Below are 113818 nucleotides of genomic sequence, written 5' to 3'. Positions count from 1 at the left end.
CAATAATCTAAGAGCTAAATTGGAACATGAATGAGGTATGTGGATATTTTTTACTAAACATATTTTTGAAAAAATATAAAAATAAAGAATCAAAAAACCCATTACAAAACACTAAACATATTTTTGAAAAAATATAAAAATAAAGAATCAAAAAACCCATTACAAAACAATCTTCCCATTAACATAGCCCACACCATTCTCATTGCCATTTTCTTCTAATGTTCCTTCTTCTCCAATTGTACTTTGTCCCACATCTTTCTCATTCTTCCCATTAACCACGGGAGGAGATTCAGCAACATCATCAAGGGGAAGAAAGCTTATGAGGAGACCACCATTGGTTCTAAGTTTATTCAAGTGCCATGGATGCTTAAGCTCCATTTTGAGAACGAGCCTTCCATCATCACTGTAATTTCTACATAAATTGCATGGGATATGAGATATTGGTGGTGGGTATTCTTTTTTCAGTCTCCAACTTTGTTTTGGTTTTTGTTTACAAAGAGTGATATTATTGCTCGTCGACTCTTCTTCTTCTTCACTTAAGCTTAGAGACACGCCATTCTCATCTCCAATCAGATCATCCATTGTTGAGTCCACGTGTGTAGAATTACTTACTACAAGATGCAATAAATTTTAGTTAAAATCAAATTCAATTGTCTAAATACTATTTGATTGGAATCCCATATATACAAAAAAAGAATTCATATATTTTTAGAAAAAAAAACTGTAAAAACCAACATATTCAACAATATTATACATATATGATACAGGATTTTGCAACTTAAAGAGAGAGAGAGAGAGAGAGAGAGAGAGAGAGAGAGAGAGAGAGAGAGAGAGGGGGGGGGGGGGGGGGAGGGAGAGAGGTTTTTTTTAAAAAATAACTTATTTTTATTATGCTTTAAATATTTAGTAATTATTAAACAACAAAGCAATCGATTGAAGGAAAATAATTATTGAAAAAAAAAAAAAACAATAACCCACCTTGAATAGGAAGAAGTGTGTTGAATAATATTTTTGTGATTTGTGGGTGGCACCAAAATTCAATATAAATTTTCAGAAACCTTGGAATAATAACAGGATGAAAGTAGGTTGAAGGTGCATGCAATCTTATTTATAGGGTGAAGTAGCCTTAAATTAAGGTACTATGTAACTTTTTAAGGAAATAAGCTCATATTAGTATGAGATTTTATTAGACATTCATCTTGGAATTTTCCTTCTAAATATATAAGGAAATTAGGAACTTGGAAGTGACTTATTTTAATTCATATATAGTATGTTTGTAGTCACCAAAAAAATGAAAATTTATATATTGGAAAATTATTGTTTTAATTTTATTTAAATTATTTTATCAATAAATATCATAAAAAAGAAAGATGGTGAAATTTTCCTACTAGATTATATTTAAAGCTAGAATTGATTTGCATCCCGGAAATAAATAAAAATATAGTTGTCAATTAGAAAGAAGGAAAACATACTTCTTTGATTAAAAACATAAAAGATAATAAATTCATAAATATGGAGATTATTTAATCTTTTAACTAATTAATTAGGAAAAAAATATAAATAAATAAAAACTTGAGTTTTTTTAGTGGGAAAATTAAAGAAGATTTGGAAAGAGAAAAAAATTGGAAGAGAGAATTTGAAATGAAAGCAACTACAAAATTTCAGTGAGTTAAAAAATAATAATAACGAGAGAAGATTTAAGAAGGAAAACTTGAGTCATAATTTTTAAGCAAAATATTTTTTTTCTCGTTTGTTTCTTTTATTTTTTAATCATTTATATATTTGACTTTTTTTTTATTTTATTCATTTATTTTTTTGTTTGTATTCTACTTTGCAAGATTGTATTATTTACAGTGAAATTTGATATTGAATTGATTATGAATTTGAAAGATGAATGAAATATCGTGTGAAAATAATTTTTGTTCTTTCTAAATAACGTTTTAGGATAAATGCGTAAAGTAATTGAAAATAAACATTATTTTCCTAATAAATTATTGTAAGATTTTTTTAAAAATTATTATTTGATATTTTACATAATTAGATGGATAAACATAGACTAGGAAGAATTTGGGGTTCCGATTAGTTTGGAGATTTTTGTGAAAACAATTTTGGGAATTTTGAAAAACTTTTCTATACCCATTTTCTTCTTCCAACTTCCTAGATCTCCCTTCTTGTACCCAAAAGAGCTAAAACCCAAACCAAAGGATTGTAACCAAAGCTTCCAAAGGCCACAATCAAGGGTTTTTTTCTCCTTTTTTTTTTTTCTTTTTTTTTTTCGTTTCTGCAGTACTGTAGTTTTTAAAAATATTATTTAAAAAATTGTAACATAAAAAATAATTCTAAAACTACGATATTTATTTCTAGTAGGAGTAAAGACGTTTTCAAAAAACAAGTTCAATATAAAAGTTCAAAATTTTTACGGTGTAAAAGTGAACTTGTTTATTGAAAAGATGAGTTGTGAACTTGTTTTTCAAAAAAACGAATTTAATATAAAAAGTTTTAAAGCAAAAAAGGGAACTTTCAAAACAAGAATTCACTACAAAAAAAAAAATAAACTCGTATTTTTAAAAGACGGGTTTAGTATAAAAAGTGAATATATATATTTTGAAAAGACAAATTAATATAAAAATGAAAAAAATGATGAAAATTTCCATATTTTTGTATTTATTTTTTGAACAATTGTACTTTAATTATATTATTTTAAAAGAACATTTAAAAAAAAAATCCCACAATCAAGATTCAACTAAAATACCTTAATCTGAATGAACTTCAATATTCAACTTCACTCTAATAAACTTTAGAGTGTCAATATATCATCAAGGAAATAAACTTCAATTTTTTTTTCTTTTGATAGGTAGACTCAATGAGAGCATACAATTTGTACCCGTAAAATGTTAACTATTATTTTTTCATAAAATATTTCCAAGGGCAGCTTAATCCACTAATTATAATAATTTGTAGTTTTCTGAAAAAAAAAAAAACAAAAAAACAAAAACAAAAAAATAAGTAAAAAACAAACAAAAACAAACCAAGAAGGATCCCATGGTAATCACATCTAAGGTGACTGGTTAAACTTTTATTCTACATTCATATGCATATAGAATAATAGTTTGGTAGAATATTAGAAGCAATTACAACTTCAAATTGCACTGGTTCTAAGAGATCAAGTTTCCCTAACGCCAAAAAAAAATAAAAATAAAAAAATAAACATATTTCAGAAGTAAGAATAATTTTCTAACGTTTGGCAGAAAGGAATATAGGGCCTGTTTAATAATGTTTCTGAAAACAATTCTAAACTGCTTTTGGGAACAATTTTGTTGGGAACTCAAATATAAACAACAGTTTTCTCGACCTATTCTTTGTGAAGACACTATGCACTCAGCCTATTCTACATGCTTCCAATTATTTTTCAAAATACTCTATAAAAAACACCTGAAAGCACCTCAAGAAGCACCATCCCCCCTCCTTAAACCATCCATGGGAGTGCATATCCCAATTCAAGGAGGCAAGAGAGTTTTTTGGGCTCAAGAACATGGTGCAGCACATTATGCATTGCAGACAACCATAATTTTTTTATGAGCAAGCAAAAAAGAATATTAACAGTACCTATCAAAAAGAGCACCAAAGTACACGGATGTGTACAGGGGCACCAAGGCAAGAACAAAAAGAATACAAGAGATAGGAAAGAGCGGTAGCCCCTTCCCTCATACAACACCAAGCCAATCAACTAGGTCCACCATAGACATAGTCACATCATTTAAGACCACCCTGACCCAAGCTTTCTTTGTTCTCTTCCCCACAAAGTTCCCCTGCCAACTTAAGAGGGCCCCTTTAACTGAATCTGGCATCACCCATTCTACCCTAAACAAAGAGAAGACAAGCTGCCATAGGATTCCTTTCTTGGTACAATGAAGCAAAAAGATGATCCACTAACTCTTCCTCATTTTTATATAAACAGCATCTATTCACTAAGGTCCAACCCCTCTTTTCAGCTATGTGGTGAGAATCCTACCCCAAACTGCCTCTTAGGCCAAAAAAACCCACTTTTGTTGGTACCCAAGGGTTGCATGTAATGTCTTTTGGAAACGGATCCTATCTCATTGACATCAAATGGAATACAAGGATCTAATACCATTGGAAAAAGGAGAGAGAGAAAAAAACCGAACAAACAAACAAATTCAGCTCGCCAATGCTATGAACTATAGACATGGATTTCATTCAAAATGCTACATAGTACATGCAGAGCGGAATGATTCCATTGTCATGAGAAACCATAAGCAACTGCCAAGTAGGGAATTAAATAAGATTACATTTTGAAGCCTTAAGACTCAAACTGCGAAGTGAAGTTATGAATGACCCACAAACATAATGAAGATGACGGCATTCTACAAAAACCAAATTCTTCATGCCAAATGCTAGTATTGACAAAAGATTGAATTCACTTCAAATGAATGAAGACAGTACAATTATTCCATTAGCAAGGGAGGTTCACAAGCCACTCAGCCTAAAAACTATCAGCAGCAGGGCAACCAAGTAATTAATCAAAGCATGAGACTGAATTTGAACTACCATGAAAGAATCGGTAATTAACAAAAGAGACCGACTCAAATTGAACACTTTACAAAGCCAATGGAATCAGAGTAGGACATAATTTCACAAAGTAAAACAACACATAGTAGTTCTGAAGTATACCAGTCAGTTTGAATCAAAAAATTCAGAAATTGCCCTTTTCCTTTATTTCCCTAGCTAGTCCAGTTAACCTGACATACTCCTACAAAGGCAGTGCAGCTTCATGCGTTTTCCAAGAATCCGCAGCATTCCCTTTAAGCCTCTTCTTCATCTTCTCAACGACTTCTTTTGCAGCCTCCACTTTCGAAATTTCCACCAACCCCTTAACCAGACCATCCATGGCCTCAAATGGAGGAACCCATTTCCTCCTTATAATCTCCTTGCACATATTCAATGCTGAATCAAACTCTCCCTCCTTAACCATATGCTGAAACAAAGTAATATAAGAAATCGAACAGGGAGCAACATATCCATCCGCCAACATTCTCCCCAAAACCTTCTGCGCTGATTCAAAATCCCCCACCTTGCAAAACCCATGAATAATCATATTATAACTAGCCGAATTCGGCTTCACTCCCTTGGCTACCATCTCATCCAACAGCTTTTTGGCCCGAACAGACTCCTTATTCTTGCAAAACCTCAAAATCCTATGATTGTAAGTGGTGCAGTCATGCTCCAAACCTTTATTCTTAATCTCCTTCAGAATCTCATCGAATTCAACCCCATCTCCATTCTCCGAATAAGCCTCTAGCAGCACATTATACGATCCAATATCCGGATTTTCCATCTTATGAAGCAACTTTCGAGCGGATTCCATATCCTTCTGTTGGCAAAATGCCTTCAGAACCAAACTATACGACTTCGTTCCTGGAGAAACACCAATCTCCGAGGGCATGGTGTTGAAAACCGTATGCAATTGGTCAATCAAATCATTGTCTAAATAAACTGTGAGAATCGCACAGAGCGATTTCTCGGTCAATTGGACACGATCTTGAACCATTTGGTGAAATGTACGGAGGGCGTGGTCGACCATGCCGGAGGTGGAGTAGAGCATGATGAGGCGTATCCAGAAGCCTTCGGTACGGGGGTGGGGTAGGGTTTTCTGGTGGTCGATGAGGCGCTCGACGAGGTCGAGGCGGCCAGACCTGGAGAGGCGGCGGCAGGAGAGTTGGTAGAGGGGGCGGTGGCGGCGGAAGCGGGCGAAGTTGGAGGATTGGTGGTGGAAGATGTGGGCGAGCTTTTCTGGGTCGGGCTCGGACTCTACGGCGGATTTGGCGGCAAGGAAGGTGGTAAATGGGTCAGAGAGGGTGGAGAAACGGGCGAGAGAGAGGAGGCGTCTAGGGATTCTGCAGAGTGACGCCATTGCTAAAAGTCGGAGATTGGAATGGGGAAGTAGGGTTTAAGCTCAGTAGAGACTTGAGAGGGGTGGAATGGGTTTTTGATTCTGTTTTTAAAAATTATTTTTCAAACCGTTTAAATTTGAGAAGAAATTAAAACATTATTTTTCAGAGTTAAAAAAAATTAAAAAATTAAAAAAAATGTTTCAAGAATTAAAAATATTGAAAACAGGTAGAGTTTGGATACTCTTGACATGGTTTCTTATGTTTATTTTCAAGAATTATTTTTATGTTTAAAATTAATTTTTGAATATTTTATAAAAGTAAAAACCTTTGATTAATTATTTTTAGAAATATTTTTTCTATTTTGATTTTTTAAAACATTATAAAATCAACTTATATGATATTAATTAAATTAATTCAAGTCTTATTAAAAATAAAAATAGTTTTGTAATTATAAATAAATTAAAAAATAAATAGTTTTTTTTTGTAGCATATGAATTATAATATTACAACAAAATTGTAAATTACATTTTTTATAAAAAATATATATATATTATTTTAGTATATGTTATAAAAAAAATGGATGTTAACATCTTTATAAAAACATAATTGATTTTTTTTTTTTGTTAAAAATGAATAACGATAATTTTAAAATAATAATTGTTAAAGATATTTTATTTAAAATAAATAAAATTTAACCTCCTTAGCATGTAAATGAGCCAAGTTCTTATTATATACACATTTAATACAATCAATTTTATGAATTCTAAATTCTTAAAATCGTTAATAAATTCAATACAAAGTCTCATGTAATTTGAAGTTCATTTATTTACTAGGAACATGTACAAAGATATAATAATGTGCAGAAAATAAATAATTAAGTTTTTATAGATCAATTTTTATTTATAAATTTATGATATTAATGAGTTTTAAACTATTTTTAAAATTACCAAACTAGTTAACAAATTCAACTCATTAAGTCTTGCTTAATTTAAAGTTTATTTACTTTGTGAAAAAATTTACAAAAATATGATTGTTTGCGAAGAAGAAACCAATCAAGTCATTCAAAAATGAATTTTGATCTATAACTTTCTAATGTTATTAAAAGTGTATTTAGTAGTGATTTTAGGAAGTATTTTCAACTTTTCTAATGCTTGAAAGTTAAAAAAATTAGAATTAAAAAATTTAGAAATACTTCTTAGAATCACTATCAAACACATTCTAAGTTTCATGACTTTTTAGTATTAATTAAATTGGTTTTTAAGCTTTAAAGTATTTTTAAAAATGAATAAATTTTATGTATGGTTTGATTTGTAATCTATTTGCTTGATAAAAACTTTTAGCGCATTAGGTTGTGGAAAAAGAAGAAGAAAGATATCATATTCAAATTTATTTAATTTTTATGATTTTTTCCTTTTATTTTTAAAAATTGGTAAAAACAATTTTTTGTTATTCTTTAAAAATTGTTCTCTATTTTTCAAAAATTAGAAATAGAGAACAACTATCAAACAATGCTATAAATTTAAAAAAAAAAATAGTTTTCTTCTTTTTTAAAAACAAAAAATTATTTTTAAATCACAGTGACAAACAAACTCTTATTTTTAAATTATATATCTGCAAATATATTTCATATTCATTGGTTTCAAAAGTTCCTTTTAAGGTGAATGGAAATAAGAAAGTGAGTGAGGTTGAAAATGTAGGGGTACAAGAACATGACCAGATAGTTTTGGTGTTTTATTTATTTTTTAAATCCCTTATAAATTATTTTATTTTTTACCCAAATTTGACTCAATTGGTCTCTATTTGTTTTTGGGAGACAAGTTTAGGAAAGTTGTGATGAAGTTTAAGATTGGGATAATGAATTTATGAAACTTGAGTCTAGTTAAAACAAGATTTGATTCTTTATTGACCCTCCTCACATATATAATGCAATATAAATTTTATCCTTTAACATTTCCAATTTTTCTATTCAATTTCCCTAAAAAATTTCTTTACAATGGAAAAAAAACAAAAGTCCTCATTTATGTTTTTTAATACAAACTCTCACATACACATTCAAAACCATGATGTCATTACGTCTTTCTACTTGGAAGGGAAGACCCTATTGTTGAGTGTAAGATCCATCATATAGAAGAACAGGAAGAAGTCATTCTAGGAGAAAATAAAAGTGGAGGATGAAGAAATTTCCTTGTTATGACACCTATAGTGGAAAAAGAACATCTATAATAAATTGGAATCATACTTAGAAGAATAGAAAGAAACATCATCGCATTCAACTTCTTTTCAATTTTTATTGTTCTAAAGATTATTATCCAAATTTATTTTCCATTCCAATTGTTAAAATTGTTTATTATTAGAATTCAATGGTTGATATCAAACTAGAGAGTGATCATGACTACCATGGTTTGTGGCTATTGCTTTACTAAACTTGTTGTTATTTACCATGATATTAATCACTCATTCCAAACTTCTTTCATGACTCCAATCAATAAATCAATTTTATTAGCTAAGGGTGTTGGTGCAAAATAAAAATCTTGGTTGGATCCTTTTGTTTGTATTCTTTATGATGGTCCAATCTTTGTGTCTTCCATACCTAAAGTACATGACCCCTAACCTTCTTGTTCATCTATCAATCTCCTTGGTGTCATTCTCCTTCTTATGCTACCTACATCCTTTTCACTCCTTTGCTTTGATGCTAGCTTGGCAAACTTAGTAAGGTTCCCACTAAGCATACCAAAAATTAGGTGTTGTGATCAAATCTCCCACCTTTTGGTAAGGAGTAGCACAAAATTAAGTTTAATACACTAGTTTGATATGTCAATATGGCATAGAAATCCGTATTCAATTGTGTTGATTGGATATATCAAAGGAACTAGTCATCATTCCTAAATATTCCTATTACTCCAAGTAAAGTGAGATATGTTCGTGAGAATGCTCTCATGTTTCCCTTCTTCAAGTAACTTCATGTGAGTACCAAGACTCTAATTTCACCAACCTTGTACCAACACCAAAAGTAATAATATAGAAACAATTATCAAGAAGTATAACTAACTAGAAGAGTAAATTGGCTCCTTAAAGATTCTTCCAATTTTAGCTTACTTATACTAGACTTTAAAAAATTAATAAATTAATAAAAGGACTTCTTTGAATTAATTAGGTAAAATTATACCGACAACACATATAAAATGGATCAGACTGCACTACACTAGTCAACATCCTATATAAAAAAAAAAAAGTCCCCTAATGGCAATGCATTGGATACCATTTGTGGTATTGTGATTATAATCTCCCAACCATAGAACAAACCCTAGGATCAACCCCTATGATATTAATCAGTCCACTCCTAATGACTAGAGAGTGTATTACATTAAGGTTAGTTTACTAAGTTCTCTTTATTGATATATGGGCTAGATGCTACCATAAAGGTAGCCTATTAAACTAATGCAACATGATCTATGTTAGAGAAAGCCTCTTTGCATGATTTATTGAGCAATGATGTTAAACTAATGGTTCAATATTAATTAAGCTCTTTCCTTGATGTTGTTTTAGGACTGAATATTGCTTTTATCTTCAGTTTACTAATCTAAACTCAAAAAATAGGAACTTACACTAAGAAATTCCTTCATTGAGGCAATCGTGATTAAATTATAGTTATTCTACTTCTTTTGAAATATGATTATGTTTGTTGATGATGTTAGTGTCTACTTCTCTATCTCCTTACTTTTTATACCCAAGCCACCTTGGATGTTGTTAAAAAAATGTCCTACTTGCTAATAGAACATAGAGAAAAAAATAACCGAGAGAAAAAAGTAAAGGTGTTTTTGGTTTTATGATTTTTTTCAAGAATAATATTCTGTTAAAAATAGCTCTTTTGGTTATATATATGTATAAGAGTTGTCATGTTTCACCTATTACAAAGCTTGTCTTAACCCAATTTCCTAACTTACTCAAGTGGTTATAACAAAATACATAAGAGGTATAGTTATATTCTAACGTCCCCCCACAAGCTCAAGGTCGAGGAAGAATTGAGAACTTGGAATGAAGACGTAAAAGTCGTTGACTAGGTAGAAGGTTGGTCATAGCATCTGCTAATTGATGAGTAGAGGACACAAACTAGACTACCAATGACCATTGAAGTACTCGATGATGCACAAAATGGAAACCAATTTCCACATGTTTGCTATGAGAATGTAGAATAGGGTTCACAACCAAGTAGATAGTACTTAAATTGTCACATAATATATAAATTGTCACATAATACAACTAGGGTGTAAAATAATGGAACCTTGAGCTCATGAAGTAGGAATTAAATCCAAACTAGTTTAGAAGTAGCATTTGCAACAGTTGAGTATTCAAATTTAGTGCTAGATAAAGAGACTACCTTTTGTTTGCTAGCAGACCAAGAAACTAAGTTATTGTCAAAGAAGACACAATAGCTCCTAGTACTTTTGCGATCATCGGGGCAACTAGCCCAATTTACATTAAAATAAGCAAAAATATAATAAAAAAAAAGATGTTGTAGAAAGAGTAAGACCATTGAGTGAAAAGCCTTTAAGATATTGAAGAAGTCGTTTAACAGCTTGCCAATGAGTGTCAGTAGGAGCATGCATGAATTAGCATAGTTTATTGATAGCAAAGGAAATCTCAAGATGAGTAATGATACAATATTGTAAAGCTCCAACAAGGCTTCTGTATAGAGTAGGGTATGAGAAAGGAGCATCATCTTTAATGAAAGGCCACAAGAGTAGCACATGGTTTTGAATAAGTCATTTAAAGCTTTAGTTAACAAGTCAGAAATGTACTTATGCTAACACAAATGAAGTTGAAATCCAAACTTGGTTACTTCAAGCCCTAAGAAGTAACTTAAATCACCCAAATCCTTTAATTCAAAGCATGAATCCAAATGAGAAATAAGTTCATGGATTTGAGAGGAATTATTGTTAGTAACTATGATGTCATCCATTTGCACTAGAAAAATAATCATGTCTTTTCCACTGATGTAAACAAACATGGAAGAATCAACATTGGAAGAGTGAAAGCCCCATTGCAATAAAACCTCACTTAGTTTATGAAACCAAGCACGAGATGTTAGGATAGAGCCCTTAAAAGCATAACATGATGTAATAAATTTGGAATTCGTTATTTATTTAATGATATTCTAGTTTCACTTTTATCTATCCTTATTTCATGTACTATACTTTATGAGCATTCTTGTCTACATATTTTGCATTGTACGTGACTTAGGTGCATTAGGAGTTACATAGAAGATCTAAGTCATGGGTTCCTTGCAAATAGATGGCTTGTTCGCAACCAATTCAGGGGTCTAGGCAACCCATTATAGGTTGTAGTGCACCACCTCCTAATTAGAGGGATGGTTGATCTTGGCTATAGAGATAGGTTTCCCATGGTGAGTGCACTAGTGTGTACGGTTACACATTGTACGGAACCTACGGTGAGTCATGACTGAAGATTGTCAAGTAATCATGAACTCGCCAAGCTGCTTCATTGTGTTGTCTCTCAACCTTGAGAGAATATTGAGCTTGTACTAAAGTTAGCAATGACTTTGACCTACGGGTGAGATCGTAAGTTGATCATATATTCCCTATGGATTGGGTCACTGTTGATGGAAGTTGGTGGCAATAGGTATTCTCAATAAAGGTACCATGATATCTCATGGGATTGAGACAATGTATCCTCTTGAGTGATCCTAAGAAGATGTGTTCATGGAAACTATGACCATAGTAATTCCTTCAGTGGAACTTAACATACACTCTTTGAGAGCTAAGACATGTCAATTGAATACACAATAGGAGGATTTGTAACTCAAGGATAGTAGAAGTAGTCTTGAAAAGCTAATAGTTTTCACCTTGTTAAACTATGGACACTAATTCATGGAAAGACATAACACAATGGATAGCAAGTCATGGACCCAAACACATAGTGTTTCGTTATTATTTACATAGGATACTAGAGTTTAGTTGATTCTTTGTAATGGGATGTTGAATCATCTTCATAATTGGATTTTGAGGAAGCCAATATTCCTATGGGTCCTAGTTGTCCCTGCTCTAAGCTCATATACCTTGTTGGCATGGATTATAAGGGTTGGATTGTCTCTAGGTCCACTTTTATACATAAGGGCATTTTGGTAATTACGTAAGATTGCACAAGGATAAGTGAATAAGGTCTCTAGATTGGGCTAATTGATTAATTTGTAAGCCTTATTGGGTTAATTAATCAATTAGGACCCATTTTAGGCTAGATTAAGTGACCCAAGCCTATGTGGGCTCAAGTCACTTAAGCACAATTAGGAACCTTATAAATACCCCTTAGGGATTAGGGTTTTCATAACTTTTGTCTTCCACCATCCAGAGAGAAAGAGAGTCATAGCCTCCACCCTTCTTTCCTCCCCATCGGGAGTGTGCCAAGAATAAGGTTGAGTCATCAAGTAGAAGATCGTGAGTTTACAAGACTTCCAACAAATTCAAAGTCGTCTTCAACACTTGGATTTTGAAGTTTGGGAACATCGAAACCTAAATGTTAGTGTTTTAACCCTAAAAGATCAATTTAAAAAAAAAAAAAATTGGTATTACTTCCATTACTTAGATCTAAGGTGTCAACAACTGGTATCGGAGCATAATATTATAAGCATGCTTAGATCTTTATTTAGGGTGTGCTGACATTTTTTTTGTAGCCTTGATATTATCCCATGGCCAAGGGACACATGTATGTTCCGTTTTATTATTGCTTGTGATGATTGAATGGGATAATTTGTTTTCTTTCTCTATTTCTTCATAGATTTGGTTGTAAGCTCCATTAAAGGAGCATAGGTTTTCTTTTTCTCTTGTAAAGTTTTAATCTTTTCCATAGATTGGGTTGTAAGCTCCATTATAGGAGCATAGGATTTCTTTTATGTTGTAAAGTCTTGTTTTTTATCATCTATGGAGGACTACAAGAGATGAAGTCCTGAATGATGTCAATAAAGAATGGATTTTTATTGGAACATCATCTATGAAGATTCAAGGATTTTAATGGCTATGTAAGAAAGGTTGAATCCTTCATTTGATTGATTAAAAAGAAAAAAAGAAAAAAAAAATGAGAAAGTTTTTTTTTTTTTAGATCCATAGTTGCACAACAATGTTCTTTTTGACTCAAAATCAGGGCTTCCTCCTATGAGTTTCTTTGGGCAAAATGCATATGGTTTTAAAGCTTAGGAATTCGGGAATCCAATGCTGCAAACAGTTCACGATTCGGAGTTGAAACAAGAGAGATATGGTTGTTTGAAGCAGAGCTGCGTAGAGAGTATGCTGTAACGGGATTGCATACGGGTCCAATACTTTTTTATTGTTTGGGCTCATCTTTTGGGTCACTTGTTGGGATCAAGGAGGAAAATGTCGGGATATATCGGTGATATATCGGCGATATATCGTGTATCGAGAGGGGTCGACACGATATTTAGTGAAGAAAAATCGGAGGGGAGATATTTCCGTAAATATCGCCAAAATATCGGCGATATATCAGCGATATATCGGTTCTGGGAGATATATCGGAGATATTTTGAAAAAATCGTCTCTGGTGACAAAATATCGGCGATATATCGGAGATATATCGGAGATATATCGCTGATATTTTTTGTGATATTTTCCCTCCTTCATGCAACATGATCTGACGGCCCAAATCACATCCGTGTTGATCCGACGGCCTAGATGTGATTCCAATGGTAATATGGCAATCCAACGGCCAGATTGCTCCCAGATTTTGATCCAACGGCCAAAATTGATTTTCAATGGTAAATTAATGTTCCAACAGCTATTTTGGCCCAAATTTCATCTATTTCATCCATTTTTTCTTTCATTCTTCATTTGCTTTCTCATTACTCCAATTTTTATTAAGGTTACTCAATTATTTAATCATTTTAAGGTATATTTAATTTAAATTGTAATTAATTTTGTTTGCAATTGTAATTAGCTCATGTATTTTCAATTAATTAGTATGTTTGCAATATGGATGATTTAATGCTATTTTTACATTCAATTGTAATTAATTTTTATATTTTTATTGAATTAACTTAGGTTAATTTGATTATTTAATTATAAATTGATATGTTTATTTTAGATTATTATTTGTGATTTATTTTCACATTTAGAATTAAATTAAACTAGTTAACTTAGCTAAATTATTTAATTAATTTAATTAACATGAACTAGTATATTTTGAATATGAAATATGTTTATTTAATGAATTTAATGTGTACAAATTATTGATATTTAATGAAATAAAGTATTTTATGTGACTTTATAATGAGAACAATTACAAAATTAACATTTTTTATAGATCAACATGATATAATTATATCTAATATCGCAAATTATATCATATATATATATATATATATATATATATATATATATATATATATATATATATATATATATATATATATATATATATATATCAAATTTTTCAATAAAACAACTTTAAAATGTCCATTATACTTCTAATTATATTATTATGAGGTTTTCCTTACATTTCTATGAGTTTTTAATAATTTTAAGTCTACCAATATTTTTTTCCAATATCCGCCGATATATCTCCGATATATCTGATATATCCGTAAAATCGAAGTACCGATATATCCGTGATTACCGATATTTTCATCCTTGGTTGGGATTGAAAGTCAATGAATTTTGGTAGCTATATAGGAACTTCTTTTGGCAAGTTTTGATGCCAAATACAGGTGTCAAGTTGAAGACAATGGTTCACAATTGGAAAGTTGTGAAAACTATCCCTTAGCCATGGGATCTCCTTTTGAATATTTCCTTTTCAATGCCTATTGTTATATTGCATGTGATGAGAAGTGCTGTCAATGTTTACGGAAAATAAATTTTCATGAGAAGGTTATTTCCAAATTAAGTTTTATTCAAAATTGGAATGATGCTTCTATTAAGGATTTTTTATATATATGGAAAAAAAAAATTTTAAAAAAAAGTGAGAGAATCTAGTTTCCTTTTCTCCTTAGAAGATCCATTTTTCAAAGTTTCTAAGTTTGAAATCTTCAAGGACTTGAGTTTCCATATTAAGGGAAGATTCTCTTATAAGATCCATTTTTCAAAGTTTCTATTTTATAAAATTGGATATTCCTTATAAGCACAAGTATTCCAATTTAGTGAATAAACAAAGCTTTTGGAAATTCTCATGATAGATAATTTATTTTAAGATCATCAAAATTATTAAAAGTTTCTTATGAAAATTGTATGAAACTCTTAGTAATTTTAATGGATATAAATTTTCTTGAAAATTAGATTCAAAAGCATGTTATTTACTTAATTTTGGAATAGCGTAGATTAAGAAAATAAAACTTGTGAAAATAAATTAGAGAGCAAAGTTTCACTTTCTAAATTATTCTAAAGAACTCTAAATTATTTTCTTTAAAATTATTTTGATAAGAATCCTTATAAAATAAAAGTTTCCATTTTTGGATAAAGTGCTCTCTAGTTTTTATTTTTCAAGTTTTTGGAAACTTTATTATTATACCGATCCTTAATTTGGAGAGTAAATATTTGTTTCTGAAAATTTTCAAGATGGAGAATTTATCATTAAGGGAATGACTAAAAGTTTTATTTTTGGTAATTTTAATGGAATAGATTTGAGAAAACAAAGGTTATGCTTAGTTAAGAAAAACACCCAAAGGGGGCGGGGGTGGTGAATTGGGTTTTTAAAATCTTTTCAATCACAACAAATTTAAACACAATATAAGCAAAAGTAAAGAGATAGAGTTTAGAGAATTCAAACTCGAGTTTATAGTGGTTCGGCACTTCCTTGCCTACGTCCACTCTCCTCAACCTCCTAACTGAGTGAGGGTTCCACTAACTTGAAGCTTCAACCAAGCTTCCAATCTTCTTACACTTGGATTTCGGCTCCAATGGACTCTTACACAATCTCTTCAAGATTCAAACCTCTTGAAGGCTTTGACACTCAGATTTTTACAAGAAATGATCCCTTAACCTAGCTTAAGGATAGCTCAAATACAAGACAAAGTTATGATGACACATAAGAGTGCACTAAAGGATATGCAAGTGGTGATTTAATGCACTATGAAAGAAATGAGAGCTTTTTTATCAAGAACAGGTAGGTAGGCTATTGAATGCAAGTGTTCTCTTATCAATAAATGAAGTGGAGCTCTCAATTTATAGGTTTCTAAGCTCGGGAGTCAAAAACAACAAAAGGTAACCTCGTCCGGTCGAGCTAGAGGTCGACCGGTTCACTAGTCGTTGGAGCATTTAATGCATGACAGGTTACCGTTTCCTCGACCGGTAAGAGAATCACCTCGACCGGGAAGAGAAGGCTACTGGGAGAGAGAGAAAATTTTTGGCCTCCCTCGACCGGTCCTTGATCGGACGAGCACAATCGGTTGATCGGTTCCTCAACCGGTTGAGCCGGTTGGTCATAACCTCGATTGGTTGAGCCTTTTTTGCCCCGAAAACCTATTTTTTTAATTTCTTTCTTTACTAACACTTAGGCAAGGTCTTTTGGTGAATTATTAAGCCAATTATAAAACATTTTGCCTAAGGTACATTAGTTAAAAACTCGGGTTTTAATAAAATCGAAGTTTTAAAGAATAAACTGAGTTTTCTAAGTTGCATGAAACGTATGAAAATCCTAAGTGCACTCATGCATTCATCTTACATTAGTTTCCTATGATCACAAGTCTTCCAAGCGTCTCGATCTTGTATCCATTTGGTCATTTGATGAATTTTCGAGTTTATGCCTAAGATTCTTAACCATTAAACAAATTAGTCACTTAACCATGGTTTGTTATCATCAAAATCCGATTAGGAGAACCCTTAGGCTAACAAGATTATTATGAAAATTAGATTCCATATTTAAAAATATTTATTAAATTGGAAAGGTGTAGGAATAAGAAAATTAAATTTATAAGGAATTTTGAATATGAGAGCTAAAGTTCCTTTCTAAATTTATTCTTAAGGATTTGAAATATATATATATTTTTTAGAATCCTTGAAGAATTAAATGTTTCATAATTGGATAAGGTGCTCTCAAGTTTTCAAAAGTTTATGAATTGGAAGTTTCTCCTTATTTCACTAAGTTTCCAATGTTGATAATAAATATCTTATGAAAATTTTTGTTAGAAATAATTTATCATTAAAGGTTATTACCACAAGGATATTTAGTAATTTGATGAAAATAAATTTCTTTGAAAATATTTCCTAGACAAAATATTTATTAATTGGAATTGTGTTAAGAAAAAGATTTTTTTTTATTTATGAAAATAGATTTTAAAATTTGAGAGTAGACATTTTATCAAAATTCATTTTTGGATAAAATACTCTCATAGAAATTTTAAATTTTGCATATGGACATTCTCCTATAACACTGGGTTTCCAATTAAGAAATAAATATTTTTGAAAATTCTCAAAGAGGACAATTTATTCATCAAGGTAATTACTAATGTTTTAAAAGCTCTAATTTCAAAAGATCAAGTAGGAGAGGGTCACAGGCAAGCCCATAGCCTCCAAGATTGAGCCCATCTTGATTGGGTGCATCACCATCCTAAAGATGGGATGACCCAAGGAATTAAGGGATATAGACTATCATTTATGGATGAGACTATATCTTTTTGTAGTGGGAATGGTCAATCCTAAAAATGGAACTCTTTACTTGGTAACATTGATGTCAAGGATCTTGGTTACACACTTAACTTAAACATGAAGTGGTAGAATTACCTAAAGTGGTCTAGAGTTCAGTTGATTCTTTGTAGTGGAATGTTGAATCAACTTTAGAATTGGATTATGAGGGAGCCAGTACTCCTATGGGCCCTAATGGTCCCTACTTTGAGCTCATATACCTTGTTGGCATGGATTATGAGACTTAGATTGGCTCTAGGTTCACTTTTGTGCATAAAAACATTTTGGTAATTACCTAATGTTGCTTAAGGATAAGTGAACAAGGTTTCTAGATTATCCTAATTGATTAATTAGTAAGCCCTATTGGGTTAATTAATCAATTAGGATCCCTTTTAGGCTAAATTAAGTGACCTAAGTCTATGTGCATTCAAGTCACTTAAGCCCAAGTAAGAACCCTATAAATGCCCCTTAGGGGTTAGGGTTTCCATAACTTTTGTCTTCCACCATCCAAAGAAAAAGAGGGTCATAGCCTCCACCCTTCTTTCCTCCCCATCAGAAATATGCCAAGGATAAGGTTGAGTCATTGAGTGGAAGATTGTGGGTTTATGAAACTTCTAACAACCTCAAGGTCGTCTTTAACTCTTAGATTTTAAGGTTTGGGAACATCCAAATCTAAAGGTTAGCACTTTAACCCTCAAATATCAATTTTTTAAAAAATAAAAAATAAAAATTGGTATTGCTCCTGTTGCTTAGATCTAAGATGCCAACATGAGGTGCTTGCTTGAGTCCATATCATTGTTAAGTTCACAAGCATGCTTGGGAAAGTTGGGACTCACAAAAATGTGAGGCTAAGACATGTATACAACCTCATTTAGGTCACTATTCAAGAAGACATTATGAACATGAAGTTGCTTTAAGATCCATCATCTACAATAATAAAGTCAGAACAATTCATGTAGTGGTAGGTTTGACGACGAGGCTAAATGACTCAAAATAATCAAGTCCATAAGTTTGATGAAAACCCTTTGAAACAAGACAAGATTTGTACTTATCAATAGAACTATCAAGATGATATTTTAATCAATAAACCCACTTGTAGCAAATTATATTCACACTAGAAGGTGGGAAGACCAAAATCCATGTATTATTCTTCAAAAGAGCATGAAACTCATAGTGCATAACATCTTGCCACTGAGAAATATTGTTAGCTTTCTTATAAGAAGATGGTATAGTAGTAAGAATGAGCCAAAAATAGCTTGGGTTTAGAATGACCAGTTTTGAAACATCTAAGCATAGGGTAATGATTGCTAGGAGAAGAATATAATAGAGTTGTAACAGTTGGTAACTCAGGAGGTTATCAATGGAAGAAGGAATTACTGAAATAGATGAAGGATTTGGAAATAAATGAGATGCAACAGACGTAACACAAGAAGAAGGATCTGATGTAAAAACTAAGGTTGAATGTACAAGAGTGAATTGAGAATGAGATGATAATGAGGAAAAGGTAAAAAGAAAATCAAATTCATGGAATATGACATGACAAAAGACATATATCTTATCAATGTTGATATCAAGACAAATAAAACCTTTGTGTATTTCTCTTAAGCCGAGAAAAGAACAATGAATGGAACACATTTGTAGTTTATGAGAGTTAAAATGTCTAATGAAAGGAAAGCAAGAAGAACCAAAGACACGAATAGTGGAGTAATTTGGCAATTGATGATATAAATGTTCAAAATGATATTTTTAAGCTAAGAGAGATATGTGCAAACGGTACTTAAGAGGCATAGCAGCATGAGCAAGAAGGCTTAGGCCAACCTCAACTACATGTCTATTTTTATGTTTAGCTCTTCCATTTTGTTCAAGAGTTGAAGGATAGGAAAGACGATTAAGAATACCAAAGTGAGAGAAGAAAGTATAGAGAGAATGGTATTTTTTTTCCCCAATCAGATTGAAAAGTGAGGATTTTAGTGTTAAACTGAGTTTCAACCATTGTTTTGAATTGAAGGAAGTACTTGGTAGTCTAATCTTTGGAATTTAAAATATATGTCCAAGAAAAATAAGTGCAATCATAAATGAAAAGTAAAAAATATTTAACTCTATTAACCAAGTTAACAGGTAAAGGTCCCCAAAGATCGTAGTGCACTAATTCAAATGGTTTTGTTGTATAAGAAGTAGATTAAACAAAAGGAGGTCTATGGCTCTTAGCTAATTGACATGAAACACAAAAATCACAAAAGCATACTATAGGTAAAGAACAAGTACTAAGTACTTTATTTACAATAGACAAAACAAGGTGACCTAACCTATTGTGTCACAATAGTGCATTATTAGTGAGAAGAGGAGTTACATTAGAAGAAAAAAAAATACTCTAGAGTTGTTAGTATTGCTCTAGAGACTCTTGTAGAAACTTGTAAAGACCATGATCAGTTGGTCCTTAGAGAAAAACCTTCTTTGAAAACAAGTCTTTCACCACAAAGAATGATGGATGAAACTTAAGGAAAACATTATTCTCAGCCCAAAATTTTTTAACACTAATTAAATTGGTGGAAATCAAGGGAACATGAAGAACATTTTTAAAGTGAAAAAAAAAATAAGAATTAGATTGTAGAGAAGTTGAACCAATATTTAGAATGGGAAGTTCTTTACCATTTCCAACAACAACCTTATCTAAACCCACAAATGGATTAGAGTTCTGTAGATTCATAGCTTTAGGGGTTAGATGATGAGTAACTCTAGAATCCATGTGTCGCACAACATCACCAAGTATAGACGAAGTTGTGAAGTTAGTGAAGTAAGCAATAAGATTGGACTAAATAGATTGGTAATTATAATCAAATCAATGAGAACAATTCAATGAAATATGATCGAATTTGCCACACACCTAACATTGTGGCTTGTTCATGGAATTACCACCAAAATTTTGGAAATGAGGCCTTGACATTCCTCTGCCACTAAAATGTCTCGTTTGATTGGAGAAATTTTGATTAGGGCTTCTATCACCATGACCCTATCCAAAATTAGCAAAGTTGATTATTGAACCTTAATTGGTATGTGGTAGGTGACTAGAATTACCATGAGACTTGTTCTAATATGGATTCTAATTTTTTTTACTAAAATTGTTCAAGTCATTTGCCATATTTGCTTGAATGAAAGAGATCTTATGTATTGAAGTTTGTTGCTCCAAGCGACTTTCATTAGCCAACAAGAGACTATTGATATCATCAAGATTGGGTGTATTTGTTCGAGAAGTGATAGACACAACAAATGAATTGTATTCATGTCCCAAACCTCCAAGAATATATAGAATTTGATCTTCTTCGATAACAGATTCCTCAATTGTAGAGATATTATTAACAACCTTCTTGATTTTGAGCAAATATTCCAACTTTGATTGTCATTTTTTTTTTTTTTTTTTTGCAGTTTGAAGTTGTAATTTGAATTGCATAATTCTAGCCTTTGATGTAGCTAAGAAATTTTGTTCAAGTGCAATCCAGATTTCGTGAGCCGTATTTATCCCAATAATTTGAGGCATTACACTTTTTGTGAAAGACAATAGATCTAATTATTAAGTAAACTATTCTAACGTCTCCTAAGAGTAAATTCTTGATATGTTGTACAACCATCTTCAAGCAACGCAAAAGGACATGCATAAAGGTCGTTAATAAGTAATTCAAAGTTGTTTGCGATGATGACATCCAATAGTTGTGTTTTGCACAAAAGATAATTCAATCGATCCAATCGCATGGTTAGGGTTTGATTCAACGATGAAAGTGGTAGAGACTGATATTGAGAGGATGATAATGTTTTCCTACTGTGGTTGGGGATGAAGTTGTTGACATCATTGTTGGAGAGGTGAGATTTTCAACAATAGGTGTGGTTGATAGAACTCTACTTTAATACCATGAAAAAACAAAGAGAAAAGAAAGAACAGAGGGTTGCCATGTTTCACCTATTACAAAGCTTATCTTAATCCATTTTCCTAACTTACTCAAGTGGTTATAATAAAATACATAAGAGGTACAACAATATTCTAACACTTGCCTATCTTTTCTCCCATCACATACACGATGCCAATTCCTTCCATTTCAACCACTTTCTAGTATTGATTTATACTACAAATTAAAATGATTTGAAATAAATCCTACCAAATAATGTTATGTTTGATGACCACCTCCATTATTTCAAATTTCATTACCATTATCATTAATATCACCCTCTATTTAGTTACCCTCATTTTTATATACTTTTGATTGGAGTTGAAATATGTGCACAAAATTAATGGAATATATATAATAGAATTTATGCAATATAAAATATTCAAATCATTGAATTTAGATTAGATTGGTGCTAAGATCCTAACTATGGTGTTAACATTTATTTTGAGCTTAATTTTAGGGCGAAGAGATGAAAAGGATGTGAAATGAAAAACTCATTCCTAACCAAGATAGAGAAAAATGGGTAAGACATTCCAAAAAAAAAAAAAAAAAGGGAGATTTGAGATTTGTGGAGGAAGATGAGAGCTAAGTAAAGCAAAAAAGGACAAGGCATGAGTATGAAATATGAGAGACAAAGGCTATGGAATAGTTGAAAAGAATGCAATTATGTGTAAAATGAGTTGTAGCAAGAATACAATCAAGCAGTAAGATGATTAAAACTAAAGGAAATCAACCCTAACTTTAAATTGAATGTAGTCTCTTGTACATGTCACATGGCATGCCATGGATTTGGAGCTTAAAAAGTTAGAAATCCATTGCTTCAAAATTTTCATAAATTGGAGTGAAAACAAGGAAGATATGAACCATTGAAGCAAGATTGCATAGAGGCACTACTAATTTCAAAATGAACACTCCCATTTCAAAATGAAGCTTTAATCACTTCGGGATCAAAACAAACCATAGATTAAATGAAAGGTTGGGCAAAAGCTAAATTCAAATTATGAAACTCATTTGGAAGTAAAAAACATCGATTTGAAGTTGAAAAGTACATGAGAAAAAGATGGTAGTGGAAGAATGTAAAATAGGTTAAAATTTAGAAATTTCCCATTGCCACTTGAAGATGCATCACATTTCAAAATACAGATTTGCTAAGACAAAAGTCAAGCCTCCATTAATTTTGAAATCACTTCCTTTTGGTTCTAACCATTTTGAAATGATCCCTATTCATTAGATTCGTACATTTTCATTTTTTTGAGATATTTTTATGTAATTTTTTTAGAATAAGTGACCAATAGGAGTATACCACATGTTAGGGTGCATTTTTCTATCTAAACTCAATTGTTATAGTGTTTAAGCAATTTTTTTAGAGAAATTAAAGAGAGAAAAAGAGAGGATTTTTTAGGAGAAAACATTGAATACTCCTTTGGGTTGTTTTTTTTTCTTTTTCTCTATGTAATTAACTTAATCATTGTTTCTTGTCTTTTTTATTCAAGAATGATATATTCTACTTCTTCAATGGATTGAGAGGCCCAAAAAGTCATCTTGGGTGTGAAACATGAAAACTTAGAGTTAGAAATTAGGAGGTACATTATGTAAATGAATAAGCAATGGAATTAATGAATGACTTAAAACACTATTTAAGGAATTAAAGTACTCTCCAATGTTAGTTTGAATTAGGAAATGGTTAGAAAGATTCTTATCAAATATTGGAGATTCTTGGTACACCTTGATCCCTAGTCATCATGGTTCTCTCGTTATATATCTTAAAACAAATGTACATAAGCAATAAGGACTAAAAAAAAAAAAAACCTAGACTTAGACCTAATTTAAATTTCATTCATTGATGGTAATTCAAAATTCAGATAAAAAAGAAAAAGGAAATTAAGTTTTAGAAACAACTTTGAGTTATAGAATTTAGGTTAATCTCAATTAACCAAGGATTTTGAAAACCCCAAGATCAAACCATCTTAAGTACCCATTGTTGCTTTAAGCTATATGTCTAAAGTTGAATTGTGGAGCCTCTTGAGTTGATTAAATTAAATTAAAAATAAATAATTATTTTGCTAGTTAATTAGGTTTAATTCAATTATTTAAAATTCATGCAAATTAATTTTCAATATTTTCATCATAGGATTTAGGTAAAAACAAATCACTTTAACCCAAATTTGACAATTTTCGCAATCATTCAAAAATGTACTTTAAATCTTTATGACATGCAAAAACTAATAATGTTGTTATAACTTCGGACCTAACAACCAATGTAAAAGTCTCTTCGTAATCTCTTTCTTTTTTATTGAAACCTTGAGCTATTAGTTTAAGTTCGTTTTTAACTATGATATTTTATCAATTTTATTTCTTTCATATATAAGATTTTCACAAATTTAGACACAAAACTTGATTCATTCCCAATAAATTTCAAAGGAAAAAAATAATAAAATAACCAAATTCTCAAACATAAAATTCCAAAGATTTTAAATTTTCACATAGAAGAGTAGTAGGATTTGTACAACTATGTTTGGTTCCCGAAAAGTTTGAAGAATGTGAGGGAATTAAAATAAAAAGAAAAAATTTAAAGAAAAAAAATGAAAAATAAATTTAAAACCAATAAATTATTTTTATATATTATTTCAAAAAAATTTAACTTTTCTATATATGGATTAAATAATTAAAAAATATACAAAAATTTTAATAGTTTTAATTATATTTAAATTTCTTTTTAATTTTTTGTAATAAAATCAAATATGAGAAAATCATTTTTTTCATAACATAAGATTATGATATATTTATCAATGGATTTCATTGTTTTATTTAAAAATAAAATAAAATAAAATAAAATCAATAAAGGTGCATGTAGAGATGAGAGTCATGGGAGGGAAGACATTGGCGGTAGAGGCCTGTCTTTTTGTTTTTATTTGCAGATGTTAGGCATGTTCGTCTTTTAACTTTGAATCCAATATCCCTCTTAAGTTTCTCTTCTTCTTCTTCTTCTTCATGCCCACATCTAGGGTTTCTGCCTCTGCTCCTGTGATTAGGGTTTGGTGATTATGACAGAAAAGCCGCCATTAAAATACCTCTCACCCCAAGATTGGGAGCTCCTCATTGAAGACTTCCAATACGACGTCGTACGCCGCGAGAAATGGACATCCCACTACTCCCCACTCTCCATCCTCGACCTCGCCCTCTCCTCCATTCTCCGCAAGGACTTCCCCCTCAAGCTCTCTCTCATCTCCTTCCTCGAAGAGTTCTCCGATTCTCTCTTCCGCAATTTCGAAGTCCAACTCGCCCTCGACCGCCTCATCGATGCCGTCAGATCGGTGGTTCAAGCTCCTCATGATGCTGTCTCCTTCTCCTCCGCGCTCAAGGAGCGAATGGTGGTTGCGGTCACCTCCATTTTGATATGCATTGGAAATGATGTCGAAGTTTGCCTAGGCCAACTGGAGAGCTTGGTGGAGTTGCTTTTGACAATTGTGAATCGGCCGAGTCATGGGGCGGATCGGCAGATGAGGGCGGTGGCCTGCGAGTGCTTGCGGGAGTTGGAGAGGGCGTTCCCGTGCTTGCTGGCAGAGATCGCGGGGCATATTTGGGGATTGTGCCAGAGCGAGCGAACTCACGCTTCGCAGAGCTACATTCTGTTGTTCACATTGGTGATACATAATATTGTGACTAGGAAGGTGAATGTATCGATTTTAAATACATCGGTGCCTTTGGTGCCCTTCAATGTGCCCCAATTTGTGGTTGGAGGTTCGAGCAGGGAGGTTTCGGGGTTGAATTTTAAGGAGCTGAGGAGAGTGATGGCGTTTTTGTTGGAATCGCCGCAGATTTTGACTCCTAGCGCGATGATGGAGTTTATGTCGTTGGTGATGCCGGTGGCGTTGGTGTTGGAGTTGCAGGCATCGATGTTGAAGGTGCAGTTCTCTGGCCTGCTTTACTCCTATGATCCCATGCTATGCCATGTTGTTCTGATGATTTATTCGCGTTTCGTAGATGCGTTTGATGGGCAAGAGGCCAGCATCGCTCGCCGGCTTGTGTTGATCTCGAGGGAGGCCCAGCTCCCTCTTGTTTTTCGCTTGCTTGCCCTCCATTGGTTGTTGGGTTTCATTGGATTGGTACCGGATAGCGGCGGGAGGAAGAAACAGTCAATTGTTGAAATAGGTTTGGGATTTTTTTACCCGTCCGTCTTTGATCCGCTTGCACTGAAGTCATTGAAGCTTGACCTTCTTGCCTCCTGTGCCATATGTCTCAACACATTGAGTGCGGATAATATGGGAGGAGGGTCAAGTGAGGTGGCAGGGCCCCGAGTATCTGTGGTGAAGCTATTTGAGGATGGCCTTGTCTCTGTATCCGCGTTCAAGTGGTTGCCTCCATGGAGCACAGAAACTGCAGTGGCATTCCGCACCTTTCACAAATTCCTGATAGGTGCCCGGTCTCATTCTGATACTGATTCTTCCACCAATAGAACCCTGATGGAGTCTACCATCTTCCACACTCTAGAGGTACTCTCTGGGTCTTTCCTTTTTCTTCCTTTAGGTTATTTTCTTTTTATTTTTCCTCTTCTGGTAATTGGTTAAAAGGAGAGAAAGACATTACAAGCAGTTAGGTAAAGTGACTAGTAGTTGTAAACTAGGTTTACATTTATGCAGCTGGTTTGCCTATGAATTAACATCCCCTTCAGCTCCTGGAGTATGAGCTTAAGTGATTGTTGAATACAAACCAAAGTACTGAAATGTTATCCAGTAGAAAAGCATATTCTGATTCTTCCAAATGTTCTTGTATCATCAATTTTGTTGAACTTTCCAACTTCGTATCTTGATTATTGATACTGATTGTTTCCTTTTTGTTTTTCTTTATGGAAACTTGTTTAATAACCAACTTTATCAACCATTTTGGTGGTTTATCCACATTAACACTTGTGACAACTGGGACTACCATGGATGAGAAGAGTGCAGAATGGATGGTTCTCTTAAAGGCATCAATAATAATGCCTCTAAAAGTATTAGCTAATCCTGTTTAGTGCCTCAGTCTTTGGTGTGCTCACTCCTCTCTTCCATGTTATCACAAAGGTAGTAAGAATTATTAAAGATAAAATAGTAAAAATGCTTTTCTTTTCCTTTCTTTTGATTAGATTAGAGGGAGATTATGCCATTGTAATATCCTTTTTTTCCATCTTTGTGAAATTACCTCTCTCCCATGCCCTTGCAAAGGTTGTCAAGAAATGAAACCTAGCCTATAGTCTCCAAGGGCTTAGGCCTAAGCGTAACCCAAGATGTGTGCTTAAGCAAAGTGAGGCACAACCTAGACACAAGTCAGTTTTATAAAATATGATCCAAAATTCAATCCATGTAACAAAAATATCCAAATTCTAAGCATTTCAAAGAAGCATCCAACAAAAAACTAATGCAATCATATAAAATTTCACTACACAGTTAGAAATTTCAAGAATAAAAGTATTAGAAATGAAAAAACGAAAAAGAAAGTACATTGAGTGAGTCCCCTTTTTGGTTGACACTAAAAAAAGAAAGGAAAAAAAGCAAATAGAGAGGTGCTTCTCAAACAAGGTGTGCACCTTCACAAGCAAGGAGCTATAACTAGGACTTGTTGTGCCTTGGGCCTAGGCATGCTTTAAGCGCATGCCTTTAACAATTATGATTTAGCCCCACTTTGTGTATGTGTTTCTTTGTCTCTCCATTCAATAAAGAGGGGGTTATTGAACCCGCATCTCCTTTTTCTATCCCACTAAAAAGGAATCCATGATGCTCTTCTCCTTTCATTCTTTTAGGGTGAAGATCTACATATTGATACAACATTCAGAGCAAGCACTTAAATTATTGAAAGAAGGAGAAACAGGAATAAGTTTGTATATCCCTTTGATGAACCAGTCAACAACTCTATTCTGTACCCCCGAGCTGACTTTAGGTAACTGTATGGCTGAAGATGTTCTTTGGGTCAATGTGTTTGAAAATTTTGTTTTCATTCTTCAGATAGTCCATGCTCTGAGCATTGGATAATAGAGGAGTTGCTGTAGAATAATGAAAACAATGGTTAGGATGGTGATTTAGTGCATGATTATTGGGAAGGGCCAAACTAGCTTTATTTTGGATGATACATGTATATAAATTGCTATAATGAGGGAATACTAGTTATTTTAGTTGATGATAAGTTAGGTACTTAAATTCGGTCGCTTTGGGCAACTATATTATCGCTAGTATTACATAAGTGATAAGAAATTGTATTGGTATTGTTCATTGCTACATTAACAAAATTGTTGAGGATATTGTCGACGCTACTTAAGAAAGTTGTTCCTATTGCCAAATCATGGTACTGGTCACACTACCGTAGCAGTGGGTTATTAGGATTTTTTAATTTTTAATTTTTTAATTGTGTTTCTATTTTTAAATTCAATTAGGACCATTGCTTGGGTTTTGAAGTGGTGGCCAATGAAAAGCAGATTCCTTTTGCTCATATCATCATGTGCCACATTTGCAATAGCTGCTATATTATCTAGTTTATGCACATCATCAAGTGGGTGATCTGTTTTTTTTGCTTTTTCCCCCTTTTTCTTTATATGAGCAAATAAGAATATTATTAACAATACCTAAACAAAAAAGGGCGCACCAAGGTCTATAGGGGGTATACAAAGGCTCACTCCCATGAAAAAGTGCATAACCAATCAACAAATTCTAGTATCGGCATAGAGGCTCCACCTAAAACTTCCTAGCCCAAAGAAAAACAGTGCACATGAACAAGTTTTTGAGAGCTTGATCTGCTTGTTCAACATTGACAAATGCTCTATGATTCCTCTCCTTTCAAATAGTCAAGACTAAGCACAAAGGGTAGCTTTCCATGGCTTCCCATGCTTCCTCACCACAAAAGTCTCATGCCAACTTAATGGTGTTGTTTTGACCATAGAAGGCAACACTACTTGATGTCAAACAGAGAGAATAACAAGTGTCAAAATATCCTTGTTTTAGCACAATGGAAAATGATATGATCAACTAATTCCTCCTCAACATTACAAAGACGGCATTTATTTCCCAACATTCATTCTCTTGTCACTCTCTCAAATCTCCCCATCTATTTTATGTCGCTTTTTGTAATCCCAAGAAAAGTGAGACTCAGATTGGAGAAAATTCAAAGGGAGTTTTTGTGGGGAGATATGGAGGAGAGAAGGAAGATCCACTTGGTAAGATGGGTGGCTGTTTGCAAAGACAAGAGGTATGGAGGATTGGGGTTAAGGCATATGAAGGATTTCAATAAGGCTTTGCTCGGTAAATGGCTTTGGAGATTCCCTCTTGAGAGAGGAAGTTTTTGGAGGAAAGTCATTGTTGGTAAATTTGGAGAGAAGGAAGGGGGTTGGACCACTCGAGAGGTGAGAGAGTCTTACGGGATGGGCCTTTGGAAAGACATTAGAAAGGGTTGGGAGGAGTTCTCTCTTAGAACTAGAATTCATATTGGTAATGGTAGAAGCACTAGATTTTGGTGGGACATTTGGGTAGGAGACTCTAAGCTGAAGGATATGTTCCCTCAGCTGTTCAGAATGGCAATGAACAATTCTGCTGTAGTGGCTGATCTTTGGGGGAGGCAAGGAGGGGGTGGTGGGGATTGGGAGGTGCACTTTAGAAGATCCTTTCAAGATTGGGAATTGGAGGAGGTGAGTCGTTTTCTGGAACATATTTCTGCATTAAAGGTTCAAGAAGGGGAGGATTTCTTGGTTTGGAAGATTGAGAGGAGGGGAAAGTTTAGTGTTAAATCTTATTATAGGTCTTTAAAGGGTGAGAATAGCCCTTTCTTTCCGGCCAAAGAGGTTTGGGGTTCACATGCCCCTTTGAGAACTCGTTTTTTTACTTGGGAAGCAGTTTGGGGTAAAATTTCTACTATTGATATGTTGATGAGAAGGGGTTGGTCTATGGTTAATAGATGTAATCTGTGTAAAGAGAATGAGGAATCGGCGGACCACATCCTTATTCATTGTGATAAGACTAGGAAACTATGGAATTCATTGTTGTCTTCTTTTGGGGTGATATGGGTATTCCCAGTTTCAGTGAGAAACTTGCTAGGTGAATGGAAAATTAAGGGCCTAGGGAAGAAAAGGAAAGCAGCGTGGAGATTAGCGCCTATTTGTCTCTTTTGGTGCATTTGGGGAGAGTGAAACCGAAGAACGTTCCAAGAGGAAGAAATGTCAGATACGAGTCTAAGGAACCTCTTTTTTCGGTCTCTTCTAGAGTGGTCTAAACCTTTTCTGGACTTGGACTATCTCTCCTTTCTGATTTTTTGGGTGATGGGGTTGAAGTTTAGCTGTTTCCTTTTTAGGCTATTGTTGTTTTTGTGGCCTTGGGTTTGGCTTTCTTTGTATACTGCCTGTGTACATGGGGAGCGCCCCCTTTTAGGCGCGTTTTTATCATTTTTCTTCTCTTTGTCTATAAAAAAAAAAACTGTTTCAAAGGCAAAATTCTCCCTCAAATTACTTCCCAAGCAAAGGATTCTACTTTTTCGGCACCTAGGGGTTCCAAACTACATTTACTGGAAAAGTTCCTTATTCCACTTCCAAAAAATGTCGAAGTTTTTGACTAAGAAATTCTCTCTTCGATTTCCTCCATACCAACATGTCTTGCTCGTCCCTCCTCACTAAATGCTTTTGCAACTTTGAGAGGAAGGCATCCACACTTTCCATGCTTGATACACTTTGGAGTTCTACTAGCCCTTAAAAATATATTTGCATGTGCAGTTAGAGTTATAATGGAGTCATCATAGGATTTTTTAAGTTGTAGCAGCAGTCTTAATTACTGAAATATATTTATAGATAATCAAGATAGAAGCAAAAGTAAGAAATTTTCCTTTTTGTTTGTTTGTACTGATGCTAAAGCTTTGCTTGCATGACTCCTTATTCTTTTTTTTTTGATAGGAAACGACAAAGGCATATATTAATATAAGGGAAAGTACAAGAGAAGGATGAGGAATCCTCCCCCCCAAGAAAACAGAACTACAATGAAACAAGTACGAGAAAATATAAAGTAGATACAGACAACTACTATGAGTTAGGCCAACCCAATGGAGTTGCACGCCGCTAACCAATCAAGGTGAATCACATTAAGGGGAATCCCCTTAAAAACCTTAGAACAAGAAACCCAAAGAGAAGCAAGGAAATGAATCATGTCCCAAAGGTTCTCTGAATTCCTTGATTTATCCTCAAAAATCCTTGCATTTCTTTCCCGCCACACCACCCATAATATAGCAATGCACGCAGCTTGCCATAATACAATCCCTCTCTTAGAAGATCCAAAACCATTAAAATTGATAGATATCATGTCAAAGACGCTCCTAGGAGGAACCCAATCTATCTTTGTTAGCTGAAATAATCTGTGCCACAACCCCATCGTCATAGAGCAATGAAGAAAAAGATGATCTACTGTTTCTCCCTGCTCCATGCACAACATGCAAATGTCAGGACTAAGTGCTTTGTAGGGTCTTCTCAACTGTAACATGTCGTTAGTATTAACCTTCTTGTGAGCCACCAACCAGACAAAGGACTTGATTTTGAAAGGGACTTGAGAATTTCAGACTAACTTGGTAGGGAAAACTGAAGGCAAACCAGATATTTGGGATAAGGCAAGGAAGAAAGATTTGACTGTGAAAAGTCCTGAAGAAGATAAAGACCAAGATCTCTTATCTGGAACCGAAGATGATAAATGTAAATGATCAAGAGACTGCATGAGACTTTCTAATTCTTCTATCTCGGAATCGGAAAGGTTACGACGGAAGTTAAAATTCCAAGAGAAGGGGCGAGTGGATCCGAGAATTGAAGAAATAGGAATGTTTTTATCCATTACTACTCTAAGTAGTCTTGGAAAACGAACCCCCAGAGATTGATCCCCCCACCACAAGTCTTCCTAGAACCGAATTCTATCCCCATCTCCTACCATGAACCGAGTAAACTTGGAAAAATCTTGGAAAACTTGTGCAATAGCCTTCCAAGGACAACGATGTGACCATCTAACAACAGTGTTGGCGTCCCAACCATTAGAATGTGATCCATAAATGCTTAAAATGACCTGATGCCACAATGTTGAACCCTCCCTTGGATACCTCCATAACCATTTCCCTAAGAGAGCGGAATTCCGTAAGGAAATCCTTCCAAGCCCCAAACCCCCTTTCATCTTTGATTTACACACTACCTCCCAACTAACTAGATGATCTCTTTTGCCTTCCCCAACTCCAGACCATAAAAAATCTCTTTGCAACCTCTCAATTCTTACTGCCACGGAGGCGGGAATCTTAAACAAGGAAAGGAAGTAACAAGGCATATGAGTGAGACAAGATCGAATGAGAGTTATCCTGCCTCCAAAAGATAAATACGCCTTCTGCCACCCATCTAATCTGCTCGATATCCTCTCAATCACAGGATCCCAGAAACTACTAGACTTGGGATTCCCACCCAGAGGAAGACCCAGGTATAGTATAGGCCACCCAGAAGCCTTGCAATCAAGCAACTCGGCCAACCTATGTAGATGATCCTGACCGAGATTAATGCCATAAATATTACTTTTGTCAAGGTTAACCTTCAGCCCAGAAATATGCCCAAACACTAGCAAAACGCTCTTGAGAGTTAGTAAGTCCTCTTCTCGAGTGCTAGAGAAGAAGATGGTGTCATCTGCAAATTGTAAATGGGACACCCTTGTCCTGTTCCTACCCACCCTGAAACCCTCGAATACATTTCTTTCCTCTGCTCTCAATAACATCCTACTCATTACATCTGCTACTATGGTGAACAAAAAGGGGGATAAATGGTCGCCTTGTCTCAAACCTCTAGATGCCTTAACCCACCCTTTAGCATTACCATTCACTAGAATTGCAAAAGACACCGAGGACAAACAACCTCTTATCCATTTCCTCCATCTAAGATTGAACCCCTTTTTCTCCATCACATGGTCCAAAAAATCCCAACTCACATGGTCATAAGCCTTTTCAAAATCAATTTTAAAGACAACTCCTTCCTCCCCTGATCGTTTTTTCTCATCCACTATCTCATTGGCTATGAGGACTGCGTCCAAAATTTGTCTCCCTTGAACAAAAGCTCCCTGAGTGGAATGGATAGTTTCATGAAGTACCCCTCTTAGACGCCCTGCTAACACTTTGGCAATAATCTTGTAAAGACTTGTGATCAAGCTAATGGGTCTATAGTCTGATAACTTCTTTGCCATACTTTTTTTAGGTAACAGAACTATGAAGGACTTTGATTAATTATCCCACTTCTGTGAAACTCATCGAACACTCTCACTAAATCCTCCTTAATCACATCCCAACAATCTTGAAACACTGCAATAGTAAAACCATCAGGCCCTGGAGCTTTATCCCTATCCATCTGAAAAATGGCCTTAGAAATCTCTTCTTCAGTAAAAGGGAATTCCAACCTAGACGCACTCTCACTAGATATAGGAGACCAATCTAAGCCTTCAACTCTCCAAGATTCTCCGGAAGGACTAGCATAGAGCTTTTCAAAATACCTTAAAATTTCCTCTTTGATGCTATCTGAATTATCCAACACCAAGCCTCTTTCATTCTCCAACACCTTGATAAATTTCCTATTTCTCCTGCCATTAGCCACTTTATGGAAAAATTTTGAATTACAATCCCCTTCTTTAACCCATTTCACCCTAGCTTTTTGTCTCCAATGAATTTCTTCCCTTAAGATCAACTCCTCTAACTCCCCTTTCCTTACGGCTCTTTGGATTAAAAGTTCAGGAGAGAGACCCCCTTCTTGCTCCATGGAGTCAAAGTTAGCTATATCTAACAAAATGCATTTTTTCCTTTCAATTAGGTCACCAAAAGCATTCTTATTCCACTCTTTCAATTTGGCCTTAAGGAATTGAAGTTTCCTCATGAACTTGTGACCTTCCCACCCATCTCCTTGAAACTCCCTCCACCAACTTCCAAAGCTCTCCTTAAAACTTGGATGATGTAACCACATATTCTCAAACCTAAATGGAGTTGGGCCCCACTTGAACGGATTGGTTTCCAAGACTATCGGCCAGTGATCCGACGTCCATCTAGGAAGAACATCTTGGAGACTTTGCGGGAATAATTGTTCCCACTCATTTGAGTAGAGAAACCGGTCTAATCTCTTGCACACAGGATGCTCTTGCATGTTTGACCAAGTGAATGATGCACTCCTTAAAGGAGGATCGATCAGTTCGTTTTCTCTTATAAAGTCATCCAAGTCCTTCATGCTTGGGGTCAATCGACCACCACCCAATTTTTCTGAACATCTCCTTATGACATTGAAATCTCCACCCACGCACCAGCATGGGGAAGAAAGACCAAAAATGTCTGAGAGCTCCTCCCAAAAATCCTTCCTAAGAGCTGTGCTATTTGGGCCATAGACAGTTGATAACCAAAACTGTTCACTTCCATCCACTGCAAACTTGACTGAGACCGAAAAGGAACCTAATACCACCTCCTCACTGTGCAACTTTTTAGAGTCCCACATGACCAAAATCCCCCCCGAAGCCCCGCACGCCGGAAGGACTGCCCATTCCTTATTTATGGCTGTCCACACGCTACCCACAAACCTCCTGTCACACTCTGCCTTTTTTGTTTCCTGAATCATCACTATATCTGGTTTTTCCGATCTCAGAAAGTCTTTAACTACCCTTCTCTTTTTCCATGAACCCAACCCCCTGGTATTCCAACTGATTATCTTCATGGATTAAACACACGGACCCTAAACCTCCAAACCAGATTCATCTCATCTCACAGACCTTTGGAACATCTGCTCTTCCTCCTGGAGTATACTTTTATATCCAGAGTCTTTAAGACGTCGCGTATTTTTGCCATTTTTCTAGGAGAAATTCCTTCTATTTGGAACTCTCCAGTTGGGGAACCCGCAACCACTCTCTGACTAACTGTAGTCTGAATAGGAGATGGATTGGTATTAGGCATCACTGGGTTAACACTGTCCGTCATCTGGCTAGGATGAGCAATTTGGTTCACCTCCACAACGAGGTTAGGGAAGCCAACACTATTTTGACCCACAGTACCATCGTCACCTTTTATGTCAAAAAATTCGGACTTTTCTCGGTTCTCCAAAGGATCCAGAGACTGAATGACTGATCTGGGAAGAGTGGGGGCAGCAGGACTCAAGAATGGAGTAATGGAACCAAAAGAAGGAGGGAGATGAGATGAGGGAGACTGAAAAATTGAAGACGGGGTTACCTCCAGATTTTCTGCGGCCAACAATCCACAATTCCCCAAAAATCTTAGCCCTTTACCTCTGGTTTTTGGAGTAGAAGGCAACACCATGACTGTTCCGCCACGAGGATCGGACCCCACTCGGCCCAAAAATCCTTCCATATAGTCGTCGGAGAATAGATTGTGCTGGGCCGCTTCGTTTTGTGATGTCGAAGCCCTTTCCCCAAGGCGATGCTTCCAGATCCTTGAATAACGGCGAGAGAATAGAGGACTCGCACTTAAACCTCTTCCCGCCAGGTAATCGGCCCCTAAATCCACACCTTCTGGGTTCACATCGAAGACTACCTTGTCCTTCTCGCTCAAAAGATTCTCGCTGCGACACCGAAGGCCTTGTCGGCGCTCAGAGCTTGGAGGGAGAAGGATAGACCACAGCTTTTTTGAATCGATCGTCGCTTTCTTCTTCGCGGGACTACTGGTCTGAGCCTCAAGACTATATCCAGAAACTATTTTCCCCTTTCCCACTGCGGGTGACTCATTTCCAGTTCCTGACAACGCCTCCATCTCCACTGGGTCATTTCCTCTTGGGCTAAGGCCCAACCCCGACGGGCCTTTATAACTGCAGTCCACTTTTTCAACTGTAGAGCCACACTTAGATGGAGGCTGGGCCTTCCTCTCATAGGCCCGGCGGTCCTCAACAGCGGAGGCCTCGTCCCCTCCGACCCTTTCCCCACCCCCTTCCTTCTTCTCAAACGGCCCAACATCCTTTTTATTTGAATTCAAATTGGGCAACGACTGTGCCTGCACTCCTTTGCTACGTGTCCCCTCTGCAACAACCACAGCCATACCTCTTTCTTCCCCCTTCCTCGTCCTATTATCCTCCTCGACACGGCATCTTCCTCCAGCCGTTGATCTGATTTTCTCCTCCCGTCTTCCTCCACCTGTCCCCGTGTTAGATGCAAAGGCCTCCCGAGTCGACTCGCCCTTTACGCTACCTCTTCGGCAATCTTCTTCTCCGACCACTACGACGGCAACTGTAAACACCCACTCCCCATCTGTCACCTCGAGTAAAGCCGGTAGGACTGTCCTTTCTTTCATTGCGATTCTTACCCTCGCCTTGCTAAGATCGAACAATTTTAATGTGCGCCAATCAATTTCAGTCACCGTCCCCCATTGCTCCACTATTTTCTTCAAGTGTACCTCAGACCAGAGGTGAAATGGTAACCCCCGTAGTTCGATCCAGCCTCCTCTGAATTTCCCCTCTATTTCCGCATTTTCCTTCGGCGACCATCTTCTCATCTGTACTGAAATCCTCCCCTCAACCCGTAACTTCCTCAAGTCTTGAAGAAAGGTAGCTTCCTCTGTTGTTTCGACGAAGAAAACTCCTTTTCCGCCTGAGAATGGTACAATCGTGACTACGCCTTTCTTCCCTAATTTTCTCGCCACCACACGGCCAACCTCAACCCAGTTAACCCTATCCTCAATGCATTCACACACCACTGCACGCGCCCATCTCCCGACAGAAATAATGCCACCTTCTCTTGATCCTTCACCACTGACCACTTTCGCAAAAGACCTATGTAAGGGACCCACAAGATTTTGTGAGGAACCTTCTCCTCTGTGTTGCCTTCCTTTTTCAACTGTATTCGCCGAGGGGACCACCAACATTGAAGACAGCGCCCTTCTGATATTCTCCCACCCGCTGCCCTCCTCGCCCTCTGGAATCATCAAACAGCAATATCTTCTCTTGGTAGCAAACTCTGATATCCTTATGAACCTTCCATAGTCATTGAAGCCAACTTCCATCAAGTGGGCACAATGTTTTCCCCTGAATTTTCTGTTAAAACCTAGGTGACCCTCCATTTCTATGGCTTTCGTCAAATGCTTGATCATCCACCCGACTGCTTCCTTTTCAAAACCTAGGACGAAATTAGCGCCTCTACTGTGCTCTGTGATCGAACACCAAGTTCCTTCTTGCTCGCCTACCAACTTGACCAAGAAGGTCTTCCTCTCCACGATAACCTTCACCATGTTTTGGATGATATGCTTGAACCATGCAGTCAGTTGAACCAACAATAAGTGTGCATGTATTATTGGATCATTTGAACCATTGAGCTGTTTGGGAGACTGGAATCACTTGGTAAACTGGAAGCAATCAGTACCAGTGACGGATTTGAACAAACGAGCAAAAGACAGATTCGCTACTAAAGCCCTAACATTATTGCCCTCTTCTTTCTCATTCCAAGCCCATCGTCCTCTTCACAGTCTAGGCAGAGGGATCTTCGTCTATTTGCTCTCAAATCCAAAGCCCTACAGTATCGTTCCAAACACAGGGAATCGCCCGGACTGCATGACTCCCTATTCTAGTGTTTATTGGGTAAGTTTCTATTTATTAATTAATTACCTAGTTCTCTACATCAGTCTGAGATGGTCTGGAGAAGCTTTGAAGAGATTTTCTTTGGGGTACAGGGGATTTAAAGAGAAATGCAATTGGCTCATATGGATGATAGTTTGCTTCCATTAGGATAAGGATGTATTAGGGATTAGGAGCCTTCTTTTAGCCATTAATAAGGCACTGTTAGGGGAATGGCTTTGGAGGATTGCACTAGACAGATATAGGCTAGGGTGTGTTGGTGGTCATTCGTAGGTTTGGGCATACATAATGCAATTAGAAAAGGGTGGTTGACTTCCATTCTTTGATCCCCATCTCCATGGCAATATGCTTACAATCAAATTTTGTCTGATGTTTGTTTAGTTAAGGTGTTTTCTTGGATATGTGCAGGATCATAGTGAACCAAGAAGCTATAGTTGTTGATTATTAAAATGATAAATAGTTGCTGATTATTGAAACAGGGAGGTTGACCATGGTCATTATTAATTAAAAAAGGAGAGGGAGCTGGAATTGATGGAATCATTCCTGTCTGTCTAGAACCCTTTTTTTTTTTATCAGATCTCCTGTCTAGAACTTAGAACATGGTAGTTGATGAGGGGCAAGAAGGATAGATTGGTGTGGAGATTATCCAAAGTAGGCAGCTTCTCAGTTAAATCCTTCTGTAAGGGCTTTGTTCTTACTTGCAACAGTTCTTTTCTTTTCTTTTCAGAGGTACGGTGTTCTTTTGCTCCATCCAAGGTTGGTTTCTTTGTTAATGATGTTTCTGGGAGAAGATCCTCACAATTGATCAGCTAATGAGATGGGGATTGGACTCCAATAATTGGTTTTGCATGAACAAACAAGATACAGAGTTATCTGATCACATGCTCATTCATTGTGGTGTGGCTTAAAGTCCATGGTCCAAGGTTTGTGAGGTTTGCCTTTTCGTTTTGCTACTTAGGCATTCTCTCTATACTTCCTATGTACCAGGGTTTGCTCTCCCTTTAGACATTTTATTAATGCATGTATACCTGTTAGCTCATTGGCTTCTGATACACTTGAATGACCTTTAAGCTACATTTGGCCTCTTCAGTCATTAACACAAGAAATCAGATGATGGAAATAATATATAAAAAATATCATGATGAAAAACATGCTGAGACAGGATGGTGTTAGTTAAACTGTATGCCTGTATGGTTTTCATCCACTTTTCTACTTTTCTTGTAGTAATAAAGAGCCCAGTCAAATCAGTGGTGGGATTTTTTAAAAATGTACCAGGGACTATCAAGTAGTTAACTACGCTCTGCTGCCTTCTACTGAGCACCTTATATTTGGAAGCACACCTAAACTTCTATGTGTACCTGTTCCATAACTATCCAGAGATGGGATCTTCTCCAGTAATCTGATGTCTGAATTCGAATTTTGCAGAGGCTGCTTGTGGAGATGACATTGGAGTTTCAGAGATTGGTTCCAGTAATTGTTGCTTTTGTTGACCGTTTGTTGCTCTGTCACAAGCATCGTTGGTTGGGAGAACGCTTGCTTCAGACATTTGATCAGCATTTGCTTCCAAAAGCCACCATAGACTATAGATTGGCTTCTTATTTCCCAATTTTTGATAGAATTGCTGAGAATGATACCGTTCCCGCTTGTGGATTGTTGGAGCTGCTTACCAAATTTATTGTTTCCCTTGTTGAAAAACATGGCCCAGATACGGGATTGAAATCTTGGTCTCTGGGAAGTAAAGTTCTTGGCATTTGCCGGACGTTGATGATACACCACCATAGTTCTAGATTATTCCTTGGATTATCTCGTCTCCTTGCATTCACTTGCCTGTATTTTCCTGATTTAGAGGTTCGGGACAATGCAAGGTATGATAAAGGGAATTGTTTTTTCCTTTGTTCTATTCTTAATTATTCCTTTCCTATCTGCATAACAGGGTTAAGTTACATTTCTTTATGAAGAAAAGAGTGGATATGGCTAAGAACAGCATAAAGGATGTGCAAGGAGAGAAAAACCATTAATTAGCTTGTCAAAAGAAAAGGAGAAAATTGTATCATTTGTATCTCTCATTAACTGTGGCATTTTTCAGGATCTACCTGCGGATGCTGATCTGTATACCAGGAAAGAAGCTTAGACACATATTGAACCTCAGGGCACAACTCCCTGGAATTGCGCCATCTCCACATACCAGCTCATTCTTCAATGTTCAGTCTCCTCGGCCTTCTCGTGATCTTAAGAAATCCAGGAATATCTCTTCTTACATTCACCTTGAGCGTGTTATACCACTGCTTGTAAAACAATCTTGGTCCTTGTCTTTGCCAACTTTGGGTATTGGGGGTGACAAACCTGGTTATCTGGAGAATATCATGGACAGTGAACCCCCAGTTGACATGGAAAGGGAGGTTGATGGCAGTAGTAGTATACAAATCATCTCTGAGACTGAAAAAATTGATCATCCACAGGAGCCTTTACGTGTGATGGATTCAAAGATTTCAGAGATCCTAGGAATATTGAGGCGGCATTTTTCATGTATTCCGGATTTCAGACACATGCCAGGGCTTAAGATTAGAATATCCTGTAGTTTGAGATTTAAATCTGAGCCCTTCAATCGTGTATGGGGGGCTGATGTGCCTGCTGCTGATTTGGATGGTGTAGATGCACTTCCTGCCATATATGCAACTGTGCTCACGTTTTCATCTTCGGCACCTTATGGGTCTATCCCATCATTTCACATACCCTTTTTACTTGGTGAACCTCCCACAAATGGTTATTCCTCAGGTCAAAAGGGCTCATTGGATATTGTCCCTGTTGAAAATGGTTCAGAAGAGGAAGAAAGTTTCAGGGCTCCTGTAATGATTGAATTGGAACCACGGGAACCAATGCCTGGTCTTGTTGATGTTTCCATTGAAACAAATGCAGAAAATGGTCAGATCATAAGTGGACAGCTTCAGAGTATCACAGTGGGCATTGAAGACATGTTTCTCAAGGCCCTTATCCCAGCCGACATTGCAGAAGATGGAGTTCCTGGTTATTACTCAGAAGTGTTCCATGCTCTGTGGGAGGCATGTTGTACTTCATCCAACACTGGGAGGGAGACCTTCCCTTTGAAAGGAGGCAAAGGAGTGACAGCAATCAATGGGACCCGATCTGTTAAGCTCCTTGAAGTTCCTGCAATGTCTTTGATCCGGGCAGTTGAGCGCCACTTGGCACCCTTTGTTGTAAGTGTGATGGGTGAACCCCTTGTTAACATTGTAAAGGATGGGGGAGCGATCAGAGACATCATCTGGAAGGATGGAGCCTCAGATTCAGCCCTAGATGTTTCCACCTCAGTTACTGATTACGCGGAGGAGCCACTCCAACTCAAGTACATTGATGAAGAAGATGACAGAGAGAGCAATGTGAACATCAGCAACAGAAACATTGGGTGCTTTCTGGTCTTGATATTTCTTCCACCAAGGTTCCATCTCCTTTTTCAAATGGAGGTATGTGAGCTCTCAACTTTAGTTCGGATTAGAACTGATCACTGGCCATGCCTAGCTTATATTGATGATTATTTGGAAGCTTTGTTTTTATCATAGAGAGGGGAATATTTCTTTCCTGTATACAGAACATGAGTTATCATCTAAACTTTCCGACCGCATCTTCAGCAAATTTTTTCAGATTCTTTCCCTGTATTGTAACTTACGAAAAAGGAGTTTTTTTTTTTTTTTTTTTTTTGCCCTCAGAATAACCTTAAAAACTGTAAATACCTCCTCCAGGTGTGTTATTTATATTGTATTCTATTGATTTTTGAGATATTTAAATAATGCATTTTTTTGTTTTTGGGGCAACCTCCTATCTCTGTGATGAGCTTGTTTAGTAGCATAACCTTTTTTATTTATTTCAGCATTATGTTTGTGTGTGGTTATCATTTTGCTGGGCCTCTTGTCCCCACACATTTAAAAATATTTCTCTGAGTATCATTTAGCTCAATTGGTATAAGGTGTATAACTAAAGGGTTTGGACTGTGATGAGAAGAAATTAGTTTGTGTTTGTTTGTTTGTTTGTTTGTTTTGTTTTGTTTTGTTTTTTTTTTTTTGTTTTACTTAATTCTAAATAAAACTTAAAACTAAATAATAATTAATAATATTGAGTATTAAGTTGTTTGTTTTTTTAATACTTTATTTTTATTAAGTATTAAAAAATAAAAAATAAATCAATGTATTTTTTTTAGTATTTAGAAAAAGTTAAATATTTTGATTTTTTTATTCAACAAAATTTTTAAAAAAATAAGTAATAAGTCAACAAAAAGTAGAAAAACAAACGCTTTAAAATATGAAAACAAGATGTTTTCAATAAAAAGTTAAAACAGATACTACCTCAATCTAAATTTGAGATGTTATTTATCTATGTTTTTATATATATATATATTCTTATATAGTTTAAATCATTTTGTATCGGTTTGTTTTGTATAGTGGATGAATTCAATTAAATTTTGATCATTTTTTTTAATTGTAGGAAGGATTCTTGAAACCATGCATTTAATTTTTATTTTTTTAATTAGAAACAAAGATAAATTTTTATTGATAAGAGAAAAAGAGAAGGATGAGGGGCCCTTTTCTCAAAATATAAAACCTGATCAAAGTAAGAGCATGCTCCACTATGAATAATGGACCGAAAACCAATTTAAGTAAATGGAACTCTCTCCTAAAAGAATTGGAACAAGAAGCCCAAAGGAAGAAGTAGAACAAACATCTCTCTTACCATATAATCCAAAGATTTGTCAAAGAGTCCTTCCTCTTAATGAATTTTCCGATTTTTTGAAAAGAGATAAACATTCATATCTCAAATACTCCTGCATGACACCCAAACCATATTGGCTAAACTAAAGAGCTTATACCAAAACCCCAAAATTAATGGGCAATATAGAAAAAGATGGTTGGCTAAGCAACTTTGAGCTTGTAACTTTTTGTTCAGCTGAAGCCATGATTTTTTTTTTTAAAAAAATCATTTTATTAGCAAAGTTTTATTAAATATAAAATAATTTTTTAAATAAAATTTGGAATAAGTCTTTGATGAAAAGTAACACCATCCCCTTTTTAAGGAAGACCCAAAATAAAAAATAAAAAAATAAAAAACATGCTTGGGAAAAATACATACATAAAAGCCCTGTAGGGAAGTTAGGATTCAATATCAATGGAGAAGCAACTCAGCTTTTATACTTTTTATCCTCTTCCATTCCCTAATAACCCTCTCCACAATTTTCTTTCCTTTTTTTCCCCCAAGAACCATCCAACTAGTGATTGACATTTAAAATCGTTCCCCTCTGGGAAGCGTCTTTCCTAATTTAAGCTTTCATGTACGCTATGAAAATAAGGAAATTAGAAATTGAAAAAGAATTCAGGCAGAGAGACCACATGACTTTCAAGGTGGCTTTCCTTTGTGTACCATAATGGTCATTATCATTTGCTTTTCTACCCCATGAAGACGTTAAACAAAAATCACTTTAGATACATATAAATTACAGCATTCACAGAGATCAATTAGCTTGAACCCCATAATAAAAAACATAAAAATATACGGTAGAAAAGGAAAAACTAAATGTGAAAAAAAAAAAATTAAATTAACTACTAATCAGTAAGCAAAAGTAAAGTCTATTTTCTCATGGGAAAAAAGTGAAAAAAAGTCATCTTCGCTCATGGGCTCTCCTTGACCCAGATGGAAATCTCCCGGAATCAACAGAGCTTCTACCTTTTACTTCTGTATGCTTCTCTTCAGTTTGATCCTGCGCCAATTTTTGCTTCCGCAGCATCTCCTCGCTATATCTGCGCCATACTGATTCCCTATCTTTTCTTGGCATCTTTATATACCTGGTATCAGATCTCAGCAGACGTTTGGCCGTCGACCATGATGTCAGAACTGTTTTTCCATCTTCAGTCTCCTGTGTAGCTGCTTCTGCAGTTAGGACTTCAGACAACAAAGCTCTAAACTCGTGTGCACGCCGCTAAAAGAAAAAAAAAGAAAAAAAAAAAGAAAAAGTCAACCACAAAATGATCTTATCATATGAAACAGTGTTTTTATTTTTTGCATCGCCATTAAATTGAAATAATTTAAACAGTGGATCGCCTTCTGAATTAGTTGCAATTAACATATAGTCTAGTGATGCAGTAGGTTACTAGTTTTCATGTCTTTTAGTCTTTAAGCAACAAAATGGAGAATTAGTGGTGCAGTTCTACCAATCAAATAGACGATTGGTATTGCAGTTCTACAGCACATAAAATATTCTTTGACATTTCTGTTTTGTTCTTAATAACATTGTTGAGGTTACAGCATAGCATAACCAGTTTTCCTTCCGGTAAAATCATTGCCCCGGGGGTATTGAAGATTCCCAAGCTACTAAACATCAGGAAGCACAACCTCCATCCAGGGATTAAGAGAATGGGGCCACAAGCACAATATACATCAAAGTTTCATCTTATTCTTCAAAGTCCAGAGGTAAATATGATCACCAAAAGGACTGTTCCTCATCTATGAAAATTTGGATTGAAATAACACCAATAAAGGACAGTTGTTTGTGCAATATCAAGAAGTACCAGCCAATGCACATGCATCATGCATTGTGATCCATGTTCATCTTAAAAACTTTCAATGGAGAAATCAGCCAATTATTCTTGTACTTCAATTCTTGATAAAATTTTGACTGGGAGATATACCGTACACAATATACTAGTCATTGAATTATAGACTACTGATGTAAGTTCATGACAAAGATGATTCAACTCCAAATATTTTTGTTTTAAATATCATCAATGTCATTTTACACTTTCATGTAGCCACTTTTTAATAGCAAGGAGCATGCCAAATTCTACAAAAAATGTGTGCCAAAATAATGACTGAAACAACAATTGAAATATACTATTAAGTGCTATTAAATTGTAGGTTATATTGGAGAGCATTAAAAGGAAAGTTACCATTGACCATCAAAGGAAGACACAAGACAGTTTAGAATTACCTCATGAAGCATCTTTATGTGTTCCCGGAAGAGCTTCTCCAGGTCAGATGGATCAAGATCAGAATTTGTTGCACGTGCTTGTGGATCTTTCTCCAATTTAGGCTTTGATTCCGTCCAAGATACCTAAGCACATGAATAGGAGAAAGATGTTAACGGTTTTATCAGTTGGACCGACACTCAATTCCTAGTGGAAATAAAGCCACCGAGAAATGATGTAACCAAGTAAACCAGCAGCTATATGCACACAAATGCAAACCCGGCATTCGCTCAGCTTTGAAAATTTAATGCACCATTGTGCCTAAAGCAGACCTTGAATGCATCGTATATTTCAAAATTCCTTTCTAAACATATTTCTTTCAGGCAGAATACAAAATAACTGAACCTTTTGGCATGTGGAAGTATATTAAATGGTAAAACAGATATATATCTACTCCACTTGTGTTCCATCCAGTCCATAACAAACAATGAAGTGGCCAAAGAAAATCCTAAAGTGAAAAAACAGACCCATTCAGCATCATACTTGGAAAAACTGATGCAATCAATAGTCCTTTTCTATTTTCACCGTTCAAGTATTTTACAGCTTGTATTACCATCTCATCTTACCTTCATATAAAACTGCAACTGTTACCTTCTTAGGAAAAGAATATCTAAGAAAAGAATATTCAGTGAAGATTCAAATTTGTATCAATTTTATCTCAACAACTTTTGCACATCACACAAACTAGCAAACTTATGACTTATTCCATTTTCCTATTATAGGCATGCATGTTTAAACATATATGTATTCTAGCATGATCATTATTATCTATAAACAATTACTCTAAATCCATGATAGTGAATCACAGAGCAATTTCTATCCTTCATCTAGATTGGACCCTGTTATTGTCCATTAGTCTGGACTGATCATTCAACAATGGCCCCCATGGGTACTTGAATTCTAACATTTAGCCAAATTCCTTTCTAGGTAGCAATTTATCCACTAATGAAAAAGTTCGAAACAGAGATAGCCGTGTGAGCTATTTATTTTGATATATGAATTGCTTCACTTCCTAAACCTTCAAACAAATTGATTAAGATACATATGGAAGGACTTGCAATTATGATTGATATAATGTTTAAGTGATAAAACTTCCATTTTCTTCCCTCTTCATTCCTTCCTATTGAAACCTAAAATATTTTTCATTCTGGCAGACATAAGATTATTAATGAACCAAAATGACCAATACAAGCTTATTTGGCCATACAAGCATCCCTCCAGAGAACATCTGGGCTTCACCTGATCATTGTACACAATCATCCATGAATGTTGGTACCTTTTGCACAACAGGAGCTTCACATCAAATAAGGAACCCTAGATTTACAATACCCAGAATACATACTATTCAACTTCATATCGCACACATCCATAGCTAATCCATCCAAATTTAAAACATTACTATAATATGATCCTACCTGAGGGTCCTTAATGGTTTCCACAAGTAAGGCTTGATAAGATGATACCGCCTCTTTTCTGCGCACTTTCAGTCGCACCCTCTCCATTTCTTGTTCTTCCCTTTCTTTCCGTTTCCGTAATTCTCGCTCCCTTTCCTTCAATTTATCCTGAAAATTGGTGCAAGCAGCCCAAAAACTATAATATTCTCCACAGAAATAAGCAGGTGAAATGTGAACCTTGTAAAGGTCCATTCTCATTTGACTGGAAGTCCTATGTCACCTCCAAAAGGAAATAACCTATTCAGACAGTTTGATAAATGGTTCACATCCTGAATTGAAAAAGCATAAACAAATATATCCATCTACAATATAAACAGAAATATAACACAATTATATCAAAGGAAAATAACTAAACAAATAAACGTTGCCTTAAAACATATCTTTATTGGTAATTTTGTGCACAATTAACAGCTATGCTGGACTTTTACTTTATTTACCTGAATAACTAGTACTCTGGTCCAACCAACAAATAAAATCCACAAACAGCATTGACAATAACCAGCTTATAGAAAAACTGTTCTATTACCTGCTCCTCCTTTTTGGATTTTGCTTCTCGTTCCACTTCCTCTTCAGCAGCTTTTAACTCAGATATATACTCATTAAATAAAATCTCCCTATCCTCATGTTTAACACATTTATATCTGGGGTCATTCCTTAGGCTATCCTTCACCTATAGCAACCAAAACAAATATGAAAATAGAAAAACGAATTAATATATAGAGGCACAAGAATAAGATAAAAGACCAAAACATCCAATACTTATCTTTGTAACAGTGACAAAACAAGACTTATTTTTGAAGATTCCATTATTTCAACAAACTGTTAATCTAATGATGCATATTTAACATATAGATTTTGTGCATTACATAGCTCATTTAATTTATTGTCAACATCCACAACATCTATATAAATGATCACATGAGACATTTTAGGGATTATAGAAATAGTCTGAGAATGTTTTGTTCGAGTTTTCCAATGGAAGACCTTTAAGAAATTCATAAGGTGGTTTATGTCATGAAGAAGTTAAAGATGAGCGGTTCTCTTCACTGTAACGTATCTCTTTAGACTTTTGATAAGCTCAGGACTTCTAAGGCACTGGTTTTACTTTCTTTTTCTCAGCTTCTCTCTCCTTTTCCCTTTCCTTTTAGATGTTGCCTTTATACTTATATTGGGTGAAAGCACTATTTTTTTGTTATTAAAGTTTTTTTCTTGCCAACCAAAAAATGAGTGTCAAAGCTCACAAATAACTAGTACAAATATGTTAATGCAGTCAAAACTGAAGAAAAATAGAAACACGCAGACACAAGCGCACTCACCCACCCACCCACACACACACGCATATATATATATATATATATATATGTATATATATATATATATGTATGTATATATATATATGTATGTATGTATGTATTGGAGCTTCCTTCTTGTGTAGATCTCTCTTTGCTTTGTATATAATAATTGTTCTATCATGGTAAATGGATAAGAATGACTTAGAGTAGATTTTTGCATGTTGATATATCACTCGTAAAACAGCTACTTCTTGCTAATTACTTTTCTAGCATAATTGTTCTTCTTGGGTAATTATTCTGACCAAAGAAAGCATTACTTCCCATCTGGGCTCCAGTTGTTTCATATGTAGTACCTTGATCTTTCAAACAACTGATATCAAGCAGGCAGGTAGGAGGTTGCAGTATGTAGACAGTCAAAATAAGACATAATTATAGAAATTGAATGCAAACAGATTTTGCACAGAATAGACAAAATGATTTTGGGCTATGCTTTGTTGAGTTAAGATCTCAAAATATGAGATTATACATTTATAGAGAAAAACAACTGCTTACTGAGATAATTCAGAGCATGCACTTTAACATGATAAAAATTCTTGTTTAGATAGCTGAAAATCATTATCTAAACAATAGATTTTTTAATTTGTTTTCACCAACTGTTACAACTCTTCCATCAATAAACAACTAGAGACTGCCGAATTTGGAACTAAAACATGCATTGGCTAATACTTTCCCATTCATTTTATTCCAAAAGGTAAAAAGGTTTCAAGTTATATGCTAACATATAAGAGATGAATATAGTCCAAAAACAAACATGTTTTTCCAGCTCATAGAACAAACCAAAAGCCAACATACACTTTCACATATGCTTATTATAAAAATGTATAATTGCACCTACCCTGGACCAACGGGTACTTGTTGTTATATCTCCTTTGTCACGAAGCATGGACTTGAAGCTAGAGACAGCTGCTGCACGTATTGCTTGAGCCTTCTCTTCAGCAGCCCTCTTCAGAGGGAGGACCCTGCAAACAGGATAGAAACCATGTCCAACTAGTTCAATTGCGTGACAAACAGAAGAACATAAAGCACTCAAAAAGCTGATCCAGAGAAATTTAAGAGCAAATAGACAGACACAAGTGGATCTGAGAAACTGAATCTCTAGTTCAATACTCGTTGAATGTTCAAGGTTTATCATAATATATTAGTTTCACAACCAACAGGTAAAACCAGTTTAACAAAACAGATTACCTTTTTAACTAACTCGATGATCAGCTAAGTGCACAGACAATAATACCAAAAAAGAAGGTTCTAAAGTAGATGAAAATTAATGCCTTTTCCAGCCAAACGTGATCCAAAAAAGGCCAAAGTTTGCAATCAACAGTTGCCAAAGAGGAGAAAAAAAATCATAAGCAACACACATCATGCAATGAGATCAGAACTCAAGTGAGGTTTTTCCAAGGATGTGTGGTAGAAAATCAGCCACTGACTAGAAGATGTGCTAGAAAATCTGCCACTGATTAGAAGATCTTTTCCAGCCACTCTGTAACCAACTCTCAGAAACAATCTAAAATCTAACTCACCAAATAAGCATCTCTGAGAACTACATATTCTCCTCTAATCCACTTGATCACAACATCAGAATCTCTTTCAATCTAAAAGACTCTAAAACCTAAAGTTTTAGCCTTCCATAAAAACCTTCTAGAAGGGTTCAGAGCTCCACCCAATAGCAACCTGATACTGATATAGGCCTGGAGAAAAGAAACATAGTGCCATACAATCCATAAAGGTAGACCCCATTCCCTTTTTATAGGAAAATTAAAATTAAATATATAAATAAGCACCTAACCAAAAAGGGGAAGCAACCCATGCACACAAAAAGTATAGAAGATGTGCAAAGCCCAAAAAGGGAGAACATAAAGAAAAATCATGGCATAATCAATGCCCAAACAATCACCATAATCTAATAGAGAAAGATTGATAACCCCTTTTAACATTTTAACCAAAGAGGACAGACTTTAAAAATAATCTTTCACCACCAATGCCAATAGTTCCAAATGTTTAAAAATTTCTCTACTCGATCTTAGAATAGTCTAAACCGTAGAGGAGTTTTCTTCTAAGGCATGATACACTATTGAGCCATGAAAATGCCATGCCACCCAAGAATAATCTCTTTAACAGCTCAAAGAAGAACCTAAACCATTCCAAACAAGAAAACCATTGAATATATTGGATGAGCACTCACAAAGATAATTGTCTCTTCCTTTTCTTTGTATAAGTAAAATCTGCTTACTAAAGTCCATCCTCTTTCATTAGCTAATTTAATGTAATGATTTTCCCCATACAGCCTTTCAAGAGAAGGAGGTCACTATGGAATGCACCATTGGGACCCAAACCTCTTCGCGCCAAAAAGATAAGGTGGCTGCTGATCAATTTCCAAGAGAACACACAGTGAAGGAGGAAGGAGGCTCATATTGCTCGTAAAAACCATACAAGATGGTTTGACAGATGGCAAAAGAGAGACAAGAAAAACACCATCCACAAGGATTCTACAAACACTTTCTTGTCATCTACCAATGGTTTTTTGCCAAGAACACCCTCACATTTATTCCAGCCAAATTGTCAAATCACCAGAGAAATAGTCAGAAATGTGCTATGCAGAGAATTGTTTCTCTCATCCTTGCTAAAGTCTCAAACAAATATTTATATAAATTGTGCATCAGACATACAACCACCCAAAAGGTAGCATAGCACTGCCAAAGAGCAAAGAAAAAGGGCAATGAATGAATAATCCGCCATCTCACTGGCAATAGTGAACATAAAACAACTATGTGCATGCATTACCTTTGGAGACCTTAAGCAACAAAAGACAAACTATTAGTTTTACCAATAAAAATTCCGCAACCTTTATTGATCAATCAAAATTGAAAATACAAAATATGATAGGCAAAAGATAAATAGCTTCGCCTATTTGTATTTTGTATTATATAGTGATTGAGCACAAAGTTGAGTTGGTCCCACTACAAAGCCTAAAAGGCAAAAGAAAGGTCAAAGGTTAGGATGAGAGACACTATTAGATTCTCCATCCTTTTGTAACATAGAAAATTTCAAATTACTCATAGAGAATGTGCAGCAAGCTTTATGAACTAGATGGTCAACAATTGATAGATTGTGCTGATTCCTAGCATGCATAATTTGCTTAGTAAGGAACCAATAGGTGTCAATCCACACTAGCTGAAACGTACAACATATCCAATTAAAATGCTGAAAGGACCTAAGAAATGTTCTGACAAAGAGGGGCCAATATAACTTTCTTATATTAAAGAATCTATACAACCCAACAATGTAATCTGGGCAGTGACCATCCAAGCACTTCTTATCATGTTGCCTAGCCAATTAGCCTATTGTTTTTCTGCCAAAGAATCCTCAAGGAGTCAGTTAGCAACTGAAGCTGTCTTAATACCTAAAGCAGACTGTTTGGTCCAACTAGACAAGACAATGCCTTGATTGCACTTAGCATCTACTGGTTGGGCAGGTCTCAACTCTGTTGATATATCCAATATCCACAAGGGTTATACCAATCTTTAATCAATGCCTTCCTATTACCAAAACCTCAATTCATTGAAGATATCAATATATATTTCCCTTGGCTGAATAGTTTACACAAAAATAGATCTCCTAGATAGTACCCATACAATGTCAATATTTATGGCACAAGGATCACATGTAAAGCACCAATAAGGATCTCTATTCCATGTTCCATGCTCCTCAATAAGTGATACCTTTCATTCAACAGAAGTTCCCGATCCTTGCGGTCCAAAGCCTCGAACCTCGGGTCATCACCCCATTTCTTTCTGAATGTTTGATACTCAGTCTTGTGATCAATATCCTAGAAGATGAAAAGACAGTCAGTCAGCAATATCCAGTCTGCGTGGTTTAAAGCTAAAGGGTAAAATAAAATGACATGAAACCTCTGATGCTTCTTCCAGCAACTGCTTGAAGCCCTCTATTGCAGCCCTCTGAGCTGCTCGTTTTTCCTTTCGCTCCTCCTCAGCACGTGTTCTAACATAGTGCTCAAACAAGGATCTCCTAGCAGAATAGCCTGGAATAGCCTGCAAAGGAAAACCTTTCACAATAAGAAAAGTAGTAGTCACTCTGTTTTAAGAAAAAGCCTTAATGGCATAGAGAACATCCAAAAAAGCCAAATCAAGATAAACAATAGATGGTAATTTTCAAACAATCTAATTTCCTGAATTCTCATGTGATGCTAGTATCTACATCAATATGAGTTTATCCCTAAAAGTAAAAAGCAGATGGTGGAACATGGAAGTGCCCCTTATAGAGAGGACTACATCATATTTTTTCTTTCCTCTAGATTTTGGAACCTAGAAAATTAGCAAAAGAGTAGGTATCATACTTATATCTAAAGTAACTAATAGAGAGGATTAGGCAAGTTTTTTTTGTTTTTTTTGATAGGAAACGACAAAGAGATATATTGATAGAAAAAAGAAGTACAAGAGAAGGATGAGAAATCCTCCCACCAAAGAAAACTAAACTACAAGAATACAAAATCAAGAAAGTACACAGTAAAACAAGCTAACACTCTAGATTAAACCAATCCTTAGGAATTACACACCGCTAACCAGTCAAATTGTAACACATTAAGGGGAGTCCCCTTAAAAACTTTGGAACAGAAAGCCCAAAGAGAAGCAAGGAAAAAAATAGAATCCCAAAGATACTCTGAATTCCTTGCTTTATCCTAAAAAATCCTCGCGTTTCTTTCCCACCACACAACCCAAATTAAAGCGATGCTCGTAGCTTGCCACAAAACTATCCCCCTCTTAGATGAACCAAAACCATTAAATTTGATGGACATCATGTTAAAGATGCTCCTCGAGGGGACCCAATCCATCTTAGCTAACTGAAATAATCTGTGTCACAACCCCATCGTCAAAGAGCAATGTAGGAAAAGATGATCTACTGATTCCCCATGCTTCATGCACAGAATACAAATATCAGGACTAAGAGCTTTGTAGGGTCTTCTCAATTGTAGCATGTCATTAGCATTTACCTTCTTGTGTGCCACTAACCAGACAAAGGACTTCACTTTGAAAGGGACTTGAGAATTCCAAACGAACTTAGATATAATCCTTACTATACCACTGGTAGATAGTAGTTTCAGATTAAAATGAAAGTATACTTTTAGAGGTTGATGTCCCTCTTATAAATGTAGTATGATTGTAGAGGTTGCATTCCTTTTGACTCCTTCAAGTATCATTCTTCCCTTATTTTTTTGTTATATACCATTGTACCTTACATGTACCTCATGCTTGATTCATAAATTTAGCATTCCAAATAAATTATAGCTAACTACAAATAAAACAATTGAAGTTAAATGAACTTGCAAAAATCTGATCATAAAAATTAACTTGCAAATAAGAAACACAAGCAAAATCAAAATTTTCTGTAACACAAAAGTCAAAGTGGGATTTCACATCACAGAAAAAATCTCCAAAGGATGGAGAAATAACAAAACAATTATAAAAGTTAATCTAATCCCTTGTCTGCACTGTAGTTCTGTAACTAAGAAGAGAAACAAAACCAATGACTTAGGACCACAAGCAATTTAACATGAAAATTAGTAGTAAAAACCTTTAAGAGTCGCAAGAAAATACAGGAATAAAGAAAAGGACCAAAGTAAAAATAATTAATTAATTTTTATTTAAAAAAAAAAAAAAAAACTCACACCAAAAGTAGTTCTGACCAATGTTTTCAAAACCGGACCGGTCATTGAACCGGAAAAGTTACCGGTTCATGGTTCACTAGTCGGATCGGCGGTTGAACCGGTGACGTCATAAATATACAATTTATAAATTATTAAAATTTTAAATAATTATAAAAATAAAAATAATAATTTATATCCATCAACTAACTTGGAAAAACAGAAAAATGATCAAGCAATGTAAGGTTCCTTTTAATCATCAAGCAATGTAGTAAGATCTTGTACGCATGAAAATCAAAAATGATCAAAAAATGAGAAAATGGGCTTCAACCTGTGTGATTTCAAGTTAGGGATTTACCCCAATTAATGATGTCGAGCAGCAAATAACAGAACAATCTAAATGAAAGAAAGCTTGCCCAGCCGCTTGGGGGGGGGGGGGGGGGGGGTACCAATTGCGAGGGTGGGGGGGCGCTACCAGCCGGGAGGGGGGGCGGGGAGTTTTCCAACGCCGGCAGGAGTTGTCTAGGTGTTGTGGGCCACCGGCGGGAGCTGCCTGGGACTCTGGGTGTCGTGGTGCGCAGCGCGTCAATGGCGGGCAGAGCAGTAGGCCGACAGCTGGGGGAGTGGAGGAGGGAGGGTTTGGAGTTGCAGGCATGTAGCTTTATACACTCCAAAACGGCGTTGTTTTGATGCTATTTAAAAAAAAAAAAATTCAATTCAATTGAACCAGCCAGTTCCCTTCGAACTGGCTGGTTCATCTGGTTCGCCGGTTGGACCGCTGGTTCAGGCGATCCGACCCCAGTTCAATCCGAATCCGGTCCAATTGACCGAACTGGACCGGAACCGTGACCGGCCGATTCGGTCCGGTTTTTAAAACATTGATTCTAACAGCCTGATTTGTAGAAATCCTCCTATTAACTATTGGCATTGTCAGAACCTTGTTGAAACCAATAGAGACATATCCCTCCTTATCAAGCATATGTATAAACACTTACTATATAACTACCCCATTTGTGTTATAGAGCTTACTACAAAATTGTCACTTCATTGTCTCTCTCAACTATGCTATAGGGTTCCAGGCAGAATATACAGGTCAATATCTATTCAAGCTTTTATCCTCAAGAAACTGTTAGGCTACATTTTCCCCATACACAGCATTCCATTAAATTAAGCATTAAAATGAAGGTCAAGATATCTGATGGGGAACAACATGGGAAGCACCCTATGAAGACTTACGAAAGAAAATGGAAAAATATTCAGCAAAAATAGTTTTAACAATTTTAGTATTTTATAATTTTAGTTGAAGTCTGTTTTTTATTTTATTAACATTACTTCAAGTAGTTTTTCTTTCAGTCAAATCTCTATTAATTTTAGTTTCGAATTTGATTAGGAGAAAATTCATATTCCTTCTAGGAAACAGTCTTAGCCTTATTACAAAAAAGAGTTCCATCAATCCATATAAACTTTTTTTCAAAACTGGACCACTCATTGAACTAAAAAAGTTACTAGATCAAGGTTCACTAGTCAAACTAGTGATTCAACTGCAGCACCATCATGACACCATAAATATATCATTTATATATTACAAAAATTTAAAATAATTGTAAGAAGTTAAAATTGTTATGAATAATTACAAATTTTCAAAATGTTCCATCTTTTTATCTTTTATCATTATCAGATTAAAACATAATAAGGATAACATTTAATTTTTAGAAGATATACCTAACAATAAAATTTATATTTTATTTAACTTTATCACATTTTACAACTATATGTACTATTTATTTTGAAGTTTTTAAATAGTATATTTGATTAATATAAATCATTGTATTATCAAAGACATCAACTTAGCCTAGTGATTGGGGACGTCTGGACTCAAACCCAGGCTCCTTTACTCTTTTTAGAGAGGGAAAAAAAAAATCACTCTCTTTATGGGGAGGAAAACAGTTCTATAAGAACCAGCCAGTTTAGTTGTTGAACCGCCAGGTCAACCAGTTCAATGCATTGTCCAATCTTAGAATAGTTCAATAAGTGAACTGAATCAGGGACCTAACCAATTGGTAGTCCAACCAGTCAGTCTGATTTAAAAACATTGCATAAACTTATGTAGTCTATTAATTTTAATAATAAAATTTACTGAAAATTTAGTAGCAATCTAGCTTCTTCAGGTGTGACTGTCTCTACCCTCAGTGATTTTGCTTACGAAAGTCTAGGTGTAACTGTATAGCAACATTGATGCAATTGCCAATGACCTACCTTTCCTTTTGCCCCATTCTTTTCTATCGTCTTCTTTGATTGTCATCTCGTTATACAACTAAAAAGGAAAAATTTAAACCCAAAATCTAAACATCCTACATCAATATCATTTCAAAATATACAAAGTTTGATCAAAATGAAGAAAACTAAGACTAGAAAAACATAAAAATGCAAAACAAGCAGCACACTGGAAGAGATTATAACACTACAGTCCACAAACTGCACAACACCATGCAGGGAGGTAAGAAATCCCCCACATCATCTGCTTGAATGCTCAGCTAAACGACTGATCACACTATAGCTAAGTACAGAGCCTAAGAAAAGGAGCACTCTAAACTCATCAACAATTTGGAGAAGCCTCCGCCAAACTTTCACAAGCCTCTTTTCCTTTTAGACAAACACAAAATCACAACAGAATTACCCCCCATCAAAAGGTTGGAGAAATCCAAGGATTTGGCTTGGAAGGAACCCTCCAAAAGAACAAGTATTTGCCTCAATGGATAAACCTTCATCAGAATAAAGTTCCAGTCTATCAATATAACACTCAAAAGTACATGGGTTAAGGCCCTTGCTTGGTTAGTAGTACATGGGAAGGTAAACACCAATAACAAACTGCAGTTGAGAAGACCCTACAAATCCCCTTGTCCTCAGTGGTGCATTCTATGCAAGGGAAATGGAGAATTGATCAACCACCTGTCTTCATTGCCCTTTAACTATTGGGTTTTGGCACAAGCTCTTCAATCTAGCAGGGTTGACTTGGGTTCCACCAAGGAGCATGATGATTATTGCATTTAGAGGTTAGGGGAATTCAATTAGAGGCAAGACACTTTGGCAAATTGCTTGCCTCACTTTGTTTTGGATTGTGTGGCAAGAGAGAAACGCTAGGATTTTTTAGGATAAGGGGAGATCGGAAGGGATGTTATGGGATTTACTTCATTTATATTCCTCTTTATGGGCCTCTTGTACTGCTGCTTTTAGAGGAGTTTCTCTTAGTGTTTTACAACTCAACTGGACTGCGGTTTGTGATTCAAAAGTTTGAGATAGTTGGGGTTTATCTTTGTATATAGTTTTCTATAGATGGGTGCATTCTCCTTTGATCAGTTTCTGTATTTTGTGGGAAGGACCTCTCATCCTTCTCTTGATCTTTACTTCTATTAATACATATTTCTTTGTTTCTGATCAAAAATATATATATATATATATATATATATATAACACTCAATAGAGCGCCTGCAAAGGTGTTAGCAGAAAAAGATAAAAAAGAGGACAAGGAAGAACCAAACCCCAAGTTGGCTCCACTATCATCAGTCAACCCTCGGAACTAGCATTAATTTCCCATCAAATGATCCAAATGAAGGTAGTAGTCATACATCATAAATCTTGCACTTTTACAATGTTCTCCAAATCCCTAAAAGATGATCATCATATACACAACACTTTTGGGGAACTTTGCAACACTAAAAAGTCTAAACAACTTATGTTGGGTCTCATTGGTAACATGAGATGAAGAAATAGATGATCAACTGTTCACCATGCACAAAATACAGCAATTCAGGCTGGGTTTATAAGACCTCCCCAAATACGGGCATGTCATTAGCATCAACCTTCTCGACCACAAGGTTTTAGATTTCCAAATGAAATTGGCTGGAATGAAAGAAGTTAAAAGTGTAAGTACAAAGAGGGCTCCAAAGAAAAAATTGAGTGAAAACAAACCTGAGGATTCAAAAAGACTAGACCGTTACATTAGGCAGCAAGTAAAGATGGTGGCAAAGATTTAAGTTCCATCTAAAACTCTGAATACAACATTTGAGAAGAGCAAATTCAAAAGTTCATTCAACCAATGAGACCAAACAAACTAAAAAAATACTTTTTGATGCCACTCCACAACATGGGCTCTTATATGGAGAAAAAAAAAATTGAAACAAGAAATTCAACTCACATTATGGCAGATATTTACAATAAAACAATCCAAGCACCGAGAATTTTGTGCCAAAGCAAATAATTCTAGAGAAACCTCCACAAACATCTTACAACCGCAAGCATGACTCACTCTGAAAGTTTAAAATGGAATCCATTCAAGAAAATGCACAAAACATTGAAGAGTAAACCCATTATTTGAAAGGACTGCCACTGAATTCTACATAAAATCAGCTTATATAAGATGACAGGAACCATCTGATAAGTCAGGTCCTTTCATAACAATCAACAATGTTAAGAAGATCCCATGAACGTGTGGGAATCTATGCTGGCAGGTGAAGGGCTTTAAATTAATACACCTATGCGTTCCTCATACTAAAGAGTGGTATGAGATGCAGCTTAAATATTGATTTTCCTCATGACAAGCCTGGAGGAGGAAAGTAAAACAGGTTTATCTCTGATTTTTTTCCCCTTTTTTTCTGATAAAATTTTTTTCATCTACAAGGGAAGCAAGACACCTCCTCAAACTTTAAAATTGACTGTTAGGCAGCAGACAGCTCAGATTTGTATCACCGTATTTATAAATAGACAACTTTAAATCAAACCTATTGTACAAACAACCTTTCAAACTCTGCTGAACAAGAGAGAAGAAGAAACCCAACTGAATACCAGCTACAAAAGTTGCCAATCCAAGAACTTAATGCCCCTTTCCTTCCACAGCTCCCTAACAAAGCAGAAACTCAAATTCCCCATGGCATTTCCTAGGGCTTCAGCTTAATAGGTGATCACCAAGAAGACAGGAAGAACCTAAGAAAGGGAAAATCAAGAGGCACATAGAATGCCAAGAAAATTGCACACACAATGACAATTTATAAACTAAATCATCAATCAATTCCTCAAGAGGTACACAACACATGTATTAAACAACATCCACCTTCAACAATTGAATTGATAAAACAATTAGGTCAGATAATAAAAGACGTCTCAGACAGGATACAAATAGATCATACCTATCAGAAAATTTACCCCACTAGACAACCCTTCCAGGAACATAAAAATCCAACAGATGTTTGCTTCTTAGGGACAAAAACTGCCCCTTTAGACAGTAAATTTCATTAAATTAAATAAGTCAGCAATCTATCAGAAAATCTCCCCACTAAACAACTCTTGTAGGAAAAACAAAATCCAACTGAAGTTTCCCTTCATTAGATTAAACAAATGAGCAACTTCTATTTCTATGTACAAGATTGACAATCATGCAGATATCAAAGTAAAATATCAGTCATTTTTTTATTTTATTTTTATAGGAAATGACAAAGGAATATATTGATAAAAAGGAAGTACAAGAGAAGGATGAGAAATCCTCCCACCATATAAAAACAAGACTACAAGTAATCAAATATCAGTCATCAAGAGCAGCCTATTAGAATTATGTTAATGAATAAAGACAGTGAGTCCACATCAACAAGTTCACCCTCTCATACCAAGCAGGCAGATACAAGTCCAACACACCTGTTTCAAGGAACTCCTGAACAAAGTAATTGATAATCTTTAGACTCAACAAACCTTGAAACGTGGATCAAAAACAATCTTCGGCAGTTCTTTCTCCCATTTTGAAAAAGGTGCCACTCCACGTTCCTTAAGCATCTCCTAGAAATTTCAAGGGCACAACAACCAAGGAAAAATAAATCAACATTTCTCACATTATATATTAAAAGTAAATTTCTTTTTTTAAAAGATAACAGTAGCAACCAAGTGATTGGACATAAAAATTAGAACCTGATACCTTGAATTGGATGATACACTCCTCCTTTGTGGGTCCACTGTCTACATCCTCAGAATCTGAAGAAGAGTCAGACATATTACCATCCCCATTAGTGTCTTTTAGCTTGTCTTTGCTGTTTTCACTTTGCAGGCCCTTGACTGTGGGCTCAATCACTCGTGAACCATTTAATTCTGATGCAATTGGTCCAGATGAATGAACAGGCGAAGAAGTAGCAGGAGCTCCAGAGTCCTGCAACTTCTTTTTTATCATATCCAGGGCAGATGCTGATCCTGGAACAGCTGAGGTTCTAAGAGGTGTGGCATCACGTCCACCAGTGGTAACAGCAGGAGCACTCAAAGCAATTGGGGAAGGCCCTTTTTCTGTTGACACATTGGTATTTGGTGCTAACATTGCATGTTCTTTTAAAGCAACACTGTCCTGCTTCTTTCTCATCTCAGTCAACTCAGTTGGGATTTGCCAGCTGCTTAACTGATTGAGAAAATAAACAAGCAAGGAAGATGGTGTTCAGATGCTGTTGACATAAACACTAAAAGATCAGAAACAAAGACTACAGAATCAATTTTTGCATTTAGTTTGATACTAGTTTTTTGTTTTATTATTATTACAAAAATGTAAAATGGGACTCATTAACAGCCTATAATTGATTAAGAAACATGACTAAAGAAACTTACTGGAACATTAGAAAAGAAACTTTATGTATTCAACTTAACTTCACAGATGTCTAAAGGGAGCATGTATATACATTTAAAAAATGATAAACAGAGAATAGAAAGAATAACCAAGAGTCCCTTTCCACAAGAGGATCTCTTAGCCCCAAATTATTCATGCTCAAACCTTCCCAAAAAGCTAAAAGCCAAGCATCAATAGCTATCTAATACCAGCGATTTGGAAGAACCCCACAATACTCTCCCTTGTAATATCTGCTAACTCACCCTCAATGCCAAACTGACCTGGACTCCCTGATGTAGGACAACCCTAGGATGGTTGCCTACACTCAAGGGTAGGTGGGCTAGGGTTTTATTTTTAGGGTGTAAGGAGAGGAACAAGGAATAAACTTTGTGGTAGAGAAAATTATAAGATAAGAACTAGAGATAAAGAAGAAACAATGAAGAAAAGATGGAAAACCTTAGAGTCTCACTAAGGCCTTCTAGGAGTCTCACCTAGAAGAAAATCAATGGAGTCTCACCATTGAGGGTTGCAACCTTGCAATGAAAGAAAGTATAATATTATTCATCAAAATTCATCCCTTTGATTTACATTGATTAGCCTATTTATAGACTTCTCTAAGAAATCCAAAGTCTACTAGGACTCTAATAACTTACTAGGACTCTAATAACCTATTCTACTAGGACTCTAATAGCCTATTCTACTAGGACTCTAATAACCTATCATGACTCAAATTCTAATTATATTAATCCTACTTAAAGTTTACTTAGGTCTTCCCTTTCTTCCTTGAATAAACTTTAAAAGGCTTTCCCCCATCAATTCTCCCCGGCTTGAAAGAACTCGGCTCTGACGAGTTAGATGTTTGATACAATTCATAGAGATCAGGGTTAATCTTCTGAAAATCCGTTGTCGTAATCCATGTATTCTCAGAATGTGGTTTGCCTCGCCATTTCACCAAAAAATTTTGGTATCCACCTTGTCGAGTAGACACAAGTTGATCATCAAGAACATACTCAATCTCAGGACGTGGGCTAAGAGTAGGTGGTAATTGAAGATCCAACTCTTCACTTACATCGTGGTGATGGCCATGGTAGATATGTAAATCTTCCACATTAAATATTGGACTAAAATGCAAGTTTGAAGGGAGCTCTAACAAATAAGCATTCTCACCCAACCGCTTTAGTACCCGAAATGGACCCGCTTTCTTAGCTTGAAGCTTTTGATATGTGCTCGGATGAAATCTTTCTGGTCGTAAACGAACCATCACTAGATCACCTTCTTGAAACTGAATATATCTTCGATGTGCATCTGCTGCCTCTTTATAGTTCTCATTGCTGATTTTGATTTTTTCTCGTACCTTTTCATGTATATCTCGTATATGACGTGCAAATGCATCACCATCTTGGTTGGTGCAGACAGAAGTAGGTAATGGTATAAGATCAACAGGTTGCTTAGGTTTTAGCCCATATGCCACTTCAAAAGGTGAGTACCCAGTAGTACGATTAGTGGAGCTATTGAAAGCAAATTCGGCTTGTGGTAAGACATTATCCCACTTTCTCAACTGATCTCTCACAATGCATCTCAACAGATTACCAAGACTGCGATTGACAACTTCTGTTTGTCCATCAGTTTGAGGATGGAAAGAACTTGAAAATTTTAATTGAGTACCTAGCTTGGCCCACAAGGTTTTCCAAAAATAGCTCATAAACTTGACATCGCGATCAGAAACAATGGATTGTGGTAATCCATGCAATCGAACTACTTTAAAGAATAAGGCAGCAACATAAGAAGCATCCGAAGCCTTCTTACATGGGATAAAATGTGCCATTTTGGAAAATCTATCAACCACAACAAATATAGAATCAAAGCCCCGTTGTGTCCTTGGTAATCCAAGTACAAAATCCATGCTCAAGTCTTCCCAAGGTTTGGAAGGAACTGGTAATGGCGTATATAAACCCGTATTTTGCTTTGAACCTTTTCCTACTTGACATGCTCGACATTGTTTGATAACCTTCCAAACATCCTTCTTTAAACTAGGCCAAAAGAAGCGGTCTTCCACCAAAGCAATAGTCTTATCTCGTCCAAAATGTCCACCCATTCTGCCTCCATGAAGTTTCCATATGACATGATCACGTAGAGAAGTCCTTGGTAAGCATAAACGATTTTTATAAAACAAGTACCCTTCTAAAATCTGGAAATCAATACATGTTGCTTTTGAACCACTCAAAAGAGAGGAATAAACATCTCCAAAATCAGCATCATTGTCATAGCAATGCTTTAATTCTTCAAATCCAATTGTAGTGGTTGACATGTTTACTAAGAGAAGGGCCTTCCTGCTAAGGGCATCAGCTACTTTATTTTCAATTCCTGCACAATGCCTTAAATTAAAGGTAAACAGTTGAAGAAAACTACTCCATTTTGCATGTCGAGAGTTAAGCTTCTTTTGAGAATTAAGATATCGCAAGGCTTCATGATCTGAATACAAAACAAATTCCTTGTAACTGAGATAATGTTGCCAATGCCTAATTGCTTACACCACTGCATAGAATTCAAGATCATATGTGGAGTATTTTTTCTTTGCCCCATTGAGCTTCTCACTAAAGAAAGCCACAGGATGTCCCTCTTGGCTAAGGACTGCTCCAATTCCCACATGGGAAGCATCACAGGCCACCTCAAATACTTTCTCAAAGTTTGGTAGGCGTAGGATAGGAGGGTTCACCATCTTGGATTTGATTTCTTCAAATGCCTTGTTGGCCGCCTTGGTCCAAATAAATAAACCAGGTTTCATGCATTCAGTAATTGGGGCCATAATAGAGCTGAAATTTTGAATAAATCGTCGATAGAATGTAGCCATTCCATGGAAGCTTCGCACCTCATGGATATTTGTTGGTACTGGCCAATCAACAATAGCTTTGATCTTTTCCGGATCTGTTTCAACACCCTTAGAAGACACAACAAAGCCAAGAAATACAACACTAGGGCTCATGAAAGTACATTTTTTCAAATTAATGTAAAACTTTTCAGCCCTAAGAGTGCCATTACTTGCTTCAAGTGTTCCTCATGATCTTCACAAGATCGACTATAGATAAGAATATCATCAAAATAGACAACAACAAACCGTCCAATAAAAGGTTTTAATACCTGCGTCATAATCCGCATGAAGGTACTTGGAGCATTGGTTAGTCCAAACGGCATGACTAACCACTCATACAATCCATCCTTAGTTTTGAAAGATGTCTTCCATTCATCCCCTGGTCTAATACGTATTTGATGATATCCACTTCTTAGATCAATCTTTGAGAAGATTACTGATCCAACCATCATATCTAGCATGTCATCAAGTCTTGGAATTGGAAATCGATACTTGATTGTGATTTTGTTGATTGCACGACTATTCACACACATCCGCCATGATCCATCCTTCTTTGGTGTTAGTAGGGCAGGAACTCCACAAGGACTTAGGCTTTCACGAATAAAGCCTTTAGTAAGTAATTCATCAACTTGCCTTTTCAATTCAGCATGCTCTGTTGGATTCATTCTGTAGGCTGGTAAATTTGGTAATGATGCACCGGGAATCAAATCAATGGCATGTTGTATGTCACGCATAGGAGGGAGTTCATTAGGTAACTCTTTTTTGGTTGTGCATTCTCATCCGACTTCTTAATTGGAGGGACTTCTTTCATTGGACGAAGGATCTTCTTACGTCCGTTGTGTATGAGAGCATATGTATTTTCATAGCCGTCATGTTGAACTTTTCTATCAAAGAGCCAAGGTCTTCCAAGTAAAATATGACTTACTTTAATGGGTAAGACCTCACACCATACAGACTCTTCAAAGTCCTTACCAAAAAGGAATGTTACTAAACAACGAAAACTTACCGGGATAGAGGTGTCATTAACCCATGCTACTCTGAATGGATTTGGATGTCTCTCTGTTTTAAGGTTTAGCTTCTCAACAAGTTCTTGTGAAGCTATGTTCAAACTGCTACCTTCATCAATGATCATGGTGCATAATCTCCCTTGGCAAGAAATACATGTTTGGAAAATGCTAGTACGTCGCCAATCTTCTTCTCCTTTTACTTTTGGAACGGTTAATAAAGGTCGTACTACAAGACTATATCCTTCCGTCATACCATCATAGTAGTCACATTCTTCACTAACTTCATCTTCATTGTAGGTCTCTTCTTCCTTTGGGTAACTTTCCAATTCAGATTCTGGTTCTTCAACACAAAAGTGTAAACTTTTGGTTGGGCATACAACAACATAATGACCATGCCCACCACACTTAAAGCATAAAGGAGTCACGTCTACTTTTCTATCTCCATAACTCATTGAATTTTTACCCTTATTACCATTCTTATAAGCCACATTCGAAGTTTGTTGAGTGTTGCCCCCACCATTCACATGATTAGGAGTTCTGAAGTTTGACGTGCTTAAAGGTTTGCTTGCTATCCTGTTGGAGAAAGTGCTCCCAATTTGTGAACTTGGACGCCTGGAAACCCGGAATTTGAGGCCTTCTTCTATTTTGAGGGCTAGTTGATAAACGTCATCTACGGTATAAGTGTGTGCAGCTATCATCTCAAGTTGAATCTCCATTCGAAGTCCAGCTTTGTAGCGGGCTGCAAGTTGAGCATCACTTTCCCGCACTTGATTTCGAATGCTCAATTCATGGAATTCTTCTGTATATTCTTCAACGGACTTGGTACCTTGTTTAAGGGAAAACAATTTTGTATACATAAGTTGTTCATAATCAGTTGGGAGAAAGTGCTCCTTCATCTTCAACTTCATCTCGTCCCATGTGTCAATAGGCGGTTGGCCAGTTCTATGAGCTTGATTCTCGATATTATGTCACCATAGACGTGCTGCTCCTTTCAACTTTGCCTTCACAAAACGAACTTTTCTATTTTCGGGCATTGCATACCAATCAAAGTAATCTTCCATTGACATAATCCAATCAAGAAAAGCTGTTGGATTTAGTTTTCCATAAAATTCAGCAACTTCAAGACGTACCTTTTTTGTCACATCATCATCTAGCTCAAAAAGTTTGGCCCTTCTTTGATTCCCCATCATAAAATTGTCTTGTTCTTCGCGTTATCGACTTGGCGATTGTCTAAATTGATGACTTGCAATCTCCTCTTCAATTGGTCGTTTTTCTTGGCTCTTTTCTAATAACTTCATGATCTCATCAAGTTTGCTATTTAGTTGTATTATAGCATCTTGATGGGATTGTTGTGTGGCTGAAATTTCCTCCAAGCGTATTGTAGCGGCATCTTGATTGCTAGAAGTTTTTTTGGAACTCATGCTTGCATAAGTTGCTCCGCTCCTTAATTGCATATGCCTTCAAGCCAAGAATTTTGGCTCTGATACCAAAATTGATGTAGGACAACCCTAGGATGGTTGCCTACACTCAAGGGTAGGTGGGCTAGGGTTTTATTTTTAGGGTGTAAGGAGAGGAACAAGGAATAAACTTTGTGGTAGAGAAAATTATAAGATAAGAACTAAAGATAAAGAAGAAACAATGAAGAAAAGATGGAAAACCTTAGAGTCTCACTAAGGCCTTCTAGGAGTCTCACCTAGAAGAAAATCAATGGAGTCTCACCATTGAGGGTTGCAACCTTGCAATGAAAGAAAGTATAATATTATTCATCAAAATTCATCCCTTTGATTTACATTGATTAGCCTATTTATAGGCTTCTCTAAGAAATCCAAAGTCTACTAGGACTCTAATAACTTACTAGGACTCTAATAACCTATTCTACTAGGACTCTAATAGCCTATTCTACTAGGACTCTAATAACCTATCATGACTCAAATTCCAATTATATTAATCCTACTTAAAGTTTACTTAGGTCTTCCCTTTCTTCCTTGAATAAACTTTAAAAGGCTTTCCCCCATCACTCCCTAAGGGTCACCATCTAAATTCAACTTGATCAGTTGATCCAACTACAATAAGTAAATAATCAAAGACAAACAACTTCCTTTTATTTTATTAACCAGGCAATTAGCTTTCTGTTCCAATGAGATGAAGCTCAAAATAATGCTACAGAACTCCTTGGAGACAAAGGCCCAAAGAGAGCTCAGACAACAGACTATATGCCACAACTCTTCCATGGATATCATCTGGTACTACAAAACAAACCTTGCATTCCACTACAAATATAAGACACAAGCATGACAAGAACAAAACGCCCTCAAAGAACTGTACTCCTCTATCCCCTACCAATACCCTCAAAACAAATAATCAGCATACTAGCAACATCCTTAAGAAAAAAGCTTTGCAATAGAAGAAGCCAAAGCCCAATGAAAAAAGAAGAGGTTCCATTGATTCCCCACTACCTAAACACTAGACAAATTTATCAGGGCTAATGCCTTATAAAGGCTCTGAATATGACACAAACATTTTGCATTGGCCTTTTTATGGGCTACTAACCATGCAGAGGTTTTGATTTTTGGAGATGCCCTTTTTCTAATCAATTGAGCTAGATGAAAGGTTTTGACTCTTAGAAATGAACTTAAACAAAGAATCTTCTACCCAAAGTCTCAACGCTCATTCATAATTGGGTGACAAGAACACATTTTCAAGTGGAGACAAGAAGATAGCTCAACCTTGCCCCATCATCAAAATTCTTGTCAAAGTTAGTATACAGTCCCTAAAGACTGGGATTTAGGAATACCTCCAAAGTGAAGAGAAAAGTATCTTACTTACCCAGCCTAGGAACAAACAAAGTAGCTAGCTTTAAAGTGTCCTCCTGATGAATGTAATCACTAGATAAAGAACTCTTTGTTTTCTTGTCAAAATCAAATAATTCATCAATATGAATTATTAAGTACAAGTAAATGATGAAAAATCCTTCCAAAAATACAAAGGATAATCAGAAAATAAGAGAGGAATACCTACCGAGAGCAACGAGATTGCTACATAGGTCAAGAATGAAACAAGAACATGTACAAAATAAAGAAACAATGTACAACTTATAGGGGCGAAAGATCCCCTATGAAAGAAACCCTCCACTTGGCTCCACATTTTGTTAATGGAACAATAACATCATTAGCTGCATGTTGTGACCATTAAAAAATAAAATAAAAAATAGAAAAAATAAAGAAGAAAGAAAGAAAGAAAAAGCCTAAGTTACTAGTTACAACTAAAATTTGACAAAACCACATGTTGTACTTCCAAAGACATTTCCTTGACTTGGACATTCATGGTATCACAATAGCACAAAACCCTTCCACTCATAAATTGAGTTGATTCAAATCCATGACCTGCAGCAAGCCCTCCAAAAGGGCTAAAATCTCTATCTCAATAATCAATAAAATTTGACAAACCCACATGTTGTACTTCCAAAGACATTTCCTTGACTTGGACATTCATGGTATCACAATAGCACAAAACCCTTCCACTCATAAATTGGGTTGATTCAAATCCATGACCTGCAGCAAGCCCTCCAAAAGGGCTAAAATCTCTATCTCAATAATCAATCCCTATCGCTAGATTAATTTTTATCTACCAAATTATTCTCTTTGTTTTGATTAATGGCTCTAGATTGGGTGGAGAGAATGGTGAGGACATTGAAGGTCTATGTGGAGAGGAAGACCTTCTTGGTTAGGTTCGAAGGCAAGTTCGGTGGAATATGGTGCTCGCTTATAGAGCATAGTAGAGGCTCTGTTTTTGCCTTAGGCTTTGAGAAGGAAGAGGCTGGCTGGTTGATCAAACATTTGACGAAGGCCTTCAAGCTAAAAAGTTACATGGGTTTCAACAGAAAATGCAGAGGAAAATCCAGAGTTCATTTAATGGAGGTTTGCTTCAACAACCATGGTAGGTTTATAAGGCTTTCGGAGTTCACCTCCAACAGAAAGTCAACTTTCCTAGTAATACCTGAGGGAGAGAAGGGTAGGGAATGGGAGCAATTAAAAAATGCGTTGTCTTCAATGCCGGTGGTCCCCTCCTCGAATATAGATGAAAAGGGAAGGCAGTGCAGGGATGAAAGAATAAATCACAAACATGTGGGTCCTTTGTACCGGTCCTTCACGAATGTAATCAAAGAAAAAGGACCGAGGAGAGGAGGCCTTGTTCCGGTTGGGAGATGGGCCAGAGTTGTGGTGTGCGAATGCCCTGCTGATTTTGATAATTGGGTTGAGGTTGGCCATGCTTTGGCAAAAAGATTAGGGCAAAAAAGTGTGGTGACTATCGTCCCCTTCTCTGACGGAAAAGGTTTATTTTTTGTAGAAACAATAGAGGAATCTTTTTCTCTCCAGGAATTAAGGTTTCTCAAGATTAAGGGAGGATATACAGCCCATTTGAGAAGGTGGTCGCCAAGGGAAAATTCAGAAGTCGTGGGGAAGTTCAGAGGAGGATGGATAGAATTACGGGGATTGCCCTTTCATTTATGGTCTGAGGAACATCTGAAGAAAATTGTGGAGTAGTGGGGGACAGTGACAGAGATCGATTGGCGAACGCTGAAATTGTATGATCTTTACAAGGCAAGGGTGAGAATTTAAATGAAGGAGCAGTCAATTCTTCCCGCATTGATCGAGGTGTTAGATGGGGGATGGGCGTTTACAATTTCAGTTGCAGTGGCTAGAGTTGAAGACGATAGGCAAGGTAGAGAAATGGGTGAGTCAACTCGGGAGGATTATGAGCCTCACTCGTGGACAGATGGCGGAAGGATGGTTGGGAAAGCTAGATCAACAGCTAAAGGAAGGTCTTATGATGGGGCCAGCTGGCAAAATGAAAGAGGGTGGAGATAGTCAAAAGACTGAAGCAGTACCCGTGGGGACACATGGCAAGAGAAGATCGGAAGTGGGGAACAGTTGGTTCCAACCCTTCTCTTCGTTTAATTTGAATTCAAATAAACAGAGAACAGGGCCTGCTGGGCCAAAGCAGGATGGTGAAGTTTGGGCCGGAGGGGACAAGGCCCACTCAAATGATGAGGAAGGGCATCGGGCCTCTAATGCAAAGCAAGAGAGAAGGGCCCAATCTCCTCTTAAACCCAAACCACTGGTAGAGGCAAACTTGGGCTGGAGAGGGGTGATAATTTAAAAGGCCCGTTTTCAAAGTTGGGCCAAGAAATGGGAAGAAAGCAGCCCATTTCTGAGAAGGGCTCTTTACGTAGAGAAGACTCCTCTGCAATGGGAAAGGGGAAGTCAGTCTCAAAGGTCTCCATTTCTCAGCTGAGGGGCTCCGCGATGAAGTTTGGTTCAAAGAAGTTGTGGACTACTCTTATCCCTTCAATTTCTGGATGCCGACAAGGGGTTCGAAGTCGAAGCAAGCCTCTAATGCATGAGAAGCCATCTTCAGATTGTGATGCTCTTCCAAAGGAAGATGCTTTCGAAGCGGGAACACAGATGGATCGAAGGTTCAATGCAAGTCCACTCACTTTTAGTCGATCATCAAAGTTCCGAAAAAGGTGTTCGGGGAAAGGGGCTTCGTCGAAAAGAGAAGATGCGGATAATAAGCAAAGGTCTTCTCTTAAGGCTTCTATACTTTCAAAGGGGAAGGAGAAATTGCCCAAATCCTCTAACGTTGAAGACAGAGTAGGCTCTAAGGGTTTTGTTCATCGTGGCTCTTCAATCACTGTTTTTCGTTCTAATCCAATAATCAGAGAGAAAAATGGCTCAACTCTGTGGGGACTTGTGGAATGATGGTAGTGGAAAATATTGAGGTACCTTCTTCTCCACATTCTCAGTCATCTTTGTCAACCCCCCTCCCCTTTGGTTTGGCACTTCCACCTCTCAGTCCTTCTGTTCCCGCTCTTCCCAGTTCAGTAATTCAGTCTCAGTATCCTACGAAATCTCGAGTTATTTCTTAAATATTTTTCAAAAAAAATGATGATGGTGCTTTATGTCAAGAGACTATTGGCAATCCTAACCTAGATGTTGTGGAGTCCTAGTTAGCTTGTCTGAACCAAATGTCCGAGGGTAATAACCCCCTTAAGACCATGCCTAGCACGCCTATTAAGGCCCCCAACCTGGTTACAGTTAGACAGGGTGAAGCCGAGTTTTCCCCTTTGGGCGGGTTCCAAATAGAAGGTCTTTCCCCCAACAAAATGGCTAAAGTTCATGAGGTCTTAAGTTCTCTGGATATTAAGGTGTATTCCAGGCGGAAGAACTGATTCTCCACAACTATTTGAGACCTGTTGGAACTAGTATGGAGGTTTCGGGTTAGCGAGTTTTTCCATGAAAATCATCAGTTGGAATACTAGGGGTTTGGGATCTAGGAAAAAACGAAGGGTGGTTAAAGATTTTTTGCGGCTTGAGAACCCGGATGTTGTGATATTTCAGCAAACAAAAAGGGAGGAGTGTGACAGAAGGTTTGTTGGTAGTGTTTAGTCGGTTAGGAATAAGGAGTGGACTGCTCTTCCGACGTGCAGGGCTTCAGGTGGGATTTTGATTATTTGGGACTCAAAGAAACTGTGCAATGAGGAGGTGGTAATAGGCTCCTTTTCTGTCTCAATCAAGTTTTTGTTGGATGGATGTGAACCCCTATGACTATCCGCAGTTTATGGCCCAAACAGTCCTTTACTTAGGAAGGATTTTTGGGTGGAGCTCTTAGACATTTTTGGCCTTTCTTTTCCTTTATGGTGTGTGGGCAATGATTTTAATGTTATAAAGAGAAGTTCATAAAAATTGGGTGGCTCTAGTTTAACTTCTAGTATGAGAGACTTTGATGGTTTTATAAGAGATTGTGAATTAGTTGACCCCCCTTTACGGAACGCCCCATTCACTTGGTCAAACATGCAAGAGTCACCTGTGTGTAAGAGATTGGACCGGTTTCTTTACTCAAATGAGTGGGAGCATTTCTTCCCTCAAAGCCTTCACGAAGTTCCAGATCATTGACCAATAGTTTTGGATACCAATCCTTTCAAGTGGGGCCCAACTCCTTTTAGGTTTGAGAATATGTGACTGCAACATCCTAGTTTCAAAGATTGTTTCAGTAGTTGGTGGAGAGGTTTTCAAGGAAATGGTTGGGAAGGTCACAAGTTTATGAGGAAGTTACAATATGTTAAGGCCAAATTGAAATATTGGAATAAGGATACTTTTGGAGTGCTAAAGGAGAGGAAAAAAAGCATCCTGAATGAAATAGCTAACATTGATGTCGTTGAGCAAGAAGGGGTTCTTTCTTCTGAACTTTCAGCTCAAAGAGCTTTAAGAAAAGGGGAGCTGGAGGAATTCATTTTGATGGAAGAAATTCATTGAAGACAAAAAGCTAGGGTGAAATGGTTAAAGAAGGGGATTGCAATTCAAAGTTTTTTCACAAAGTGGCTAATGGCAGACGAAATTGGAAATTCATCAAGTTTTTGGAGAATGAAAGAGGTTTAGTGTTGAATAATTCTAAGAGCATCATAGAGGAATTCTTACTTTATTTTGAAAAGCTCTACTCGAGTCCTCCTGAAGAGTCTTGGAGAGTAGAAGGCTTAGCCTATTCCCCTATCTCAGAAAAGAGTGCTTCTAGGTTGGATTCCCCTTTTACTGAAGAAGAGATTTCTAAAGTCATTTTTCAGTTAGATAGGGATAAGGCGCTGGGGCCTGATGGATTTACCATTGCAGTGTTTCAAGATTGTTGGGATGTGATCAAAGAGGAGTTAGTGAGGGTGTTCGCAGAGTTTCACAGAAGCAGGATTATTAATCAAAGCACCAATGCCTCCTTCATTGTTCTTTTGCCCAAAAAAATCCAGACAAAGAAAGTCTTAGACTTTAGACCTATTAGCTTGATCACTTGTCTCTATAAGATAATAGTCAAAGTTCTATCAAGGCGATTAAGAGGTGTACTACATGAAACTATCCATTCTACTCAAGGTACTTTTGTTCAAGGGAGACAAATTTTGGACGCAATTCTTATAGCTAATGAGATAGTGGATGAGAAAAGACGATCAAGGGAGGAAGGAGTTGTCTTCAAAATTGACTTTGAAAAGGCTTATGACCATATGAATTGGGATTTTTTGGATCATGTGTTGGAGAAGAAGGGGTTTAGTCCTAGATGGAGGACCTGGATGAGAGGTTGTTTGTCTTCGGTCTCTTATGCAATTTTAGTGAATGGAAACGCTAAAGGGTGGGTCAAGGCAACTAGAGGATTAAGACAAGGTCCTCTATCCCCTTTTCTATTTACTATCGTCACAGATGTGTTGAGTAGGATGTTGTTGAGAGCAGAGGAAAGAAGTTTGTTGGAGGGCTTTAGGGTAGGTAGGAATAGAACAAGGGTGTCCCATCTGCAATTCGCAAATGAGGCCATCTTCTTTTCTAACACTTGTGTGGAAGAACTGCAAACTCTCAAGAGTTTATTGTTAGTGTTTGGGCAAATTTCTGGGCTTAAGGTCAATCTTGACAAGAGAAACCTTTTTGGCATCAACCTTGATCAAGATCATCTCTCTAGGTTGGACTTGATGCTTGATTGCAAGGCTTCTCTCTACCTGGGTCTTCCTTTGAGAGGGAATCTAAAGGCTTGTGGCTTTTGGGATCCAGTGATTGAGAGAATCTCGAGGAGATTAGATGAATCGCAAAAGGCTTACTTATCTTTTGGAGGTAGGATAACTCTTATCCATTCATGCCTTTCCCACATTCCTAGCTACTTTCTTTCCTTGTTTAAGATTCCCGCTTCAGTAGCTGCAAAAAATTGAGAGATTGCAAAGGGATTTGTTATGGTCAGGGGTTGGGGAAAGTAAAAGAGATCATCTTATTAGTTGGGATGTAGTGTGTAAACCGAAGGCAAAAGGGGGATTGGGGTTTGGGAAGATTTCTCAAGGAATCTCACTCTTTTAAGGAAATGGTTGCGGAGGTATCCTAGGGAGAGTTCAGCTCTGTGGCATCAGGTCATTCTAAGCATTTATGGGACACATTCTAATGGTTGGGATGTCAACACTATAGTCAGATGGTCACATCGTTGTCCTTGGAAGGCTATTGTACAAGTCTTTCAGGATTTTTCCAAGTATACTCGTTCACCTGATTGTTTGCATTTATCCCCATCGGTTTCAGATGCAAGATCCTAGTCTTTATCTTCTTCGGGGTTATTTACAGTCAAGTCTTTTTTTCTAGCCTTGTTCCACCTTTCCGATTTATCTCCGGTTTTCCCTACTAAGTTTGTATGGAATTCTCAAATCTCTTTTAAAGTCAAGTCCTTTGTCTGGTTAGTGGCACACAAAAAGGTAAATACTAATATCTTGCTACAATTGAGAAGACCCTACAAAGCTCTTAGTCCTGACATTTGTAAGTTGTGTATGAAGCATGGAGAATTAGCAGATCATCTTTTCCTACATTGTTCTTTGATGATGGGGTTGTGGCACAGATTATTTCAGTTAGCCAAGATGAATTGGGTTCCCCCGAGAAGCATTTTGTATACTCCCTGTATGCTCTGGGTCGCCTTTCAAGCACCCTTTTTCTAATATATCTTTGTGCATTTACCTATTAAAAAAAAAACATGATGTTCATCAATTATAAAGGTTTTGGAATATCCAAGAGAGGAATAGTTTTGTGGCAAACTGCGTGCATTGTTTTAATTTGGGCTGTATGGCGGGAAAGAAATGCTAGGATATTTGAGGATAAAGGTAGGAATTCAGAGAATCTATGGGATTCCATTCACTTTCTTGCTTCTCTTTGGGCTTTTTGTTCCATGGTTTTTAAGGGCATTCCCCTTAATGTGTTACAACTAAATTGGCTAGCAGTGTGTAGCTCCAACGGGATGGTCTAGCCAAGAGAGATTGATTCGTTGTTTTTACATTTTAGCTTCTTGTTTTTGTTTTCTTGTTGTTTAGTTTTTCTTTGGTGGGAGGATTCCTCATCCTTCTTTTGTACTTCTTATTTCTATCAATATATTTCTTTGTTATTTCCTATCAAAATAATCAATCCCTGTCCCAACAATTTAAAGAAGGCACACAACCTGATTTAAAAATCAGACCAAACCTGCCAGTTCAATCGGTTGAACCGTTGATCGGAGTTTGGTCCAGTTTGGTTAGCCTTTTGAGCTGGAGATCATGTTGAACCAGCATTGAACTGGACTAATCAGCAGTTGAACCACAGAATCGGTGAGCTGCCAGACCAGTTCCCATATTTTCTGCAAAAAGATGGACTAAAGCCCATGGCTTTGGGCCACTTCTTGGCTAGCTGCATGGCCTGTTACATGCAATATCATCATGTAACTAGATAGGGTCTTTAAACTCCTCTTTAGCTCCATCTCTTCCCAATCAAGAGTTCACATAAATGTCCAAGCTCTACCATTTTTGGCAAAACAACGGGCCAAGACCCATGGCATTGGGCTGCTTCTTTAAGTGGATCAACAGCCTGCTACAGCCTATTAATCCAAATCAGCTACAGTAGGATATTTAAACTCCTCTTCACTTCCATCTTTTCCTTATGTGGGAGGGAGCACTAGGCAACTTATGCTTGTTCATAAAAAACTGTTGCAAAACACATATAAAATAATTTGGTTTGTTTTCAATATTTTTACAAGGATAAATACGAAAATAATACAAGTAAAAAATGTAATAATTATTAAAATTATAAAATAATAGGATACGTAACTTTTGATATTTTTCACATTTAAATATTATACATGTTTTATTTAATAAATAAAGATATTAATACATTTATATTTATTTATCATGATTTAATTAGATGATATCAAAATTTAAAAAATCAAATATTATTAAGGTTTTTAATCATCTGTGTATTTTAAACTTTTTATAATTATTTTAAATGTTAATAAAATATAAATATATATTCATAAAGTCATGTTAGCATCACAGTTTGACCCTGGTTAAACCACTAACCTCACCAACATGAATCATGAACCAATAACTTTTTTGGATTAATGACCAATCTGGTTCTAAAAACATTGTACACAACATTGCCCTATGGTGACACAACATTGTACTAAAAACATTGCACACAAACCATGCCAAAGGCTGAATATCACTAGGAAATGTAAAAAAGGATGATCAACCAATTAAACTTTGCTACTTTGGCACATAAAAAATGATTCTAGCTGAGAGATTTGAAAGGGCTCCTCACCTGTAGCAAATTGCTGGTGTTGACTTCTTCTTGGCTACTTACCATGCAAAAGCCTTTTGACTTTATAGGCCTTAGATTCCCAAATGAAACTAGTTGAGAAAAGAGAGCCTAAAATCAAGGGGGCTTAAAACGACTAAAGGAAATACTCTGCAGAAAGTAAGCCTAAGGAGACCAAACCCTCACATCCAAGAAGGAAGATGATAAGTTTCGTATCAAAAAAAATAAAAAGGAAGGAAGATGATAAAGCATACAAGGATAAAAGATGACACGAGAAGTTCAGAATCTTTATTTCCTGGATCAATAAGATTGACAAAAACTGAAGTTCTAAATCAACAAGAAGAAGCTAGAATCGATGAAACAATGGGGCCTTTAACTCTTAGAAATCTAAAGAGATTTTTTTTTTAATAGGCAATTTTGAAGAGATTTGGAAATTGAGCACAATGTGGTTGTTCTATCCACCATAAATCCTCATTAAAACAAAAATATAAATAAAAATTAAGATTTTTACCTTTCTACTATCATCAATAGAAAAAATAAGTATGACAGGAAAAATCACAGAAAACTTCTTAAATTTCTCCCTTAAGGCAAAGACGTAACAACCTGACTACATCATGGGCATCCTAACCATTGGAGTATATCTAGTAGATCCTCAAGATGGCCCTATGTCATAAAGCATGGCTCTCCCTCAGGAACTGTAGGGCTCTATTCCTCAAAGAATCTACCTTAAACCCAACTTGGGCTTACACCACATTAGTTGGAAATAAGTATGTCTTCATAAAGATGCATACAGCTCTTGGACAGGGACTTCGAGAAGAAAATTATATCAATCTAGATCACTATTGATGCACACAGCTCTATTTCAAACCTTTACTTCACTACGAATACAGTACACGTATTTATAGCTAAAAATTTACATGGGTAACTGAATCTCACTGCATATGCAATTTATCAGGATAAACAATGCACACTAGACAACCTTCATGCATTAAAATTTTTTGTGACAAACTAGAATAAAAAAAAATAATAATAATCACATCAGAGTCTAATATACAAGAAACTTGATCATGTTCCATAGTGGGAGACCCAGATAGTTTGAGAAATCAAATGTGTTTCTTTCAATTCAATCAAGGATTGAATAGAGAGAGAGAGAGAGAGAGAGAGAGAGAGCATCACTTGATGCTATTTTATGATACCTTGGTTTTGGTGTTGTAGTAATATTTTTTGCCATCATTAGTGGTAACCAATGCCCAATCAGTGCCAGTCAACTTTTCCCTAAGCAAAAGAACGCATGAAACAATTTAGACTAAAAGAATATTTCAAGAAATTGTTTAGCAAGTTGCAACAGCAAAGATCTCTTGGACTAACAATAATAGAAAAATACAACTACAAAAACAAGAATTGTAAGTAAAGGGGAACAAACATAATACAGGGAAAACACCCAATCAGATACAGTATCTGATTTATTAGAAAGACGCCCAACAAAAGCGACAATGCAACCCATGTACACAAAGAGTATTTACAGAGCACCACAAGTGAAGAGAATGGAGAACAAGAAACAAGAATAGCCCCTACTTGAATAGCCATCAATGAGATGCACCAAAGATCTATTTACCAATTCAAAAGGAAATCTAGACCAATCCAAAGAGATCTAGTGAAGAACTTTCTCTACTTTGAACAAAGTGCTTGTCCTCATTAAAGACTTTGTCATTCCATTCTTTTTGTCTACATACACCAAAACAAGCACAAGGTACCCATCATCCACACCTTCCTCTTAACTTTTATCCTTACTCCACAAGTTGTAACCCAACAACTCCTCAACCATTTATTGGAACACACAATGAACTCATATTATGATAGCAAGAAATTCCAAAGCAACCATGATTGACAATGGATGAGAATTGTGATTTTTTTATCTCCTCACTATCCTCACATAAACACTTGTTTACTAAGGATCATCCTTAGGGCTACAACTTGAGTGGATTGTGTTGAGTCAACCCAAGCCAACTTGAATTAAGAAGCATTCAATTCGAGCCCAACCTAACCTCATTTTCCAAGTGTGAGTTAAGTTTGGCTTAGGCTCAAGTCGGTCGGTTCGTACTGGCCAAATTTGGGTTGAGTTAGTTTGAACCATGTTCTACTAAAACAACTTTCTATATATTTATACCAAAATTTAAACAATAAATAGGATAACATTTTAAAATAGTTACAAAAAATTAAAAATAAATTTATGTCTCTCTTTAGCAAAATGAAATTGAACATATTACATGATATAATTACAATTTGGCATTTTTTTCCTTTAAAATTGAAAAAAAAATGAATATCACTATACAAGATCATAAAAAATATAAATATTATTAAAATATTAAATTGCAAGTTAAGCTTTGGTTGTTTAAACCTTGGCCCTAGCCTAATTCAAATTGAGTTCATGTTGAAAAATCTTAACTCAAGTCCAATCCAAGAAATGGCAGCCCAAACCCACCAAAAGGTTGAGTTGGACTGGGCTAGCCTACCTAAGTTACTCCAATTGACCTCACGAGGTGATCAAAAGTTAAAATCTTCTCCCAATAGCTTCTAAAGCAAAGAAAAAAGCCCTCGAACAAGCAGTTGACCCTCACACTCTTTTTGCAAAATATTGACGCACACTTTTGGAAGATAAGAATTACCCAAAAAAAAAACTTGACGAAAAAGCACTCCTCCTTCCCATTTCTTCATACAAGCTTGTCTTTCCACTCCTCTTGTAAGGCATGCCTACTTAATGCACTCCAAAAATAGACCACCAACTTTATTTTCCAATCATAGAAAGGCCTCCAAAAACAATGATTCCAATGCCTTGTTCCTTCCTTCACCACCCATAGATCCATCATTCTTGCATTTGTAATGGTACTAAGGCTAAAAAAGAAGGAAAGACCTCTTTCAATGACCTCTTCCAACACTAAGTGTTTAACCAAAACCAAGGATGAAAATATCAATTTTCATGGATATATCGATAACTTGATTTTACGGATATATCATAATATATTGGAAAAAATCGGTGGATGTTTTGACATAAAATATCAATGAGCTGAAAATTAATCAAAACTCAGAGATGTTGAAAAAAAATTCATGGAAATGTAGGAAAAAACTCTAAGAAATGATAAATAAGAAATAAAATACATATTCAAAATCCAAAGACAATAGGCTTTTGGTATCCGGTGGTTGAGAGAATATCGAGGAGGTTGGATGGATGGAAAAAGGCTTTTTTGTCTCTAGGATGGAGGATTACTTTAATTTAGTCAAGTCTGTCTCACATCCCAAGCACCTTCCTCTCCCTCTTCAAAATCCCAGTATCAATAGCCTCAAAGATTAAGAAACTGTAAAGAGATTTCCTTTGGTCTAGGGCGGGGGAAGGGAAGAAAGATCATCTTATCAAATGAGATGTTGTTTGTAGGCCAAAGGTGATGGGAGGTTTGGGTTTCGGGAAGACTTCCTTAAGAAATAATGCCCTCTTAGGGAAATAGCTTTGGAGGTTCCCTAGGGAAAGGAGTGGTCTTTGGCATAAGGTTATTGCGAGTATTTATGGGACACATCCTAATGAATGGGGACGCCAACATGGTGGTTAGATGGTCACATAGATGTCCTTGGAAGGTTATTGCTCAAGTTTTCCAAGATTTTTCCCCTTTTATCCGCCTAGTGGTGGGGAATGGGGAGAGAATCCGTTTTTGGGAAGATCCGTGGTGGGGTAACCAAACTTTGTGCTCTCACTTCCCCGTTCTTTATAGAGTTATTTTTGTGAAAAATCTCACCATCTCAATTGTCCTTGGCAATTCCTATCCACTCTTTTGGAATTTTAATTTTCGTCATAATCTTACTGATACAAATTGAACTCCTTCAAAGACTCATGCCCTCCCTTAGCTTAGGGCATTTTTCTCCTTTTATGGCAAATTCAAGAGCTTAGTCTTTGTCCTCATCAGGCATGTTTTCTATTAAATCTTTTTTATTGGCCTTGTCAAATTTCTCAAATCCTATTTTGTTCCTTTCAGCCAAGTTTTTGTGGAGATCAAAAGCTCCTTCAAAGGTTAAGGCCCTTGCTTAGTTAGGTACATGGGAAGGTAAACACCAATGACAAGTTGCAGTTGAGAAGACCCTACAGATCCCTTTGTCCTCAGTGGTGCATTCTATAGAAGGGGAATGGAGAATCAATCGACCACCTTTTTCTTCATTGCCCTTTAACTATTGGGCTTTGGCACAAGCTCTTCAATCTAGCAGGGTTGGCTTGGGTCCCACCAAGGAGCATGATGATTATCGCATTTAGAGGTTTAGGGAATTCAATTAGAGGCAAGGCACTTTGGCAAATCGCTTGCCTCACTTTGTTGTGGATTGTGTGACAAGAGAAAAACGCTAGGATTTTTTAGGATAAAGGGAGATTGGAAGGGATGTTATGGGATTTACTTCATTTTTATTCCTCTCTATGGGCCTCTTGTACTACTGCTTTTAGAGGAGTTCCTCGTAGTGTTTTACAACTCAATTGGACTGCAGTTTGTGATTCAAAAGTTTGAGATAATTGGGGATTATCTTTGCATATAGTTTTCTAAAGATGGGTATTTTCTCTTTTGATCAGTTTCTATTTTTTGTGGGAAGGACCTCTCATCCTTCTCTCGTATATTTTCTTCTACTAATACATATTTCTTCGTTTCTGATGAAAAAAAAATACATATTTAGGTTTAAAAAAAAATAATATATATAATATATTTTGTGACATTTTGTAATAATATATACAATTTAAAAACAAATTAAATTTAAAATTATAATATATTTAGTTTGGAATAAGTTTTTTTTATTTAAAATATTGATGATTTTATTTATTTATTTTTTATTTAATTATTATATAAAAGATACGGTAAAATAATTAAAATTGATTTATTTATAATAATTTTATTTTAATTAATTTATATAATATATATTCATTTGCATGTGAATGCATAGCACAGATAAAGTGTTAGTCCAATGGTTGCAGTAAATTAAGCTAGCACTAAAGCTCCCATGTTCAATCCTTGGACTGGTGTTTGTGCAATTTAAATTTTTTTCTTGACTTAAGAAGTAATCCCACAACAAAACTAGAGAGGAAAAATTACTTGAACTTAAAGAGAAACCCATCACAATGAGCTACAGCTCTCTCTAGGCTAAGTAGGCGGCTTAAATTGGGTTAGATGTGCGGGCTAGATGAGCTCTCTTGGCATTTGGGCCTTTTTATAGAAAAAGGTGGTGCTAACGTGACCAATTAAATCAGCAATATTACCGATAAATTGGAAAAATATCGGTATGTCACCAAAATATCGATGAAAAATGTGGAAATAATTGGAAATTTCGGTGAAAGGAGATATCATCGCAGATTTCATGTCAAGCCCACTCAATATTCGATATTTCAATGAAATATCCAATTTTTTCATCCTTGACCAAAACTTGGTATGGCACCCATTCCTAACCACAATTAGGGTGTAGAGTCTAACCTCCTCCTATCCTTTTCTAAATGCTTTCTACAAACCCACTCTAAACAGCTTCTCTACCTCTATAGTGAACCATCCACCATCCACCTTTCCAAACTCATTTGAATGACTCCTCCATGGACTATCTTGCACAATTTGCAAATCTTCATAACCATGCTCATTCTTTTTAAGGTAGAAATCATTCTCATTCCCAGCCCCCTATTTATTTTGTTCAACCATACAATTAGCCATCTCATCAAATATAACGTCTTCCCCTTAGTTGACCACCCCAAAAAAAAGAAAAAAACAAACAAAAAAACCTCTTTGGATTTTCTCCAAGCGGCTCCTAACTAATCAAAAAAGGACAAATAAAGACATAAATAAATAAGCAAACTAGAGAAGATGTTTTTCATAGGAGTCAATCTTTTCCCCCCTACTCAAAATAAAATAAGAAAGCCTAATCATTAGGATACAATGGGAAAGGTCAATAATTCAAGATAACATTAAATAATACACCAAAAAAAAAAAAAGTTCATGCTCAACAACATCAATGAGATTGGAATATAACAAATTAAGAACAAAACCTAGACATCTTGATTTTTAACTTTCTCCTAGAACTTGGGCCACATGATAAATAACACATCTAAGAGAAATAGCTAATTGCTTAGAGTCCTCCATATAAGTCAGTCTCTTGTCAAATAGCTCTCAAAGGTCGAACCAATTAAATGGCCAAACATTTTGCCCCCAAGGACTTTTACTCCACAACAGTCCAACTATTTCGATGAGATACTCCATTTAGCTATCATTTACCTCATATTACTGAAGTCCATGTTTCAATGTCAATCTCACTCCAAGAAAGGATTTGTCATCCTTGTATTCTCACATTATTAATGAAAACATATTTGTTTCTAATCACCGAAAAAAAAAATGTAAAGGTGACATGTCCCAAATTCCAAGCAACATTTAGCAAGCTGGTCTGCTCCATGTTATACATTATTTGTGTACAAGTTACTTGCTCACAGGTGGTTCAAACTAATCATTTGGGGAGGGATGGAATTTATGAGATACAATGAAACTATAGGAGTACTGGGGCACTTATAAAAATTGTCAAAGAAAATCTTCGGGTGAGAAAGAGATTTTTGCCAACTGCTGAATACAAGTGTTCTTTGCAAACCACAGAACCATTACATTGCCACATAGAGTATATTACTAAGTTCTTTTTTTTTTCTTTTGGGAAGAAAATTGCAGAAAATAAAACCATTTATGTAACAGATTCAACAATTTTTCTTTTCCCTTTTTTTAGGGGGGCAGGGGACAAACAAATCAATCTAAAAATTGAATTTTTATGCTTTTATGCCTTTATGCTTTTAATCACTACTTGTGGTCAATGTCAGTAGTCATATATGGTATCTTGAATCGCACACATAAACAGATAACACCACCAGAAATTGTATAAGACATAACTCCAACATTTTTTCCACTGGAAAAAAAGATAAAAAAAAAAAAATGAAAAGAAAAAATGAGTATGTTATATGAAGAACCCAAAAAATGAACTTGGACTTACCATGAAACTGGAGTTGGCTGTACGGTAACTTTATCAGCCTGCATCCATGTAACAAATTTAAAATTAAAAATAAAAATAATTAATCAATTAATTAAATGAACCACTAGCACTGATAGGACCAATATAAATTCATGCATGTGAAGGAGAGAGAGAGAGAGAGCAAGCCCAGGAAACCTGATTTTTAACCATTCCCTTGTTTTGATCTAAATTTGTACATTGTGGAAGGATGTCTTGTCCTTCTTGATATTTTTAATTAATAGAAAAGATCTATTAGGTTTCTGATAAATAAAATAAAATAAAATAAAAACTGATTTTTAACTTCCACATCATCTGGAGGCTATAGCATAAATAATAATAAAAATAATTAAGCCGCTAAAGAGATTACAGGCAAGGAATGGTTTGCAATAACCATTTGCTTGCGGAATTTCAATATCTACACAGATTTTGACTCCACATGTGACGTGCCCTTATATGTATCAAAACACCCTGTAATTAATTATAATCATTCCCATGGACACTAGTACAATAATATAACTTCCTAATGAATCACTCTGAGACAGCTATTTTCTATGAGTTTATAGAATTGTAATTAAGGTATATTACGGAGACTGGATTTATTCCATTCTTGACATGGTTAACACATGATGCTTTTTTTTTTCCTTTTTTCTTTTCTTGGTGGTGCTCTCTTCATTTAGTCTTACACATAACATGCATGTTCTCTTTATTATCTTTCATCCTTCTTTCTAAATGGTTCTTTGCATAATATAATTACAATGATCATTTTTTATTGGAAAAAATATATATTTTAAGCTCCTTAGGTACCAGCCTGCATGATGTGGTAATTATCAGTGAGAAAATAATCTTCTTCCTGCAGCAAGGATTTGCATACTAATTTTAAAGTCAAATCTAACTACAATTAACAGTGGTATAAAACCTCCAACAATAGAAACCATATGTCTAGCTTCACATTTTGCTATTGCATCTACACATGATTGCCTAAGCGAGAAGCCAAAGAGAAGAAACAGCCCAACTCTAAAGAAATATCAATAATTTGAAGCAACAACTCATCAAACTTCCAAGGTCCTCTTTCTTTCTTAGTTGCCCATGACATGACAATATCATACTCTCCTTCTAGAAAATTGAAGAGATCTAAAGTTTTTACCTGCAAAAACCCTTCCAAAAGAGCTAAAATCTATGCCTCAATGGCTAAACCTTGACCTGCAAATTTAGAGAATGTTTTTAGCACTATGCCAAAGTGATCCTGAAGCAACCCTCCAATTCTTAACTGCCCTCCATTGCCCAAAGAACATCCATTAAAATTTGGCTTAGCAAAGCCCATTAGAGTTGATAACCATTCAAAAAGTCCCTCCTTAGTCAATCTCATGGTTTTTGCAAACTAGGTTCAAATCTAGAAGAATGAGGCTCAAAGGGATATACCTCTACAAAAGCTTCATTGGTAGAAGCCCATAGGAAAGAAGAGAAGTAAAACAAGTCCCAAACAACTTCTAGAGACCTCTTACTATCCTTAAAAAATCTTGCATTCCTTTCCCGCCAAATAATACAAATCCAAGTGACGTTAGCAATGCAGCAAAAGAGTCCTACCTTCAGGATGACCACCAAAACTACTAAAGTATATAATCAACATCCCCTCCACCCTTTCAAGTGAAACCCAATCAATCCCTACAAGTCAAAACAATCTACACCAGAATGCCAACACAAAGAAGCAATGTAAAAAAATATGATCCATAAAACTCTCCATCCCCCCTACACATAACAAACCATTTCAAGCTAAAAGCTTTGTATGGTCTTCTCCCTTGGAAGAAGCCATTAGCATATACCTTATTTGCAACAAGCTATGCAAAGGCCTTTGCTTTTGGTGGGGCTTTGGATTTTCAATGAAATTTGTAGAAATAAAAGGAATTGAATTGGAATAAGCAAAGATAGCATTAAAGAAAGAGCTAACTCAGAACAATCCTAAGGATATCAAAGACCAAACTCTCGCAACACGAGAAGTAGGTGACAAATGGACATTGGCTAAAGTAAACATTAGACCAGCTAGTTCTTCAATCTCTTACTCTAAGAGGTCATGATGAAGGTTGAAGTTTCAATATATAGATGGGGAGGAGAAAACTAGTACTAAAGAAATAACAGAGTTCCTTAACTTCACTACTGTATAAATGTTTAGGAACTTCTCACTAAGAGATTTATCATCCAACCAAAGATGTTCCCAAGAGCTAACTTTTGTACCATCACCCATGGAACACAATAACATTCCAAGGGTATTTATGTGACCAACTAACAACACAATTCGCATCCCATCTGTTAGAATTTGACCCAGAGATATTCAATATGTCATTGTGCCATAAACCATCACTATCTCTAAGGAAACCCCACAACAACTTCCCTACAAGAGCTCTATTCCTGAAGGAGATCCTCCTAATGCTTAATCTCACTTCCTTCTTAGGCTTACATGCCTGGTTCCAACCCACACGGTGATCTATCTTCCCTTCCCTAACCCTAACCAAATAAAATCTCTCTACAATCTCTCAATCCTAGAGGTTACTTTAGTTAGAGCTTTAAACAAAGATAGAAAATGCAAGGGCAAAAGGTGAAAACATGATTGCATAAGAGTGAATTTACCACCTAGGGACAAGTAGGTTGTCTTCCAACCATCTAACCAATGTGAAATCCTCTCTACAACCAAGTTCCAAACAAACACTAGTATGAGATTCCCTCATAAAGGAAGACCTAAGTAGAAGGGCCAATTTGACCTCCTACAATCTATAAAAGTAGCCAAAGCCAAGACTCAGTCAAACTAATATTAATACTTGGTAAGTTACTCTTATCCAAATTAACCTTGAGCCTAAGAATGTATCTAAAAACCAACAAGATTGGCTTAAGGTTGTACAAGTCATCCTCTCTGGCTCTTAAGAAGAATATCGTGTCATCATCAAGTTTTAAATGAATTACTCATCTTACTTCATTCTATCCAAAAGTCCTCTAAGATTGTCCTCTTCTCTTCCCTCAACATCAATCTAGTCAACACATCTACAACAATGGTAAAAAGAGAAGGGGGGAGGGGATTGCCTTGCCTAAAGTCCATAGATACCTAAACCCAACCTTTGCAACACCTATTTATTAGTATTACAAAAACTAACCGATGAACTGTACCCACGAATCCATGATCTCCATCTTCGCCCAAAATCTTTCCTCTCTAATGCATGATCCAAAAAGCCTTATTTACATTATTATAAGCTTTTTTAAAATCAATCTTAAAGACAACGCCTTCCTTCCCAAAAACGCCTTTTTTCATCCACCACTTCATTTGCTGCCAAATTTGTATCCAATTTACCTCAACAAACACTCCCTAAGTAATATGAAGAGTCTCACACAAAACCCCTCACAATCATAGAGATAGAGTACCTTAGTTCTAATTTTGTAGAGACTAGTCACTGAAGTAATGGATCTAAAGTCAAATAGTCCATTGGTTTGACTCCCCTTAGGCGCTAAGGCAATGAAAGTGGCATTTGTGCACTCATTAACGACTCTCTTTCATGAAACTTAGCGAAAACCTTTACCCAATCATCTTTAATTATATCCAACAGTCCTGATAAAATGCAAATGTGAAGCCATCTGGGTCTGATGCCTTTTCCTTGTCCAAGTGAAAGACCACTTCGTGTATTTCCTCCTTTAAGAAGGGTCGTACCAAATTATTAGTGCTCTCCTCTAAAATAGGGGAACAATCTAAGCCTTCTAATCAACACCCTAAAAGAGGAGAAAATTAATAAAGTTACAGTTTTCCCCTCTCATTCTTATGAAACATATTTCAACAATGTGTTCCTACATAATTTCAAAATTGTAGTAAAATTTTATAATTAGTTTTCTTTTAGATTTTTTTGATTCAAAAACCTACATTTGTTTAGCCAAAAGCTTTTTTTTTTTTTTGTTAGTATCTCATCATCACAAATTATTATAAAGAATTCAATCCCATTATGATACTTTCATCAAATTCTATAAGTTAAATCCTCTTGTAGCTCTAATATCTTGAGATATATTTCAATTTATTTAATGTTTTCTAGACTCCATTTGTTCATCTTCATGTCATACATGGCTAACTTTATTTCATTTATAAAAAAATTGAAAAAATAGTTCCAGATAAACAAAATATATAAGGTAAATAATCATCAAAAGCAAACTCATTTTTGAATAAAAGAAGAAAGTTGATCAAAATGGTAAATCAGAAAAAAAACGGTTGACAAAGATAAGATATTTTTTAAGAGTAGGAAAATGGTAGTTCCATTCAAAGATTAATTAAATAAATGGAGGTCTGAATTGTCTATATTCAGTTTCTTTACCATACTTGAAAGCTGTAAATACCATAATATTTTATCAGAAAATGCAATTAAAGAAAAATTCTAGCAATGCACAACATTGTGATCAGTTTGTTAAAGAATATAATGTATTAGGTACCTCTCCCTTAAAATCAGAGGGTTTTTCATAAGTGGATTCTCCTGTTAAAGCATTATAGTAGTACACAACTCCAGTGTCAGTCTTGTGGGCAGTCCAGGCATCTACTTGTTCATTCACAGCTGCTCCATCCTTGGTTCCAGCACCATTGACATGCTTATTGTCATCTGTTGAATCAAACATAACATTAGTGAAAGAATAAATAAACCTGACATTGTTGAGCAGTACCCCAACACAAAATCTTAAGCATACCAATTCCTGGAGGAGGTAATTCCGACAGCATCCCTGAAGTATTTGCCAGGTGATGACCTGAAACTGCAGCAGATATAGGAGTTCCACCTGCAGTTCCCACTGGAGTTACTCCAGGAGGTTGGGAATCAGGCAATGGAACAGAAGGAAGAGGCATGCCATGGGCTGGCAAAGGAAAGGGAGTGGGATAGACAGCAGGATAAGGTACAAATGGTGGCCTTGGCAAACCACCCATTTGTGGGGGCTGCAACCATGGTCCCTGAGAGGAAGCATTTGTGGCAGGCAAAGATGAATAGGAAGGATATATTTGCTGCTGAATAGCTGGGTTTGACGAAACAGGAGCAGCCGGAAAAATAGCTCTTGAAACCACAGAAGAAGAGAAATCCATGGATGCAGATGGGACAGCCAGATTGGAGGATAATGGTGTAGATGGAGCTATTCCAGGGGGGCCAGGTGTTCCAGGAGTTACAGGCATTCCAGAAGGCACAGGAAAAGATGGGTTAGAGGGCATCCATAAAGTTGTCGGGCCCATCTTGGGAGATGAAGATACAGACATTGTAGAACTTGAGCAAGGAAATGGAACAGACTGAGAGACATGAGAAGCAGAAGACATACTACCAGCTTCTTGTGCAACAGCCCCTGAGTTATCCTGCAAGCAGTGAAATCAGAAGAACAAAATGTTGGAACAATCTGGTGATCATGCAAGTTGTTATTTCACTGGCATGTAGTCACAATTAATCTTCAATATCCACAATAAATGCATTGACTGATTCATAGACCACAAAAATTAATGCCAACTCTTTCATGGACCATAACTCAAAACTCAAGCTCTATATTCAGTAGTTTGATCTGAGAGAGTTGAGAGTGGAAACATTCCCAATAGCACAACAGATACTCGTTATTATGGTATATCAATGAAGACCCATAGTAGTAGTTGGATTTGATTGGAGATTTTTTTATTTTTTTTAATCTAAAACTTCATTGATAAGGATTTGAAAGGACGTGAAGGATGAGGAATCTTTCCCAAAAATACAAACTCTAATCAAACAAAACAAATGGATAAATTAATATCATTGTTGTTTTTTATTCAAAAGAGAAAAAAAAAAGGGGGGGGGAACTCTAGTTTCTTTGATATATCCTTTGGCATTAGCATTCACTATGACCACAAAAGTTGCTTAAGAGTTAAGACAAGCATCCCCTCATCCAAAACCTCAACCTAGTACTAAACTCCTTACTCTCCGATGTTTGATCCAAAAAGGCCTAGTCTACATGATCATAAATCTTTTCAAGATCAAAACCCAAAAGCCACTCCCTCCTCTCTTGATTGTCTTTTCCCATCCACCATTTCGTTGGCTATCAACACAACATCTAGAGTTTGCCTTCCCACTCCCTCCTCCTTACATGGGTCTAAGGATGGATGGAATGCAGGTGCATTGAGTACCTAATCAGAAGCCAATTCAACTACCATTTATTTTTTTTTTTTAAATGTCAAAGTTTTAAAATTGTTTAGGAACATTTACAAAAGAAGAAAAAAAAAATAAGCTAAGTTAGAGAGAGAAACCTAAATCCAAGAGGGTTCAAGCAAGATGGTAAGTTTGGGTCAAAACTACATGTATACTAGAATTTTTTTTTAATCAGAAATAAACTATTCATTGATGTCAATTTAAGTACAAAAAAAGGATGAAAAAAAGTACAAAGAAAGGATGGGGAGCTCTATTGGTGTTTCCTTTTATAATATTTTCTTGCTTTATCCTTAAAAAAAAGTACAAAGAAAGGATGAAAAGTTCTCCCAAAATACAACAGATGATTAAAAAGAAGAAAAACCTAAAAAGAGCAGAAAGATAACTATACTAAACAAGTATGAAACAAGAGCATAAACAAAGTATGCAACAATGTACAACTCAGTGGAGTAGAAATTCTTCTACAAAATAAATCATCTATTTCACTCCGTGTTTAGCTAAACAATCAGCAAGAGACAGAGCAAAAAAGCTACTAGCTAGATCTAAAGATTCAATGAAGCCACATGCCATACCTCCAAGGAGCTACCACTAACTTAGATATCTATAATGTCACAACAGAATCTCCATCCACCAAGAGGTTGGAAAGATCCAAAGTCTTGGCTTGCAAAAAGTCCCTCCTTTGCCTCAACAGTCGAACCCTCCCCAACTGATCAAGAGAGGGCTTTTAAAATTGTACCATGGTGATCCTAATCACACCTCCAATTAAAAGTTGGCCTAGGTTACCTATAGCACACCCATCATATTTTAACTTATACAAATCTAATGGAGGTGAAGTCCATGTTGAGAGCTTCTTATAACCTATCCTATCTGACTTGCAAACAAATTCCAATCAAGTTCAAGAATGTCCAATGGAGTAACCTCAAAAGCTGAAGAGAAAGAAGTCCAAAATAATAAATATAAATGTATCAAATCCCAGATAGATTCTATGGTCCTCTATTTATCCTCAAAAATTCTTACATTCCTCTCCTTTCAAACTATCCATGACAATGCAAGGCAAGCCATGCGCTAAAGTACCCTTCCTCTAAGAGTATCTCCAAATCCTCTAATAGAGATAAACAACATTTATGTCACACTCTTGGATGGAACCATATGCATCCCAGCAATGCTAAATAACCTAGTCTATAGGCTCAAAGTCATTGGGCAATGTAAAAACGGATGATCAATTAATTCCCTACTCGTTAAGCACATAACACGATGATCCGGGGCAAACTTAGCAAGCATCATCATCTGTCATCGGTGTTAACTTTTTTATTGGCTACCAGCCATGCAAAGACCTTAACCTTGATGGGGCTTTAGAGTTCCAAATGAAGTTTGTAGGAAGTCAAGGCCCAAATAGAAGGCTTAAAAAGAGTTGAAAAGAAAGACTTTACAAAGAATAAGCCAAAGGAGTTCAAGGACCAAACTCTCTTATCTGGGAAGAAAGACGATAAATACACAAAGGTAAGAGATGACATGATAAGTTCAAGCTCTTCCATTTCTAGATCAATGAGGTTTCAATAAAAATTGGCATTCCAAGCCAAAAAAGAAAAACAAGAATCAAGAATAGTGAAATAGAGGAGCATCGCACTCACAATTTTGAAAATCTTAGGGCATTGAGTGCTAAGTCATGGATCTCTCCACCATAAATCTATGCTAGATTTTTTAGGGTTAAACTTCCATAAATCTCCATTAACTTTCTCAGATTTATTCCATAGTCTGAACAGGAGGCAACCTTTAAGAACTTGAGCTAAAGATTACAAAACAATATTAGCACTAACTAATAATTAACCTAAAAAATCTTAGGGCTATTTATCATACTCAAGCCCTTAAATTATGCAGCTGATTCAGCCCCAAGCATTTAGCTCTTTATCAATAATTCCATGTTGCTGGTGTAAAGACAATAATGTTACAACCAAACTTACAGATTTCAAGGTTTGATCTTTCTGCACCAATTGAGGGTTACCATTAAAAGAAAAGCTTGCAGCATTTGGTGTGGGTCCTCTTGGACCAGAAGCAATAGACTGGAATTGACAAAGAAAAGATCTCAAAAAAGTAAGTAATCCAGCTAGCATGTAACCATAGAAATTAAAGAAACAATCAGTTCAATCAAATTGCTCTCACTTCATAATGCCATCAAATTCAGGGATTCAGACCTGCCATCCTCAGGAGACAATTACTGATGCCCGAGAACCAGAAGACAGGTGAGTTAAAAATAAAATACAAGAAACTAAAAAAAAAAAAAAAAATCCCTAGTCATCGAAAAGGAATGCACCAAAAATTCTTTAGTTAAATCTTGGCATCAGGTGCCAAGCCAAAAAGAGAATGGAAACCAGTTGTTAGGCATGTAAATCAGTTCATTTAGCATGTTCAAATCTCCCATGGAGTGACAGTCCAAAAGTTATTAATAAGGGAACAAGCCTATTTCAGTACATCTCAATCTCTTGTTGGTCGTGATGAGACATTGGCACATATCAGAATCTCTGAATGAAAAACATTTCTAATCGAAGTGACTAAGCAACAGATCAGAAACATGGAAGCCAACAGGAGTAAAAGAAAGATAGTTTATTAAGTAAGTTTGATGATGAACCATTGAAACATTAGTGCATATTGAGCATATGATTGGGTATAACCCACCATTAGGAAGGTCCTACTGGACCTAAGCTTAACATAAGCCCATAACTAATTACAATTCCCCAGTTCATCAGCGTAACCTGTGAGAGTAAAAAATCAGCAAAAAACTAGTTTGTGTCGTGCACATGAAAAATATAACCAACATTTGTAGGTTCCACCTAGAAAGCTAAATACAAATCAACTGTGAACAACAGGTTCATAAAAATTTTCATCTTTTAAGGCTTCCAGCACTTCTAAATCATACAAAATATTGTAATATGTTAGATGGCCATAATAGTCTCCCAGGTGAACATATAACTTCAGAGATCTGGGAAGAATAGCACCAAATGGTATTCACCTTTCTCAAAGTGCCCAAAACACTAGACATGTTTTTTTTAGGCAGTGACCATGATTAACCTGATATAGTCTCATTTCTCAAGAATATAACCCTTACTGTGCTAGATTGGAACGGCTGGCTACCAGGGAAACCAGCACCTTTATGTGCAATGTTGTATGAGAATGAGGGACCAGAAGATGAAGAGGGACCAGGAACTGGGGTTTGAAAGACCACTGTAGATGCTAGTGGATTTGAACTTATCACCTGCATTTGAGACAATTAATCACACAAATAAGACTCCAAGATACATATAAAATACATCCATCAGGAAAAACAAAAAAACAGTAATATGAAGTGGTACTGACTGAACCAGATGGTAACTGCTGTGAGGTTCCAGATGCAGTGGTAACATGTGGAATACCACTGTATGAGAATGAGGGTCCTGGAAGTACATGGGGAGGTGCATTAACAAATTTTCCTTGAGCAGATTCTTGAATTGAATTACTTGCAGTACCACTTGCACCCTCTGAAGTACGTATAGTAGCAACTGAAGCAGGAGCAATGGCTCCAGTTGGAGTAGGAGGCCCCCCAGAAGGCCCTCCGGCAGGTAAACCAGTGACAGGATTCTGAGATGCTGAAGACTGCACTTCCACCGGCAACCAAGCTGGTGATGCCATAATTTGATCTGTTAAAGACCAAGTAAACATAATTTAATAAGTGATCAATTCACAAAATTTATAATACTGCATTTGGTTTAGGCTTTTAGGGATTGGGTGGAATTTGGAGCACTAATTCAAACTATCTTCAAGTCGTCAGAAACAACTGTTTTTATTATATTTTCTTATCAGAAACAAAAAATGTATCAATTATATATCTTCTCCCCTTACCAAAAATCTACCCAAAAAGGAATTCTCCCCCCATCACCCACCACAAAGCGAGTGATTGTAGAGAAGACTTGGAACACCTGTGCAATGGCTTTCCAAGGGCACCAATGTGACCATCTGACTAGAATATTGGTGTCCCATCCCATAGGATGTGTCCCATAAATGCATATAACCCGATGCCAAAGGACAGAGCATACAGGCTCTGTTTATAAAAAAATCCAATTGGTAATATATGATTACTATATTGTATCATAAATGATTTTATTTGTAAATAGAACTTTCCCTAGGGCACCTCCGAAGCCACTTCCATAAAAGAAGTACAAAGTCTTATGGCATGATTAGAAAAGGAATATGCACACTAGTCCAAAAAGTCGAACCTAGCTACATTGACAAAGATTCAAAATGGTTAGAATAAAGCTTATCATAGATCATATAGGTAAAAAGTTTCCTACAGAAGAAACTAAAAGCCTTGTTCCACACTTTGCAAACACATATACTAATTGCTCCAATGAGAAACCTAACAAAAGAAACATTTTAACTCCAAAAAAATATTGGTAATCTAGCACAACCATCCATCAAAAAATTCCATGGTCCTCTTCCTTTCTTAGCCACTCAGATATGACAATAGAAGGATCTCTTTCTATTAAAATATTGGAGAGACCCAAAACTTCTGCCTACAACAAAACCTCTAAAATGGCTTAAGTCTCAACCTGAATAGCAAAAATCAGTCCTATAAGTTTAGATAAGGCTCTTACCACATTTCCAAAGTGGTTCTGAAGCAAACCTCTAATCCCTAATTGCTTAAGTTATCCAAAGAACACCCACCAAAATTAAGGTCCATAAAACCCATAAAAATTAAAAGGTGATAACCATTTGGGAAGGATCTACTTAATCAACCTCATGGTCTTGCACACTAAGTTCCAATCAAGTAAAATGAGACCTTGAGGAGTACTTTCCAAAGAATCACTAGCAGGAGCCTAAAAGGAAAAAAGAGAAGTAAAAAAGTTCCAAATTTTCCCAAGTCCTCCACATATCCTCAAAAGATCTTTGCATTCCTTTCTCATTAAATAGTGTAGATCAAAATGCAGCTTGCAATACACTAAAGAGCCTCACCTCAAGGAACTTCTCTGAAATCCTAAAAGGATAAGTGGAATCCAATCAATCCCATCAAATCTAAAAATGGCCTATACCACAATGCCAAGACTACAAGGTATTGTAAAAGACCATGATCAACATATTCCCTGCTCCGACACATGGCACACCATTCTACACTATGTGTTTTGTAAGTCATCCTTGCTTAGAATAAATCATTGGCATTACTTTCCACAAGCCATGGAACGGCTTTATTTCTGATAGAATTTTATATTTCCAATTGAAGCTTACAAGGATAAAAGAATCCAAGTTGGCAAAAGTAGAAATAGAATTAAAGAAGGAACTAATCCAAAAAAAACTCTAAGGATGTCAAGGACTAGACCTCCACATCAAGAAATTGGGAGAGCAAATACAGGGGGACTAAAACAAAGATAAGAAGGGTTGGTTCCACAATACATATGTTGATGGTTTAGAAAAACCTTTTAAGAAATATATGTTGATTGTTGTTCCTTTATTCCCAAAATTTAGCAATAATGTTTTGGAAAAAAGTGATAAATGGAACCACAATACATATTTTAGAAAAAACAACTAAACAAACAACAGAGAACATAAGTATACACAATCGATGTCAATTTCCCAATTCCTAGAATTGGGATACAAAATTCCTTATTGGAAAATCAAACACGCTCTATAAATTCTTAGTTTTTTTATAGACAAAGATGAAATATATTTGTAGCCCATAACAAAAGGGCACACACAAGCATACACGTTGCATATAAAGGCACCAAACAGTCAACCAAAGTAAAGGTATAAACAAAAAACAACTACCTCACCTCACATAAAGCTCAATTAACCAATGAAGTCCAACATGGACAGAGAACTATCACCTATGTACACTCTAACCCACTTCTGATATCCGTCACACTCCTACCCTATATCATTCCATCACTCCTCAAGAGCACTAACCCCCTTCTTCCTCCTTGTACTTCCCCAAAATTGCCTTCTTCCAAATGGAATCGCTTTCACAAGCAAGTCTCCACAATCACTTGCCAAACCAATCTTTATTGAGGATGGACAGTCTTCTAATGCCCAAGCCCCCTCTTCTCTTAAACAACTTAAAGATCAATTCACCAACTCTCAAGGGCCCCCACCCCAAAGGAAGTCTCTTTCAATCTTTTCCATCCTCAAACTAACCTTCCTCAAAATGATAAATAGAGACAAGAAGCAAATTGACACGCTAGAAAGAGTGTTTTTTTATCAAAGTCAGCATTCCTACCTTAGATAGGTACCGTCTTTTCCACACAATAATCCATTTTTGAAATCCCTCCTCTCCCACATCCCAAATCCAAGTTGATTTGAAAGAGGCTCCAAGCTGAAGGCTAAGACATCTTGTAGAAAGAGTTCCCATGCTATAACCCAAAACCCTAGCCAACGTTTCCACATTACCACCTTTCTAATAAGACCCAACTCACTTTTTTCCAAATTGATCTTTAGATATGAGATTGTCTCAAACAACATGAAAACTCAAGTATTCCATATTCTCCTCTGAGGCATTGCAGAAAATAATGGTATCATCAATAAATAACAAATGAGACAACACCACTCCCTCTTCTCCTCTTCCATTAACTAAGAAGCTTGATATTAAACCCTCTTCCTTTGCGCTAATTAAGATAGAAGAGAGGGCCTTCATGGCTAAAATAAAGAGATATAGGGATAGACATCACCCTACCTTAATCCTCTATAACTCTGAAAGAAGCCCAACAAGGTTCCATTTATAAAAACAAAGAACTAAGCCATGGAGATATAGCACTTAATCCAACATATCCACTTGGGACCAACTCCCATTTTATCCAAAACTACTAATAAGAAGTCTCAGTTAGCATCATCAAAAGCTTTTTCAAAATCTGACTTACATATGACCCCCTTTTTGACACATATCATCCTAGAGCCAATGGTTTCATTTGCAATAAGAACCACGCCCAAGATTTGCCTACCCACCACAAGCATATGTTGGAAAGCCAAGACCACTTTTTCCCACGACTTTTTTGAGTTTGTGAACTAAGACTTTAAATAAATGCTTGTATGGTCTCCCCACCAAATTAATTCGTCTGAAATCTTTTTAGTGTTCAGCACCCTTTTTTTAAGGACTAATACTATTAAGGTGGCGTTTAGACTTCTCTCAATGAACCCAACTTGTAAAACTTTATAAAATAGCTCACCACTTCTCTTTTCACAAAATCCAAATCGAAGAGTCAAAAGGCCATAAAAAAGCCACCTATCCATGATGCTTTGTCCCTACACAAACTAGAGGGAACTGAAAGGACCTCCTCCTCAAGGAAAGGAGCCTCCAGTCACCCTAAATCTTCACTACCCAAATGTTCAAAAAAACATTCCACTAATGCTCAATCTCTAATATCCCAACTTAGAAAGAATGCTTTGAAAAGCATTAACCACTCCCTGCTTCATGACTACATCCTTGAACAACATAACACTAGTCACTTTGACTTTATCCACATAATTCATTCTTCTGCAAGCATCGGCCATTTGTGCAAAAACTTTGTATTTTTTTTTTTTATATCGGAAACGACAAAGGAATATATTAACAGAAAAAGGAAGTACAAGAGAATGATGAGAAATCCTCCCACCAAAGAAAACTAAACTACAAGAATACGAAAACAAGAAAATACAATGTGATAACGAACAAACTCTCTAGACCAGACCAACCCAAAGGAATTACACACCGCTAGCCAATCAAGTTGTAACACAATAAGGGGAGTCCTCTTAAAAACCTTGGAACAAAAAGCCCAAAGAGAAGCAAGGAAATGAATAGAATCCCAAAGATTCTCTGAATTCCTTGCTTTATCCTCAAAAATCCTCGCATTTCTTTCCCGCCACACAATCCAAATTAAAGCTATGCACGCAGCTTGCCACAATTCTATCCCTCTCTTCGATAAACCAAAGTCATTGTAATTGATGGACAGCATGTCGAAAATGCTTGGCTAACTGAAATAATCTGTGCCATAACCCCATCATCAAAGAACAATGCAGGAAAAGATGATCAGCTGATTCTCCATGCCTCATACACAACTTACAAATATCAAGACTAAGAACTTTGTAGGGTCTTCTCAATTGTAGCAAATCATTAGTATTTACCTTCTTGTGTGTCACCAGCCAGACAAAGGACTTGACCTTGAAAGGGACTTGGGATTTCCAAACAAACTTAGTAGGGAAAACTGGAGGAGAACTAGAACATTGGGATAAGGCAAGAAAGAACGATTTGACTGTAAAAAACCCTGAATAAGATAAAGATCAAGATCTCGCATCTGGAACCGAAAATGACAAATGCAGACAATCAAGTGACCGCATGAGGCTTTCTAAATCTTCTATCTCAAGATCGGATAGGTTGCGGCGAAAATTAAAGTTCCATGAAAAGGGACGAGTAGATCCGAGAATTAAAGAAATATGAATATTTTTATCCGTGACTACTCTAAATAGTCTTGGATATTGGGAACCCAAGGGTTGATCCCCTCACCACAAGTCTTCCCAAAACCAAATTCTTTCCCCATCTCCTACTACAAACCGAGTAAACTTGGAAAACTCCTGAAAGACTTGTGCAATAGCCTTCCAAGGACAACGATGCGACCATCTGACTATAGTGTTGGCATCCCATCCATTAGAGTGTAATCCGCAAATGCTTAAATTAACCTTATGTCATAGAGCTAAACCCTCCCTAAAAAAAATCCCTCTGCAATCTCTTAATTTTTGCAGCCACTGAAGCAGGTATCTTAAACAAGGAAAGGAAGTAGCAAGGCATGTGGGTGAGGCAAAATTGGATAAGAGTTATCCTACCTCCAAAAGATAAAAAAAGTCTTTTGCCACCCATCTAATCTTCTCAAGATCCTCTCAATCACTGGATCCCAAAAGCCACAAATCTTGGGATTCCCTCCCAAAGGAAGACCCAAGTAGGGTATAGGCCACCCAAGAACCTTGCAATCAAGCAATTCGGCCAACCTAGAAAGATGATTCTGTTCAAGATTGATGCCATAAATATTACTCTAGTCAAGGTTAATCTTAAGCCTAGAAATATGCCCAAACACTAGCAATAAACTCTTGAGAGTCTACAAATCTTCCTCCCAAGTGTTAGAAAAGAAAATGGTATCATCTGCAAATTGCAAATAGGGCACCCTTGTACTGTTCCTACCCACCTTGAAACCCTCAAACGAATTTCTTTCCTCTACTCTCAATAACATCCTGCTCAATACATCTACGACTAAAGTAAACAAAAAAGGGGATAAAGGGTCGCCTTGTCTTAAGCCTCTAGATGCCTTGACCCACCCTTTAGCGTTTCCATTCACTAAGACGGCAAAAAATACCGTGGACAAACAGCCTCTCATCCATTTCCTCCATCTAGGACTAAACCCCTTCTTCTCCAACACATGATCCAAAAAATCCCAACACACATGGTCGTAAGCTTTTCAAAGTCGATTTTGAATACAACTCCTTCCTTCCCTGAACGTCTTTTCTCATCCACTATCTCATTGGCTATGAGAACTGCATCCAATATTTGTCTCCCTTGAACAAAAGCGCCTTGAGTAGAATGAATAGTTTCGTGTAGTACCCCTCTTAGACGCCCTGATAATACTTTGGCTATTATCTTGTAAAGACTAGTGATCAAGCTAATACGTCTAAAGTCTGAGATTTTCTTTGTCATGCTTTTTTTGGGCAACAGAACTATGAAGGAGCCATTAGTGCTTTGATTGATAATCCCGCTACTGTGGAACTCTGCAAACACTCTCACTAAATCCTCCTTGATCACATCCCAACAATCTTGAAACACTTCAATGGTAAAGTCATCAGGACCCGGCGCCTTATCCCTATCCAACTGAAAAATAGCCTTATAAATCTCTTCTTCAGTAAAAGGGGAGTCCAACCTAGACGCACTCTCTTCAAATATGGGGAACCAATCTAAGCCTTCAACTCTCCAAGACTCTCCAATAGGACCCGAGTAGAGCTTTTCAAAGTAAAGTAAAATCTCCTCTGTGATGCTCTCTGAATTATTCAACACTAATCCTCTTTCATTCTCCAACGCCTTAATAAATTTCCTATTTCGCCTGCCATTAGCCACTTTATGAAAAAACCTTGAGTTACAATCCCCTTCCTTAACCCATTTCACCCTAGCTTTTTGTCTCCAATGAATTTCTTCCCTCAAAATTAATTTCTCTAGCTCCCCTTTTCTTAAAGCTCTTTGAACTAAAAGTTCAGAAGTGAGCTTGCTCAATGGCATCAAGGTTAGCCATTTCATTCAGGATGCTTTTTTTTCTTTCGTCTAGCACTCCAAAAGAAACCTTATTCCACTCTTTCAAATTGGCCTTACCAAATTGTAATTTCCTCATGAACTTGTGACCTTCCCACCCAGTTCCTTGAAAACCACTCCACCAACTTTTAAAGCACTCTTTGAAATTAGGATGTTGCAACCACGTATTCTCAAACCTAAAAGGTGTTAGGCCCCACTTGAACGGGTTGGTTTCCAAAACTATCGGCCAATGATCCGAAGTCCTTCTAGAAAGAACTTCTTGAAGGCTTTGAGGAAAGGATTGCTCCCACTCATTTGAGTAAAGAAATCGGTCCAATCTTTTACACACGGGAGACTCTTGCAAGTTTGACCAAGTGAATGGTGTGTTCCGTAAAGGTGGATCAAGCAATTCACATTCTCTTATAAAATCATCAAAGTCCTTCATGTTTGAAGTTAGACTAGATCCTCCCAATTTTTCTGAACTTCTCCTTATGACATTAAAATCACCGCCCACGCACCATAATGGAAAAGATAGACCAAAAATGTCTAACAACTCCACCCAAAAATCCTTCCTAAGGGACTGTTTGGGCCATAAACTGCGGACAGCCAAAGAGGTCTGCATCCATCCAAAGCAAACTTGACTGAGACCGAAAAGGATCCTATTACCACCTCTTCACTGCGCAATTTATTAGAATCCCAAATGATCAAAATCCCACCTAAAGCCCCGCACGCAGGAAGAGCAGTCCAATCCTTATTTCTGACCGTCCAAATACTACCCACAAACCTTCTGTCACACTCCATCTTTTTTGTTTCCTGTATCATCACTACATCCGGATTCTCTAGCCTTAAAAAATCTTTAACCATCCTTCGTTTTTGCCTTGATCCCAAACCTTTAGTATTCCAATTAATTATTTTCATGGAAAAACAGCACAGACCTTAAACCCCCAAACCGGTTCCACCAGGTCTCACAAACCTGTAGAGCATCTGCTCTTCCTCCTGGAATATACCTTAACATCCATAGAGTTTAAAACCCCATGCACTTTAGCCATTTTCCTGGGAGACAAACCTTCAATTTGGAACTCACCCGATGGGGAGACCACAGCATCACCCTGGCAAACTGTAACCAGGTTGGAAATCTCACTAGCCACATTGGGTTTGAACTTAATGGGGTTGAGACTCTCGGGCAACTGGTTTGAACAAGCAGACTGGGACTCCACCACAACCAGGTTTGGAATGCCAACACCATTTCGACATAAAGTACCAACATCGTCATTTTTGGAAAAAAAAAATCGAAAATTACTTGATTTTCCATGTGAAATGGAGATTGAATGTCTGAACTAAGGAAAACGGGAGCAGAAGGGCTCAAAAATGGAAGTGCCATCTCAGAAGAAGTGGGAAAAGAAGACACGGGTGACTGAGAAGGTGAGAACGAGTTTATCTCCAAGTTTTCCGCTACCAAAATTCCACAATTCCCCAAAAAGTTGAGCCCTTTACCTCTGATATCAGGATTAGAAGGCAAAAACGTGACTGAAGAACCACGAAGATCAAACCCCACTTAGCCCAAAAATCCTTCCCTGTCTTCTTCATGAAAGGGTTTGCATGCAGCGTCTCTGTCTTTAGACGACAAAGCCCCTTCCCCCGAACACCGCTCTCAATTCCTTGGCAATCGGCGCATGAAGATAGGACTCACACTGAATCCTCGTTCCCACTGAGCTCCCGCCCTGAAAGCCTCCTCCATTGGAAGCTCTTCACTATTCGACGAAGGCTTCCCTAGCAAAAGAGGCTCGCTGCGGCTTCGAGAACCATGTCGACGAACGAAACTTGGAGGAAATAGGGTAGTCCACAGCTTCTTTGGACCGAATTTCACTTCCTTCTTCGTGGATCCTCTCATCTAAACATCAGGATCAGCTAAAACTCCTTTCCCCTTTCCCCCTGCAGAGACTCCTTCACTTTGTAACGATCCCTGCTTTCCAGCGGGCTTCTTTTCTCCTGTTCCTAGGCCCATCTTCAACGGACCTTCTAAGAAACAGCCCGTCTTTCCTAGTGGGCTGAATTTGGAGGGAGACTGGGCCTCTCTCTCAAAGGCCTGACCATTCTCGACTGAGATGGCCTCGTCCTCATCGGCTGAAGCTTTGCCTGCCATCTTTGTCCCAACAGGCCCAAAGTTGCATTTTTTTTAATTCAAATTGAACCAGCTCTTCCCCATACTTTGACCACTCTTACCACGTGTCCCCACTGGAAGAACTTCAATCGAACTCCTTTCTCCTTCCTTCTTCTTTCTGCCAGCTTCCCAACGTGAAAACTACCTCCAGCCATTGATCTATCTCTCTCTTCCCGCCTTCCACCACCTGTCCCTGAGTGAGATTCAAAGCCTTCCCGAGTCGACTCACCCATTACTCTGCCTCTCCTGACCTCTTCACCTCTGACCACTACGACAGAAATAGAAAACACTCAATCCTCGCCTATCACCTCAATCAACGCTGGAAGAATTGACCGATCCTTCATTGCAATTCTTACTCTCACCTTGCTAAGATCAAACAATTTCAACGTTCGCCAATCAATTTCAGTCATCGTCCCCCACTGCTCCACTATTTTCTTCAGATGTACCTCAGACCAGAGATGAAATGGCAAACCCCGTAGCTCAATCCAACCTCCTCTGAACTTCCCCTCAACTATCAAATTTTCCTTTGGCGACCACCTTCTCAATTGAACTGAATTCCCTCCCTCAATCTTAATAAACCTTAAATCCTGAAGAAAGAGAGCTTTCTCTATCGTTTCTACAAAAAAAACACTTTTTCCGCCTAAGAAGGGCACAATCGTAGCCACTCCTTTCTTCCCTAAGCTTCTCGCTACAGCTCGGCCAACCTCAACCCATTTACCACAATCTGCACTGCAATCACACACCACGGCACACGCCCACCTCCCAACAGGAACAAGTCCACCTCTCCTTAGTCCTTCATCTTTGACTACGTTCGCAAAAGACCTATACAGAGGACCCACGTGATTGTGGTTAAACCTTTCCACTCTGTATTGTCTTCCTTTTTCATATGCATTCAATGGGGGGACCACCGACAATGAAGACAGAGCGCTTTTTAGATTCTCCCAACCTTTGCCCTTCTCGCCCTCAGCAATAACCAGAAAAGTTGGTTTTCTGTTGGTAGTGAACTCCGAAATCCTTATGAACCTTCCGTGGTTGTTGAAGCATACTTCCATCAAATGGACGCAGGATTTTCCCCTATACTTTCTGTTGAACCCCAAGTGACTCTTCAATTCGATGGCTTTCGTCAAAAGTTCGATCAACCACCCGACTTCTTCCTTTTTGAATCCTAAGGCATAAACAGAGCATTTGATATGCTTTGTAATCGAGCACCAAATTCCTCCATGCTCGCCTTCCCACCTAACCAAGAAGGTCTTCCTCTCCACAGAGACCTTCAAGGTCTTCCTCTCCATAGTTTTTTTTAAATTTACTTTAACTTGGTATTGGTGCTCTAGTTTACTACAGGTCTTGTCTTCTGCAAAAACTTTGTATTCTCTCTCCCTCTTTAAGTCATATTTTTTTTTTTTTTTTATAACCGAAGAACCTTCTATGGCCAAGTCCTTAAGACTTTCCATGGGGACCCAAACCTTAGGGTGTTGACTGCCCGCAATAACCAATACAAGGTAAATTTAGGGTATCATCATAATTCCCTTGACTTTTGTCTTACAAAACTTCTTCCATTGCTGCCCACTTGCAATACTCCTCCTTTGTCATCCCTCTTGCCTCATTCTCTTTTATGGAAGAATGTTTCCCTTTCCTTTGCATCACAAAAACCAATCTGATTCAAAGCTACAACTTTAACGGTAGCAACATTCCCAAAAGCCTCTCTAAGCTTGGGCGAGGTTATGTGAGCCACGTAGTGGCTTGGGCAAGGCAGGTTCTTGTTCCTTGTTTTTGTTCTCTAGCTTTGTAGGGCTTGGTTATGTCAGTTTGGGAGCCCTCTGCATTGTTTTTTATTTGTTTCTTAGGCCGATGTCTTTGGCTTGGGTAACGGTTTGTTGTTTTCTCCTTTCGCTTGCTTTTTGGTGCTCTTTATATATTCTATGTGTACTTGGCATGCCTTTTCTTTGCGCTTTTAATATATTTGCTTATTTACCTATCAAAAGGGAAAAAAAAAAAAGACATTCCCAAAATCCTCTCCATTCCAAACTTTAAGATTGAGCTTCTAAGCTTGTAGCTTGGTTGCCAAGACATGGCTAAACAAACCCTCAATAAAGTAGCTCACCCACTCATTTCTCATCACATCCTTGCACCCTTCCTCTTTCAGCCACATGCTTCCAAACCTAAAGGGCAATTTTGCCCCTCCTCATCCTTTCTCCATCTAACAAAATGGGAGTATGATCAAAAACCAGTCTTGGCAAAGCACATTGGATCCCCACTGAAATGATTCTCCCACTCTTCTGATACCAGGAAGCAATCCAACTAGATCAAGACAGAGTATTCAAACCACCACTTCAAGTAAAAGGGCTGCCTGCCTGAGGGAGGTCCCTCAAGTGAAGCTCCTCAATGAAATCTGAAATATGCCTCGCCACTCAATTCCTTGGGCATTTTCTCCTTTCCCCCCAGAAAGGGACTACGTTAAAATCCCCTCCAATACACAACAGTTTATGATTCCCAGTATGCATAGAAGTATTTAAAATACACAACAGAATACGCCAAATGGGCTGTTTTAGACTCTTTTCTGTGACCAATAGACCTTGCAGACGTAATAATCTTACATTTACGACACATACTCCAGAATTATAAAACTTAAAAAAAAAAAAAAAACGAAAACAAAAATAAAAGGACAGGACCCAGCAGAGATCACACTCAGTTAGAATTACCAAACTTCTAAATTCTAGTGCATAAACAAGCAGTCAATCGAACCCAGATTAAAAAAACCTAAACCCTATTTGAATCGATCTCCCAGAACGATGTGTTTTCAATTTCTTCTTTCGTTTCTGCCTTGATTGACGATCAAAATATCATATTCAGTAGAAAGAGTAATAGGATACTTGTTGTTTATTGTTTGGATAAAGGCAATTAAACCATACAGTTATGGAAACCGCAATTCAAAAAGAAAACAAAATGTAGAAATCAAGAAGATAAAAAGAAAAAGAAAAAAAAATGAAGACGAAGAAGAAGGGGAAGAAGTACCAGTTCGCCTGGACAATGAAGTAGTCCGTTGTCGTGAAATGTGAACCCTGGATCCTTGAGATGAAGAGACTCGGAGAAAGAAAGAGGGAGAGAGCAAGGTTAGGTCCGCGAGGATGGTTAGGGTTTCCTACGTTTCTGAGAGTAGAGATGAAGAAGGACTAATGTGAAAAAAGACTGAAAAGACCCCATGAAGTATGCGTTGGATGATGGACATTTTTGTCTTTCTGAAAAACGGATTTTAAATTCACCCCGAATTTTTTCTATCCTACCCATTTTCTACCATCATCCCATCAAAACCATTAAAAGGCTAAATTCACCAATTCAAAAATAGTTTCTATTTTCCATAAATTCCTTCATCTCATTTTTCTCCATCATTTTCTTACTATCCTCTAATCTATTTGATTTGTACAATTATATAGTATAATAGATTGACAATGATGTTCATAAAGCGTATATAACGATTTTACATATTAAATAATAGTGTAAAAACAAAGAAAAAAACATGTTAGTCTCAACTACTCATGCAATTTTGATAAACCAAAGACTACAATGTCTTTTTTACCGTAAGGTCATTCTACCAATGGTGGTTTGTAACATATGTGCAACTTTATAGACATGCTTTTAGACAAATTTAATCCACTCATTAATTGACTCGTGTCTATAATTAGACACTAAACATATTAATATGTCAAATTATAAATTAATTAAAAGGTAAATCTACTTTACCCCTCAATCTTTTATTAGCATAATCTGTAATTCAAGGATTGAAGAAATAATCTTGAGAAATTGATAACACTACCTCATGGACAGTTTGCATATAATTAATAGTAGGCCACGAACTCGAATTTTATCTCATATATTTACATAAGATATTGGAATGTAATTGACTCTTTAGTAGAGTGATTGAGTCAACTCCATAATTGGATTTTGAAGAAGCTAGTAGTTTCTGAGTTCCAATGGTCCTCACTTGATCTCTTAATTCATTGCGGTACATTTGGTTGAGGGATTTTAGGTTATTATTCATATGTGTAAGTGCATTTTGATATAAATGCAAGATTGCACTAGATCTTATGGTTAGTCTTTCTAGATTGGGTTAATTAATTAATTAGAGTCTAATATGGTTAATTAATCAATCAAGATCCAAGTAGGCTAGATTAGGTGACCTAAACTCATGTTGGGTTGAGGTCACTTAAGCCCATAAGGAAACGTATATAATTAAAACCCCTTTTAAGGGTTTAAGGGTTCACTTTTGAATATTGTCTTCTTGAGAGAGAGAAAGAAAGAACTCTGTTTACCCTTAAGAGCAAGAGAGAATGTCACTTTTCTCTTATGCCAAGATCAATGAATAGAGAGATTGAGTGAAAAATCATTGGATAGATGAGATCTACGACAACTATAATAGATTTGACGTCTTCTTTGGATTGGGTTCAATTTAGGAACATCCAAATTGGGAGTATTGTTCTTCTAATTTCTAGATCTAGTTTCTTTAATGGTTTTTGTTGCTATTATTTTCCGCTTTAATAGATCTTGAGATGCCTAAGATTAGATTGCATGCATCCTATATGACCAAGGTTTTGAACGGAGTAATCCAGTGTTTCCAACACCTTTACTTGCTTCCAACTTGTCTACATTTGTTTCATCAAGTATTTTTGGACACCCTCATATGCAAATATGTGGCAAACTAAGTTTACAATCTTTCCACATCTCCCTCGGAGTCAAAGGTATCAACTTGAGAGCATGGATGAAAATGTTGAGAAATATCATTGATATTTAGTGTATTGAGCCTCATCAAAGCAAACAATAGTGGGATATATCATATGACAAATTTATCGAGAAATTTTTAGAATTATAGATGATTTATTGAACATTGTTGGTTTGTATCCCAATTTTATCAGGATTTTCAGCGATATTATCGCCTTATTTGAAGCAAAGAATGGTGGGATGTATCAAATGATAGATTTATTAGGAAATTTTTGGAATTATCAATGATTTATCATATATTATTGGTTCTTATCCCAATTTTATTGAGATTTTTGATGATATATTGCTTTGTTTAACCAATTAACATGGGTCAACCATCTAAATTTTGATCAAATCATAAAATAAAGAAGGGCGACTAGTCGTAGTATTAAAACATGTGTTTCATCTAAGACCCTAGGAGATACTAATCAATTAGGTATTATGGTCTTATGAGATACATATGAACATAACTATATATATATTTTATACTTACACTTTAAGCTTTAATCAAATTAATTTTAATAAATATAAATATATAAATATGATGATAATTTTTGTTACATTTTGTTCTTTATATCTTTTGTACATGAATTAAATATGAAAAAAAATATACAAATATATTCTAAAAAATCATACATATATCATCATTTTTTATATTATTGAGTACAGTTAAATTAAATAGACCATTATTTTAGTATTAATGCGTTTTCAAGTTGACATATTAATATATCATTGTCAACCATTACAAATTTTATCATACATATATCATTTTTTCAATAAAACAACTTTAATATGTGTATTATTACTTCTTTGATTATTTTTTGGTGTTTCCTTGATATTTTTATAAGTTTTGATTAATTTTTATCATATTGATATTTTTTGTAAAAAACTTCGTTGATATTTTTCTATATATATATATATATATATATATTTGTAAAAATGATATTTTCATCTTTACTTGGAAGGTACTAGATGAAGTTCGTAAGATATAACGTCCAAGGCATACTCCTAAAAGGATGTGGGAATTGATGAGAAACTCATCATCGATTTCACCATGTCCATCAAAGTTTTGATTTCTTCTTTTGACTACTCTATTTTGCAAGGAGTCCCAAGTGAATTCGTTTAGGATATAATCCTATGCTACCTTTAGCAGGAAAGGTCTTGGTAGGCTAATTTTATTTTGGGAAAATTACAATAAAATGTACTAGTAATCTTCTATCTTAGTTGCATTACATTGAAAAATTTTTGAAGAAGAAAAATCATATTGATTCCAAGCATGTATTTACTCCTTTTGATTCTAGTATCCATTTATTTTTAGTTGAGAGAGAAAATACTGAGATTGATTGAAAAAAAATTAGCTAGCATGATTGATAACTTGCATTATGTAACTAATCCTATTAGGTTAGATATTGTGTATGCAGTAAGGATACTTAGTATATTTACAAGAAAGCCAAGAAGAGAATGTTGACATATTATTAATCGAGTAATAAAATAGTTACTTGAAATAAAATATTATGACTTATTTTATCAAAAGCATCTTGTTGTGATTGAAAACTTTAGTGATGCTAGTTAGAATACTTTTCAAGTGGTTCTTAATCCACAAGTGAAAATATTTTTACTCTAGGTGGTTGTGCTATTTTTTTTGGAAATTTTAAAAATAGAGTTTAAAGCCAAAATAATACTTTGGAAGAAAAAAATAATGGGAATAGTGCCCCTCCCAAAATATTTACCATTCTAGTCTTTCTAATCATGTAATCATCCACGTGGCTTTTTTTTTCTTTTTTTTTTCTTTTTAATGTAAAAAACCACAATTGGTGATTGTGGTATTAAAATATTTCTAATAACCATAGAACCACAGTTAGTGACTGTGATTTTAAAAATATCATTAAAATCATAATCCGTAATTGTGGTTTTACAATTTTCTTTATAACCATAGTTAGTATTGTGATTTTAAAATTATTTTTAAAATTTTGTTTAAAACCACATATTGTAACTGTGGTTTAAAAAATATCCTTAAAACAATAGTCTATGACTATGGTTTTATAATTTTCTTTAGCACCATAGTTAGTATTGTGATTTTAAAATTATTTTTAAAGTTTTCTTTAAAATCACAGTTAGTAACTGTGGTTTTAAAAATAGTTTAAAATTTTTCTTTAAAATCACAGTTAGCAACTGTGGTTTCAAAAATATCCTTAAAATCATAGTCATAGATTGTAGTTTTACAATTTTCTTTTGAACCATAGTTAGTATTGTGATTTTAAAATTTTCTTTAGAACCACAGTTATTAACTGTGGATTTTAAAATTATCCTCAACAAAAATTTTCTTTAGAACCACAATGATTGTGGTTTTAAAATTATTCTTTTTAAAATTATATTCTTCTTTTTTTCAAAATTTCCTTGAAATTTTGAGAAAATGATTTCACCTACATGTACTCCCATAAAATTTTATATATTTATGGTAAATAAAATATTTGTTTGTTTTATGAATTTTATCACATATGAATGAAAGAAAATTATTTTTCATATTATTTTATTGTTTATATTATTTTAAAATTTTAAATTTTCACATGAAAATTATAGCTAGTGATTATGATTTTAGGTTTTTCCTTATTAAGTGTGATTTTAATTTATGTCTTGGTTAAAATGTATAATTTTTTAATTATATAAAAGAAAATTTCGTAATGGTTGTAACCATTTGTTTAGTTAAAAAAATTTCATTTAGGCCTTGGGATGCATTTGAGGATTATTTGTTTGAGTTATCAAGGAAACATGTGAAAATCATAACATCGCTAATTTGAATTGACATTTTACATAAACTTAAATGTACCAACCAAACTATTATAGTTCTATAAACATGAAAAAAGTTCTCAATGTGTGCCACATGATGGAATCTTTCTCTTTCTTTGTGAACATCTATGATAGACGACCATATTTGTTGGATCCATATGTGCTATCTGAAAAGTCTCAATATCTATAGACTATGATGTAACATCTACATGAGCTGTCGAGTAAGATGGAAATGATGGAGGTAGAACTCAACATACATGTGGAGCCCTATGTCCTCTTGGTACCCATACATGCAATCATGTAGCATGAGATGTCTCCTTAAGAAAATGTGGAGGTGTTATGGACTCTGTAATAGGTAAGGGTGCATCCAATGATATATATGACACTGTTGGAGGTGAAGGTGAAGGGGTTGGTATAGATGTAACATGAAGAGGGAAAGGTAAGTCTAATGTTATAGATGACTCAATAGGGGTAAGGGTAAATGGTATGGTAGTCTCGGGTTGAGGTGAAACGGCTAGTTGGATACATTAGGGGGAGAGAGTGATGGCTCTAATGATGCAGATGATTGAAATATAGGAATGGTAGATGTCACTAGTGGATGTGAGGGTTGTACCAAACTAGATGTCGGAGGTACATGTCGTTGACCGGCTCGATGACCACCTCTCCCTCGACCTTTAATGGGTGGTACCCTAACAGGTATAGTCAATGATGGTGGTCTCATGGATGGCCCTAAAGATGTGGATGACTTTTGTGTTGAGTGTGCACAATGGTCATCTCCGATAACACATAAAACATCAATAGCAATTCGATGAGTTTCCTCCAAATCATCTTAAATGGCCATTTGCAATATGTCAGTGATCTATATAAGAAAATGAAACATGAGGCATTTGCACATAATTTAATATTAACCTTCATTTAAAATTGGTTTTGCATCTTAAATGGTCTTACCAATAACTCAGTGCTAGAAGCTGTACTATGGAACCTCATATGATTTTTATGCAAAACAGGTGAGATCATGCGACACGTGATATGTCGATACCACTGCATACATAGATCATAAAAATCCATGGTAGTAGTAGCAAGTGTTGTTGTCGCAATATGCTCAGAATGACTAGCTTAAAGAAAAATATATTGAGCATGGAATGCCACCCAATCATACTGATGTCATCATCTCCTATATACTAAATGTAGTTTCATATCTATCAAACAAGGTGGAGGCATCCCCTGTCGTATACCAAACTGGTGTGAAACTCGATCTGGTCCATGTCACTCGATAACATCAAAGCAAATAAAAGGTGACATAGTTCACTAAATGTCTTGGTCAACCAGACATATAGTAAAAAAATGTGCAATCAAATCTGTTGTATACAGCTCCCACAATACCTATAATTAAAAAAAAATAATAAGTCACATTGGTGCAAAGATAATCTTATACATCAATACTTTACCTGATCCTGTGTCTAAGCATCCAATTGATCTTGATAGAATGTCAATACATGTGGTGATGAGTTATGAGCCTAAGACAAAGGTATTCTCTACTTGTGGCCCAATGGATTGATTGAGAATGCCTCATCTAGCAATAGATGATCATGAACATTGACTACATCATCATGTACATGTGGGACTGGTATAGGCACTGGAGGATGACCGAAATTAGGTTAACCCATATGAAGTCTCTTCCATGACCACAACTACAAAATTAGATAACATTATCAAAATTAGACAACTTACAATAATAATGCAAGCAATTAATTACAATATATAGTTATGTCAAAAGACATGTAATAGTGCGATAGGTCCATAAATCTCTGTGGCGCTATCCAAACTCACACGACATAGTTCTCTATATAGGTATGCCAACACTACACTACCTCAACTATAGTGAGAAATCTTAGTAAACTATCTCAACAGTTGAAGGTAACATAATTGTACATGTGTGCTAATCTTGTCTGCAAACAATGCTCCACCCAATATTGCTAGTATGAAAGCACAAGCATAATGCTATTAAATAACATTAGCGGCTTTGCTGATGGATATGAGAATTGTTTATGCAACCATCATGCTAATATACCCGAAACTAATTTGAAATGAAGATGAGATCACACCTAAAAGCTCTGAACATAGCAATGACCAATCTATGTGACAAGTGTCAATTATAAGAGGCCTATGAATATGTAGTCCTAGAATTATGGCTACATCCTGTAAAGTAACAATCATATCTCCAATAATTAGATGAAACATATGTGTTTCAGGCCGCTATCGTTCAACAAGACTAGTGATCAATGGCCAATCTAGTGAAATGTGTCTGACACAGTGTACGCCATAAAAACCAGACTGCATGACATTTGGGCGAATACGAGGGTCCATTTTCCGCTCTCGCATGAATGCCCATAAATGTTGTCAACATGTTAATACTAAATTAAACTACAAAATATTACATTTGGATTAAATAAAAACTTAATTAAGGTTCATGATTATGTATTAATATATAGGGTTTATTACACTTTACTCCCTAACCTATAACATGTTTTACACATTGTCCCATCAAGTTTAAAATTGAGCAATGTACCTTTCATGCTTTATAATGGCATGCAATGTGCATTTTTGGAGTGACGGTGTTATCTTAATTGGACGGAAGGCGCATGTGTTCTCCACATAACCTATTTAAGTGAAGGAAAAATAGTCATTTCATTTTAAAACCTCAAAACCCTAACCCAACCCTCCTTATTTCCTTCATTTTCTTGACAACCAAACAAACTTGACCAAACACATTTGCAGTGTCTTCAAAAATAAATAGATTCATAAAAAAAAAATAACTAAATTGTACATTGATCAATTCTAATACAACTTTAATCCAAAAGTTGCTTTACCTAGCAATTAAAGCACTGAATCAAAACACCATCATGATCAAAACCAATCAAATTAAAATCTTCAAACAAAAAATTATTCAAAAACAATATAAAAATCCAAAAAAAAAATCAATTCAAAATTGAAATGATAACCTTGCCAAATCCAACGAAAATGCTTGAGAAACAAAAATTCGAAAACGAAAATTTTTCTTCAGCATTTCTAATCCTTTCTCTCATTTAAATTTTCACAATGAAAAATAAAATTAAAAATTGGGATTTAAACAAACTGGAAAATATAAGACTTGGCGAGTTTGAAGCAATTGGTAGTTTTATCATGGCGAGGTAGGTTTCATGATTGTGGGCAAAATTGGGGTGGAATTTGGTGGTGTGGTTGAATATTTGGAGGGCGAGGTTGAGGTTGAGGTTTTTTTTTACGATTGATCATCGAAATGATGCATTTGAAGGAGATGTGTTGGGGTTAGGGTTTGATTGGAAGAGTGACAGTGTAGGATTTGAGGAGGGAGGAGTCTATGATAGCAAGGTGGTGGTGTGATGGATGGTTAGTGAAGGGATCTATGGTGGTGCCAATGGTGGCAGAGGCAGAATAGATGACCAAGATTAAATGGAGGAATGAACGAAAGAAAGATGAAGATGGGTTAGGGTTTTGAGGTTTTATAAGATGAAATGACCCTTTTAGCCTCATTTAAATAGGTCACATGAAGAGCATAACGTCTTCCGTCCAATTAAGGTAACACTGTCACTCTAAAAATGCACATTGCATGTAATTATAAAGCATGAATGGTACATTGCTTGATTTTAAACTCAAAGGGGCAATGTGCAAAACACACTATAGGTTAGGGAGGTAAAGTGTAATAAACCCTAATATATATATTGAGACCCATGTTTGTCCTATAGCACTAAAATGGAGCGATCTAATGGATTTGGATTAAATCTGCCCTCTCTATACTCCATTACTGTATTGTCATAATAAACTAATGTTAATATTATTGTTTTCAAAATTTAGCCAGAGTCTCCCCTATAAATAGGGCATTCTCCAAAATACAGAAAATCTTATTAATAAAAAATATCTATTTGTAAGAAATATCAACATCCAAGTACAATAATAAAAAAAAAATATTAAACTAATGTTAATATTATAATTTTAAAATTTTCGACAGAGTTTTCCATTATTCTCCAAAATACAAGAAACCTGATTAATTAAAATATTCAGCTGCAAGCAATATCAACATCTAAGGCTAATAATTGTTAATAGTACAATTTTAAAATTAATTGTAAAGTCTCTCTTATAACATAGGTATTGTCCAAAATACAAATAACCTAATTATACAAAATATTAAACTAATATCAACAACCAAAGCTAACCAAGACCAATGAAAAGTTAAACAAAATTGAATCATTCATGAACTTGTGTTTGTGTTAAATTAGGAATACAATGTTAATGCCACATTATGAAGCCTCGACACCGATGTTCCTATTTGGACAAGAATGACGATTATGACCACTTTATTTGCACAAACCACATGTAACTGATGTTTTACCTTTTCTAACATTCATTTCATTATGCAAACAAGTAGATTTAGGTCGTCTACTTGACACACATTTCATCAACTCTGCAGGCACAATAATTGGACCAACATATGATGGTCACTCATACTCATTGTGTATTGAGTTAAATAGTGGTGCCCAAGTGCTAAAATACGATTGCATTGCATAATAATGTTGAACAAATGATCTAAAATCAATTGAACGAATATGACATGCCGCTAGCAAATGATTACATGAGAATCCATATATCAGTGTTTTGCCACATGTGCATCCAAGTTCACGTAGGTTAACACGATATCTTTGCCCACCAGATGATGTTTTTTTACCACCCCTACTAGCCTTTACATGAAACAATCATTGGAAGTGGTCATACAAAACAACCTCATGAGATTTTGCCTTGAAAACATTTTCATTAATTTTAACATCAACATAAAGAGTGTATTCTTCATCTGGAGCAAGTCGACTAACACCATGTTCTCTTCTTGCAACAAAGTAACTACTAACTTTTTAGAATGTCAATTGAACAATTGTAGTGATAGGCAAGCTTCGTGCCCTTTTAAGCACACTATTGAACGCTTCTGACATGTTCGTAGTCATTATGTCATATTGTCGACCTCTATCATGTGATAATGTCCATTTCTTAAAGGAAATGACCTCCAACCAGCATAGCGCATCTTGATTAATCCTCCCAATTGTGTCCATATGCATGTTGAACTTTTTTACCTTAGTTTCTAAGGCAGCTCTACATAAAAGTTGTTTCAAGCATTTATCTTTAAAGTGAGTCATAAAGTTGCTAGCAAGATGGTGCATACAAATCCAATGATATGCATTTGTCTTAGACCAACCAAGATAAACATCAACAAACACGACTATAGTCCTTGGATGACGATTAGAGATAACACAAAGACCTCTCCTTTGAGTTACTTAATTTCTAATACATGCCAAAAACCATCCACAACTATTAACATTTTCACCATTAGTTAATGCAAAAGTAAGATGGAACAATTGATTATTTCCGTCACACCCCATGGCAATCATTACAATGCTCTTTTACTTCCCATACATGTGTGTACCATCAATAATTAGTACATGACGACAAATCTTAAAGCCCTCTATGAAAGGATAAAATGTTTAAAAGACTCGCTAATGAAAATCAACAAGCATTCAAGGATCCATTGCATGTTCCAGTTGGGCCTATTACTAAAGTAAGATCTAAGAAGATCAAAGAAGCACTTAATGGGCTAATTCAAGAGATTGGGCTGATTCTAACGCGGGACATTCCAAGCTTGACCCAAAGGAAGATAAAGGTGTAATAAATTTAATCCAAGCTATTGAGGGTTAATCTGGCTTGATTGGGCATGATTTATGGCGTGGATTAATGATTGGTTGACTTTCCAACTCCATATTAGTTAATAGACATTTTTCCTATTCTAGAGCTTCTAATTTCAAGCCAAATCTACCTTAATTTTAGGCTTTTATTATTTAGAACGTTTTTTTAGCTATTTTCCTATTTTGGATCTACTAATTTCAGACCAAATCAACTTTTATTTAGGGTTTTAATATTTAGTAAGTTTTTTTTTTCATGACATATAAATAGCATGCACTCATTGTAATAGGGGATAATTTATTGAATAAAAAAAATCAGAAAATGTGAGGCTTTGCTCTTCTTTTGGTTCTTCAAGAACTGTGAACTTATCAGGGATTCTTCCTTGTGGCGTTCAAACTTTATACAGTCGGTTCATGATTCTATTGTAATCATTGGGTCAAGGTCTATTACTTATACTTTTGGTTCGCGTTTCACTTATAAACGTTGGGTCAGGGTTCTATAAAAAATCTGTATTTTAGCTTTCTTGGGCAATTATTCCAATAATGTTTGTTTGGTCTCAAAGCGTGTCGATTGAGGTTCGCATCATTTGGTATCAGAGCACAGGTTCTAAAATCAGTTCTTTATCACTTTATCTTTTGTTTCCTGTTATCATCCTATCTTGTTCCTTTTGTGTTCTTTATTCCTTGTTCTTATTTTTTTGGCGTGCATTAGGTTAAAATAATGCTCCAAAAAAAAAAAAAAGACTTTAGAAAAAAATAGAAAATAG

At 36.1% G+C, this 113818-nt stretch overlaps 3 protein-coding genes across 6 annotated transcripts; 1 reads left to right on the top strand and 2 right to left on the bottom strand.

Annotated features, from left to right (window-relative positions):
- Positions 1 to 4771: 4771 nt before the first annotated feature.
- On the bottom strand, positions 4772 to 5932 carry LOC100244449 (small ribosomal subunit protein mS86 (rPPR1)). Its single transcript, XM_002272068.5, has one exon. It carries the CDS (start codon positions 5930 to 5932, stop codon positions 4772 to 4774), a length of 1161 nt encoding a protein of 386 aa, XP_002272104.1.
- Positions 5933 to 24325: 18393 nt separating this feature from the next.
- Positions 24326 to 40869, top strand: LOC100249600 (uncharacterized). The gene is made up of 3 exons (XM_010656252.3): positions 24326 to 25982; positions 38468 to 38907; positions 39129 to 40869. Exons 1-3 carry the CDS (start codon positions 24534 to 24536, stop codon positions 40615 to 40617), a joined length of 3378 nt encoding a protein of 1125 aa, XP_010654554.1. The 5' UTR covers positions 24326 to 24533; the 3' UTR covers positions 40618 to 40869.
- A 1569-nt stretch (positions 40870 to 42438) lies between these two features.
- Positions 42439 to 102979, bottom strand: LOC100254722 (pre-mRNA-processing protein 40C). 4 transcript variants are annotated; one of them, XM_002271978.5, is made up of 17 exons: positions 102784 to 102979; positions 90707 to 91026; positions 90459 to 90605; positions 89317 to 89415; positions 85899 to 86544; positions 85650 to 85813; positions 81180 to 81217; positions 75347 to 75425; positions 58489 to 58956; positions 58269 to 58352; positions 50779 to 50919; positions 50590 to 50696; positions 47709 to 47832; positions 46048 to 46191; positions 45483 to 45629; positions 44031 to 44153; positions 42439 to 43022 (listed from the first exon to the last, which is right to left on the bottom strand). In XM_002271978.5, the coding sequence occupies exons 2-17, from the start codon at positions 91016 to 91018 to the stop codon at positions 42705 to 42707; spliced, it is 3141 nt and encodes a 1046-aa protein (XP_002272014.2). In that variant the 5' UTR covers positions 91019 to 91026; positions 102784 to 102979; the 3' UTR covers positions 42439 to 42704. The 4 variants fall into 4 exon arrangements, with proteins under 4 accessions (XP_002272014.2, XP_010654529.1, XP_010654542.1 ...); XM_010656227.3 differs by lacking the exon at positions 89317 to 89415 and having other exon boundaries at positions 102784 to 102936; XM_010656240.3 differs by lacking the exons at positions 90707 to 91026; positions 102784 to 102979 and adding an exon at positions 89516 to 89570 and having other exon boundaries at positions 90459 to 90573.
- Positions 102980 to 113818: the final 10839 nt, after the last annotated feature.

The sequence above is a fragment of the Vitis vinifera genome, chromosome 1 (genome assembly GCF_030704535.1).
Source record: "Vitis vinifera cultivar Pinot Noir 40024 chromosome 1, ASM3070453v1".
In the NCBI taxonomy this organism is placed as follows: domain Eukaryota; kingdom Viridiplantae; phylum Streptophyta; class Magnoliopsida; order Vitales; family Vitaceae; genus Vitis; species Vitis vinifera.
Note: the sequence above shows the minus strand (reverse complement) of the source record. Positions and strands in the feature narration are given on the sequence as shown.

What these genes read in the sequence shown, in the direction of transcription:
- LOC100244449 (XM_002272068.5), bottom strand. Translation starts at nt 5,932, where the DNA reads ATGGCGTCACTCTGCAGAATCCCTAGACGCCTCCTCTCTCTCGCCCGT.
- LOC100249600 (XM_010656252.3), top strand. Translation starts at nt 24,534, where the DNA reads ATGACAGAAAAGCCGCCATTAAAATACCTCTCACCCCAAGATTGGGAG. An exon ending in CCATCTTCCACACTCTAGAG is followed by an intron (nt 25,983 to 38,467) that starts GTACTCTCTGGG and finishes CGAATTTTGCAG; the next exon opens with AGGCTGCTTGTGGAGATGAC. An exon ending in GAGGTTCGGGACAATGCAAG is followed by an intron (nt 38,908 to 39,128) that starts GTATGATAAAGG and finishes GGCATTTTTCAG; the next exon opens with GATCTACCTGCGGATGCTGA.
- LOC100254722 (XM_002271978.5), bottom strand. Translation starts at nt 91,018, where the DNA reads ATGGCATCACCAGCTTGGTTGCCGGTGGAAGTGCAGTCTTCAGCATCT. An exon ending in AGCCGTTCCAATCTAGCACA is followed by an intron (nt 89,416 to 90,458) that starts GTAAGGGTTATA and finishes TGTCAATTCCAG; the next exon opens with TCTATTGCTTCTGGTCCAAG. An exon ending in CCTCTGATTTTAAGGGAGAG is followed by an intron (nt 81,218 to 85,649) that starts GTACCTAATACA and finishes ACATGGATGCAG; the next exon opens with GCTGATAAAGTTACCGTACA.